Raw genomic sequence first — 144,179 nt, 5'->3', positions numbered from 1 at the left:
ATGACGCCTTGTTCAGATGTTGCTATATATATGCATAATGAAGACTAGGTAGTTCCTATATTTTCCTCTTCCCTCATACTTTGTTTTAATCTAAATGATCCAATGTCTTCTTTTCTTATCCTTTATTTCTATGTCTGTGCTTCAGTGAAAGAGCCACACCCACATTTTTTCATCAATTTATTTCTGTGGCTATATCCGAGAATTATTGCAAATTCAACTTTAATTTGAAATAGACTAAAAATTTGAACCTAGATTGCAAACTCTTTACTGAAATTTTTTTTTCCAAGTATACTTCTGAAGTCCCGAGTTTAGAGAGATCAGAGAATTAAACTTGTGACATGATTCTTTCTCATTTGGAAGTTTCCGAGTTTTTCGGAAATTGCTTATATTTGCTTTCAGAAACAGATTTTATTTCCCAAAAAATTAATGAAATAATTAAAAAAATATATTTCAGTACACGTTAGTGGATCATACTTTTCCAGGAGACTGATAAAAAAGTGGACTCCAGTGTGAGTGCAGGAATTTGTCTTTATGTAATATGTCTATCCATGACTTGGAGGACCTGATGGAGTGCTTGCTCCTCCAGTTTAGAGATGGCATTAAATAGCAGGGGGACAGCTGATGTATTGAAGACTGCCTACCTTGCAGAGAGTGGTGGAGAGGCTGGAGGAACGGGCTGACAGGGACCCCACACAATTCAATATGGACAAAAGCCGAGCTGTGCATGCTGGAAGGAAGACCCCCTGACAATGATTCAGATGGGAGCCTATCTGTGCAGGGTGCAGCTCTGTTGAAGAAGCTCTGGGGGTCCTGGTGGGCTGTGAACTGAGCCTGTGACAGAAGTAAAACCTGGCAACAGGGAAGTCAAAATTGTCCTGGATTCTGTTAGCAGAAGCATGGCCAGGAGATCAGGACCAAGTGATTAGCTCCCTCTGGTCAGCACTTGTTAAACCATTTCTAGGAAGCTACATGCAATGTTGGACTCCCACTTCAATAAACTCCTTGATAAACTGCAGTGAGTTCAGCAAAGGGCCACCAAGATGGTCAAGGGGAATTGGAGCACTTGCCCTCTGAGAAGAGACTGATGGAGCTGGGCTCACACAGCTGGAAGCAGAGAGGGCTTTGGGGAAGACCAGCAGCAGCCTCAGCGCCTGTGGGGGCTCAGCGACTGAACAGATGGAGGCTGTTCACACAGCAGTATGTGTCAGTGTACAAAAGGCATCAGGCCCAAGATGAAACAAGAGAGGTTCAGTCTGAAGATAAGGAGAAACTCTTTCACCATGACAGCCAAACAGTGGGCAGGTTGTCCAAAGAGGTTGTGCAGTTTCCATCCTTGGAGATTTTCCAAGACATACTTGGATAAAGCTCTGAGCAACCAAGTCTGATTGCAAAGGTGACTTTGCTTTCAGCATGAGGCTGGGCTAGAGACATTCTTAGATCCCTTCCAAAGAGAATTATTCTGCAGTTCAATGATGTGTATAATTTCAACCCACTGTCACAGATTCACTTTCTGGTACTGTGGCAGAGTAGGAAAAGGAAACAACTGAAAAGACTTACTAAAAGCTATGTGAGCAGAGCCTGATGCACCCACGAGCTGTCTGGCAATGTTAACCCTGTGCATCAGCACATCCAGCTGCAATCTGTAGATCACTCCTTCAGGTACGTAAGGTATTGCTTGTTGTGATCTTCCTCTCTCTCTTAATTTTTGGCATCTGTCCCCTAAGAGATCCTGTACCTCTGGGACTGCTTTTTGTATTAACAGACACTTTTGATAACCCCTTTCTTTATCTGAAGTGAAAGTTTTAAAGACCAAAATCACACATCCATAGAACACAATTTTTAATTATTTGAAAAGAATCAGCTTGGAGGTTTTTTGGACTGTTTTTGTGCTTTCTAAGGAATATTTGCAGATCTTTATTAATTACTGGTCAAATTTATTTATTAATTATTATGTAAATATATTTTATATAATAATTTTTTCTAGTGCTTGTATAAGCTTGCACTCCTTATCCTTGAAGCTTACTGTCTCGTGCAATATTCTCTTCCACTCTTTTCCTGTGTCTGCATTGCACATCCTGACTGCTTGAAGAAGATTGTCACAGCCACTTTATCTGCGCAGGCTCAAGAAGCCAAGCTCTTTTAGTCCATCTTGTACGACAGACATTATATTCTGTGTTTATCTCAGCAGTCCTTTTTTTATTAATTTTATTTGTACAAAGGGTTCTTCAATATTTGTGATCAAATATGTACAACACTAGAGTACTTTTTATCCATTCATTGTAGAATAACACCATTGCTTTCTTGGTATGACAAGAAATAAATCACTTGATGCAACATAGCAATAAGTATCTTTTTTCATTAGTGCTTTCAGTGAGTAATTCATGCACTCATGTCTGCTATTCCTTCTGCCTTTGCACCTGATTGAATTCCCTACTTTACACAGTTTTATCTCTGTTCCCTAATGCACAACAGTGCATTTCTCACGTTTTTATTATATTAGTTCTCAACACCAGATTTGTCTCTGGATGATACTTAACTGTCGTCTCTAATTACATTGTAGCTTATCAATGCATTTCTTAAGTACATTTTCCTTTTTCTGCAAAGGTAAATAATGATAAAATTAAGTATGCTAAGTCCTAAAAATAGTTCTTTAGTACTTTAACTGAAAACTGTTTCATTTCAGTTTTATAAATAGTTTTCCTGTATCCTACTCTTCACTCACTTTACATTTCTTTTGCAGAAGTTCCTTTATCTTCATTAAATTTCTGTTTCTTACACTTTTATATTTAACTGATGTTTTTTGGGTCCCACATGACATTTTATAAAAATCCAAATATGTGAGAGCTACCTTTTTGAAATCTAAATTTGTACAATGATCAATTATATTCTCAGAGAAAGATATACACCTGCTCAAAGGCAATTTATTACTTTGCTGCTTTTTTGCAAGTTCGCTCTTTTAGAATTGTTACTGTTAATGAAACACTTGTATGAACTGTGGAATATCTGGCTTTGGTAACTGAACTAGGTGGTGTTTAAATCTGCAAGGGCATATGCAGTTACAATGGATAATAATGTAAAGTTTTCAAAGGACTCTATAGATTTTTTGTTTGACCAGGTTAACATCTGTTTTACCTTGACTGTAGTACACTCTTAAGAAATGTGAGTTAAAGAGTACTACCTCCAGTTTTATTGCTTAATTTTCTGATGTAAAAAAGTCAGAAGAGCTAGACTGCTCTTTGCCCTTCAATGCTGAAAATGTTGGAATACAGTAAAAAAGCAATGCAATATCTGGAACAATTGTAATACCTGTACTATTTGGACAAACTGTTCTCTTCCATATTTCACCTAGTCATGAAGGTTGTAGGTAAAAAGGTGGTGCAGGTGGAAATTGTGAGGTATTCCTTTTTGCCAAGACCTGAATGTGGGAAGAGATAAATTTCTCAAGTGTTCCTGGAGGCATAAATCTTGTTGGCCCCATGCTAGCCTGCAAACAAGATTCAGAGCTTAGACTGGTTTTGGTCAAAGCAACATTATCTTCTGGCAATGTACATAACCTCACATGCAAAAAATACACCCTGGTTAAGATGGGTTTTAATGTGGGAAAGCTTTTTCCAGACATCAGAAGCTATATTAATTTATTAAAACATTTTACAAATTCTCCTTAAAATGAGTAATTAAGGACCTGCAGGATAAAAAAGATCTGCAGAAAACCAGATCTATCACAGTGGAAATTAAGGAGTTAAGAGATGCCACATTCCTTCTGAGAGCAACTGTGTAATATTTACTGTTTGCACTCAGTGTCTGCTTAACACTTAACTCATCATTCATCTGCCTGACTCTTTTTTTCAGTTATTTACTTTGATATGGCGATAATGGAGCTCTTTGTGGTACTGATGTGTGCACTCACCCATACATAGCAAATTAACAGAAAATCTTTCTTCTTGCCAGTTAAGTTCAAGTACCGCACTTAGAGACTTGGAATGAGTGACCTTCAGGCCAGGTTGTTTCTAGAAAATTATTTAACTAGACTGGACACTAGACTAAGATGGCAGAGTCTTGTTTACTGTACAGCTGATAGACTAAGCCTATGATAATTAAAAAAAAAAAAAAGAAGTACTAATTGGTGACTCAAAGCCCATTGGACCAGTAATAATATACTACATGTTGAAGCCTTTTCTTTACTTAAAGGTCAATTTAGCCCACATTTTCTCTAATACTATCGAAACAAAGTGCTTTAAGCAACATAAATAAACTTAGGAACAGAATGCTTTACTACAAAAAATCAGCTGTTTCTGTATGCTTTATTTCTTCATTCATTTTGAGGACAAAGAAAGAAAATAAACAGAAAGGAAAATTTTAATAAGGTATTCTGACTGTTCAAATTGAGTCTACAAACCAAATAAACCTTAATGTTTTAAACTCCAAATCCTTTTTCTCAAGCATGTGTTTTGACAACTGTTTAAAATACTATTTATGAAACCTAACAATATTTAACATGTTATTTTAACCCACTTACCTACATTTTTTTCAAAAGCAGCTTAGAAGTAAAACCAACAGGATATACTTTGCTGAACTGCAGATATTCTACACAGAATCAATTAATGAACTCGGATCTAATGTGTGTTTCCATTTGTAACTGATAGTATATTTTGAAAGTTAACCAAGGAAATCATATTCCCTTCACCCCAAGTATTTTTAGAAAGATTAATTAAAACCCATTCAGTCAGTTGAAAAGGAAGTTTGCATAGTCTAAGTTGTGTGGTACTGTATAACACTACAGAACAGATGACAGCATTGATGTCATTGTTTGTACATTGTACTTTTCTGAATCAAGACCAGCTCATATTGGGAACTGTGTTTGTCTTGCAGTCTGTGATATGATAATTATATGAAAGACTGAATTAACAAACATAAACAAGACAAGAGATAACACAGATCTGTGTGTCTATAATTCCATCCACAGTCAGCAATGATTATACCACAGGCTGACATTCATTATCAAAGAAAAACTATCTGAAGTTTTCTGTTCAGCAGTCCATAGTGAATCAAAGAGCACATTTTCACCAAACTCATTGTCAATTTTTTAATCTGTGATTGTACATTTGAAGTATGCACTTAAACAATGTCAGTGAAAAATTATCTCCCAATATCTACTGAGTTTCCTACTCCATTTGCAGAAAGCAGTGGTGGTAATCATATTAATGTCTTAGACATTCCATATGGATGCCTATCCATATGGAACCTGTCTCTCTTAACTGATGACAGATGAAGCCAAATGGATTTCTTAGTCTAATATTCTCAAGTTAGATGAGGTGAAATTCACATTTCAGGCTGAGTCTGCCATTTCACTATTCTCTGGGAATTGAACTATGGTCCTCCAAGGTGATATAAATGATTTTAGATTTAACAAAATGAAAATGAGTTTGTAGTTTGAACATGGAAGTGGATGTGTAACACTCTATAGACATCGGGTTGCATAAGGAAAACTTAATAATATGAATATGTGTGAAATTGAAAAACCTTCATAAATATAGTGGATGAATCAATTAAAGAATAAACCTAACTGTATTGAGTAATTTGCTAATAATCATGTACCTAAACCCTACCAAGATCCACAGCCTTGTCTTTCTATTACCTATATCTACAAGAGGTTAATTTAAGGATTACCTGAGCTGGGAACTGGACTCTGCTCAAACAAAATTGCACATAAAGCTGTTGCTGCCCTTCAGAGACAAGTGTAGGAAGGAACCTGATTTAATACTTTCTTTTGCCCACAGAGTTTCTGCCTAGTTAATAGAATCAGTCCCAGGAACAGGCAATGTAGTGTCATCTGTGTTTATCCCTGCTTGGACACGCACAGGGGAAAAAACTCTGATTTCTGCCACATGCTCTGTGGCTCCCCAGAGAAGAAGCAGTGAACAGAGCTTGCTGTAGGCACTGTTTAACAGTAGTACAGAAGTTATAATTTCAAGTATTATTGAGCTAGGCTACTCTGCTTACAGAATAGCTTTGCCTTTCCCCCAAGGAAAGGTCAACTCTGCATAAACCACACTCTGCTGTTACTGGTTGAGAAAATCTGCACAGACAATCTATTCCAGAACTTCGTCCTCACCTGCAGAGTTTTTCTTACACCATGGTCCATCTTGCAATTCAGATGGTTATTTAAGTACACACAAAGGAGACATCTGCATGTGAGCAGCTGTTATACTCAGTGAAAATCTAGTCAATAGAGTCTGTGGAGTCCAGGTGTTGGGGTCCCTTTTCCCCTGCCATGTGGTCCTGGGAGAGGGGCCCTGGGGGACAGACATGAGGTTTCCCTGCCCCTGCTCAGCCTCGTTCCCCATTGGTTGTTTTGTGTTCCCCTGCACAGGCAAGGACCCTCGGGTCCTGGGATTGCCTCAGTTCCTCGGCAGAGCCCCGGCCATGCAGCTGGAGAAATAAACATCTCTCTGAAACATCTATCAAGAATCAGTCCATATATATTTCTTTTCCACCGGCCTCCTTGTTTGATACGTGTGTTACAGTATCCGCACTGTAACAAATGGTAGAGAATTGTGAGCAGAATGATTCCTGATCCCTAAGGACAGAAAATTCGTGAGTAAAAACCACTCTAGATCTCTCTCTTCTCGCCTTGATTTGGATATTCTCTCTGGACTGTGGAAGAATCGTGGGAAATGTGGCTCTCTGCATCACAGAAAGAAATGTATCTAGAAGTTAAAGGAATCCTTGAACAACAAAACAAGAAAGTATTTGTTCTGGGAGATCTAGAACATTTTTTTAACTGGCTTTTCAAAAATTTCTTTTATATTTCTCGAGACTTACTTTTTGATATTAATCCTCTGGAATTACTGGAATTAATCACGAGTGTTTTTGGCACGACATCTGGAATGAGATAAGGGATCAAACAAAACATACACTGGTGATAGAACCTCTCCGTGCATCCCTTGTAATCAGCGAAGCTCTTGAGGAGCATTTGTATGGTCTCATTACCCCTAGAGCAGAGGATGGCCATAATCCCGTGGCCAAGACCATGCAGCAGCCATCCCAGGAGTGCGTGACTGCAGCCGTGCCGGCGGAGGTGCCTGCGCTGGATGTGCCTGACCCCCTCGGGAGCGCACGCCTCATCGCAAACCCCATCTCTGTCCTGGGGTCCCCAGCCGCTCAACCGCGAGTGAGGGAGCGACGCCACAGGCATGGAACGAGCAGCCGCACGAGCAGCCAGGAACTGGGGGTCGGTGTGGAAGCCTGCTCTGAGCACACGGCTCGGAGAGCCCTGTGGAGGGAGAAGCGGCAGTTTCCACAGCGACACGAGAAGCCGCGCAGCGCAGCACTGAGCTGTAACGGGGCCGCTCTCAAAGCAGCGTGGAGTTGGCGGAGCGGAACCGCTCACAGGGCGTGGAGACGGCGGTGATGGCAACACAGGGCCATGTGGAGCCCAGACACGCACCCGGAGCAGCACCGCTCGGAGGGCACGGAGCAGCCGCAATGCGGGGGCCTGGCCAAGACATTGGAGTCGGCGAGGCAGCGGCCACGCGGGACCGGCAGCCACGACAAACATGCAAGCATGTGATAGGAGGAGTTGTAGCAACAAAAATCACAGGAACTGTGCAATGGTACAATGTCAAAAACAACTATGGATTTATAGCACGAGATGATACAGGGGAAGATTTATTCATCCATGGAACTGCCATTAAAAGGAATAACCCTAAAAATTACCTGCAAAGTGTAGGAGATGGGGAAGTTGTACAATTTGATATAGTGCAAGGAAAGAAGGGTTTACAAGCAGCAAATGTTACTGGGCCTGGAGGTATTCCAGTCAAAGGCAGCCGTTATGCACAAAATTATAAACAGTATCCATCCCAGCAGCTTCCCTACCCACAATCTACTTCCCCCTTTTACCCTACACCCAATATGAACCCTTTCCTAAATTTACCCCATCCCCAGTTTATTCCTAATCCGTTTTTCACCCCATGGCTTCCCTATACAATTCCCTTTCCCTACAACTCCTCTCCGATGCCGAGGGGGGGATGAAAAGGGGGAGGGAAGAAATTAAACCCTCTTCTGCTTCAGTTTCCCCACAAAGCATGCTCAGAGAGTCCTGTCTCCCTTCTGCCAGCCTTAAGATGTTCCAGAAAATCTGTTTGGACATTTAAAGACTCAGGAGGGTGGCTTGTTTTGTTTTGAAACTGTCCTTGTTGTTTTCAATGTTAAGTTTTTTTTGTTAAAAATAAACGGGTGAAATGTCGGGGTCCCTTTTCCCCTGCCATGTGGTCCTGGGAGAAGGGCCCTAGGGGGGAGGCACGGGGTTTCCCTGCCCCTGCTCAGCCTCGTTTCCCATTGGTTGTTTTATGTTCCCCTGCGCGGGCAAGGACCCTCGGGTCCTGTGATTGCCTCAGTTCCTTGGCAGATCCTGGCCATGCGGCTGGAGAAATAAACATCTCTCTGAAACATCTATCAAGAATCGGTCCTTATATATTTCTTTTCCACCGGCCTCCTTGTTTGATACGCGTGTTACAGTATCCGCACTGTAACATCTGGGGACTTAGTCAGCTGAGCACATGTTAGTGTCAAGTTTTGGCTAAGATGAGCAGCTCTCTAAGTTCCACTGAATGTGATGGTAGTCTAGCTACCCAGGTGAGGTGTGGATGCCTGTTTTTCATCACTAAAATGTAAGAATGTGAAGCAGAAGCTGATTCTTATGCCTTCATATCTTACGTAAGTCCACATTTCTGAAAATTTCTGAACCATGTGTTCTATCCAAAGTAACCACAAGGAATAATTTCTTTCCAATATTTCTCACATTATTTTTGGACAATTGCAATTTTTGTTTACTTTTTTTTTCCCTAACATAAAGAACCTCAGATGGCTTAGCATATCCACGCATTTTCTAGAGTTCTGATTGTTCCCATTGCTCTCTTCTGGTGTGTATCCAACATCTTTCTTGAAGTGCATTGACTAAACCAAAGAAAGTACTTCATCTGAGGCTTGACTGTGGAAAGAGTTTTAAGTGGATGTCAGTCCCCTTTATTCAACCTAGTATGACAAATGAAATGCTTTGAAATTACTTCCATGAATACTTTATTTCCCGTGAAGTAAAATTACTTCAATCAAGGTATTTTACTTGCTGACATGCATTTCAATATATTGCATAATCTTATTTAATTACTTTCCTTTGAGAGTGGTGATTCAAGTTACAAGTCCTTGAGTGTGGCCAAAAATTTGAGCTAGATCTCCAAAGGTATTGAACAATTGGACAGGAGAAGAGCAAGCTTATTTTCTGGCCATGTTGGAATAGGAAGGATAGGCTCTTCCTCCTACAATTTGAGCTGAATACCTTGACCAGAAGGAGAACTTTCCATTCACCTAAATAAACCACTTAATCTGAAGAGACATGTGAAAGTGAACTCATGCTCCCAACACTTCCTATCATCTGTCATTTCCTATCAGGCACCTCCCTGTACAGTCTGGGTGATGTGAACTTCACTGTTATTTAAAAAATAAGAACTAAAGTGAGAAATATCAGTATACCTGCATCTAAATTGTGTGTCTGGGCCTTGTATCTCTTACTGAATCAAATATTTTCCTTTAGTATTATACACTTTTTAGGTATTTTAGTAGTGAAGGGAAAATTCAATTAAGAAAGGGTTGGCCTGCAATCATGCTGGCAGTCTTCTGTCTGAGAATTAAGACTGCTACCAAATCTGTTTTCAGCAGCTGACATGCCATGTCTAGGATGTGATGACCATGCTCTTGTCAGGGTATCTCTCGTCAAATTCTTCAGGCTGTAGCACTGACTTCTATCTAAACAGAAATATCCATTTGGTGTTCCGTTTTGGTTCTGTTTTGTGCCCCATTATGCATTTGCAGATATAGAAATATGAAAGGAACAGAGAAGCAAAACCAGGGGCTATATGGAAAGTTAACATCAGAATGAGAGATACACAGTAAACAAAATTCAGGCTGAATGCATTGCTCTGTCATATACATCAGCTTTCTTATGTCAGATATAGTCAGTGGTTTTCTCTTGTATGACATTGTATCTCCTGTGAAATATACAGACATAATACTTACTTTGAAAAGTGAATACCTTTATCATAGAGGAAGTTCCATAAAACCTTTGAAAGTCTTTCATGGTTATAATGGAATTGAGAATATATTTAGTGTAACCAATGACAAGTAATTTAGCAATTAAAATACTGCTTCAACAAATGGAATGATACAATGCTAACAAGTTTAAAAAGCCTGAGCCATTTTTCATATGCAGAAACGTGAAAAATAATTCCTAATCAAAAAAATGCTTGAAGGCTGTATTTATAGAAAAATGAGGAATGATGGGTGTGTATTTGCAAATATATATCTAATCTCTTACAGCCCAGACTCTGCAGTCTTGCTGTAAAAAAAGTCATTCTTTTGATCCTGAATATGAAGAACTTTTCTTCACATTCATTATTGGAAGAATATGTGCATACATATAATTGTCCACATATACATAATGGATATAAAGAAAGTTATCTACACCCATTTTCAATCCTGTGGTCAACATGCATTTGATGTCTATATTTTGGCGTTTCACTCTTTGTGGTTTGAATACCATATTCATTAGCATGGAAATAATCATCACAAAACTTCTGTTTTTCTTGAGACTTGCCTGAGGGGGGCAGAAATTTTATGTGTTAAAGGGGTTTTACTGAATTCTTTTTAAAAAATGATAGCAGAAGAGGTGGATCATGAAAGTGGATAGTGCTGACCATGGTACAAATGTCAAAAGAGCTCACAATTCCATCCATGTTGTTTCTGTGGGAATCGCAGCTGTAAAGAATAAAGCAAGTGGCAACTAAAAGGAAGAAAATAAGGAAGGTGGGTGAAATTTCTAAAGGTCCATCTGGTACTATTGTTTGCAATATTTAAGCTACTGAACAACCACTGTGTTATTGTTTTCTCCATCCCATTAGGGGCTCAGAGTAACCTGGTCTAGTAGAAGGTTCTCTGCCCATGGCAGGTGGCTTGGAGCTACATGACCTTTAAGGCCTCTTCCAACCCTAACCATTCCATGATTCTATGATTCTACTGTTTTAGCACTGTGCCTAGAGACCTTCCCCACTGTGGAAAATGTAGTAAGAAAAATTAATAACGTGTTGGAGATAGCTTGTCAACATAAAAACTAGATTACTCTTGAATATTTCTGCTGCATGTACATTAGCATTAAGTGCTGCTTAAATAGAAAATGAAAAACATTCCCTTCTGTTTCAGTTGGTTAGAGTATTGAAGTTAGCTTGTTCTTAGGATATATTTCTTGTATGAGAACTTTGGTGAATAGTCCTTTCCTGTGGTCTGCTATAATTATTTTAAACCATTAAGAGCTGTGATTGCTCATTTCAAATTTCTCAAGGGGAAAAAAAATCAATGGCTGCCTTGAAATGCATTTAAATTTAGTATTTTTGCTGAAATTCATAAATCAGATATGAGTCAGTGTAAAGGTCGTTAATTACAAAGATTGATAGTTGATCTTAGTTGATGGTATCTCTGTGTTCATATAGTCATATGCCACTTCTAGGAAAGGGAAAGTGTCTGAAAACAGAGCTGAGTGCTAAAGGACTCGAGATGTTGTATAAATAAGGACAAGTAATTTACAAATGATTTATTTCTGACCTTCTTGATTCTAGGAAGCAGTACCAGAGCTCTCAATTTACTATCATGGGTTTATAAAAAGCAAATAGGTGCTTCTGTTTGCAGGTGTCTCTGGATACAACTAGACTTCATAGCATGTCAGATTCTCAGTTGGATCCTGATTCCTGGTTCTCCAGATGTGAGACTGGGCTTCACCATGGTTTCTTTCCAATATTAAATTTCTATGGAAATCAGTACACAGAGAAACGAAGGGTGTGTTGTTGGGGTCCCTTCCCCTGCCATGTGGTCCTGGGAGAGGGGCCCCAGGGTAGAGGCAGGGCCTATGGGGTTTCCCTGGTCCCTGGTCAACCTCGTTCCCCATTGGTTGTTTTGTGTTCTGCCCAGGAAGGACCCTCTGGTCCCGTGATTGTTCAGTTCTTGGCCAAGTCGCCGACCAGGCGGCTGGAAAAATAAACATCTCGGAAAATATCTACCAAGAATCGGTCCATATATTCTTTTCCACGGGCCTCGCTGTGTGATACACATGCTGCAAGAATCCTCACTGCAACAGTGTGTGCCTGTGGCTGTGTATTTTAGATTTTGTCCTGTTACAGTTTGGGATGAAGCCAACAGGCACACTGGGATTCAGAAACAGTCTCAGCATTTTAGTAGTTTAGATGCAACTCTTTCCACATGTGCAGGACCCGTGACTATTTTTGTTTTATTAAAACCCACCCTCATCAGTATTAGATTAGTTTTTCAACTCTCCCACCCTCACCTGGAGATGCTTTATTTTTTTTACAAGGCAAAAGTTTTTCAGCCCTTATGATTGAACCCCTTTCCTTAGTTATTAAGCCGCATCTGTTTTAGCAGCATTACTTTAGTTCCAGCATAAATTTATTTTCTTCACTATCACTGGGCAACATTTTGCATATTTATTGAATCATGGGCAAAAAGAAACTAAACACACTTAAAAAAAGATCATAAAACCAACCAGGAACAAAGATTTCTAATAATGAAATGGAGTGCATTCAATGAATTAGAAAATTAAAAGGATCTTATGCTCCAAACAGGCTACCAGAAGCATATTATGGCTCTAATCCAACAAATATTTGTGCACATATCTAACTTTTCTCATGTGAATAAGATTAATAACATATCTAATTAGGATTTGTAATTCAGGAATCTCTGGGAAAGAACTCTTAAGAGACAAGGCAGACAAAGATGACAGTAATGTTTTCTGGGACATCACAATCTTTTTCTCCTTTATACTTATACTCACCTAACCAGATACACTGTGAAAATTATGGTTTGCTTAAACTCTCCTGGAAGATTTTCTTGGCTCAATAACACAATTTCTTTCTTATAATTTCCATTTTTAGATCTCAGTTTTCTGTTTTTGTCATAGAGAGCACTTATTCTAAGATCTGTGCAAAATATTTGCATAATTTAATTATATGGACATTTTTCACTACTTTTGATAAATTCCACAAAATGAAATTTTGTGTTCTTATTTAAAGTATTGCAGAGGAAAAAATACTAGAAATTATGGTATTATAGTTCAAAGATTATAATTCATAATTCAAACTAAAGCCAAATACCCTCTTGGAATATATACTTCTACAAACAGAAAGTGTTATGCAGGAATTACTGGATAAAATTCAATCTTTATGTGATATAAAAAAGTCAGACTAGATGACTGAATGGTCCATTAGGTTTTAAGAATTTACATTTATTTATTTATTTATTTATTCACCAAGTATCTGTATTTTTGTTCTAGTTGGTCAAGGCTGATAAGCAACTCGTGTTCCTATCTTGAGAAGGCATCTCAGTACAACCTCAAAGGAAGATTTTTGACTGTTTCTGTGAAGAGTACCATAGACTGAACAGAATGGTGTATTTTCAGTTATCTTTATATCATTCAAATAGCTGAAAATTATGATTTGTTTCCAAGGTCTCTCAGCTAATGCTGTTTCAAAGGCATTTCAGCTCAGAGATCACAGATGAAATTTTCCCTTACAGGATTCTGGTAATGAAGTTTATCCAAATGAATAATTGCAGAAATGGAGTTATGCAAATCAGTAACAAATTGTACACATGACCTCTAAGAATATGTAGGGATTTCTTCTCATCAAAGATATAGATGTTTTTCATGTACACATGAAGACTCCTTTCTAGGAAAATTTAGCATGCTTTGCATGAAATATAGGAACATGAGTAATCAGAACACAATCTCAAAAAAAAAACCCCAATGTCAAAAAACCAAACAAAGTAATGTTTCGAAAACCATCCCCTTAAGATGGCAATTTGACATGCCAGCCAGCTAACAGAATCCAGGGACTGTGCCAGCTGCACGTTTGACTGCCGCTATGTACGTGCAATTTTTGCTTGCTTTGTGTGAATAGCTTCATCATCTTTAGACTTTTCCTAACACATCATCTGGTGAAAAGCTAACCAAAGAGGACTTTCTTCAAGGTATAGTTTAACTGGGTAGTTCTAGGGATCAATTGCTGACAAAGCATCATGGAACACAAATGGCTGATGCTGAAGTCTTCACTATTGCAGTTGAGAGATTGTTTGAGAATATGACCTGATCTGATTTTGGGGTAATTCTGCCTATCAAGCATTTTTATGATTGTGAAAACTTGTATTTGTGTGGAGGAAACTGTCTGCATTCAGAAAAGATAATGGGTATGCACTGAAATGAGGGATGGGATGACATAAGAATGGAAAAGGTGCATCAGTTCTGGAAGCTGATCTTCATCGCAGATAAGAAAGGGAATGATTACATTATTTTTTGCTTAATAATTCCCTATATTCTGCATTTGATCCTTAGCTTGTGTGAAACTATTCATTCCTGTTGAATAAAGTGGAGCTATGTCAAACTAATCCATCTGAGAATCTGGCTGCCCTGTGCTCGTCTGTGTAAGAAAGGTGGTGTGACATGGGTTTCACCCGTAGGGTTTAAATGTCTGGCTGCATTTGTTGGGTTCCTGTAACATACATATGCTTTAAAATAACCTCTCTCTCTTAATGAATTATGTTGCACTCTTGTTTAGAGTCTTTTGCAGTTCAGTTTTGAGTAAAAAATATCATACTCAAAAATAATTTTGAAATATAATTTGAAAATCTTGATTCAGGTTTTTGATATTTATTATAGCAGTCTGTGTCCATATAAGTTCAACCACCTATGAAGACAAAAATAAAAGGAAAATAATTTTGTGTAATAATCTTGTGTTTATGTACTATTAGTGATACATCATATTTATTGTCAGGTCAGCTAACAGAAGACTGAAGATGCAATATATCTAATTTAAAGGAATGTCTAGAATGAAATACCATGCTGTGTTAGTGAGTATTATGTTCAACTGGCTGCTTAAGGTGCAGCTTGATAATTGGCCAGTGACACTTTAATTTCTGTGTCAGTGTAGTTTTGAATAATTTTTGGCCAGTATAATGCATTTATTCTGTGTTTAATAGGATCATTACTATTTTTCAGCAGATATAATTTTAAATTACGTACAGTCACAGGAGGACCAAATCACAACACATCCTCTGTCTTTCTTCATATGTGAGAATTTCAGTAGAAATATTCACTGTAATGGTCAGATATATTATATATTTATAATAACAAATGGTAGCATTGGTTAAGAGAAATTTGACATCAATAAAAAATATTTTAAAATTCCTATAGTTTGCATTATGATCTTGTTTTGTAATGTAAATAATTTGATTTTTACTTGCATTAAGATGTGAGATGATTTAGAGAAGCATACAGAAATGTCCTAGTATCAGGCTTTATCCATTTATCACCTAAAGAACAGCACCTTTTCTATTTTTTTTAGTAATGACATGTCAGCACTTAATTCAAATATGTGGTGGCTTATGAAATCCTAGATAATTTATGTAAATCTGATGTGTACCAATAGGCATTTAAATTATTTTGGGGAGGATGCTAAAAGAAACAAAAGAAAGCATCAAATCAGGAAATGCTATAATATAAGTTTTATGAAAGAGGTTCATTGTTCTTGTATGCTTGCTATAAGATAAAAATTTAAATTATGCAATAGTTAGGAATTCATAGAAATTCTGCATTATACTCAATTCTCATGAGAAAAAAAACAAGGAATTTATGCTGTGAATATGTTAGGAGTTTGTACCCTATTATCTGATGGAATATAAAATAATTTTTTCCTTGAAATGTACATGCACACACATGCACGCACACATATATATAATTTGTACATACATGCAGAACTGTGCAATATAAAGTTCACATGACAGGAGTCTGTTAGAAAATAGTTGGAATTACAAAATCAAGAAAGAGATATAAGATTCCTTTATTTGATATGCTGTGGAGAAAGAAAATGAATCATAAATTTTAAGCAACTGCAATCAAAGTTTTCTAATTAGATAGAAAATCTTAAGTTGAGCAACTTTAGATTGTAACTCTGGTTACCTCACCAGTGATTTGCAAAACCATCTTCCAATAAGGAGTATGACATACTCAAAATTGTAACATTTCACTATTTTGAATTGTTTCAAAATAACTGAGAAGAAAAGTCAAGAAAATGCCTCCTGGTAATAAAAAGTTATCTTGGTGTCACTTTTTTTTGAACAAAATGCTAATACTTTCTTTGCAGCATGGCTTTCTCATTCTATTTCCTAAATGTTGTGTCACATATGTGCTTAAAATACCAAATTGCATTTTTTTTCCATTTCATCATGTGTCTTTTTTGCCATCACTTCATAAAAGGAATTAATTTCCAAGCAGAACTGTGAAACTGTGGAATCAAACAAAAAAAATTGTCTCATTTGCTATGAAACAATGGGTTTGTGCAAATTTAAATAGTGATAATAATGACTTGGTAATATACATTGCTTGATAGGAAAGACCAAATTGTGGCGCCCCAACACGAGAATGATGTGTATTTGTTGGAGTGAGTCCAGAAGTGGCCACAGAGATTCTCAGAGGGCTGGAGCATGTCTCCTCCTATGAAGACAGGCTGAGTCAGGATTGCTCATCCTGGAGAAGAGAAGGCTCAAGGGAGACCTTTTAGTACCTAAAGGGGGTACAGGAGAGTTGGAGAGGGACTATTTACAGGGGCATGTAGAGTTAAGACAAGGCAGAATGTCTTAATACTGGAAGTGGGTGGGTTTAGATTAGAGGTTAGGAAGGAATTCTTCACTGTGTGGTTGGTGGGACAGTGGAACAGGTTGTCCAGAGAAGCTGTGGATGCCCCATCCCTAGAAGGGTTTGAGACGGGCTGGACAGGGCCTTGGTCAGCCTGGTCTAGTGAAGCAGGGGGTTTGGAACTAGATGACCTTTCAGGTGCTTTGCAACCTAAACCATTCTATGATTCTATGTGATTCACTGTGTATTGTGAAACCAGAGTAGATATATAGATTTCAGAAAAGTTCATTCATATTTATGAAAGTATAAATGAAAGTATTTTTCCCAGACTGCTGAAAGCCTTGGGAGGCTGACTAGAAACTTAATGATGGTAGGATTTGGTGAATTCCGTGAAAAAAACCCAATTTGCTATTCAGACACTTGTAATGGAACAGGAAAGAGGTATAATAGATGAAAATAAACTTGATGGTTTCTGTGGCAGGAGGAGGTACCAAATAGGATAGCTAGTGCATTCTGCTGATAAAAAAAGAACAATTCTGCAGAAATGTCATATTGAGATCAATGTGACCATTTTAATATCAGCATTTCTGTGTACTTAGCACATTATAAATAATTGCATATGGTAATCTTTGCTTCTATGTGTACCTCAGTGTTGTAGTAGTGCCATCTAATGTTCTAATTAATCTGCGATATCTCCCAAGTCAGACTTTCAACAGCAACAAAAAAATGCTTCCAGGAATGATGAAGTTGGCCTTACTCCAGCTGATACTGTGGCTGCTGCTCAAATAATCTCTTGTCTTTTATGGCACCATAATCAAGTTAAGAAAATCTGGACAAGATATTTGGAGTCAATCAAGTGCTTTATTTTACTTTAAAATGCTGAACAGGTGCAAGTGGTATACATTCAAAATGGTCATTAGGCAAAACTTGCTTTGAGGGAGGTGGAGCCAACATCTGTGCTTATTTTCACAGATACAAAAGAGCAGGCCTCCCAAGGAAATGTGAGCAGGATCCAAATGGATGAAGCAGCAGGACTGAATAAAGCATTCTGATTTAAGACTTTCTCTGCTTATACTAATTAGCATTTGAAAAAAAGTGTGATCAATCTTTTTCTTCTCTTGGGGTAGAGAAGGAGGAGTCTGATTTAATTAAGAAGGACATTAACTCCAAGCACCTACCTAATCAAATATTAACTATCTTCAGACCAAGCAAATTATAATACTTTTATAGTGATTTAAATGTTTCCCTCTATAGCTGCATGGATCTTTTTCACAGTGTTTTTTGTTTTTACTAAAAACCCTGGTCTTAGTTTACCATTCAGATGTTCTGTGTTTTAATGACTGGCTGATAGGATCCTCCTGCAATAGTTATCTTTATTACCTCATTTTATATATATACTAGACAATGAAAAAGGATTTTGTGTAACTGAAGTAGAAACAGGATCTTAAATCATAATATGACGGTTTATACCACCAGTCAAATATCTAGAAGAAAACTGGTTTGTATTTTCGACTCTCTTGTTCACTCTAAGAATGAAATTTCACTTCACGTATTGCAATTGTGTTTTCTTATGACCTTCATCATTTTGCAGTTTGAATGGTACCCTGTACAGAGTTTATCTGTCATTATTTAAAAAATTATTTATTTATTATGGTGTTGCTTTTGGTGTATTGGTAACATCTGCCCTTATGCCCCTGTCCTGGCATTGCTGTGAATGCTGTAGTGATGTATGGTTAGATGAGAACACAGAGGAGAGCCAAGCATAGATGGAACTACATTAACACTGGAAAATCTGGTAAGGACTATGTCTGGGCCTGCTTCTGTTAGTGTGTTGTGTGCAATATAAAAGCACTGGCAATTGTTTCTAGGTGATATGGTAGTGTTGCATATTGTATTGTCATCTCACAGAAATAGTAATCAAAAATCCTTTTTGCTGTCGTTGGTAGGCCAGCACAGAACAGTGGTTTATTTTGAACTTCCCAATCATAAAATCCATCCTTTTAGCATTCAGGAGACGATGTGCAATACAGTCCAAGACTGTCAGCACTTGAAGTCACTCTGAAATTTGATCATAGTCTTGAAAAGGTGGCTCCCTTGTCAAATTGTTCCTTCATGCTGCCAAGATTTTACTTGAACTCTACTTGCTGTCAGTAAGTTTTGTTCTAGGTTTAACATAGTATTTTAGTTTTGAGTGCATTTTTTGGCTTTGTTCTTTAACACTGACGTAGATAAAAATTCAATTTCCAAGTGTCTTCATCTTAGTAACTGAGGACAATCTTAGTATTATTAAATTTTTGTTTTGTTCATCTTTTACACCTTAGACACCCACATAAACTTTTATGCCACTTCCTTTTCAGATTAGATATACCCTCATTCTTCTTTATAGTTTTGGTGAAAGAGATAGGATATACATTTAACACTTGTCTCTGAGAAAGATGCATATTGTCACTGTTATAAATATGAGAGGAATTCCAGCAGAATTTTTGCTATTAGAATTCTTCAGTCCAGACAGGTATTTTCACATGTAGCCAAAACAGCCCAGATATGACATTTGGGATGGGATATGAAGTTAATCTACTTGTATTTTGATAAGAAAAAATATGCTGATGACTGTCATTTCAGAACTACAATTCATTATTTTTGTTTTTTAAACTCTAGAGATACCAAATAAGACACTTTCTAGTGTGGTAGGCAAATTAATTAAAGGATCTTAACATTCAAATAGGCAAAGGATATAAAGTAAGAAAATTAAATTTAGAGAGGAACTGAGAGGAGAAACTTTCAGGGTGATCTTTGTGTCACATTGTATCTCCTCATGCTTTAGAAGTTATATTGACTGCTATGTCAAGAGCAATCATTTCCTGTTCAAAGATATATATGACCTTTTGTGCATCTTTGCAGGCAGAATGCAATGAAGACAAAAATAAAACGTATGGTCCATTTTTGGTGGTTTTTTTTTTTTTTCCATTTTAACCATAATCACAAGTTTTCTGATGAATGGTACAGCTTGGTAATCACTTCTGAAGTTAAAGCATCATCTTCTCTGTGATTTATTTCTTTATTTTTACAGGGGTTCCAGACTTGCAATGGAACAAAATGGTGGCAACCCCAGCTATGGAGAATGGAGTTGTATCTGGATGCTCCAGATTTTTAGTGGGAGCTACAGATGTTTAAAAACAGTGAAAATCATACATAATGACAACCTGGAAGAATTTTCTTTTCTTCCTTCTCAGTACTTTGGGCACAGAATTGACTCCTGGTTTTGGAAGGATGAAAGGAGATTTTTGTTTTTACTGATTGAAAACCAGCGCCGAGGTCTTTATGCACATATAAATTTACGTTCTTCATTCTGTGACTTCTTCCCAAATCAACTCTTTCTAAATCCTTTCCTTGTGGAGGATCATCTTTTCCTCAGCTTTTGTGAGGTGGAAGGATTGGTTAATCCCAGATTTCTTTAGAGGGATGAGTCCTCACACTCATCTACATTGTTGGAGAAATGGGCTGACAAGACCCTCATGCACTTCAAAGGGAAGTGCAAAGTCCTGTAACAGAGGTGAAACAATCCTGGGCACAATTACACATGCTGGGAACCACCCATCCAGAAAGCAGCTTTGTGAAACAATGACCTGGGGAGCCAGGATCTTTCCAGAGCTGCCCAGCGACAGAACCAGTGGCAATGGGCACAGACCTAAACACAGAAGCTGCTGTCTGAACATCAGGAAGACCTTTGTTACTGTGAGGGTGATGCAGCACTGGCACAGGTTGCCCAGGCAGATTGAGGAGTCTCCATCCTTAGAGATAAAAATCATGTCTTGACATGGTCCTAGACAAACAGTTCTGTGTGGTCCTACTTGAGCAGGGAGGCTTGGGCCAGATGACCTCCAGAGATCCCTGCCAGCTTCATCTATGCTGTGATTATGCAATAGATGTCTCCGACTCCAATCTTGCAGAAAATAAAGGGGCTTGCTTGTTCACGCATGTGTCAGGACATCAGTACAAGGTCTATCTTTGAATAATCAAATTTCAAAATTTTAGTACTAGAAGTAGTTTTTTGAAATCTGTTTCAATGCTGCACTTTTATGAAGAATGCACAAGCCCCAGGAAAAACCTGGCTATTAGCTAGTCAATTTATTTTGTATTTTTTTCACCCAACCCTATATTATTTGCAAATAGAACAATGTATTTTCTGTTTCATTTAGTGCCTTTAAATCCATTAATTTTGTCTTATGAGAATACAATTGCTTTTTCCTGAATAATAATTACTTATAAATAGGATTTTTCACTGAAAGTGGAAAAGCACCAGTCTAAATGGTCCTTTGAGTGTGTATTTATGTGCTGTAGACTAAAGAGGATGTTTAAGAAGCCAGTGTGCCACTACTCAGTCAAATGTAGCTATCTCTCTTCAAAGCTAGTTTCACCCTCTCAGTCATATATATATTTGTTTTCTCTGCTCATGTGATTGATTGCCCAGAAGAATGAACCTCTTTATCCACAGGCCACCTATGCTGCTTGTCTCTTTTTGACTTTCGTGCCTCCCTATCTAAACCCTGACCCAGCTAGACAACAACCAGCTGAAATCCTCTCTTTAGACTTGCATACATTCATCACTAAAACATACCAGTTTGTGTTCAGCATAAGAGGACATTGCATATCTTTTGTGTGATAGTGAGAATGCAACTTGATATGAAGGAATGCAAACATGCTCTTACAGTTAATTTTTTTCTGTATTTTGGCAACAGCAGAAGGACCATCATTGACAGTCTGGTCTTTTGAAACCTTAATTTAGTAACTTGTTAATAAGAGTGTGCAGGATCTAACTGTTGATATTTCACTTTGTTTCCTCATGAGCTTCCAAATTATATGTATCAGCATTAAAAAACATTGAAAATTTATTTTCTAGGAAGAGTGAGTTAAGTGTGTGAAGTTATATTTGTGTGTACTGGGAAATGTTTGTACAGTTGTATATGTGTGTGTATGTATAAAGATACACATGCATCTGTGGATTTTCAGAAATGAGAGTGATCTTGATATTTCTGAATTTGTCACCAAATAACTCAAATTGTCCTCTTGAAGCCAGTTTTTACAAAGTGTTTATACAGATTCTGAAAAACCAGAGAGACTTCAGAGCTACTTAATTCTGCAAAAGGTAGTCTGTTTGGGGGGGTTGAAGCACAGCTACAAAAGGATATACAGTCAGTTAAACAAAGGAACTTGGGAATGTTGACATTTAGTATCATCACACATAACACTGAAACATCTAGACAGCCCCTCATCTAGGTTGTTCTTAGCCTAAAATGCAAATTATTTCTCTAAATTCTTTACATATCTAGATAATTCAGCCAGTACTTGAAAAAGGTGGCAGTGGCAAAGATATGCTTAAACTGCCCACAGGAGGTGCCAGTAAGTGACTGGAACCCTTCTCTTTTGAGGCTTGTGCTAGGATTTACAGCCTGGAAAACCCTCTTGTAATTATATGCCTATAACATCCTGACAAATGAAGTAGTCATTTGCATCTTGAATGCAAAACTCCAGGCTCTAGTCCTCCTTCCAGATCTCTAATTTGTACTCTTGGGCAATGGATCTGCAGCTTTAACTTTTCCTAAGATTCTGTGTATGCACAGAAACCAAGTCAAGAAACAGGAGTCAGAATAAGAAAAAGCAAGAGCAGCAGCAATTCTACAATTTTCCACTGTCAAACTCAGAAACAATCAACCCAGAGTTCACACTATGGACCTGAGTTACTACTGCTGGACTCTGTTGTTGCACCAATATGATCCCACCCTCCTACATGAATTTTGAAAAACTTTTCTATTCTGCAATGGATAAGGCTGCAATTTAAAATTAATTTAGCCTTAGTGGAACAAGAATTATGACACCCATTTCCATCTTTTTAATATGAGGACTATGAATGATGACCTAACCTAAAAAACTACTTTTTAAATTTCTGCTAAATACAGTCTGATGGACATCAGCTGGATGAGAACTGAATGAAATACATCATAAAGGAACTCTTCTGTTGCTTTTTTCACTCAACTTCACAACTGTAAAAACAAAAGGCAAAATTAATGAAGCTGTGCAGAGTGGAAAATGAACACATCACTGATTAGATGCTTGGTTTTGTAGTTAATAGCATTTAAATAATATAATGCATAGGTGTTCCTCATGAACCAATTAGGACATAGTGGTATTTCTGAGGCTCAGTAGGCATGGATGTTATTATTAAAGTATTTTCATATGATTTTACAAAACAGTTTCTCTCTTAATTTTGTTTTTACAATGGTCATGCAATACCTGTACTTTTTCATAACAAGTGTGAATTTTATGTCATTAAAGCCAGGCCAATTACTCAGTCAGTGAACACTAGCTTGCACATATCAATTATAGGAACAAAAAGCCACAACTAATGTACCCACAAATGTAAAGTCACTTTCATGAAACTAAGTGGGTGCAAACCATGTAAGACTTGAGTGAACATCAGCCTCGAGTAAGGAACTGGGGGTGGTTTGACATTCATTTACAGTGTATTTGTATACAATTTATCTCAACAAATAAGATTTATGGACCCAGCCTTCAGTATAGTGCCTGAGAATACTTATAAGAAGGATATTTTAAAGTATTGTTCCACACACTAAATACATATTTAAACGCTAGGAACATAGTTGAAATATTTGTACAAGGCAAAGTAATTTTATTTATTTATTTAGACCTCTTAGATCTACAGTTTAGATGGCTTTTCATTTAGACTGGGTGTAATAAGTTTATTTCCTTATACTACAGGTGGATAAAGGAATTCTAACAGTATAATTAAAGTATGGCAACAGCTATGCTGCTATCAGATTCTGATGGCTATCAAGAGAGAGAGGAAAATACAAAGAGTGGAAATTAATTCGCACACTAATGAATTTTTTAATTAGTATTTAAAAACCCAAACTTCAGCAGTATATTTCCCTGTAGGGAACAGTATAGAATCATCCAGGTAATTAGACCAAGTGAAGATAATAAAACAAACTTATGGATATAATGTGATAAAAGATGTTTGAAGGTCAACAGCAGCAATCAAAGCAAGGACAGAAATTCACTAGATGGAGATAAGGTCTCAGTAGCACTACGCCCTTTCCCATCCATTTCCCAAAAATTCTGCAAATGTTCTGAATTCAAGTTAAATAATTGAAAATCTAAGTGTATGGTGGTTGGCATTTCAAATCAGTGTTCCAACTCATCTGGGCATTTAAAATTATTTATAATTTTCTTATTATTATCATTGGTCAACAAAGAAAATTCTTAGAATACTTTGAACCACACATTCCTTTGTTTCCCAGTCATGATGTTTGTGTTGGGTTGTTGCCACCTGAGCGTACGCTGCCCACCCAGTATATGCCAGCATATGCTGGCATACTATGGCTTTGCTGGAGGTGAGGAAAGTCAGAAACAGTGAAATAGCCAGGATGTCTTTACCTCTGTATCCCACTGATGACAGTTTGGGTAGTACTTTTTCTTGTACCTTGATGCTCTAAATGCGTTTCTTACTACAGTCAAGTTGAATGGGAAGAGGCAGAGGAAAAAAGGGATAATCCTTGTTTCTATCCATAGACCTCCTGTTTCCTGGCCAAAGGAGTAGGTTGACTTTCTGCCTTTGAAGTGCAAATAGTAATTTATTGCCTCCCCGGAGCGAGACAAAAGCAAAGAAGGAGTGAGCCTCAGATTTTGTACCACCCTTAGCTCACGGCTTAGCCTCCAGGCATGCATAAACTAAAATAAATAAGTCGGAATTAAGTTTTTCTGTCACTACATTAACCTTTATTTTAAGAACTTAAATTTTTTAGGCCTAAGGCTCATCTCCCTGGTTGCTTCAAATTTGGCCATGTTAGATTTCACCCTGGTTTACAGCAATGATAGTGAGTTTATATAAAGGAGTTTTAGGGAAACTCCAGGGGGCTACAGTGGTAAAGTACAACGTGTTTACAGCACTGAAGCGACTCCTCAGTACATATATAGACTATGAAAGGGTGAGACAGAAAAAAAGCTAACCACTAAATGTTTATGGCTATGTAAAGCAAAGCCATTCTGTTGAATTGCAGCCCTCAAATTCACCCATTCCCAACCCCTGGCCCCAGACTGAGAGCTCAGTTCACTGAAGCAACCCCTAAAGACAGTTATAGGATGAAAGGCCTTTGTCTTCAAACAGAAATATGTTATTTTACTGTGATCTCATCTGTGATATCCACAGCTTGTCCTGGTTTCAGAAGCAGACTGAGCAGAAAACTCCCCCACAAGCTAAAATGAAACGCACGTTATTTTGGCTACCCCATCTGGGATTTTGACAAGATTTAAGGCAAGTCCTCCTCTCAAACTACTTGGACAATTTCTTTTCCCTAGAGAAGCAGTTCTAGAACTGTCTTGTGAATTGTCTTGGCACCTGCTATTATTCTTGTCACATATTCATTATGCCTTACATCAGTGCATTGTTTCACCCCAAAAATATCTGTAGTTGCCATCTGTCTAGAAAACATGGGTTGATGGTAGGATAGCGACCTCAGCTCCCAAGTCAATCACCAACAATTTAAGAAGAAAGCAATGACACCCTTGATTTCCAAATACTGGAACTGCTTGTTTGTAGTAATATACTTTGTTCTAATGAATCTATCCAGAAGTATGTTTAGAGTACTTGGAATGTTATTAGAAATAGGAGAATTTATTTTTCACATTTTATGAATTAATATGTTTGGACAAATGACTTCCAGTTTTATTTCTTTCACTAAAATTTATGTGCACATTGCAAGTAGCTGTTACTTATTTATCTGAATACATAGTCCATTCCTAAATATGTCCAGTCTTAACTACCAATTATAACCTCTTTTTATAAGGAAAAAAACCCCTCTGTCCTTCAATATTTCAGGAAAGTAAGCTTAAATAGAGAACTGTAAACACTTTCTTACTAAAAACTTTTTTTCTAGTTTGACAACCGTGAAAATTAAAAGTTAATTTAGATGGAAGGGAATTCTGGTGCACTCAGTGTCACTTTTTACTTGATTGTAATTTTGTCCAGGCTTTAAAAGTTACATCTAATTCTCACAATGAAAGGAAAATGATCAATGCTTTCAATTTTTTTGTGATTAGGACTGTTCTCTATCAGCTCATTATGAGCTATTCTTGATGTACTTATCTGCAGCCAGATCACATACAAAGAAAGCAAGCAAACAAGTATATATTAATATGAAAATATTATTTATTTGCTCCACTGTGTCAATCTCCACTGTTTCTTCTAGGCAGTGTTGCAGTTCTCACGCAGATTATTCTGTATTAATGTGAAATACATCGTGCTAAGGAAGAGTGGGAAGGTTGCTTCTGAGGTGCTACTGTGATTTGGCACAAGCTGCTATAAAACTCAGGAATTCTCAGCACATGCCTCTCAGCCTGGAATAGACTTTTTAAAGCTGTCTGCAAGAAACAAAAAGCTTGGTTCTATTTTTATTCTGGATTTAGAAGAGTGTCAAATTGCCTTATAGCAAATTTGAAAGGACAACTTAGCTCAAACACTTAATTTGTGTTTGAAGCAAGTTATATCTGGAAAGAGAAAACAGCGAAATGCTTAAATCCTGTAATGCATCAGTAATGAATATTGACTTCATGACATGAAAAGAACAAACAAAAAGAGAAAGCAAAATGAGTTGTAAAGACCACTATTTGACAAGCTGGTTTCTAAAAGCTGATGCATAGTGGTGCCTTGAAACTCCCTGTGAAATACCAGCCTATGGTTTAGTTTTTGAGGCCAAGACATATCTCTGGCTACCTGTCTAAGGGAAATAAATAGCAGTTCTGCACCTTGTCCTCTGTGATCACTGTGTGTCATCAAAATATACAGATGTGGAATGTACGATGCATAACAAAATCTGCAAACCCATTGATACCTCCAACTCCACTGTGGTTTTTGTGGGACTCTAAGATAGCAGCTTCTCAGTGGCTGAGGCTGACCCAACAGAGCACAGCCACAGGACGGGAGCGACTTCCACCCTCTGTGATCCATGGTCTAGCTGTGCTGTGGAGAATCGTGTGGTTGCTGGGAGGCAGAACAGCCTGACTGTCTTTTTTCCCCTCTCTGACTTTTTGTACTAGATGTCACCAGCTGGGGAGTGAGCAGTCAGTTGCCTCTGTCACAAGGGATAATGGGGGAGGAGAGAAGCAGGGTGCCATCCAACCATGGCAGGAGAAATATATTTGGAATGGTAAAAGAGTTGGCTGACAGAAAAAGCATCTTCCTGCTTATGTGCCACTTAGCAGATCTCTGTAGAGAGCAAAAGTAGCAGTTTTTTCAATGCACCTTGTATAGGAATAAACGCAAAAAGGCAGTGGCTGAAGCCTAAGATGGATGTCTGTTCATAATTATAAACCGTAAGAAATCATACTGCATATCTATTATAATTCTCCTCCACTGATATTAAATAAAGGCATTAAGAAGGTGAAGTTAATCCTGTAATTACACCATATCTTTCTATACTTGCAGTGCATATTTCCTGCTAGAAAGTTCCAAGTACATTTTATTGACCAAGGCCTCATTGCTTTAAAATAGACTTTACGGATAAACATTCCTATTTTTTGAAGACAGATGCTATCTTCACCCCTGTGGAAGATGTTTGTTATGGCCTTGAAATCACCCACTGGTGGAAAGTAGCTTAAAGTATAGTATCATTAATCTACTACAGGCTGGGAAATTACAGGCAAAATTTAGGCATATAAAATTAAATTACTCATATGACACTGGTCCAGGGTTAACTGTATGCTTAATTACATAAGTGTTGCATAATCACCACAAGATTCTGTATTTCAAAAGATTTCTTTACGTAGTCACAAAATATTTTATGTGTTTTGATACTGTTTAAAAGGTGTTTTGATGTCAGGTATCAATATGTCTACCTTACAGATTGGCTTAAACTGTACAACTATTAAAGCACTCCTTTACCAACTCACTTTAGCACTTCACTTAACAGAACTGCATTGGCTAAGTATTATTTAAGACTTTAATAGTAATAGTGGTTCTTTTAGGAAATGCTATTAAGAATGGAAGTTATCTTAAATCATGTTAACTGTCACTGAATAATAGTAACCCATCAGTGAGTAATAGCAGCAATAAATACAGTAAAATTATTTTAAAGGCATAAGGTAAGGTCTTCATTTTATCTTTTGCAATAGTCCCAATATTCATGAATTAAATAAGATATGTGGTCCTACTGTTTGCAGGATTTTTCATTAGATGATGGCTCAATGTATTTTGTGAATGGGTTGTCGGTGAGCCATTGGCAAAAAAAACCAAAGTCAAAGCACTATTAGAGCAACTAATCTATTGAAAGTATTATAATAAAATAGTCCTATTCCATAATGTTTTGATGGGTTTAATCAGTTATGTAATGTACTGTGCATTCTTATCACAGGAACTTAGATAATGTTGAACTATTTGGGCATAATAATAAATCAATTAAAAGAAAGCAGACTGAAAAAATCCTCTCTCTTAAAAAATCTATTTGCTTCTCTTCAGGTATGACTCTTTCATTTTCCCCATACTTTTTACATTTCTGTGTAGAACACTTTTTTTATTATTGGGCATAACATGGTTTTATTGGATAGTTTATTGCCAATTAATCAGTTCAAGTGCTAGAGAAGTTGCATATTTCTGCCAAGAAACCTATTTCTATATCCAGTCTGTACTTTATAGTTCCCTTAAATTGTTAGTGTCTTTTAAAAAACACTAGTTACTGGATAATGAGAAAATATAAAGCCAATTATATGTTTCGATGAAGGTAGAATTAGTTTGGGAAGGATTTTAAATTAATTAAAAACACTTGTTTAGAAAAATAATAGCATTTTACCTTTCCCCGAAGGGCTCTGTACTTCATATTATTGTCTTATAGATAAATATAAATATTCCATGAAAGCCCACTGTATGTCCTCTGTCACATGACAGAATTAGTGGTGGGATACACAGTTGCAGCCAGCAGATGTCAGCCAATTATGTCTTTCTCCTAATCGTTTTTTTTTTTTTTTTGCCTAGAATGCTGGAATCCATCTGGCTGCAGTAGTCACCTAAAAGACACTGCAGTCCTAGTCTATCGTTCAGTTAATGAAAACCTGCCAAAATTTTAGTGAAGTATAACCCTTGTTTCCAACAGACAGTTATTTCTTACCATCCTCTATGTACAAAATCCTTTGAGGGGAAACTGTACTAGACAAATGCTGTGTGTTCTCTACTTTTTATTACTTTCTGCAAAATCTGTAGAAAGACCCATTCAGATTTAGAGGAAATATCAGCCAAGGGGGATGCCCTTTGCCAAAATACAAGATAACATTGGAAGAGGGATGGAATCTTTATCACTTGAATATAATCCTTTGGGCACCCATCACCACAGCTAAACTCAAGTAACCAGAGCTGCCTGATGCCTTTGAAGTTTGGCCTTGACTTTAGCTTTGCTGCTTTACTTACCAGCCTCCCCTCTCATGCTGCTATTGAGTTAAAACATATGTAGCAAACCAACTAACTGAACCAACAAAATAGTAATACCTTGGGCAACCTAATTTGTTGCCCACTACCAGGTTTAGCAGCAGTTCCTTTGGGAGGAGCTAGTAAAGCCCCCTCCTTTGGTGGCTCCTTTTGGGAGGCAAGGCCACTTGAAGAGCTGCAAATGTTCCAGAGGATTCTGCAGCTGTAAGCAGAACAGATTTGGAACACCCTGAACACACCCTGACTTCCCCCATTCCTGGCTGACAAAAACCTGATTGGTATTTAGGACTGCAGCACTAGAAGGACTAGCAGGTGCCTTTAAGAAACATTTAGCTTAGACAAAGCCACAGAGTCCCCATTTCATGTACCATTACAACAGAGTAGCAGTCACAAAAGTCATCCCAACACCTGCATTGAATCAGCAATTGAAAACCCAAAAAGCCATAATTATAATCTGTCAGAGGAAGTGAACAGAGATCAGTGATCTTGCTGATGTTAAGGTGCCTGCATTAATATAATTACATCAAGTGTGGGAAGGGTTTTGAAGAAAATTATCCAACTTGTTCTTCACTCTGGAATGAGATTGACAACTGGACTTCACGGACAATTGCAAGGCAAGGTACTTGAATGTAAACTTAAATGAAAATCCTTTGAAATTTTCATAGTCTTAGTTCTGGAAAAAGTGTATTGGGTGACTTATTCATGAAGCTGTACCAGTGTAATACATTTTGAAAGAAGTCCTTTCCAATCTTTGACAACAACTGTGTGCCTTTCGAAGAAATAGCTCCTACCCAAATCTATTGTCAGCCAGCAGATATGCTAGGAGGAGTTTGGGAAGCCGTATTTTGTTCTCTGCAATTGCCATTTTGTATATGTTGGCCAGGATTTTCCAGCTCTGGGAAATGTTTTAGGTTGTGTAGAGAGATAGAGATGGTCCTAGGTCATTTGTCAAACTGTGCTGTGCAACCAGTTGAATTTGGGTGACATGGCTTCCAGAAATGCAAACCTCATCTGCTGGTAGTAGAGGCAGCAATGACAGCTCTAGAGAAAGATACTGTAAAAAGGAGCTCACCACGATCTGCCAGCCCTTCTTCAAGTAGTGGGAAAGCTCTCTGGATTTCCCAACCTCGAGAAAGAGGCATGTATTTTAATTAATATTTGCAGTCTTCTTTAAGCATTTCCTCTGAGTCTGTGGCAAGAACTGCAGAGAAAAATGAGTGAGAAAGGATACATATTTAACTTCTTATGAGGAGCTCTTCTCAAAGCCTTGGTCCACTGAGCTCAGGAAGGTGATTTCAGCATACTGGGGCAGGTTCAGTTGCCTGAAGTTCACAATGGTGCCCATCTCAGTAAGGCCCAAGAAGCAGCATGATATTCTAAAGTAAGCTCCACTAATTTTTCACTATGTGAAGTTAGTTTATTGGGACAGAGATTAAGAGGCAAGCACTTTCATAAGGTGTACTCTTTGTATCTTCACAACAATTTTCACTGCTTTCTTCTTAATTCAGTATTTTGTTCACTGTACAGGGGAAAATGGCAGTAGTATTATGTATGGAAGTGTTCATGTAGGTAGACAGCTGAAATGAATGGATTCTACTAAGTTTAATAATCTTTTAAAAAAGTTTTCAGATGTAGAGAAAATGCTTCATTATAGAATAGAAACAAAAAAGGACAACAGGACAGAAAGATTTACTCCAACCCTGACCATATCTTGCATGTAATTTACTAGCTTCTCATTTAAATCTGTTCCCTGAAGTATAACTATTTGTTGTATTCCTAAGAGTAGATTAACCACCGAGTGTTGTCCACTATTTTAACATGGATTTTTTTTGTTTTTCCAAGTATAGCTGCTGCTGATCAGTATTTTTATCTGCTGTAGTGGCCCCATGAGATCAGGGCAGTGTGAAACAGTGAGTCCCTATCAGGCACATTGGTTTGACACACCTCAGCTGGTACACTCAGTTTGCTGTGACACTGGAGGGGGCCAACACTCTGTTTTCTGGCAGGCGCCTTCCTGCTCTCTGGAGCTGGCAGACAGCTCAGTGTCCATGAGTTACCCCAGTTTTCACATGCAGGCTACTCATTGCACATTAATACCAGGCCACTATCGTGTTAGCAAATAACCCAGATATTCAGTGTTTGATAAGCCAAATATTTGAACCAGGTGACATTTGAGCATTTTTACACAGTAACACTTTGAATAAGGCAGCTCTCACCGTTGCTGGGTTGCTAGCAATTGATTTCTTGTCATGCAAATGGAATGTTATCTTCAGCTGTGAAAAATCAGATTTTGGGGTTGTCCTGAAAATTATTTTAGACTTATATAGATTTTGCACATATATTGGAAGATACATACAATTTTTCTTTATAAATAGGTGAAAATACTTAGACCTGGCTGTAGAAAATATATATGCTTTAAGTGTGTTGTTTTACGGTTTGTACTTTGAAAAGCTGGAAGTATAATATACATTTCCTTGGTTTTAATTTCATTTTACTAGTGTACTCTGAGATTATGCCTTCAGCTTGACTCAGTAGATTGAGACCTAATTTCTTAATCTGCAGCCTTTTCTATTTCTGCTCATCTCTGCCTTTTTTTCAGTTCCAACTGTTCTTCTCTTTGCTCTGCTTTTAATGGAGCTTTGTCTGTCCACTACCAGTGTCTAGTTATTTAGCTTTTTTGGATCATCTTTTATAATTCTAAAACTCTAAGTACTGACACTTTTTCACACAGCTGCCAACCATTTGTTCTCATCTGTGGTTTCTTGCACAGCGTTACTTATGGATATTTATAAAGAGTGTTGTAAGTACCTATATATATATCAGAAGTGAGCAATCTCATTATACAGCTATGTCACTTCAAAGATATGGTGATGTGTGTGAAACTGGTCAGATTTACTGCCACTTCATGAATTATCATATATAGGATGACTTACTGTGCCCTTTGACCTACATGGCTGTGGAGTAGTGTTATGCTAAATTTATTCAGCTCTAAGAGTTGGATCATTTTGAAATGCAAGGACTCAAACCTGTTTTAGTTAAACAGATATAACAATGTTATTGTTGATATATTAGAGAGAAACTGATATAATTATTCCCAGGTGGGAACCAAGACAAACTATGCTCATATAACCTTATAAAATTCCTCTTTCTATTGTCTGTACCAATTTAACTGTTTTAATTCAAGTGTTCAAATTGATGATTAAAATAGATAGAAGTCCTGAAATAAAACCCCCTCTGCCTGTCCCTTGGCAGGGATGGGGACTTCATGATTGTGTTTCTGTAACATCTAGTCCATCTCCTCTTTCAGGCATCTATCCCCTGCAGACTTCACTCCCTTTGCCCACTGCACTTTAATTACTGTGAGCGAAGTGCTTATATCACATCAACCTGTAATCCTAGAAGTACTCCCTCTGTTGCTCTCTGTTTTCTTTGCTTTCAGTTAACACGAACAAACTAAACCATCTAATTAAAAACTCCCATTCTCCTAAAAATTCAGTATGTCCTTTCACAAAAGAAAGGACAGCAAAAAGATACTGGTCACATCTCTCTTCCCCAGTCTAGCACAGAGATTCAGTCCTCCATGGTACAGAATCACTTAATTCCAAAGCTTTAAAACATGTTTAACCTATTGCATGTGAATACATTAAAGAAAAGAGAAATTTCAATTCTCTAGGCACTCTGCAACATTGAACTTCAAGGTGGTCCCTAATACCATTGATAGTCATTTTATAGGAGGGGACAGCTGGTGCTACAGATTAAGACAGACAAGAAGTCTGAAATGTCATGAGTAGGTGAAACAAAATAGTTCTGCAACTGACCTGACTGATGGGGTCATGACAAAGCATGGTATTTGGGAGTCAGTAACTTCAGTGCTCAGCACTATTATGTCTATGTTCTCTGAGACAATATTTCAAGAGTACACTTTTTTAGTACAAGAAGGTGTTTTGGAAAGACCATTTCACAAGACTGTTACAAATTACGGAAGGATAAAAAGAAATATCAGGTTTTTTTCTGTTTTCATCTGAAACGAAATTATAATAGAATAGACTAGAATAGACTAGAATAGACTAGAATAGAATAGAATAGAATAGAATATAGAGGCAGATAGAATATACAGAAAGCACCAATTCAGGTTTCTTTAAGTACAGAGATTATTTAGCTTCTAGATAAGGCAAGAGCATTTTTTATCTGCTGAGGTGGTACTGTTGGGGCATTCCAGGCAGGTTGTGTATATGCTTTTCCCCCTAACACAAAACTTCTAGAAACATCACTATGGCAGAACTTGCTTACTTCTGGGTCTGGTGTTTCTATGTTGGACTGAGAAGCTGTTCAAGCAGCAGTGCACAAGCAAGAAACAACTCTACAGTGAAAAATCTTATATAAAAATGAAGCAATTATTCTGAAATATAATAAAATCAGATGTGAACCGCTGTTCTTCACTACTATAATATTTTTGGTCAGACTACATTTGCTCCTCACAGATAATTCTACTTGCATTTGATGATTCAGAAGAGGGTATTGTGATGATAACACTAGATTTAATGAAGCTCCCTTCTTAGGAGTATCCACATAAGATTTGACAAATGCTCTTCCTAGTACTTTTGGTGCTACTCTCTGTTTGATGAAAATTAGAAGTATGTTCAAGTGCATCATCCTATTTGTATCGTGAGAACTGACATTTAATTCATGTTTATGTAAGGCAAATAAGACATGTCAGTCAGTGTCCTTATGTTCTGTGCTGTAATAACTGAATTCAACAAAACAAATTAGTGTACTGATTAGAAACATTTTCTTTGCAAGTTGTTATGAGGGTAGACAATGTCTCGTCTTAAAAACAGACCTTCATCTTAATGAAAACTTTCAGAGTCAAAATGTCAAGGTGGTCTTAGGGAACACCATGAGTTAAATCTTTCAGTTGACACTGCAGTCTGAATATACTGATTTTTTTTTTTTTCTGAGAAAACTGTAATAGAAGAGTGATCCACTCATACTAGTTTTCATTTGGTTCGGGGTATTAAAGTCATATTCCATTGGTACCGTATTTTTCCTAGATACCATTTATATTCGTTAGGACAGTTTGAGAAATCCCACCATTTTCCCTTTCTCTCAGAAAAAAAGTCCTATTTATCTGCCAGGCTGAGTGTGAATATTTAATAGATAATATGGACCTGTCTCACTTTTATTAGTAAAAAGTCCCAATTTTATTGCCATAGTTGTTGCAATTTTATTGCCATAATTGTCACTATTTCACATTTAAATAAATAGCATTTTTTACCAATAAATATGGAACATCTCAGAAAATATGGACAAGCAGAATAATGACAGAAATATGTCCACTTTGCACATATATGCATTTTTTCTGGAGACACAAGCAAGCTTAATTTATCTCCTGTAGATTGCCTTTAAGAATAAATTATAGTTAAACTGTATAGCAAACAAAATCTTGTTTATTTACATAAATATAATATCCTGTCACGCTGAATAGGATCAAACTGGAAATGTTTTCCATTCTCAGTGCCCTGATGCCCTTTTGATCTTGAGCTCTCTGCTGAATGTTCTCTCCAGGATACATGCCATTGTAGCTTAGGAAAAGCTGAGCTTTCCCAAAGTTTCTCGTGACTTGTCACACAGAAACTTTCCCTGGTGCAATTTAACTTAGCATACTTTACTTTCTAAAATTTTGATGTTGTTTTAACTTCAGCACAAAAATAGTACAAAGAAAAATCAACATTTTAATTTTAGGGACTATTGCTTTAGATTGAGAATAGCAGAACAAGAAGAAAAAAACCCAATATGCAATATTTGTGTTTTCTCTGCTTGCATTGACATGGCTGCCTTTACTTGCAGAGTATTTAGTGATCTAATTAGCAATGATCAAGAAAATGCTCAATGTTTGTGTAATGGAATTAAACAGAGTTAAGCACTTGGAAATCCATCATGCAATTCAGATCCTCCTATTCCTTTAAAGTGACCTTCATTTTTTGCAGTTCTTTTTAACACATGTACACCAAGTGAAACAAAAAATATTCATTAAAAATTTTCCCTTAACTTCAGTAAATATGGGCTATTGGAGGATTAGAGTGTAAAGAAATCCACTGTATAGAAGAAGGCAAGAATGCTGCCAATGGCTCATTGTCCTTTCCCACAGACATAACTATGAGAGGAAAAAGGAATTTTTAACATCTTTTGTAAGAGTAGGAGGTATGAAGCAATTTGGTACCACAGTTCCTTGGCAAAACAGCACCCAATTTCAGACAAGAGGGTCAATTGTTCATCTGTGGGTGAGGGAAGAACATTGAACGGTGACAGGTTCAGTGGATGGTGTCAGAGCTGAATGTCTGTACCTCAAGTATGCAGCCAACTGTGAGAAAATAAACAGGTTATTTATCTTCTTCTTCAGTGAAGCACCACAAAAATTGTTGTGCTTGTCTGCTTTTTCTTATAATCTCTTCTATCTATTGTCATGGATCCAAATTATTTTGTGGCTTACAATAGACCCCAATGATCTCCTTTACCTAGAGTTGTACAACTTCACACTTCTCATGCTAGCATCTGAAAGCACTGGATGTTTCAATTTAAGACCATACTTGTCAAAAATTGATAGAACAGGTGATATTCGTCTGAATGAAACCCAACATCCCCCCTCCTTACACAGAAGATTCTAGTTTAACCAAGAGAACTAGACTGAATTAGACCAAACATATGAAAGATAAAGATGGTAAACATGGTTTTGATGGTCATATAGGAAAAAATCACTAATAAAGTCAATGATAATTTACCGAGAAAATCAGAAATACAGCTAAATCTGTGTGTGTTTATAAGAGAGCCATGTATTTCAGTAACTGTGTTTTTTTCAGGTATCCCTTTGTCATTACAGGGACCCCGGTAATTTAAATTCATGACAGGAAACCACACATGGGAAAAGAGTACACAGCTACTTAAAAAAGGTTGTATAAAGAAGTGAAATGATATCAGTGACCCTTCACCTACATCTCTTACATTGCATCTTCTCCTCTCTTTGCTTCATGATTACTGGCTTAGTGCTGTTTTAAAGAAAAACAACACAGAAAATTAATTATGTTTGAATGTTATCAGACTTGCCTAAAGATACTGAAAGTTAACCTTAGCTTCATAATAATTTTCAAAGCTCATGTAGTAGCCTTGTACAAAACAGGCCATACTTTTATATGCATGTTCTGTAACCCATTAAATTAAATATACCACTTAAGCTGCCTAGCATACCCAGATATTTTTGCAGGATTAAGAAATATCATTATAATTACCTGCAATTAGTTGAATTTTTTATGTTTGATCCTGATTTTAAATTCTTTAGCTCCATTCTCCTTTGTGTGATCTCATTTAATACATGTAAGACCTTTGAATAAAACATGTCTGTTCAGGAAATATGTCACTCATTTCTTTTCCTGATGTCTTTAATAGTTGGGTCCCTGATTCCATCTTACTCTTAAACAAATGCTTTATGCTTTACACAAATGTTCCTTCTGAACCAAGGGGTCTATGCAATACAACTGAACAGTTCAATGTACTGTGTTATGTTCTGAACTAGATACTAGATTAATTAACCTTTAGTTTTGTACTGTTTCCTCTTCCCAATAAGACCAATATATTACCAAACCCACTCTCACAGAGAACTTTGAAATTTTAGAGGCCAAAGGTATATTTACTCATGCTTGCTGCACAAGACATTTTTAATTTGTCAAAAGGCCTAGATAGAGACAAAATTAAGCATTAGGCTATTATTAGGCATTATGTTTACATGTATCCATATAATATTACATTCAACTTTAATGTGTGATAATGCATTCCCTACTAATAACCTTTCTGGTCAGTTTTATGACCCTTGTCAGAGTTTTATCTGGGCATCTTGTAATCATTAATGAGCTTTTTCTTTACTAAGCACCTAAAAGGTAGGGACATAATGGGCTCTAAAACAATAAGAATGGAGATAGAGAAGACCATTACTTAAAAAGTTAAATAACTAGTGTCACACAGAAGTGATCTGCAATTTGAAAGTATATACATCCACAGTACAATCCTCTATTCTAGTCACTAATTTACACTTTGCTTATTGATTATTTAATTTTGATCAAAGAAGTTATTGAATGGCAAGATTTATTCTTTTGTTTAGTGATTAGTTTCATTACTGGTTTTGGTGCCACTGCATTTTTCTCTCTTAAAGGCAGATGATTTATTTTACTAGGATTTTCAGTTGAAACATTAAGATAATAATTACCAGTATCTGGTTTGTATTGTTCAAATGTCATCATTGCAATTTTCCCTATCATCTCCTTAGCCCTTCCTGAATTTTCCAAAATAATTTCTAATAGTTTAATAAATGTATTTTTAGTAATTCCCTTAAAAGTATGGGATGATAAGTGGGCAGGTCTTCTTATGTGTATATGTTACATTTCCCAAAATACATTCTTTTTTTATTAAAAACTTTATTGAAATTATTTCCTACTTATTTATAGCACTTTACTCATGCTAGAAGATTTGTTGTATGTGAAGAAATATTAAATATTCATATTTTTCAACACCTTTCAGGAAAACAATGTCACTGAAGAGCAGATCTCAACAACTCTACCCAGTTTCGTCTTTCATAAAACTTTAATACAATTAACTAAGGAAGTGATTTACATCTAAACACTCTCATTGGCTGCAAAAGACTTCTGAATATCATAGTGAAAATGAATCAAAATAATAACACGTTCTCCCTGAAGGTGTGGTTATTCTTCTCTTTCAGGAGACCAGCCTAGCAAGCAATCACTGTTTCAGGGCTAAATTCTGAAGGAAACAAGTTTTAAATAAACGAATATGGGAGAGAATGTGAAAAAAAAGGTATAGGTTTTCAGACATATATTTTGGACAATGTGGGAAATTCACATCTCTACTCACTTTCTGGAAGATCCAACTGTGTCCTCCAAGCCTGATGAAGATTCTCTGTGTTTTCTTTCCTTTTCAATTAGAAGCCCTCGTGAAGTTTCCCACTCATGCTTTACCCAGGACTTTGGAAACACTGGACATCCAGGAAAGTAATCTAAGAAACTGGTAACTTCATTTATGATGTGTCAAGAATCTCTATCAACCACTGGCATTAGGGAGGATATATGTATTTCTATATTCTAAAGTGGTCAAAATTCTTCAGACTCTATTTCGGTATTTTGAGCATGATATTCATCTGTGATGGAATGATAAGTGCATCTTTCACTCATTTGGCAAAGATTCATGACTGCCGGTTGAACTCATCACTTAAATTATATTTTTTTTGGAGCTGTGCTCTTTCACATAATGGCTCCTTTCACTTTATGTGCAGCAAGATCAATTTGAGGTCAAGTTTTTTCTTGCAGAGTTAAGCTGAAAGCAAGTTGTTTTGAACCACGCATTACTCTTTGTCTCCTGTTTTACATTTTATATATATATATATATCGATCTCTTTTCAAATTCTAACCTATCAGGTTGCATAAAATCCAATAGATGAATCATAGAATTTTAGTTTTTGATGTGTTTCTTTCAAACTGCAAGCAACATCATGTTAAAACTTTAGACACAGTTTAAATGAAGGGGTTACTGATGAAAACAAGACAAGTACCATAGAGGTGGTAGCTTTTGCAGGCTATACTGTCCATGCAAATCTATAACTGAAAATCAGATAATATCTTTAATTTTGTATTTTTATGTAAAAATTGATTTGTAAGGTGCACAAACTACTTGCACGACTGCTATGTTACATTGGGTGTCTTCTCACCTCACCTATACTATACTTGTGTCATGTAGCTCACCCAAATTTAATAGCATTATTGGGTAAAAAATAAATAAGATAACAGTCAAATGAAAGAACCTCCATGCAACAAAACTGTGATTTTAATCTTCCAGCAAAGAAGCTGTTTAATTTTTCTGGAACTCCATTGCACTGTAGCTCATCTTGAGTAGCTTGTCTTTGTAAATCTAGAAGCCTTCCCTATTCAATTAATTCAAACTCAGTTAATAAAAGAAAAATTAATTGAAAAAAATTTAGTAAATTGGGTCTCTAAGAGTAATATGTTATGTTTACATAACAATATCTACTGAGAGTTATTTTGTCTCTAAAGCTGAGAAGATGTTTCTCTGACAGGAGAATTCTGACAGAAGAAACAGATTCACCCCAGGAGTTTAAAACAGGCTTTTAATTTCATAGAAATATAAGGGGAAAAAAGAGAAGAGGAAGAAACATACTACAAAAATAGATTGTATAAGCCTGGTATGGCTGGTGAGGATAAAATCAAGTTCACTGACGTGTTCTATTTGCTACTGTAAGATTATCAGACCTTGTGTAGGTCTGTACTAATATTCAGGTAAAGAAGTGTGAATTTTTATGTGTTTTTTTTTTCTTTTTTCCCTTCCAAATAAAATAGACTCATAGAATATGCTGAGTTGGAAGGCTCTCACAAGAATCATCAAAGTCCAACTCCTGGCCCTGCACAGCGCAGCCCCAAAATCACATGTGCCTGAGAGCATTGTCCAAACACTTACTGAGCTCTGTCAGGCTTGGTGCTGTGACCACTTCCCTGGGGAGCCTGTTCCAGTGCTCTGGGTGAAGAACCTTCCCTGATATCCAACCTAAACCTCCCCTGACACAACTTCAGGCCTCCAGTTCTGCGTAGGTCACTTCTCAGTAGTATAAACATTGGGAATAAATCAAACAATATCCCACTATGGGAAATTCTTTCAGGCAAACAGATTAGAGCAATCCAAGGTATGTTATACAAACAGTGGTGACACTAGAGAGCTCAAAGGTCATGAGATAAAATTAGGATAATATAGTACAGGAAAATCTCACTGTCCTCAGCTCTTCCCCAGCTTAATCTTCACAACAGCTTCAGAAGGAAGGCAGGAATAAAAATTTCAGTTACTGTAGTTTGAGAGATGTTCTGCAAGTCAGCGTTTCTGATCACATGAATATCGCTACGAGTGCTATTTTTATTTACGGTAGTTGTGTTGGACACTTCCTTGCCTATGTGGCATATAGAGGTTCAATTCTTCAAGCAGAAAAAGGTGTTCAGTCTCCTGTTCAGTCTTCATAGCCAGGCATACAATTGCTTTATCAACAGTTGTTGTTATGAAGCTTTTGAGAATATGCAGAGTAGAGTGCTGCAATGTGCAGTCATCGTTATTCCATCCTTTTCTCTGTTTTAGTTCATTTAGAAAGATATTTCAAATACAGTTCTGGGAGGAAGATTGTGACATTTTCTTTATGACCAAAAATTTATCTTCAATGTTTTCCTTGTTGGAGGTTTTCCAGTTTACATACAGTTATTGACTTGCATCCAAATTGCACACAGTTCACAGAAAATATTCAATATTATTAGTTAAATATAATGCATTTTATTAACATTTTATTAGCATTTTATTAGCAAAATTTGAAGCAGGAAAAAAATAAAATAAATAAGGTTCTTTCCAAGAGGAAACATCAAAAATCTCTTGATATTTCACTATCACAAACAAAATATTCTGTATGGAATCCATAGGCAAACAGTGTTGTTCTGTATAATAATAACCTTCCTTTTGGTTAAGGTGATCATTATGATGAAACCATAATTAAATTATTCTACTTTAGACAAAACTTTTACAATGAAAATATTCTTTATTCTTAAAACACTAAATTATTATGGGACAGGGTGTCAGATATTTTCAGAAGAGATAGAAACAATATATTTTTAAAAATAGGAAGGTTTAAAGAAGATAATTTCAAAATATTTCATGACAGAAAAATACAGCATTTTATTCTCCTTTCATCTTTTGTGGATTGTTAATCTTTATTATTCTTAGGCAACTGCAAAATGTTAATATCTGGATTTTAGTCAATGGGTTCAAAGAGATACTATGTACTGTTTTGCCTAAAATCAAGTGAGAAGGGCTTAAGAATATTTTAAACATAACACATAAAACAAAAAAATGCATATAAACATACAAGTCATTAGATTAAATTAGAGCATTACAAAGGCTACTCCAAATCAGGCTGATTAGTGAAGGATCAAAAGAACTCTTGTGCAAGCCCTGAGACTATAGAAGGTTTCCTAACCTGACAGTATCTTTTTAAGGTCAGTTAAACAAATCAGGGCCCAGAGTATTTTAGGAGCATGGAGCAAAGCAACCTCTAAGTAGCCAAAAATCTGCCCTGGAGACTTAACAATAAAGAAACATATGCATTCTCTTCTGTTTGTCAGCATTTAGTTACAAAACAGATGGATTGCTTTTACTTTTATCCAGTTTTATTGAAAATATTCTTGACTTTTCTTAGCAGATTTGTTTAGGGAGCTAAATAGGAGCTATATGGGGAAACAAAATACATTTGTAACTTTCTTATTTAATGCCCATATAATGCAGGTTTCTTGCTTCCTTGCTTACTCTTTTTCTCTCCACATCTCCAGCATCTCTCTGTGCCTTTAGTGGAAAATTGTGTTAACTAAATTCTATTAATCTGATACTGGAATAAAAGTACAGTCAAAACTCAAGAGACTAATTCTGAACTATTGAATTTGATAGGAGTCTTGTAAGGAGTTTTGAGAAGTTAATAAATATTTTCATCAATATTGTCAAATTTATTAGACTGAATACTTACAAGACTGCCTTATTTAACTTATTTCTTTGTTTATGTATTTATTTATTTATTCTTCTAGTTAGGGATATAAAAAAAGAGAAATCGGCAGATGTTTTGCATGAAGAAAACTAAATTTTCTTGGGCTATATATGTTCCAGTTTTTTATACAGTTTTTTTTACTTTTTTGCTTTCTCTAATGCTAAGTAAAAAAAACCCAAACCCTTAAAGATCATTCTGTGCCGTTTTTCTACATTATTGCTTCATACATCAGTAAATTATTCAAAACCAAGTTTATTTACCTTTCCCATCACTGGTTAGAGAGCTCAAGGTTTTAGTAAATCTCTGACTGTACAGTAAAGCATAACTGAATGATAACTCTGAATTCACTTTCCCTACTCACCAGTTAAAAATTAGAGACTTAGAAAACACATTTGAAGTGAAGATAGGAGCTAGGGAAAGGTAACTGCACAATAGCTCCTTCAGAGTCACAGTATTGGTTAGTTAACATAGGGTGATCCTGCTGCTACCTCTTGTACAGAAATTCTGAAATTTCAGAAATTGAAGTCCATGACTTAGGACATTGTTCCTTCTTTTAAGTATTTACTTCCAAAACCCTAGTGGAACATCAGATCAGTGCAACCCAAATATTTTACTGAGGTTGTTTTCTAAAAAAATTAGTTATTCTTTTTCACCTTTAATTTTCAGACCTTTACTGGGGGAAAAGGTTTTGAACAGATTAGGCACTGAAGTTCCTTGAGATCTTGTTACATGTTGTTGGACTGTGAAAAAAATGTGAAGGACTGGTTAATGCAGTGACATGAGAATAGAAATTCAGATTTTATTCTCTTCTCTGATTTCAAGTCCTTCTGCAAGCTTTCCTCTCAAAATATGGGTGAGAGCTAAAAGTTCCTGAGATAACAAATACAATGTGGCTGTCACTGGTGAGTCACTATTACACAGTTCTCCTTCTGCCAAGGTAATTAATTCCTCTGCACACAAAATGGGGGTGGGATGAAAACCCAAATGACATGATATTTTTTAATTTGGTAAGCATTTATGTAATTTATGGGCAGACAAATGGATTACAAAGTTATTGGGACAGACAAGGTATCAAACATTATTACTTTGATTCTGCTTCCAAGTCCTTGAAAAAATACTATGTTATCCTTTCTTCTTACAGATGGCCAGTTTTGCAAGGTGTCTTTCAGAATATTTTCTTTTTTCCTGAAATGTAGCTTCAATTAGTTCCTTGAGTTAACTTCTCAATAAAACAGACTGTTTTAAATGGTGGAAAACAAATTTTAAAATTTTTATTAATCACATTCAAAAAAGCTAATTTGCTCTCAGGTAGGAAGTAATAACAAGACAACCATCACAGTTACTTGCTCATTTAGCTATAGGGAAATTAAATAATTTCTAGATACCAAAGAAACTGTTTTTCCCATTGGAACATACACATCCATGCATGTTCATATCTACCAAAAATAATGTTAATCTTATTATACCTGATTTGGATATGCATTTTGGAGTTTTATTGATTTCCTCTATCAGACCCTCAAAGAGAGGTGAGGAAATTTATAACCATGGTAAGATTGATTCAAAAGAAACTACTGCAAGCAGTCAGCTTTGTTTGTGTACACCAAATTAGAATATGTCTTTAATATTCTGGGTACAAGTTTCGACTTGAATAAAACAAAACCTTGAGAAACAGCATGTAAATCATTCATGAACAGAGCTTCTATTTTCTTTTGACTTGTATCTATTTACTGTCAATAGGGAAGGATAATCTCTCATTTAGAATGTGATCATTGCCTAATTGTAATACAAAATGGGTATCTTTCAGCATATTGGAGATAATATTGTTGAAATTCTGTAAAGAAAAACTGAGCTCAACTAAAATATCCCTCAGAGCAAATTTCTTGAAATCAAACATGGTTTAAGGGGGTATTTAGTTCTAAACAATACAAATGATATGGAAGAAAAAAATATTACTGAATTTTTTTTCTTGGTGTTGAAAAATTCACAAGTTAATGATAAGTAATAATGACAGGCAAATTACACAATTTTAATTAATAAATCAGATCAGCATTTATCTTTTTAGTAAGAAATACTTGATACAATGCTTCTCACAAAGCTAATTTGATTTAGACTTGGTTTGGGAAAAGTTCTTTAGTGTGCAATGGCACTGAATGTCCAAGTATGAGTAGTGTTGACATTGCTTCACATAAGCCGTGTGATGCAGCCTAAAAGACTGTCTTGAAATCAGTTCTTTGGAATGTCTTGGGAGATAGAAAAGGATATCAGGTAGGATTTAAGAGAGATATCACACAACATAATGTTGAAAAAATGGAGGTGGGTCCTAAAGGAGCCATAAGAAAAATTCAGAGTCTAATAAATTAACTCAGGTCTTAAGGTCATAGACATCCTATTTGGCAAAACAAACATAAAAGCTAATATGAAATCCTTAGGTGAAATGTGAGCACAGCCCATCAGGCTTTTGTGGAGAAATATAATTACCAACTGGAACAGTTTCCCAAGAGATGAGTTCAATTCACAACTTTAAAAAGTCATCCTAACTGAATATATCAATGGAAGATGTAGTATAGTTCAAATAGAAATGACAGGTCTAATGTAGAGATTTCCAGGGATTGCTCATAGGCCTGTTTGTACAGGAAGTCAAGCCAGCCAATCATATGAGTCCCTTGGATTTTAAAGATGTATAAGTGCCAAAAATACCATTTAACTTCAGCAAGTGAGCCTTAGAACAATATTGTAGCTAACAATTATTCTAAGGGATATGTAGTTTCTTGCTTCCAAGTCAAAAAGAACAAATACTCAGTACATGCCCATATGGCACAGGCAGCTACTACTTGGGGTTTGCTTCCAAGGGATTTTGGAAGCATTATTATGAAAGATGTTAGAGCTCTGACTATCTGGAAGAAATCATGTAACTCTTGCCCACTGAGGATCAGCAAAGAATTGAGAAGCTTCCTTTTATTTTGTAGAAATTTCATTTATAAATGCACAGTCAACTTTGAAATTCTCAGCGTGAGATTGCATGTACTCCTTTTATTATATTGTAAATTAAAGAAGAGAATATTCTAAAAATAGTCTTGGGTTCATCCCAACAGGTAAATCTGTTTGATGTTCCAGTTCAGTATCTGCATCTGGTTTTAGAATAGGAAAGTAGAACTGAGTTGATAGGAAAAACTGTGCAGAATTTATACAATTATGCAGAGATATGAAATGGTAGAGGGTGGAAGTTACAAAGCAGAATTCTTGTGGGTACCCAAGCTGCAGCTGCAGTTCCATACTAAGGTGTTGAGTTCTATTTGCTTTTGCTCTGAAGGGGTTCCTTACTGCTCCAAAACCTTGAACAACTTTTTTGGTGTTAACCACATGATAGGAATATGAGATACAAGATGCCCTCTTCATGACAAATTAATCGAGGCTCACTGTCTCATCCTCACGATAGGTGTCACAGCATGGCTCATACCCAGAGAATTAAATTCTTTTTGCTCAAAGGAAGAAAACATAGAGATCTTAGTCATAATGCTTGCTGGGAACAGTTACCGAGTTGTGTGTGTTGTCTTGCCAGACCCCTTCCAGGAAGAAAGGCTAAAGAATGAGTCAGGCAGTGTGCTAACATTAGACAGTATGGATGACTGTGACAGTGACTAAACCTGTGTCCTGTTTCTATCTCATATACAAACAGCCTGACTGTAGAGACCTGCTCCCAGCCTTCTCACAGACTGTGCTTGAAAAATATGTCTGTGACATATCTGCATGGCCTTTTAGTGACTGTTCTGTGACTTCCCAACAAGAGTTCTTTGCACAGATATTTCTGTTCCCACTTCAGACACTCTGGTCCAGGCATGTTTGTAATATCTGTAGTGAAGAGAGTCTGTGGACCACAACTGTGAGGAACACAATGTGACTTTCAGCCTTGGTGGCTCCTGATATCTGTCTCTTGATCAGGGTCTAGTTTTGCCTTGCTGTTGTCAGGGAACAAGCTGATGTTACAGAAGGTAGTGAATATGTGAACAAATCCACAGCTTTTTGAGTATTAGGAAATACATAGCAGGGCATTGTCCTACAAGGCTGTACTGAGAAGGAAGAAAATGGGACTGCAAATTGAAGACCAACTAATTGAAACAGATTAGAGGCAAGATTAACCACCTGGCAAAACTAAGTGAACTTTAGGTTCACCTAAACTTAAATGAACCCCTTGATTGTTTTTTTTAGTAACCATGAATATGCCAGACTGATACTCTTCCTACTCAGCCCTCTATGTCATGTGGCTAAGAGGCTTTTTATGCCCTGAAACCATTATTCAGGAACTGCAACCCAAGTAATCACAGTGCATGAGTGTCATAAGAAAATTAGCACATACCGATCATATCATCACTCTTCAATTCAACTCTCAGTGGTTAGAAGCTCGTTTACCATGTCATGTACTTGATAAGGTTTTTAAAATCTGCAATAGTTTTTGTATTCACTACGTGAAGTTATCTGGAATTTGCTTTCATTTCTCTGTAAAATCCATCAGAAATATTTTTGTTTGGTCAATCATTTTTGTCTATAATAGGGTGAGCTGCATTTATACAGAAGATTAGCTTGGTAACTTCTTGGAATGTTGCTTTATGGTCTGTTGTGACTATTCGGACAGTTTCTTTATATTAACAACTTGCTAATATATTAATACAAAACCTTTGGAGGATGCTTCAGGGTTTTAAAATTATTTTTCTTGTTAAGAATAATGAAATTTGATACTTATATTGTAGTAAATGTTTCCAACTTTTTTTCCCCCCTATATTTCTTATATATGTGTAATGTAATCTATAAGAATACAGGTTATGGCTTGTTGGAATCTTAAAGTTATGGGCATATTTTAAGCCCAACTTTAAAGCACCAGGCTTGCAGATAGGGAGGACTATGCATCCACTCTTGAAAGAGTGAAGCCAAAATTTTCAGGTTAGCCTTTTTTTTCTGAACATTCTGCCTGATTGCTCACAGCCACACCATAGGTACAAAACCTGAGTGTATGGACACAGGTTATTAGGAATGTGTAAGAGAGAGGCTTTGATATGGAGGAGAGACTCAGAATATTAGTCTGATAAATGTAATAGGTAGAAGCAGATGCACAACGTTTCACTTATCCCCATGGTACAGCCTACCTAAAACTGGCAAAGAAAATGTAGGCAAATGTCAATTTTTTCACTCCAAGGCTGAGAGTTAGGCCAGGATTTAACTGTTACTGTCATGGAAAGAGAAAAGACCAAAGAGAGGAGAACCAGAAGCACCACTTCTGTTTGCTGTTCCTGCTGTCAGAGGAAAGGACAAAGGAGACCCATACTGCTGCCTTGGTTCAGTGCAGCACTTTCCATTCTTGGCATTCCCTGCAGCTACAACACCCTCGTAGTGTTTGCAGCTCCCTGGGCTTCCCAGGCTATGCCAAAGGGAAAGGAGGCAGTAAAACCTCATGCATTTTGCTACCCTTACAACTCTTATAACAAGGATAATTGTCTCTTTTGTCTAGGGAGCCAGGCAATATCAAATCTCTTCCTTTCTTGCAGTAGCAATAACCTAATCACATGATGATTTCTCAGATACTGGGGAATCATGTAATCAAGCTGTTACAAACAAGAAACATTGGAAGGCCTTGGTTTCTGTTTGGAGCTTCACGTTCTTCCATTTTTATTGTCTGCAGAACCACTAAAGCACAAGGTGCAGATTCTATACTTAACAAGCTATAACACAAGTGTTTTGTTGAAACACCTCTTGGACTGTTAGAGAAAACCAGTGACAATAGCTCTGCCTTTCCCCCCACCTTGCTTAGCAGCCTATTTAGTGGCTGACAGTTTGTAGAAGTCACTTCCTTTTCTTTTGACTCTCTTACCAAAGGGAAAACAGGAGGAAGAAAGAGTGAAGAAAGTATTAACACAAAAAAAAAAAAAAATTTTTCTCTGGGCTCAGTATGGAAAACAATATATTTACAATCTGTTGTTTCTGTTCATAAGAATTCTGCTAATATTTCTTGTCTTAAGTGAGTCATTCTTGAAAATACAGCAGATCATGGAGCTGGAGATTGCAGAATATGCAGCAATCAGCAACCATGCAGTGGTTCCAGTCAGTGCTGCACATCTTCTGTTAGGACATAAAAGTCAGGACGTTTGCTTATCAGCAGTGACATCACTACTTACTGCATCTTTTGTTGCCCCAGCTCCATCAGCAGAAGCCAAGATTTTGCCTTTGTTAACAAAATATTCAGTATTTTATGTTTGATAAATTTTAAGTTTGCTGAATGTCTCTTTGAAGTGCAATGATTTTCATAAATGCAATTATTTTCTTTCAAGACAGAAATAACTAATACATAGTAATTAGGTAATTTTTTTTTAAAGAGTATAGGAAAATAAGGCTTATTAATGATTAACATTTTCTAATAGACAAACTAATTTTATTGGGGAAAACTCGTTTTTGGACTCAGAAATCTTGCTGATATTCTAGTGTTACCAAAAGCCTATCTATATTTGTACATGCTTGTTCATTTTTATAGGTGTATTGGTTTGTTTAACAAAATATATTGTATCTCCTTACTGACCTTACCTCTACATAAATGTATGTCAACATTCTTGGCCTAGAAATGTGAAAAGGATATTGAATTTATCAAAAAATTAACATGAGAAAATATAGTACATTCATATAAAAACCAAAAGCATTTGTATATAGAGATATCTACACAATCTTTTCCTTGCAGGTATACCATGAGGAAACAATGTAACCCACCGATTCTTAGATATTGTTTTAGATTTTTACCTTCCGTTGTTTTTTTTTTATGTTGAACTTCTTGTCCCACAAGGCAGTGTTAAGGCTACTAGAACACTTTAAGTCTGGGCTTCTTGCTGATACATTTGGATGTCTTTTATGTGCACATAAGCTGAATTTCCTGGTTTTAAAAAGCTTCTCATAACAATTGCAACACTATTGGGATTTTACTCTTAAAGCTTGGAATATAGAATCATCATTTTAATTCCAATTGTTTAATTAGGTCCTTATATGTAAAAAACCACCATAAAATTACTGGACAAGAGCCCCAGAAACAAATTCATCATGCAATATTTCTAATAACCTTAAAGTAATGACTTTAGAAAAGTTAAATTCCTAGTTCTCAGGAAACTTATTCCATATGAGAAGAGTACGTGCCACAAGTTTAATATGAGAATAAAAGACAAGATTATATTTTTCATATAAAACAAAAAGACTGAATTCCCAATTGAATGCAAAAGAAATTCAATCTTACCTAAGGAAACATGAACAGACACCAAACAGCCATATAATGAGCTTTAAATTTTTTGCCCATTCTCTTTAACTCTCTGCCTAGTGTTCTGCTTTAATTGATCTACAGTTCCACTGCTTTTGTCAGAGGACCAGTAAACTGCACCTTCAGCAATCAGCAATCTATTCAGGCTAAGAAAGTTTGTGATTGTTTTAAAATACTGCATAGACTAAGTATTTCCCATTAAGTGAAAGGCTATTTTCCCTTTCTGTATAAATCTATGACTATTGACCGTCTCATAAAGGCTTCTACCATATTAAATACAACCATGACAGTGCACCAACTGAGTAATCCATTATTTTTTAACACCAATATAGGCTCTGGGGATGAATTTATTGAACTTTAAAACAGAATGTAATCAACAATCCATTTCATCTGGCTGTGTAACACCCTTCTACCAGTCACGCAGTGAAGCTGTCCTATTTCACTTATCCTGTCCCATTCAATGAACTGTAAGTACATCTTTGCCTAATGATAAGGGCACTGGGGGCCATATATAATTCAGAGGCTGCTTGAAATGGATCAGCCAACTGTCCTGATATGTTAATCCACTCACTGGAGGCTTTCATTTGATGTCTAATGTAAATCCATGTTTGTAAGCTTCAGCATCATTATCATTATTGTAAAAGAAGATAAAAATGAAGCAACAGCTCTGGTACTAATGACACCTGAGAACTGGTGTTGCATACAATGAAAGTTAGTTTGTATAGCTCCCAAGTGCAAAAGAAATGAATGAACTTTTGCATAGCATTTCAAAACAAAGGAATACTCTGCTAAGCTTTTCTTTAACCTAGCTATCTGCCTTTAAAAAATATCTGTCTAGTTACTAGAAATTCAGGCTATCCTGAGAAAAAACTCTCTCACAGTAGGTGATATTCAGTCATTTCACATAGTAGAGCAACAGAAAGCAGAATATATTTGCGGAAAATTTAGTTTAATTATAAGCTACTATCCAGTCTTCCAAATGAAAAATTCTCCAATGCCTTTTGCACATACAAATAGGAAAGAATGAAAAATGTATCTTGCAAGAAATTTAGGTCAATCAATTTTTTACAGTCTTTTCTTAAGCTAGCCAAGAGCTTAGTCACTAATGAAACCAGTAAACAGACTATCATGTTTCTAAAATAAATTGAAAATCTCACATGCTGGTTAAATTAAATCTATCTGTTCATATTCAGTGATCAGTAGAAAATTTTACAAAGTGCTGTATGAGGTAAAATGCTAAATTAATTAAAAGCACAGCCAAAAATAGCTAGAAATACAGCTCTGTCTCACCCCAGACTCAAAATTGGTGATTTATTCAGTCCAGCTGGTGTCACCAATCTATCAGAGCTTTCTTTGGCCTCCTGGTAGATGCAGGAGTTTACTGACCAGAGGAGTTGCAAACTTGAGAGCTCAGATGTATTATCCTTGTAAAAGGAGGAATAGGCATAAAGGTCCTTTAAACTCTGTGCCAGTTCAGTCAAGTTTTAATTGTGAGGGTATTGCTTTTCTTACGATCCTCACAAAGGCAGTCCTCTCAAAGGAGCTTTAAATTGTATAGGTTGGCAGTGGAACCCCTTCCCAAGTCATACGCTACCATGGATAAGGTGCATTACTACTCCTTGGCATTCTCCATGCCCTATGCAATGCAATGGGACAGCTGGTGCAAGCCTCCAAAAAAACTCAGGCTAATTCTGTCGGCGTTTTTGGCAACAAATGGGACAGGGAGCCTGGACAGGCTCTCCAGGAGCCTTTTATCATTTTATTCCATTATCAGTCTCACATACCGAGTTGAGACAGAGATGGTACAGCGCTCACGCCATCAAGGGCATCCAAAACCTTCCTGGTTACAGAGCATTCTTAAAAGCTTTTTGGCCAATCAGCATGCTTCCAAAAGTTACAGACAACTGTCTTAACCAATCCACAGCAGCACACGTACAACTGTTAAACACAATGCTGGCTTGTTATGCCTTAACAATACACAATATTCCATTATACGGCTTAAACTTATCTATCTTGCTAAGCATATTTTTTGCAACTCCAAAATCTATCTAGACCAAGCCTAGAAACTCTAACCATTGTTTTTAATATCCTTGCTGCTGTATAACTGTATCTTCTATCTTTTCACAGCCAGAGCTAAATCCTAACTTCTTTTCTGCCTTATTTTCTGAAACCTGCTTTTATTTCTCACGCCTGAAATCCTTTCCACCTTATCTGTTTTCCTACAAATTCAGCTGAAGATTTTAGGGATGGTGATATTATTGGTTCAGGGCAAAGAAAACACCATTTAAAAAAATTGTTATTTCTTTTGCTGATGGGTAATTTTTTAAAATATCCATAAAAAATAGAAAACCTTGATTGCAACCAGGGCTAAATTTGTGCTTGCAGAATATTTTGGGGATATATGTAACACAATGGGAAAGTTGTTCTGCCTTGAAAAATTCTGTTCATATGTAATTGCTTTTCAGAACCTACTTCAGTGCAGGACTCATTAAAATTATGTTATAACTTAAAATAAGCAGGTGGAATGACTTATGATCATAAGTCTATAAGATATAAATTTAAATTAGGATTTAAATGATTGATTATTCAATGACCAACTGAAAACTGCCTTCAAAGAAAACTTAAAGCTTTACATCAAATTCTATCTTTAAAGTCTTCACCACACACTGGAGCAAAATGTTCAGCAAGATTCTCCCACTGGCCGCAGTGAAGCACAATCTCTTCTCCAGTTGCTAGCAGAGGATGAAAGTTAGAGAAATTAGAGGTCTGGGAGTGTGAGGAGGGAGGAAAGGAAAGAAGGGCAAAGAGACACTCATGATGAAACCAGGCCAAGACTTCATCTGCTCTTTCCTGGGAAGTAGTTTTCCTCTCTGAGCTGGCCCTGAGGGACTACTCTAATATAAATAAAACATAAATACTGAGTCTGAGGTTTTGTGCAGACCCTGAGGGACGCCAAAAAGACAGATTAACGAAGGAAGAGATAGCATGATAGCAGAGTGTTTGAGGCTTCTGGCTAAGATCCATGGATGGGAATGCGGACTTTGCAGTGAGCTAGTGCTGTAAATCCCACTACCTTAGCTGATCCAGCTGTAAATGAACAACTGCCTGGGTTGAGGACTTAAAGAGAGATGGATGTGATGCTAACTTTACTGCTTCTTTACTGACCTGGTGTGCTGCTGGCTACTGAATCTTATATGCCTTAAATCATGCATGGTAAGCCAGGAGCAGCCAGTGGAATTTTGGTCACACCATTCCCAATCCCCTTCACATTTAGCTTGTTGATCAAGAGGTGTGTTGAAAAGACATTTCCTAACAATGCCAAAGAATCAGAACATCCTTTCTTGTCTATGTACAGAAAAAAAAAAGATGTAAGTTCTTTCATGAACAGAAAGCCCCAGTTCTATGGCCAGTTATTCAATTCTATGAGCAAAAATCATTCATGATAAACATACATTCAAACTCCTTATTGATCCAGTTCTACATCAATGTGATAAGTATCTCTTTCTTCTGAATTTAATGGAAGTTGGATTAAACTGGGAATAGCTACTCATCTGATCAGGCAGCATAAAAAAAGAGTCTGGTCTCTGGTCATAACTACCAAACAACTTAATTTTAAGACATTGAAGATCACATAAAAAATATTCCTGTATGTCCCAGGTACTTTTGAGTTAGAAGCACATTTGAAGAGAAAATTGCAATCTGCTAGCAGTCATTCCACTGCAGCAAAAAGTAGGCTAACTTCATCAAGTATGTTATTTGCTGTGAATTATTCACTCTGCAATGTTACCATGGTTACAGCTGTGTTACTTATCCTCATATAGTTTTTTTTTTCTTGTACTCATTATGCTTACACTGCAAATAGTATTTTACTTTTTTCTGATCATGCCATTTGCAATATGAAAAAGAAACAAGGTTCACAGGAACATCAATATTGATACTATATGCAGTATGGCTTTGGCATTGACATTAATGTTCCTCTGCATAAGGGCAGCATGACTCTCATATAAAGTATCTGATCAACATTATTTCGCTGTTTTGATTTCCATACTGATGTCAATGCATAAGGTAACTAATGAAAGCATCATAAAAATAATATCAACTCTTGTATTACCATATTTGCTGTGTATATTATCATTAATGTAAAATATTGTTTTGAGGTATAATCAGAGCCAACTGTATTAGGATAGATGTATCTCATGAGAACATTAATGAGTTAAAAAAACAAAACAAAAAATGTTTATACTAAAAACTGTGGGCCTTTTTAGCTAATTCTACTTTCCTATTATTCTTTTTCTGATTGTTTGCTAGTATAATGACCTCTCACAGGTTGATAAATTAGCTTATTATTCAATAACAAATAACTAGTCATCCAGAGGTTTTGCAGTTCTTTGGAAGACAATGAAAACAAATTTTGAATATGCATCTTGTCAACTGAAAAATTTTCTTTCCCTGGGAAAAAGAAAGGAAGTCAGGATTCACCTCATTATACAGATGTCTGATCTGAGACAATAAAAGTCCTAATGCAAAATGCAGTAAGATGCTGAAATCACTCCTGAAATTGCTAGAAATGTTTTAAGTGTCACATGTTTTGTAATCTCATTGAATAGTTTTTAGCCACAGATATGTAAGTTAGGATCTTCCTTAATTCTTTTAACTGCCTACATTTAATCAGTTGAAGTCAATGTTAAATATCTAGATAGCTTAGACTGTCTTTATTGGCAGTGGAGGAGACAGATCATATTTGGGTATGTATTTATATGTCCTAAAGTAGATGTTTGAAATGTGTCAGCTTAACTGCATGCCAGAAGTATCTATTGCCATCAAATACAAAGATAAGATATAAATGCCTGAAGTAGAAGGAGACTAATTCTGCCTACAAGATCCTGTTCATAATGAAGCTGTTATTCTGTCTCTTTTTTGTCAAGTTTGCCTTAGATCAAACAAAGCTTTAAAATCAGTATTTCATTGTTAATCTCATATGCTTATGTTTTATTGATAGAATATCAACACTTTTCTTAAAGTTCCTGTCTGTCTTTTTTATTTAATCGATTTGCCAAGTCTGCAAAGATATTAATCCATTTGATGATTACAATTAACCAAGAGCAAATTTGGTATTTGTGTAGCAGGTCCATGCTACTTCTTACTTCTAAAGTTTTGATTTACTAAAAAATTTCAGATGAAGTGTTATATATAGCATTTCATAACACAGTCACACAAATATAGAATAGATAAGTCTTATAGATAAGACTCTAAAACACTTATTGCAGCAAACAGCAAAAGTCCCATTTGACAAAATTTACATTGACCTTTCTTTCCTGGAAGTAGGTCCAGGAGCACAGAATGAGGGAATTGGGAAAAAAACTACGATGGCTGTAATGTGCCTCAAACTTCTTCACATTAATACCTTAACCTTTGGGTGGACACAGTTTGCTCTTTGTGTTTTCAAACAGGGTACAGGAGTAAAAGAAGGATCTAAGGAGATAGGTGAGTTTTGCTGAACATAATGCTTCACTGTTAGCTCAGAAAAACACCACACACGGCTGAAGATGACTCAAGAAAACTATAGATTTAAGCCTTCATTTTAAAGGTTGCAGAAGAAAATGCTTTTTTTCCAAATATTATTCCTATCCCACACTAGAAGAGCCTTAATTCTATCTACAACTCTGAGTTTCAAACAAGTGCTTTACTTTGAGGAATCAGGAGTAGAAACCAGATACAGCTCAGAAGACAAAAACGAATAAAACATTCAGGTTCATCCTTCCTGCCATTTCTTCCTCTGTAGAAAAAATAAGGTAGTCTGGTAAGAAGAAATCTGTAATGTATTGGTATTCTTGTCAAGAATTTCTTCTGCATGCATGCACCAGACCTTTAGTTCCTTGTAGGCCACTAGAAACAGACTGATATAGTTTGATTTCTGAGAGTCTGTACAGCCAACTTAGTTATTAGTCACAGCATTTCATGGGCTGCTTGTTTTCCTTTCCTCAGGAGTACTCACACATGTATTTTAGTCATTATTAAGGGACGTGTATGTGTGCTGTAGTCATGAGCAGTTGTCCTCTGAAATGTTCAGAAACACAGGTGGTGCCAAGGATTTACCTTTAACATGTGTACAGCTCAGTGGAATATAAATAATTAGGTCAAGGTACCAGGCTACTGGATGAGGTGACCAGCCTCAATCACCAGCAGTCCCTCGTGTGGGATCTTCAGTGCATACACATGCCTATTTCTCTTGCTGTAGACACTGTCATTGTTCTTGATATATCCATATAGATGCAAAACTTACCCTTTAATTTTCATACTTTTCTCATGCTAGAATGAAATGCAGTTGTGGTAACTTCTGTTCTGGAAATTAAAACAATCTGGTCTCTCTGTGTTTGCATTCAAGAGCAGAGGATGGGAGAGACTGATAGAGGTGGGACAAAGCCAAGAATATTTTCTCTCTCGTTTCCTTGTTTTCTAGTTTAATTTAAGGAGCAACAGTCTAAAATCAGATTCTAAAGGCATGGTAACTTCTAGGTCTCCAAAATAAAGCAGTGTTTAGATTGTCTATAATTGTGATACTTGTCTATATAATTGATATAATTGTCTATAAATGTGATATCTTAGGAGATCACCCTCCCATGTGTAGAGTGGCCAGTATGATTCTGCGTGTGAATATTTAATGGGGGTTCTCCTGTATCGTCCTTTCTATACTTTTTTTTTTAGCTTTCAAGTGCTAACATATTAATTCTACATTTTTTTTTAGCTTTCAAGTGCTAACATATTAATTCTACATTTCTATCTACTTTAAAATGCATTTGACACTTGCAAAGTAGGTGATGGTAACACACAGTAGTGGTCTTTGGTCATCATCTGTGAAAACAGGTTTGTAAACTTAAAGTCTCTGTCTGTTCTGGAAAATTAAACACCATCAGGGCATGCCTCCAGCTACTGGAACTTTCTCATTTAAATTGTTAAATTATTCAAGTGGTTCAACCATTAAATGGTTAAATTATTTAAAAGGTTTTGGCATGAGTCAGTTAGCACTCTCCAAATACATATCAAGCACTGTTTTGGCATTATCTCAGTGTGGAGACTCTTTTCAAAAGTAGTTCACCTGGTCATTCTGTGTTGGAGGCTAACAGAAAGTTTAGTGGTAGAGGTTAAGCTTGTGTGTTTCTTGTAAACCCATAAAACCGCCTCATTTTCAAAATTATCTCCTCTGTTGTAGCAACTAGACTGTAAATTTTATTTTTTAATATTTTGAAAAACTGTATTTATATATATTTATTATTTTTCTCAGAATTCAACAATTAAAGCCACTTATAGAACACGTACCTGTTACTACAATGCAAGAAGCTGTGGCAACAGCTAGTAATTAAAGTTCTATTTGTATTAATGTTCTTACTTAGTAAGATATATATGTAAGATACAACACAGAAAGGGACATAGATGTGGTAGAACATATTTCAATAAATTGTGAAGTAATATTCCTGGGAATTTTCTTCCAACAGCTGCTCAGTTGTGGTGACAACATGAATATATATTGCAAGTTTAAGGACAACGCAATCAGTATTATGAAAGTACTGGATATATTCTTGATGACTTCTTGCTTTTTAAAAAGGGTTTTATGGTGGGATCTGAAACAGCAAGTGAAACTATTTTTGGAGATACTTTGCGTAATTATAAAATCATTTACAGGAACATGGAATTACTCTGAAGTACATAGTTTTTAATAGGTAGTGTCTTTTTCTTTCATTTGCCACAGGTCTGACTCTGTATCCCTGAACTGAAAGGATGATTTGCCAGTGTCCTTAGTGCCATTGGATCAGACCATAATACATCCATTCTTTTTCTAAAAATGTCTTCTGGATAAATTTATTTCTGATAAATTTATTTCATAATTGATGTTAACCAGGTAAAATTAAATGTAAAATGAAATTTAAAATTAAAATTAAATGTAAAATCAAAAATAAAAATAAAATCCGATGTTCAGCAAAACTTTTAAACTTACTGATTTTTGCCTTGGTAGGTTCTAATATATTTTTTTTCCTGTGTCATTACTGTTGCATACACTACATTATTTAGACAGTACTCATGTTTTCTGTGCAGGAGAATAGGAAAAGGAACATTGTCATTTATTGAAATCAGATAACTCTGGCTCAGGACAACAGTTTTATTATTATTTTGCTGTTGGATGTCCTAGAGAAGTAGGTCATTCATGTCAAGTTTCCTTTTAACCATGTGCAGAGCTGGTTTTGTGCAGTCACAAAGTCTTATTTGTAATGAAGGGATGTTCTTCTGGGACCTTTCAGTTAGTGATCATGCCACAGGACTATTCAGACACTTATCAAAGTCCACAGCTCGTGTTTGAGGCCCTACCTCTTCACCTTTAGTGCCATTTTATAAATCCATGCTGCTTTGTGCTTTCGTATTTATCTTAAATTCTTTGTATTTGACTATCTATCAAATATGTGCACCTCATTACTTCTAAAATCTCAGAGATTTTGTCTTGAGAGACAGCACAGCACCCTTAAACCTTGGAATTAAAACCTTCTTGAGTAAATATTGACAGGTATTTTCACAGTCAGTCTTCAAAATCTGTAAAACACAGTTGCCTGCAGAGCATCTATAATACAGCTATGCAAAATTTTGGGGGGGGGCTGGAAGCAAGACCTCTGGGTTTACCATGAAAAATAGCCATCAAGAGTAAAACTTGTAAAATAAGTAAAAAAATCCTGTTCCATATCTGGTCCCATAATTCAATAGAAGTGGATAACTTCTGCTATTTATTTGCATGGTGCATGAACATTATGTGTTTATCTCAGCAGTTAGCTGTGTTATTTATGTCAGGTAGACAAGAGATATGGCCCGAGGCAAAAGTCTGGTTGTGCACATCGTTGTGACAGGTGGCCCACCCTTTTTCATCATAGAGTCATAGAACAGTTTGGGTTGAGAGTGACTTTAAAGATCATCAGATTCCAACCCCTGTTATTGAATTCTCTGTTTCGTTTCTTTTCTTCTTTGCCTCTGTTTCACAAGTTCTTTTACTCAGAGTTCAGATTAAAACGCAAGAGACGCAGGGTTCTTCTTCTAATTGATGTTTATTATTTCTTATCTAAAGCACAGCTTCACGGAATGTGCCTCTAAGTTGACAAGGTGGAAAATGGCCCCCAAGTGCTACCTTCCAAGGTTTTTTAAAATCCAATCTATCCAATTATGGAATGCCAACTAATTTATTTTTACTTATAATCCAATAACTAATTATTCATGTTCCGCACTGTGGGTTTTTTGAACCAATACCAGAACACCCAGATTTGTGAAGAAGAAGGAGGAAAGAAGAAGGACTAATCCACACCCCAAATCCTCCATATTGTTACTATAGCCCATAAACCTAATTTTTCTACATCTCTGCATATTCCACACAGTGACATAACAAATTTCTTTTTAATTACACAGCAACAATCTCAGTGCCATCACCAAAAAAGGGAAGCCTTTCCCAAGGCCGCGGGCCAAGTGCGGTGTGCTTTTGAGGATCATTACCTGTCAGCACTGAAAGACTGAAATTCTCTGAACTCAGGGTTCCAACACCCTCTGACATGGGCAGGGACACTTTCCACAAGATCAGGTAGCTCAGAGCCCCATCCAGTCTGGCCTTGAACACTTTCAAGGATGCAGCATCCACAGCTTGTATTTTTCTTGCATTTTGTTTTTGAGACAATATCATTGCTCTCAGATGAGCAGAATCATTATTGTTCTTTGGTTTTGGTGCTTCCTTACTCATTTGTGTCATAGGTTAGCAAGCATAGTCCCAGAAGGGATGTCCTTGCTAAGGGGTGCTTACAGCTTCCTCTGGGAACTGATAGAACCTATCAGCTGGCCAGTTTGAATACGGACAATTCTCTAAGCCACTTAAAGTTGTGACCACCTCTGTGATCCACATTTAAGAATAGGCAAACTCCCCCTCCAAGCTCTCTCTCGTTTCCGGCGCTGGCACAGGTGGCTGCGGGCCCCGTGTGGGGGCCAGCGGGCCTGGCCAGGCCCTGCTCGGGCCAGGCCGGGCCAGGCCACGGCCATCCTGGAGCCGATGGACCTGTTCCAGCCGTGGAACCCCCCCCACTGCCTTGCCGTGGGCAGCCGGAGCGGCTCGGCTCTCCCCCCTCTCCACTGCGACAAGAAAAATTCAACATTCCAGCTGCAAAGCTGCAAGGCCGAGGTGAGATTAACCCTTTTTATTGCTGTGAAGAGCTGAAAACCTGAGGGAAGAGAGAGAGGAGATGCTTAAAGCTGAAATTCTGTTGTGAAGCTATGATATATCAGAGTACCCTGTTGTAATTTCATGAAGATATGGGGGGTGGAGTGTTCAACTCGTAAGCAAAAGCACCTGCGCTGAGATAGGCAGATGCTGACGCAGCTGTAATTTCATGAGAAGTTGGAACAGGGAGAGATGGAAGCAATGAGGACTTTTGCTCCAAACGGGAAAGAAGAAAACCTCAGTCCCTAGAGATGCTCCCAGAGATAGTCCTAAAGATGAAGATGATGAAGACCCTTTGCTCCCAGGGAAGGAGAAGGGCCTCTGTTTTTGTTTCTGAACGGCTCAACCTTAAAATTGTACCCCAAAAACCTTCAAGAGTGGGCCCTCGAAAGCAGTTGCGGGAAAAGCTGCAAGTTGAGGGAAGGGACTCATATGCGAGCAAGAAGAGACTTCTCTTTCTAAATGGACTGAACAAGGTTATTATGGAAGTGGTAAACAGACTGAACATCTTAAGGGTTGTCTTTTTACATTGTCAGTGGGAGAAGGGAGGAAGGTGGGGGGAGGAGGAGAGTTCTGAAGGTGGTATAATTTTTTTTTTTCCTCTTTTAGGTCAGTTAATAAACTTCTTTATATTCTTCCAAGTTTGGTGCCTGCTTTGCATTTCTCCTATCTCACAGCAGATAAACAGTAATGAGTATTTTAGACCAAACCACTACAATTTGTAACATGTATGCCCCCAAATTAGAACAGCTAGAAGTACTTTCCCCTTCCTTCTGTCTTTGTGGAAGACACTAGTACAGAGAAAAGCAGAAACATCTGCTCACAAACTCAACCTCCCGGGGAATTCCCTGAATTCCACTCAACATATGGCAACTGTTGAAGTCACATAATTTGTTTGGGATAGATATTTTGAGGTCCAGGTAGACCATTGCACTGTTTCAGGGAATGAGAACCGTGTTTAATGGTATAACTTTCACTTTTCAGTGTAACTGCAAAATTCTGTTGGCATCAGGAGTTTCAGGATACAGGCCTTTCTGGAAAATCTGCAGGATGGCATTAAGCAGTGCTGAAATATTAATATGCAGATTTTATAGATTGCCCAGACACAGCTCTAAGTCCCTTCTTTACTTATAGTACAAACACTGAAGCTGCAAAAGCTAGGACCCACAACCATTACCCACAGTCACCTTCTCAATGAAATGTGGAGGGGTGAAGTGGAAAGGGATTCATATTTTTTTATGAACAAATTTATATTGTGTGTCAGGAAGGTATTATAAGAAAGTGATGAATAATTGGCATAATTTGTATCTTCTATAGCAAGGGAACTTCTGGACACTGCTGTAAATGAGATAATTTGTCATTGCTGTAAGTCTGTCCCATATAAACACTACTGTTAATACAGCTGACACTGCCTGGCTGAAGGGAATAAGCTTTTCAATGAGATCAAACATAAATTTTATTGATGGAAATTTCAATGCAAATATAATGATTTTGTTCTTTTAGTGATGGATTTCTTTTAATGAAGTTTCTAGATCTTTAAAACTTGCTAGGCCTAACCTTATATATACTTAATCATGCAAAAAATCTACCGTGCTGTCCAGAAGGCTGCAGAACTCCGGTGAGTGTTAGCATGATTTTCATATTTGCACCAAGTGAGAATACACCTCAAAATTACAAGGTGAATTCAATATTCATTTTTGAAAGGTGTAACATGTACTTTCTTTCACTATGATTAACAAAAAAAGGTTGTCAGAAAAAAGGAACAAAGACTGACAAAAAATCTTCCATCTCTACAGGGCCACCTGTAGGTGATTTAATTGTCAGTTCTTTAATTGTTAATTACATCTTCCACCTCAGGAAACCAATACTATCACAATAAATTGAGAAAGAAAAGCTGTATATGAATGGATTTAAAAGTTTCAAATGTACCTTTCAGTGGTCCTGTCCATATAAAATTCTTTTAACCATGTTTTTCACTACTACAAATAAATTAAAACATAAGCAGAACAAAACTCTCTTTTGAGAGGCAACAGAGCAAAATGCATTGGTAATGGCATTGCTGCGGATTTATTTCTACTCACTGCAAGTGGAATATAGCTATCTATTATGGTCAGATCCTGTTTTAGTTTTGATAGTGGGAAAGCTCCTTTGACATCAACTGAAATAGGTAGTGCTTTTAAATGCATGGATAGTTCTACAGAGCTGCTTCTGTTTAGTCCCCTGTGCTAATACAGCATCAGAGCCATTTATATGGTGAAAAGACAAGCTTACTCGAGAATTGGTGCCAAACAAAGACAAATGACACCATGGCATAATCTGAAAATGCATGAACTTCTCAATAGCTTTTAAATTGGTACAGAGAGCATGAAGCTTCTGATATCTCACTTCCATTTACTTTTTTTCCTGGACTTTTTGAGTTACTGAGTGAAGGGCATGGATAAGAGGCATTATATTGTTCTGCGTAGGACTTCTAAAGCCAGTTATTTTTTAAGGTAACATAAAATTAGACTTATTAGTAACAGTGTAGTCTGTAACTCTTGTGAAGGTTCTTATACCAAAGTCTTAGTGTATCTGTGAACAGACTTAAACAAAAGGAGTAACATCTGTTTTGTGTTTGCTGTTTTGTCTTGTTTAAAAATTAGCAGCCTTGTTGGTTTGAGTTTGAAAGATATCCAGAGAAACAATAGGTTGGCCAGTACAATTGAGAAAGCAGAGCACAGAGTGCATCAGGAGGGGAAGGTCACAAGGTGGTCCTTAATTTCCCTTGGAGACAATTCTGCAACGTTAGACCAAGGTCACATAAGTCGGCACTAATAACCTTTTTAATAAAGAAAATTTTTTAATGTCAAATGAACAAAGTGGTTTTGTTTTGTCTTTTTTTACTGCTCTTAAATCAGTGTTTTGGTCTCCTACATATGGGGACCAACTGAGATCTTGATGATAAGGCTATGCCACTTCTGAAACTTTTTCTACATGTCTACTGCCTCAAAAGCTGAGATTTGTTCACGGAACCGTGGTCAGTGGACACTTGCTGCCAGTTCAGCACTGGCTGGAGTTTGGTATCTGCCAAAGACCACAAGACCAGGTGGACAGTTTTATTTCAGCTGAAAAGTGACAGAAGTGAGTGATGAACAATAGATCATGGCTTCCTGGTAGAAACAACAGCACTTGGGAGGGTTGAAAAATTGCTCAGGGGCTGTCCCTCGGACTTTAACATTAGTTAAAACTGAGGAACAATCATGGACTGTAAACTAAACCGATAGTTTGGGGACATATTCTCTCTGCAAATGATGATAAGCATGGCTTCTGACTTTCAAACTATTTTCTCTGTCACCAACATAGTTCAAGCCTTTTTTTAAATTCTTAGTCAAATAATCCTTTCCAAGTGATTTGCTGATAGCATCAGTCTTCTGTGGCGAAAAATAAGTTATGATAATAAACAGATGTAAATATAAGCAGCTACATGACTTAAGTTGTGAATAGTGAAAAATTAACTGATATTCACTGTTTTATGGCAGAATGACAGGTATGACAACAATAGGACTCTGTGGTGATGTTCTTCTGTTACTTAGAGAATAAAAAATTCTTTCTGCTGTCTTCAACTGCATTAGTTATATTGATTTCATTCTTTCATTTCAGTTTATTTTTATCAAAATTTCCTCAAACTACTTGGCTAGCTAAAGAGTCAGATGTAAAGAGTCATCTAATTCTGTAAAATGAATTTAAACACGTGGAAATTTCTATCTAAATTTACCTACCTGAAGATATATACCTTCTAAACACCTTGCTGAGGCACATGGCTTGCAAGTACCAACTATTGATATGGAATATCAAATACTTGTGGAGAACATAGGGACTGCTCTACAGAATTAAGGTATTCCCCAAAATAATTATAAAAAATTATATATTTTCTGTAATCATGATTGCTTTCTTATTCCCTGAGCATGAAAGCCTTAATCTGTCAGATTTCATAATTAGTTGTGAATATATTAATATTTTTTTTCTGCCATGAAAATCAAACCTTGTTAGTTTGTACTAATACCAAGCCACAAGAGTCATATGTGTTAGACAGCACAGGGACTAGAGGGTGCTTCTTGCTCTACAAATAACACCTGGAAAAGTGTGTCAGGAATGAGATAAGATGGTCTTCAGGTGAGACTGGTGCTTTGGGGTGCAGCTTACCCTATGGATAGTAGACTTACATATAAGAAACAAAGAGTGTGTTTTGTAAGGGCAGATGAAGGCCAGAAGAGAACACATCCTGAGCTGCAGTGACTAGAGAGCAGACAAAAAAATACCTGCTGAGCAAGCTAAAGTAGTCTAGTTCTTGGCAGTGACTGCTCCCACAGCTTTGATTTGCAGTGGACATTTCTTAGATTTCCCTTTTGTTCAGATAAACCCAACTATTTTAAACTTTTTCCCTAACATCACAACAGAAAGCATGGACTAGGTGGATGTTTAACTCCTTGGCGCATATGGACACACAAGTGTGTGTGTGTTGGTTGAGCCAAGAGTGGTATGAAAACTTGCAGAGCATTTCAGGTCTTAAAGGTCACACCTATAATATCTTTTAGATACCTCAAGGCATCCAATTCAAATTGGTCTCTTGGGGCCAAACTTACAATTTTCTATTTGATAGTGTCCTGTGACTATATCTGAGAGATGGAATAAAATAATAGAAATATTAATCCAGATGTAGTCACTCTTTTTTAATGTATAGGAAAAGTGGAAAGTAATATTCAGTGGATTTACATGTACTAAATCAACTTTTCTGATAAGACTTAGTTGATAAAGCACTGAGAGCACATTGAAGAATTTTTGCTTCTTAGCATTCAACACAGTTCCATTTTATTTTATACTTGCCAGAGAGGGCAAGACAAGTTGTAAATAACATCTACTTTGCAATGAAAGTTATCTCTTTAAAATATTAAAGTAGCCTCTCCCATTTAATGAAGCATATTCCTGTAAATAAAGTAGAACTTGAATTGTTTCTTTAAATAAAAGATAAATAAAACTAGTTTAAATAATTTTCCTTATTCTTTAAAAAAATGTAAAGGAGCATAGTTTTTCCACTTATATAAATGCTATATAAAGGGTAGAGTCAGCTGCTTAGCTGGCAAGTGAAGGTAGAAGAAATGTATATAATTCAAACTACCTTATCTGTGATTAATAACTAGATACTGACTTCTTAGGAGACCAACACAGAGATTTATTGCTGATAGTAAAGAGATTATTATTGAAGAAGGGAAAGCCTTTGTAAATGTTAGACTGCTACAGTCAATATATCTCAGTAAGACTGGCCAATACTTGATATAATATATTAATTCAACAAATTACTTTTGGGATAAAATTAATATTAAAACTTTAACCCAAACTATTTGAGAGACTTATTCACACTTCTAGTAATGTTCTATGAAACTTGTGTGAAGACATCTAAGCATATTCCTTTTCTGTTCATGAATATAGTTCTTCTTGTGTCATAGCTATTCACAGTAATTTCAGGGAAAGCAGAATCTTGCACTTGAGCAAGAGCGTAAGTGAACTTACAGAAGCACAAACAAGTCAAGTATCAGTTAGACAGAAGTATGAGGTTTTTTGCTCAGAAAGTTTCACCAAACCATTTCTCTTCTCAACCTATACTGGCATGAATGCAGTGGGTGAATGACAATATTTACATCCCACCTGAGAACGCACTTGATTTTCTTTACCATTTTTCATCAATTCCATGGTAATTTCAAGATATTTCATCCAGAGATGTTTTAGCATTTTCCTTAGACTGTCTTAGATAGAATTTCTACACTTACCTACAATTTTTGAATCACAATTTCTGTTGGTGGCATAAGTAGAATTCTCAAATATTTCTCCTGGGGATGTTGTTCATAGTGGCTTGTCTTCTAAAACTTTGAAGTTTTGATGTTTTGTTTTCAACTGTTCTGTATATCCAAGGCAAATTGAAAATGCTCACCCTTTTTCAGCAACAATTTTTCTGTTTTATTCTTCCTCCATCTCACCACACCTGCCCCTGCCATGAGGACAAAGCTTCTATATTTTTATTATAGATCTTAGTGGCTTAATTGCCCTTGTTAGAAAGAAATATAATCTAGCCACATGCCTGCACCCACAGTAGCATAAGAAAATGGAAATGCATCTAACTACCATACTTTCAGAAATTAAAGTGTCAGAAATTGAAGTGTTTCATTTCAGGGCCACAATATAAAAACGAGTCTTCTTGTTTTAGGGGTATTACATATTGCATGTTTGAATTTTCAAAATAATACTCTTTTGTTTGTTTGCTTAAAACTTTTATTTTCTCACTTTTTTTTTTTACTGCAAAATGAAAAGAAAATTTGGCAAATGAAGGAAGAAAATAAAAGATCAAGAACTATTGGCCATTTTTTTAATGTGTTATGCATATTTGAAATATTATTTGCTTTCTATGACTATGTTTATACCCCTCTACTTAACTATTGTAATCTCAGACAATTTGCAACAAAATCAGTTTATGTTAGATTTTCCATTCACAGATTGAAATAGTAAACTTTCAGGGCATATTTGGAACATAAGATGTTAAAACCCTGGCTTTTCTTCAACTAGAAAATTCAATAATTGATAACAGCTGAAGGGTAGATAATCTTGCATACATTACATATTATTTTCCAACTCTTTAATAATCACATTAAAGGAATTATTTTTTTAGTTAAATTTTTTTCTGGTTTCAGTGATATTTTGTTTGAACTGTTTGTTCTCATTTGAACCTCACTGGTTTGAAATGGGAAAGCATTTTGAACCTTGCTGTGAGCTACATAAATTTTAATAAGCTTCAACTTTTTTCCTTTCTTCTGCAAGGTTGCTGCAGACATTGAGAACACTGATTTTTTAAATGTTGAAAAGTTGAACTGACAAAATTCTTTAATACTTCATATAAGTGAATAAACTTTGTTTAAAAAGTAACTGCAGACTATTTATACATATCTTACACAGTGTCATGGTATTTATGAGGCAATCATCGTATCATTATAGAGGGAACACTGGAAGTTATTGGTTTGGCCTTCTAACCCAGAGTTCAAGCTAAAAAATATTTTATTTTCTTCCTTGCAGTTTATATTTTTTTTTGAAAGAAAACCTCATTTAAGGTACAGAATATGGTTTTCAGCGATGTGATATTTTCACACAATTTTTTAGCTGGCTTGACTGATTCAGACGAAGGTCAAGTGATTAGCCCAAGGTCACAGAGTGAGTCATTGACTCAGTCAGATTAGAATTGAGGATTCTGCCTACTGGAGAACTTTATTCGGGGAGATAAAGATTGTAATAAGACAGAGACATACTTCAGCACAGAATAATTTATTTTTTTCCTCCTGGTTAATATAAGTTTCACTATCTACTGCAAAACATTTTTATTTATCCAGGCTCTACAAGATTCTGGGTATCCTACTTTGGCTACTGACACCTTCCAGAAGTTCTTCTGGCTTCTTCTGAGAGATAATCAAATATGTTTTGACTGCAGTGGGCTCAGATTCAGATTAAAATTGGTTTAATTTCCTGTGTCCCTGTTTGCTTCAGAAGAATAATTTTAGATGCCTTATCTTCATTAGGGCCAGTTGCAGAGGAGATTAATTATGCTATTTGATGAGAGCAGACAGTCAGGTGAATTATCTGCGTCTTTTACTCCACTGTATCCTATCTCCCTCCTGTGTGGAGGCCTTTGTAACAGCAGAAGGCTCAGCACAGTAACTTGGATTCAGGTGAGGAAATGTGCAAAAATGCATCTCATTTCACCCTGCCTTTGTTTGGAGTATTTTCTTTAGTCTTCTGGTTTGTTATTTCTATTTAAATGCAGCCATGTCTTATGTCTTCAAGTGTGTGATATAACTGGACTGACTCCTCAGCTTGTAAACTGTAATGTAAGAGTGACACTGAACTGTGAACAAGAGTCCTTTGATTTGCTCTGTCTGTCTTGGTCTCTTATCCTGAGATGCAGGGACCGCTCGCTGGAGAAGGTGCCCTTGCCCAAGAGCAGGGGATGATGTCCAGCAAGAACCCTGCAGCTGCAAAGTTTATGCCTTTTAAATTTCTGTCAGGTGTTTTTTTTCCTGTTAAAAAGGAATAGAAATATCCCACCAGGTAATACTGAACTAAAATAAGTCATAAAAGGACTGATGTGTCTTTAGGTTTTAACTGGCAAGAGCAGAGCACAGCTTGTTTCTGATAAAAAATGTCAGCTGCAGTCTTCTGGTGTAAGAGCTTCTGGAAAACAAGAAACATATCATTTTCACAAGCCCTTTTGCAATGCAGCATAGTACAGTCTAACATTTTTTTAAATTTGCAAATATATATTTAAACACCATATTGCATTCTTCCGAGAGAGGATTTTTTATTTCACTCATCCAAGAAGAAATTCCCTGGTGTGTGTGTATATTGTTATAAATATATACTTGGTCATTTGATTTCAGCATACTGATGAAGTATGTGTATGCATAATACAATATAAAATCCTGTGCTGTTTGTGCATGTGTTCAGCTGATAAGAAATGTGTTTCTGAACAGTTGAGATACAAGATGAAAAAAACCTGTTTGTGATATAGGAGATTCAGCTTTTAAGATCCAAAGAGCCTCATTCTCATGTGACAGCTGAAAGATTAGAAACAGGGAACAAATATTCCTTTCAGAATATCATTTTTTCTGTAACTTCATGTAAGTAGTATCTATAAAGTTGTGCTGTTATTTAAATAATATTGAATATGCATGTTTTGTATACAAAATGCAGATGAGCCGAATATTTTCCATTGTTATATGTGTTAAAGTACAGATTCAGGAGTAATATGTATCATGATTTTGATACACCCAGTATCAAACAGAGGTTTTTGCAAGGGCAGTTAAAAGGCCTGAAAATACCTAAAAAATTTTGCCCGGATTGTTTCTGAAACAATAATGAACTGAGATATAGGTTAATGTATTATCTTGGTATCAAAGATGAAATTCACTTTTTTGTGATCATGTTTTTTCTTTTGGGCCTTAAGAGCTATTTGTATTATTTTTCACAGAGAGTACTGCTTGCTGTATGAAAAAGAGATTTAATGTTCAGCTTTTGAACTCTGTTTGGATTTTCAAATATTGAAAAAATTGTAGGATTGCTATCTTGAATTAATTTGCCCTTTTTACAAGAGAACTAATAATGCTTTGTGTCTTTGATAATTTTTCCTAATTTTTGTGTGATCAAGGTCTACTTCACCAAATTTTCTGGTATTGCACAGCATTATCTGCATGTTATGTTTATTTTGAGGTACTTAGGCATAAAAATGATCTGATTATTTGAGTGGACTAGGGAATATTATGTAGATTCATTACCACAGACTCCCTTTTTAAAGATAGGGGGACAATTTAACTTCTGTGCTTTAGTTGCTCTTCTCTCTAAATTGAGGACCGTCCTCTTTACCTACCTTCATGATGTTTTCTCTGCTTAGACTGTAGATTCTTTGCACAATGACAGCAACTCTATCATTTACCATGTTGCATTTGTTTGGGGGTTTTTACACCCTAAGAAGAATATATTCAAATATATGCTAAAATATATTTGTTTTGCTGCCATTTAGAGTGACTTCAACAGGCAGAAGAAATGGGCTAAAAACAAAACAGAACAAAAAGAAATGCACCTGGATAGGAGTAACTCCATGTACTGATAAGAACACGGGGTGCAAAATGATGCAGAACAACTTAGCAGGAAGAGTCTTTGATGTCTTGGTGAACATCAAGTTGTCCATAAAGTAGCAAAGTGTGCTGGCAGCAAAGACATTAAGAAACAAGCTGTCCAGGCAGTTAGCCTGTGGTACAAGGCACAAAGACAATCCACTGGTAAGACAGTCCCTAGCACCAGAGATTCCTCCCAAGGTTAGGGTGAGAAAAGAAGCTTCCCCCACGATGCTTTGTGTTGCTATGTTAATGTACCCCAGTTCTGCTTCCCCAGTTGGCCTGCGGCCTCTCCACCCCTTTGTTACCTTATATGTCGCGTGCCCTAGAAGGTTCTCCACTCCAGGTTCCCCCCCATTGGCCTTTGCCCCTCGCCACTCCCCCAGAGCTTCCCTATTGGCTCCCTTTCCCTAGTCCTGCCATTTTACTGCCCTCATGCCCTAAGATCATTGGTCTCTGTTGCTCGATCCACTCCCATACTTAAACGTGGACCCCCTATTGTCTTTTGTCTTCATCCCTGGATCCCTTTACAGTGCAGCTGCAATAAACCTTTGTCCGTGGAACTCTGCACGGAGACCCTTCCCAGCTCTTTGCCATTGACTCATATTCCTGGAGCTATCCGTGTGTGTGTGTGTGTACGCGTGTGAGTGTGTGGTGGTCCTGGCGAGTGGCTTTGCTAACAAGACGCTTTTGGGAAGATCGCGGTTCCTCACTATGCAGCACCCGCAGCAACCCAGAGTGCGCTAGGAAGCCTAGTAGCATGGGAGGGAGGTGATCATTCCCCTCTACTCAGCACTTCTGAGACACACCTGGAGTACTGTATCTGGTTCTGTGCTCCTTAGTGCAAAAGAGACATGGAGATACTGGAGTGAGACCAACAAATAGCCACAAAGATGATTAATGGGCCAGAGAATCTGGGGAACAAAGTGGTGCTGAGGGAGCTTGAACTCTTCAGTCTGGAGAAAAGATGACTATGGGGAATAAATATGTAATGAATCATAGATATAATAAGGATCCAGGCTCATCTTAGTGATGGTCAATGAAAGAATAAGATGCAACAAGCACAAACCAATATGGGAAATTCCATTTAAATACAAGAAAATATTTTTTTACCCAGAAGGTATTCAAATGCTGTCACAGGTTGCCCAAAGAGGCCATGAAGTCTCCATCCTTGGAGATGTTTGATGTCTGACTGGACATGATCCTGACTTGTGTGCTGCAAATGATGGTGCCTGATCAAGGCTATTTGGCCTAGACCTCCTCCACAGATACCTTCCAACCTCTCCCCTACTGTGATTCTGTGATATATTTCCTGTCAATAGTAAAGTTGTTGTGCAAAACAACAATACCTGGAGAAGAATCAGTATGAAGAGTGCTTAAGTGCTGCGATAAAATGTAATACTAAATTGTACTATTCATTATAATCGTATCATTAAATTTTAAAAACTACGGATATGCAATTCTTTTTTGTATTTTTTTTCCCTTTTTTACACTTTAGGTTTGATAGCTCTAATGGGATCAGATAAAGCTGGTCACATGGATTTGTAGTGTTGTGACTTTTGGTGGAAGTTTCCTTCTTCTTCATATTCTTGCTTACTGTTTCACTTGAAATATTTCAGTGCGTTTCAACCTTCAAACAGAAATCTCAGCACAAAATATAATGTCAGCAAAGCTAGGTAGCTTTGCACTGCATTTTTAGTACCATATATAGCTGTTTTCATGTCTTAAGACAGTTGTAATGAATATAGACTTCAAAGAATAAGCATTTCCATTTATTTTTTTGAAAAGAAAAAAAAAAGACTGCACACTTGGGATCAAACTATATGTGCTGACTTCAGTGGAAGTACCATTTCATCCACTCTTTTAATTATTTCCTGCATGAGGTCAGGATTTCAATTCACTGTATTCCTTCCAAATGCCAACACAAAATCATGCAACAATGGTTACAGTTAGTATTTCAGCAGATTCCGTGGTCCCAACTTGCTTATTTTGGTTATTTATCAGACTAAACTCCATCTAATCTGCTTTTACTTCAGCCAAGTTAGTAACTCTGTTGATTTTGAGGGCTGAAGTGGTTTCCTAGTGCAGAAAAGCAAAGTCACAGGTAAGATCATTAGGCACCAATTCACGCAGAGACTTTATATTTTCACTCACTGTGCAATTGCTGCGTTTAAGTATTTCATCACCCTGCAAGCCCCCAAAAGGCCACCCCTTTGCAGGTAGCATGTAGTGGTATTTGGTGCTGTTTGACTGCTACTCAGTCCAGTGGTTATAAAGCACCTTACCCGAGTTGCCTCCTTTATTAAGGACTAGAAATTCCCATCACAAGGAAGAGTTCCCTACCCATTGATAGGTGTGGGGACAGAAGATTTTACCTTCTTGCTGCAACCTTTTATTATAATCAAAATGAAAATGAGAAAAAAAAAAAGAAAAAGTAAAAATTGAGTCCTGGTCCCTGATCACTGCTTAAAAGAATGAGGATCAGTGCAGCAGATCAGCTTTGTGCACTGGGCTTGCCTAGACGAGAGAAAGGCTACACAAAGCTTTGCCTTTCACTTTGGTACACACACACACACACACACACGCAAAATTAACTTATGCTTGCACTGTGCTGAGCTTGCTATGGTGGAAAGGCCTAAAGTGTGGAAACACATTCACTGACAGATGTGAACATCCGTCAATTTAGATAATACCATTCAGATTTGTGACGGCAACAGGAGAAACTCATTTTGTGGACATTTGAATTGCTGCATAATCCTTATTCTGATATTCTACACATTGAGCAAAATGAAAGCAGAAGTGGTAAAATAAAACCAAACTCATTACTTACAGTTTTCAAAATATATAAGCTTACAAAAAGTCCAAAATATTGAACAAAACTTTTGACCAGCTTGATGTCTCTCATTACAATGTTGTACTTCTTAAGTTCATGTACAAAAAGCAATAGTTTTACTTTTCCATCTCCTCAAAAAAACACCTGTGGTCTTTTTCTGAGTGACAATGCTTAGAAAAAAATGCAACAAACATTTTGATTTAATACAGAAGCCAACAAACCAACATAATGAGTCATTTTTCTTTTTCCACAGCTGAACACCATGGACGACCATACCATAACTATTTCTGAACTGTAACTCCAGATAATGTGGAAAACCAGTCATATTTTAGAGTAATCAGGTTGTTGCTCTTTGTAATAAATGGCTCTTCAGCTTCCACATAAGTGTTGCCATCACTAACAAAACCATAGCTGCACACAGGGTGTGACAAAGTGCAGTTTTGGTTTCTATTCCATTCTTGTATCAGTCACTCTTGCGTGTTGGCTGTTCAATTTTGAATGAGATCCATCTTTGTAAACACAGGAACTTACAAAACTGCACCTTCTTACATATGTAGCATCCTACAGTAGTACATTAATTAAAAATTATTCAGCCGAATTTAGGTTTGCTATGGCTTATCTGGGAGCCACTAAACGATTTCAAAACTTGCAATTTTTTTAACCATAGTTGATAATTTTCCATTCTGATTCTTATTTTTTCCAGTTGTCATCAAAATTTCATCCTTCATCTACCACTGTTTCAGTTAGCTTTACTTTTAATAGAGTTCTTAAATGTTAAAAAAGATGGGACAATCTTGATAGTTTGGAAAATTTTTTAAGCAGCGTGAAACTTTTCGTATATGTACCCATTGCTTTACTAAAATTGTTTGTCAGGTCATAACTAAAAGATTTTGCTTTTCCTGAAACTCATATTTACTGAAAACTAAAATGCAAAATATAAATGTGATAGTAGTTTTGATCATCATTCAAATAACATTAAATTGCAGGTTACACAGGAAGAATATATTTATCTAATGTTGTCTGTCTTTTGAAACAGGAATTTGCACTTCATGAAGAAAAACCCTCTATATTAGGGAAAATATTCTTTTCCAGCTTTTTCAATTCTGTAGAAGGTAGGTCCCACAGCAGAGTGGGGCATCATGATGGGCAGGGCAAGGGGGTTCCTGAGGTGGACAAATTGCAAGGGAGTGCCAAGATGTGCCCAGAGCCAGGATCTGGCCCAAGAGGAGATGAGGAGGCATGTGTCTGGTGGGCAGGGGTAAGAGCAGCCACCACCTCCCCACACAAACATCAGGAATCCCTAAGGATTGCAAGCGACCTGGAGCACAAATACAGGCTGGGCAAAGAATGGACATAGAGCAGCCCTGCTGAGAAGCCCTTTGGGGTGTTGGTGGATGAAAAGGTGGACACGACTTGGCAATGTCTGCTTGCAGTACAGTGAGGCAAACGTACCGTGGGCTGCATTCACAGCAGTGTGGGCAGCATGTGGGGGAAGGATATTTTACCCCTTTATCAGCCCTAAAGAGAGCCCACCTGGAGGGCTGCATCCAGCTCTGGGATCCCAAGCACAAGAAGGACATGGACCTCTTAGAGGAAGTCCAAAGGAGGGCCAAGATGATTGTAGGGCTGGAGCACCAATCCTGTGAAGACAGGCTGAGAGAGTTGGGATTGTTCAGCCTGGAGTAGACAAGACTCATTGTGTTCTTTCAATATATAAAGGGGGCTTCTAAGAAGAAGAGATACTTTTTACTAAACTGGAAGAGAATGGATGTAGTTTGGATGTAAGAATGAAATTTTTAATGAGGAGAGTGGTGAGACACTGGAACAGGTTGCCCAGGGAAGTCATGGATGCCTCATCACTGCAAGTGGTCAAAAACAGATGGGATGGGTCTTTCAGCAATCTGATGTAGTAGAACATGTCTCTGCCCATGACAGGAGGGTTGGACTAGTCGTGGGTTAGCATAGCTGTGGAAGTGATTCTCTTGCAAAGAGGTGCTTACAGCTTCCTCTGTGACCTTACAGAACCTATCAACTGGCTAGTTTGAATATCGGCAACTTTTTAAGCCACTTAAGAAGCTTGACACACCTCTGTGATTCACATTTAAGAATGAACAGAGCCTGGGAAAGCTCTCTTGCCTTCTGGCTTTTGGACAGGTAGTGGGGGGGGACCTGCAGGCAGCCCAGCGGGGCCGGGATGGGCCTTGCTCAGCCCAGCTGGGTCGGCCGTGGTGCAGCCCTGTTCCATCTGCGGCCCCCCCGCAGCCCTGCTCTGTGCAGGCAGCCCCCCCCTCCAGTGTGGCCGAAGATTCAGCTGAAGCTGCCCGCGGCCTGGCAAAGATCATGTGACCAACAGCGATAAGCGAATTCCAGCTGTGGGGCTCGGGTGAGATTAACCCTTTTAGCGCTGTAAGTTTCCTCCAGAACAGATGAAGCCTGCAGACATCAATCCTCTTCCGAGTCTGAGGAAGAGGGAGGGTGAAGAAAACACCATAGAGACACCAAAGTCAGTGAAGAAGGAAGAGCTGAAACCCCCAGGGAGGAGAAAGAGGAGATGCTTAGAAGCTGAAATTCTGTTGTAAAGCTGCGGTGGTGATGGACTATGATACATCAGAGTACCCGTTGTAATTTCATGAAAACATGGGGGGGGTGGAGCATTCAAACTGTACTTGAGAGCAAAAGTACCTGTGCTGAAACAAGCAAATGCTGAAGCAGCTGTAATTTGATGAGAAGTTTGAACAGGGAGAGATGGAAGTGATGAGGACTCTTGCTCCAAATCGGAAGGAGAAGACCTCTGTTCCTAGAGATGAAGATGCTCCCAGAGACAGTTCTAAAGATGAAGATGCTCCCAGAGATAGGTGAAGAGAACCTTTGCTTCTGAACAGCTCATCCTTAAAATGGTACCCCAGTAGCTCAAGATTGGACCCTCGAAAGCTGTTGTGGGAAAAGCTGTAAGTCAGGGGAAGGGACTCACATGTGAGCAGAGAACCAACCCAGGCAGCTGTCTTGTGACATTGAAGCCATGAGAGAACTTCTTGTGGAGATGTCTCCATAGCATGAGCAAGAGACTCCTCTCCCTAAGTGAACTGAACAAGGTTATTATGGAAGTGCTAAACTGAATGAAAATATCAAGGGTTGTCTTTTTACATTGTCAGTGGGAGAAGGGAGAAAGGTGGGAGGAGGAGAAGTGTTCTGAAGGTTTTGGTCTGAATTTTTTTTTCCTTTCTTTTAGGTCTGTTAATAAACTTCTTTATATTCTTTTAAGTTTTGTGCCTGCTTTGCTTTCTCCTAATTCTTATCTCACAGAAGAAAAATAAGTAAGTAATGAGTATTTATTTTGGACCAATCCACTACACACTAATTGGTGTTTCTGCCCGGTTCAAACTGAACCTGCTACAAGGATGTTTCAGGTGTCTTCCAACCCAAACATTCTATAATTCTATGAAATGCAGGAATATGAATCAAAAGTGTTCATGAAAAGAGAAGAAAAAAGAGAACTCCTTAATTTTAGAAGAAAGAATGCAAAGGAAGATAAGGTAATATCACATTCCGTCTGGAGGAAAGTGGGACCATTACCACAGGTAATAATGTAGGGTCAAGGATATGAAGCCTGGCTAACTGTCAGTAGTATAAATGCACTAATGAATACAAGACCAACTTGACAGGACAGTGTTACTCACGGCATCACAGAATATTCTGAGTTGGAAGGGACCCACAATGATCACTGAGTCCAACCCTTAAGTAAATGGCCCATATGGGGATTGAACCCACAAGCTTGGTGTTATTAGCACCAGGCTCTAACAACTGAGCTGATCTCAGTGGCAAGATTGAAAACTCTATGTTTGACCATCTAAGATAGAAATATAACTAAGATTGATGAATTTGAAGGAAAGAACACTGGATTATCACTGAAGTTTTCTGAATGTATTTTCCCAGTACCTGTGGTTTCCTGGGACGTGCTAGGAAGGCTTCAAAGTTACTGTGTCTCAGTTTTCTAATTTGTTATCCCTTTTCTGCATAGCAGAAGGTGTGAGATGGATGTAAAACCTTTAGTAAGCTAAAGGTGTGCTTTAGCCACTGTGTCCGGAGTAGGACTGTAGGAATTTTTCACCACAGTATATCGCCATATGGGATATTGTCAGGGCTGGAAAATTTTCAGAGAGCCACAACTATTATTGAACAGTATCCTCATGCTTTAGGAAGAAATGACAACATTCTCAGCACAAGCAGAATTTATACTCAATATCTGTCAACATTAAGGAACGTAGTTCAAAAAATGGGAGCTAAATAGCCTCGGGTATAATTTTTGGTTTTTTTTAATGAGATAAGGAATTATGTAGTTGGACTGCAGAAAAAGTAAGGAGGATATTCACCCTATGCCAAAACTTGACAGTTCTTTGGGTTGAAGACTCCAAGTTATATAGTTCTCTCTGTGCCAAATTATAACACATTCCTCCCAAATTTGTTGATCTCTTCAATGCTTTAACATTATCAACAGAGGACCTGGAGTCTTTGTAATACTAAAAACGTGAGAAAGAGATTTCTAGATGTCTGAAGAGCTACATAAGGCCTTTGAATTTTTGTTTTGACTTGACAATTTTATTTATCGTGGTACTTCATTTAGTATAAAGAAACCTTTGTCTGATAATATTCTTCCTAAGGCATACTAAACATGTTTTGTTCTCAAGTAACAGTAGAATCATTTGATTAAAATATTCTTTTCAAATGTTCCCCTGGACTGAAGATATTACTCCCCTGGATTGTTTAGTCCTTCAGGGACTGAAATCTTGCCTGCTTCCATAGTCAAAGAGAGTGACCAAGAATAATATAAAGGGAAACTCAGCAAGACAAAAATATACCTTTCAGAAAACCCATAGGCGGAACACCTTTGCAGGGCCTAAAGCACATGCCTGTGAAGTACATTTGGTTGACCAGATGAAATGTGCTATGCAAGTTCAGGATACCATTATTTTTCCTTAACTCTCCATGATGTACCTGATGGTAACTGTGTCTTATGTATTGTTCTTGAACAGGATGTTGGGTTTTTCTTGTGACTTTCATTGCCCAGAGAAGTTGTGGATGCCCCATCGCTGGAAGTGTTCAAGGCCAGGTTGGAACTCTAAGCAACCTGGTCCACTGGAAAGTGTCCCTGCACACAACAGTGGAGTTGGAATTAGATGATCCTTAAGGTCCCTTCCAATCCAAACCACTCTATGGTTCTATGACTCATCCCCTCTGAAAGCCTTAGCCTAAATTGTGCATGATTAGCTGTGTTACAGGGAGGTTGAAAAAATACTGTCATATTTCTCCATTTCAAATAATCCCAGCTGCTGTATCTGTCTTGAATTTCTACATGCTGTAGAATGGATTTCTTGCTTTCAAAAGTCTGGCTGAATGATAATAAGGTACTGTCTAGATAAGAAAACAACTTACATGTCCTTTTCTTTCTCATTTGATTTCAGATTTTTAAGTATTTACCTACATTTTTGTAATGGAGAATGAGTTTATTATTTGATTTTGGTAGATCATTGAAGTCTTTGGCAGGGGAAGAGTTCTGAGGTATAAATGAAAAGTTTATTCGCCAACAGGCTGTTACAGATGCTGTGGCAGCTATCCTTCAAAACCAAAATTCAGGTGCTCTGCACAGGTTGACTTACCTTGTAAGATGGTAAAGTATTCTGAGTTTATTTTTTGTCCCAGAAATTGCATGCCTCCTTTGTGGATGGTTATTTTTCACTGAACAAATGAAAAGAACTTAATGAGGTGCCATATGTCAGGTTTGGAGTCAGATTAAAAACAAATAATTAAAATATATCCCTTCTCTATCCAAAGCACATTGTGATATATTTGTGAAAGGAAGCTGAATCTGACATACTGTGTTTTGACAGACTTTGAGACAATGTTGTGATTTAACCCCAGCCAGCAACTAAGCCCTACACAGCCTCTAGATCACTTTCCCCAGTGGGATGGGGGAGACAATGGAAGAAAATTTGTGAGTTGAAATAGAGACAGTTTAATAGGTAAAGAAAAACTACATGGGCAAGCAAAGCAAACTGAGAAATTAATTCACCACTTCCTGTTGGCAGGCAGGATTTCAGGCATCCCCAGGAAAGCAGAGTCCCATCACATGTAATTGTGACTTGAGAAGACAAACATCATCATTCCAGATGTTCCACTTCCTTCTTCTTGTCCCAGCTTTATATGCTGAGTATGACCCCATGTGGTGTGGGATATCTATTGGGTCAGTTGGGATCAGCTGTCCCGGCTGTATCTCCTCCCAGCATCTTGTGCACCCCCAGCCTCCTCACTGGTGGGGTGGGATAAGGAGCAGAAAAGGCCTTGGCTCTGTGAGAGCGCTCATCAGCAATTACAAAAACATTCCTGAATTATCAAGAGTATTTTCCCAAAGCACAGCCCCATACTAGCTACTATAAGGAAAATTAAATTTCACCTAGCCAAACCCAGCACAATCAGTCTTGCTGCAGCAGTATCGCATTTAAAAGTTGCAGTTGGGTCACAAAAACCCCATGCAGGGCCACGGGCTGGGGGAAGAGCAGCTGGAAGGCTGTCCAGTGTGTTTCTTGACAGCAGCTGAACATGAGCCAGTGTGTTCCCAGGTGGTCAAGAAGGCCAATGGCACCTGGCCTGTATTAACAATAGTGTGGCCAGCACTAGGGAAGTGATTGTCCCTCTGTACTCGACACTGGTGAGGTCACACCTAGAGTCCTGTATCCAGCTTTTTGGTCTCTCACTACAAGAAAGACATTAAGGGGCTGGAGCAAGGCCAGAGAAGGGCAAAAGAGCTGGTGAAGGGTCTGGAGAGTTAAGTCTTATGAGGATCAGCTGAGGGAGCTGGGATTGTTTAGCCTGGAGAAAAGGAGGCTCAGAGGAGACCTTATTGCTCTCTACAACTCCCTGAAAAGGTGTAGCCAGGTGGGGGTCAGTCTCTTCTTCCAGTTAACATGCAACAGGACAAAAGGAAATGGCCTCAAGCTGCACTAGGGTAGGTTCACGTTGGATATCAGAAAGAATTTTTTCACTGAAAGGGTGGCTGAGCATTGTAATGGGCTGCCCAGGGAGGTGATGGAGTCACCATCCCTGGAAGTGTTTAAGAAACAACTGGACAGTGCTATGGTTTATTTGGCATGGTGGCTCAGTCAAAGGTTGGACTTGATGATCGTAGAGGTCTTTTCCAACTTAATGATTCTATGATTCTCATACAAAACACAAGATTCAAGCTATAATGAATTCATTTTTTACACTGGGAATAAAATCAGAGTGACACATTTCTGAATGCCTGAAAGGGTTTGAAATCCTTTTGGTTTTATATTGGTTTCAGGTATGTAATAGGCTAACTCTGCTTTTGCAGATAATTTGCAATCCACTGACTCCAAGTGAGAGTGTTCTACAACATATTTCTTGCAATAAATTCACTGTGTCATATGTCAGAGAATGACATGCAAAACCCTTGGAAAATCACATTTTCATAACAAAATTTTTGACAATGTACCATATGTGGGTGACTTGCAGCTATGCTTCTAACACAAAATACCAGGGTGTACATGCTCAACTGGCAAATGGTGAGATTCTGCCTATTCCAAATTGTCTTGAAAATTTACCTTTGGGTATCATCTTTGTTTACCATTCCTGATACTGAAATACTTGTCACTTGCGGGCAGGATCCTATTAGTTTATCACAATAGGATACACACACATTTGCTTCTACAGATAGTTTGGTAAGCATAGATATTCAGAAAAACAGGGAAGACTTTAACTAATAGACTCTGTAAGCCCAACTCTTCCAAAAAAGTCTCAAAAATCTCAACAAACAGCAATAAAGGCAACAGAACTAGCACAGCCTTGTTCCTGCAATTAAATATGCTCTATATCTACATGCATGTGAGGTTGGATAGCAAACTTTTATATTTATTATTTCACCAAGGACACCACCATATTCAGAAGGTCTCCTGTTTTTCTGAAATGCTGCCAATTTTTTGAATGGTTTTTATTCATTGGTTTGAATGTGTGCACAATTAGATTTGAATCATCTGAGGGGTTTTCCAAGGTAAACTGGACATTTCATCTAAAGAGATTTTCAACACAAGATGTCCAACTGCACCTATCACACATTTTTCTCCATCCAGTAGATTTCTAACATTTAAAAGAAATGACTGGTTCATCTAGCCTTCATAATCTTAGGCAGCTTGTTTTTTTTGTTTTTAATAAATTATTCTTGCTTGTTTATTATAAATTATTCTTGGTGGTTTTATTTTTTTTGTGTTTTTCTTCCAATTACTTGCTCTCTTACTCTATGAGGAACTGAGGTTAGGTTGTTTCCTGTATTGTGTCCAATCAGGAGTTCAAATATGATCCTAGATTCTAGATAAATGAGTCTATAGCACCCAATAAAAGATTTTTTTTAACACAGCATATGAAAAATCTATGCCACCGGTACCATAAGTGCCCAAATGATTGTGGCAGATGCCTGATCCAGTCTTGGGTTAAAGAATCTTTTCATTCAACAGATGCAAATACAGTTTCTGACACTGTAGTTCTTACATCCTCTGTGAAGTAATAATTACATGGTGTGTGTGTTGGTCTCCATTATCTACTTAATGGTTTACCTATTGTTAAGGTACATAACTAATCATAAGTTTTAACAGCCTACATAATCCAAACAATACCAAGAAATATTTGCTTTCAATACCCCATTTTATACTGTAAAAAACTGCATATACATGTTTAATTTTTTTTTTTTACATTAGTATTGTACACCAATAGTATTATTGTTAAGGTCTAAACTGCAGTGTTATTTATTTCTCTGAAACAATTGTCTATAAAGAAATGAAGTTGATAAGTAACTCAGGAGTAAAGACAGAGTTTCACAAGCAGAGCTATCTTGATGGAATCAGTCACAGTCTGGGGTTCAAATATGAGTAGACAGAGAAAAATGAAATAGCACAGGTGCAATATGGAGTGTCTGCACACAGGCACAGAAGTCTAATTCTTCAGCAATGCTACATATACTCAGAACAGTTGCACTGTGTTCAGTTAATCCAGCATATTTGATACTGGACTTTCACAGCTCCCTACATACTGAAGGTCCACTTTTAATTCCCATTTCCTCTTAGAAAATATACTTTCCTCTAGAAGTATGTGATAGATCAAGTTTTTATCACTTGTTAATTGTGTAGACTTCAGGCATGATACTGCAGCCATACACAGGTATTCTACTTCTGCAGAATTTCATGGAAATTAAAGGAGTGTTGTACCTAAGTCAGTAGTCTAAAGACATCATTTCTTTATCTTCTGATTCCTGCTATATATAAATGCTTCTCTTGTCATTTTTTTATTTCATTGTTGTAAGCTTAATAGCTTAACACATTTGAGCCATTTTTCACAGGTACAGGTATACATGTGCTTAGGTATTTTCAAGAGTAAGGTCTAGACAAGATTTGCATAGATGCCTTTCTAAACATTTTGCTGTAGAGCATGTAATTTTAAACACTATCTGTCAATTACTTACTGCATGTTATATTTATCATGCATACATTTGTAATAATGAGGTGTCTAGGAGTAGATTTTTTTGTTTTGTTTTACTTTAAAATTTGTAGTTTCAATAGCATTGAAATATTTACAGTGTTGAACATGGAATAGACATTAATTTTTTCATTCTATACTTTTAATTCCTGTACTGTTTTGTTCTTCTGTAATTTTTGCTACAAACAATAGACTTATATGAAAAAAACCTCTTTTATTTTTTTTTTTTATTTTCTTTCCCCCATGATGAAAATCTCTGCTTCCAGGCTAACAAAAAACCTATTCCAGGCTCTGGCTTGTGATTTTCTAAGTGCCATTAAATTCCTTTTTATACATCCCGAGTCATTAGTAGCTAAAACGGCTGACACAGTAACTTACACGTTATGAGCAGAGTAGGTAAAGGAATGTATATTTTTATTTATTAATGGTATCATGATGTTAACAAGACCTTCACATTCCACAAAGCCTGCATATATGATAATATTTTTCTGATTAAAACCAGAATATTTTCCCTTACAATATGACAGCTGAAATAGCACAGGTACCTCAGCCTCTCCTCACAGCGCAAGTGCCCTCCTCCCTGACCATCTTGGTTAGTCCTTCGCTGAACTCCCTACTGTTTACTGATTTCCTTCTCCCACTGGATCCCAAAGCCAGATGTAGTGTGCTGGCTGTGTCTACAGAGTGCTGACTGCAGGGCTGCTGTGGGACAGCGCCAGAGTGGGAAGTAGGTGCAAAGATCGGCTCATACCAAATCCACTTCTCATCACTGCAGCAATTTTGTTATGGATTCTCCTATCCATGTACACATATGTACTGAAACTACTGCATACATATACTCCTAAAGCCATAAGAGAAGCACATAAAGATTTATGTCTCTCCTTTCTGGACAGTCTACATCTTCAGGATGGCTGAAAGGCAGCCTAAGAACAGCTGAATTTGGAGTTGTAAGAACTCAGTAGTGGCCTTGTTCCCATCTTTTTTTTTTTTTTTTGCCACTTTCTCACTATGTTTGTTCCATAAACTGTAAAATAAAACGAATGAAACAGGGTGTCCTGTTTAAAATGCTTGGAGCAGTTTCATTGAAAAGTGACATAAAATTGCTAGCGGTGGTGTTATACACTGAGCAGTCTGAGGATGCTCATTCTGCTTTTACAGATATTGTGATTTACCACCTTAGTCTGAGGATAGAGGCAATCTTGAAACTTCTAACATTCCTAAATTTGCTAGGATTTTTTCAAGCATACGGATAGCATTTTAATCACACTGCTCATTTATTCTCTTATGTTTGTGATTTTCTCCTTACTGATGGACCATCTGATATGTAGAAATTCAATTAATTTGCTTTCATCATCTGTTACAGCTTAACCAACCTTACAGGGAACATTTGAGCACAGAGACGAAGATGGCTGAATTCTATTCTATATTTTGGATAGAGAGTCATAGCCCATTAGAAAGCCCAGGCAGGTCACATAATTTTACCCAGGCAGATCATTCTACTACAGTTTTGTTTATGATTTAAATCCTTTTTTAGTACAATAGATAACCATGGACCATTATTATCATGTCTAGCTTTCTGGTTTCAGTTTTCATTCTCTAAAGGTTTTTTTATCAACTAGCACTCTTCAAGTTGATGTTAAACAGAAAACCAAAAGATTACAGCTTTCTTGTGACAGGGTTAATACATATGGACTTGCTTTTGCAGTATATTCATGTGGTTAAATTATCTAGTACTCACTCTTTCTTCATTATCATCTTCATTTTAAGTCCAGAGACCTTTTCTCTATGAGCAATGTCAGTGAAAAAACATGTATGGATAAAAATTTTCCTGCACAAGAAGTGCATAAATCTCTGTTTACAATTTAAATCCCATTTATTATGTCCCAGGAGAGTATAATTGGGATGTAGCATAGCTTATGTTTAACCTTCCTTCAAATAAGGAAGAGTTATAAGCTTCACTAATTTGGGGATGTATTTTGGAAAAGTGTGTTGTCTAAAAAATTACCACTGAAGTAAGTAGACCAGTGCTAATTAATGAAATTAATTTCAGGGAAGTCAAGCTTTCAATTCTTCTCTGTTAGTTCAAATGATATGTCAAATATGTATACTGACAAGAGCTGTCAAATATATATATATACATTCTCTCATTTAACTGCTAAGATGAACCTGAGAAAGTATGGCGTCAACACTCTGGAAACTGACAAAGGTCATGAGGTTAAACATTCATGAGATAATTCAATATCGAAGGTCTCTAACCTTCTGCTGAAGTCAGAGTGAGCTATGGTATCAGACCAGGTTTATGAGGGCTTTATCCATTTAGGTCTTTGAAAGCTGCTTATTTGAAGGAAAATACTACCCATTACTGAGTGGGTAGTTTTTTAAAAATAGTTCAAAATTCAGTGTTTTCACTAGAAATTAATGGCTGAAGTAGGACACAGTCACACCCAGTAAAGAATTTCAAAGAAAATGACCTCTTTTAATTTATATATTATATATATATTATATATATATTATATATATATTATTATATTTATAATTTATATTAAATAAATATTAAATATTTATATTTATAATAATAATATTATTATATATATAATATTATATATTATATATATATATATATTAAATATATATTAACACCTACTCCTTGGAAGAAGTTAGATAAATTTGCACTAGAAAAGAGTAGTTGTGACTTTCTGATAGTCAGGGAACAATTCCCTATGGAACAATTTACCAGGGCTTCTGCATTTGGATTCTTCATCTTATTCATAATAAATTCTTATGCTATAACTAGGTACTCTTTTAAAAGATAAGCCTTACTTCTAATAGGACTAAATTTTGGAAAATTCTGTAGCTAATTAGATCAGACTATCTCCACAGGGTGATCTTTTATTCTTTATGACACATGAAATATTTTTGATTATTAAAATTATGATTTTAATATGATTACATACTTGTCTTTACATTAATAAGACATCTTTCCCTTTGTAAGAATTCCTACTCCACAGAAAAGACTGGTGATTCTACAAGCAGACTACAACTTAAACATTATTTATATTAAAACTAAATAACTTTTAGAAACCTGTAGCTTGTGCACATTCTAGCTGTACAAATATGTAATTCCTAAGTCCTAGAATGACACCTGTCATTGACATTAGCAATAGATGTGAATGTTGCAGTATAAAAAGCTTGCATTTCAAAACAGGATGCACACAGGCTGCACTTCTAATCAAAATAATCAGAACAACAAGAGGACAGTCTAGTTTAAACATCTTTGTAGTTTCTACTTTTAAGAACTTTCAAAAGGTAACTTCAATTCACAGCAATTGCTACACTTTCAGAAAATATTGTGCTAAAGCATTGACACCTTGATGAAGGAAAGATCAGAGGTTAATCAGTGCACTTTCCTATTAAATATAAGGATATAAATATATAGAATTGGAAGTATAAACCATGAAGGGCTTAATTTAAAGATGGTATCCACTGTAGCGCTAATTATAAGTAAAACTACTGAAATCTTTATTGCACATGAGTGTCTATTTCGTATGTCAGGCATTTTTGTCCTTGTCTCAGGCAGCTTGTCTGCTTTAAGTGCTAGCTAGAATATTTTTTGGGCAACTTAAATAAATAACTAAATGTATTTTCTTTTAATTTTTTTCCCTAATAGGCCTTCTCCCTTGCTTCTATGCCTGTATAATTTCTTTCCTGTATTATCTCTCCTCAGTATGCCACTAGAGCCCTGATATGTATAACTCTGGGCTTCCCAAATTCACTGAGGCTGTTCTCCAGTTCAAAGTAGAACTGTTCATACAAGCAGAATTGTTTGCAGGACTGTGAAGTTGATGTGGGGAACAGGAGCAGCAGGTTTTTGTGGTGGGATGAGCCCAGCTAGGTGACAGCAATGCTCAGGAATGTATGCACACACCACTGGCTGTTAAGTTAGGAGGACTTCTTTAAAAAAAAAAACAGAATATTTTTTTCCTGGACCTCAACTTTAATTGAAAACCAGAATCTCACACCTGACATACTTTTGGAAGAAAAATGCCTTTACAGTGTTATGTTTAACAGCCTCATGATCTATCACAAATGTGGGCAGTAGTAACAGCTGCCAGCAGGTTTCTTGGACAGACAACTGTACAATTTTCTAAATTAGCAGACATTGAGCATTAGCACAACATTTGCACATAGCTTCAGGCACAACTTTAAATAACTTTTTCCAACCATTCAGTGAAGCAGGAGACCTCTGGGACTTCTTTACACTTGCTTCTTCCCTTCTTTCAGCTGTTTCATGTATGGCAACAAGATCATTCAGGTTTTTTTCCATCTTAGGGCACAGAGGTGAACTTACTACCCTCTGGTTTCATGGAGTATGTGCCAGGTCTGGCTGGCATGGAGTTAATTTTCTTCATAGCAGCCCATATGTTTCTCTCCTTTGAACTGGTGTCTAAAACAGTGCTGTTATCTCATCAATGTTTTGGCTGTTACTAAATATTACTTGAACACAGTCAGGGATTGCTCTCCTTCCCTCGCTGCTACCTCCTCCCTTTTATCTCTTAGTGAAGGAGTGGGCAAAAAGTTGGGAGGGGGAAGCTGACCCATACTGACCCAAAGGGATATTCAGTATGATAAGATGTGGGAAAGGAGAAGAAAGGGGGAAAGTCTGTGCCTCTTGCATTTGTGTTCTGAAGCAATTGTTATTGTGTATTGAGGCCCTGCTTTCCAGAAAGGGGCTAACAGGAAGTAGTGAGCAAATTCCTCTTACTGCTTTGCTGTGCACAGTTTCGCTTTCATTATCAAATTGTCATTATCGAGATCCACAAGCCTTTCAACCTTATTCTTGTTTTACCCCATCCTGTGTGAGAAGGGCAAGAGTGAATGGCTGTGCCAGTGTTTGGAAGTTGGCCAGGATCAGTCATCTCCAAGGTACATGCTCAGCTTTGGTAATACAGCTTCAAGATCTCTGTGTGCACATTTGACCCTGCGGAGAGACACTGTTGAGCTTGGATGGGTTACCCTTCCTTCTTGGGCCAGGGTAGAAGAGCAGAGGAGGCTGCTGTTCTGCTAAGTTCTTTATTTCATAGTCCCATAGCTTTCTTAAAGGCAGAGTTCAAAGGGGGTTACATGATAAAGCCAAGCAGCAACAGCAACAGCTGGCAAAACCCAGCTTCTTCTTCTAATTCTATATGCTCTATAATTTTTTCTTACAGAAGTGTGGATTATATTTGTTAATTGACCAATAAGATTAACACATGATTCTAGTTTTCCTTTTCTTAACCTATCTTGGTCTAATTCTAACAGTCGTAAGTCTTACACAAGTGCTACATAGGTATTACACAGATTTGCAAATACAGTTTCTATCAGCTCTTATTGTTCATGTGAACACTCTATCTAAAAAATGTGAACAGTATAGTTCTATCTATATTTTGTCTGAAGTAAAGAATTCTGTGAAAAGGTAACACTGCTGCAGTAAGAACTGTGTTTAAGGTCTCTGCTGCAGCTTTTTAATGTTTAAGGCACTTAGCATATATTTCTACTAAAAGTTCAAAATCTATATTTCTGTTTCACTTTGGTGTGACTTCATGTATCTCAGCTTATCCAAAGGTTTTAATTCAACCCCTGTGCTTTGGCTTTCCTCTGGGCCCGAGTCCAGAGGAGCTTTCACTCCAACAAGACACAAGCTCTCAGATCTGCTCTGCTCTCTCTTTAGTGGCCCTTGACAGATATAGTCCACTGAGCTAGTAGCCTAATGAAGTTATGATCTAGAAGCATGATTTAATTTCCATAAAATTGTAGAACCTTGTAGCCTTTACTGAAAGAGATGGCAAGTACTGGGATTTGGTTTAACCTAAACCTCTCTTGTATGACTAAACATCATGTGCAGGATTGTCACCAAATCCCATTTTGTAATCTGAGGAGGATTCATGGGTGTGGATGGTGCTGATCTTTGATTGTCTTCAGCTGTAAAGTTAAGAGAAGAAAATCACAGTCTAGTTTAATATTTTTTGTGACAATTTTGGTGTTTTTTGTTTTTTCTTATTATTAACTACATATGTAGCCATTATGCGGCTCTTCTATAAAAATGCACTTTGTTTTCTATTGTTTGCGTAAACACAGAAAATTACACAGAAATTAATATTTTCTATCCTACCCATACCAACTCTTGCCATTTTTTTTCACATAAAGAACTACAAAATAAGAACAAAATACAAGTGACAGTGTAAGCTCACAAGCTACACACCAGGCACAAGGCTACTAATGCCAAAATGTTAAAGCAAGCATTTGGATGCAAAATAGACATGTCTGCTCTTTGTTCAGATAGCTTATTACTTCTGAAAAATTGGGGTGCCAATTCATAACTTCCTAAGGCAGGGGATGCATTGCCACTTAATTCTATGAAATGACAAACAGGTCTGTCGACACCTATGAAATGTTATAAGATTGGAATCCTATGCTAACATAATTAGTATTGATACTGCTGTTACTAGTCAGCATTATTCCAGGTAGTCTAAAAGGTAATTCCAAGAAAAAAAACCCCACTATTCCATTTCCACGTTGCAGTGTGGTGATCGATCTGTTTACCCACTGCTTTTCTGGTCCCATATCCCCTCTCCCGCTTTCCTCTGCCCCTAGTCCTGGCCACTCCCTCGGGCCCTCCCTATTGGTTCCTGTACCCCAACTCTGCCCATGTACTGCCCCTGAGCCCCTGAGAAAACCCCCCTGAGCCCGGATCACAAGGTCTCTCTGCCTCTGAGGGTTGCCAGGACAAGATGTGATTAAAGTCTTCTTAAACCCTCATGGGAGACCCTTCTCTGCCTCCTTTGCCACCACTGGTTGTAGCACTGATAGCTGCTGGAGCAAAACTGCGGAGCCGTCCGGAATGGACTACCGGAGGGCGAAATGGTCACACTGCCCTTAGCAGCTCCGCTGAGCTCTCAGGAAAGCTGCAGCCTGCTAAACTAAATCTAGCGATTACAACATTGCAGATATTTTGTATTTGTAAGCCACTCAAATTGATTTTCAAAATTCTGCAGAAACAATAGGAGACCAATATTCACACAGAAGAATCAGAAGGGAAAAAACTGTTTTAATTTTTAAGAAATGTTTGGTCAATTGAACTTCTTGTTTCCCTCAACAGTTTCTGCTTCAGTACAAACAATCCTGCATTTAAAACTAGACCTTAGAGAAATTATTTATGTCTTTTACTGCATTTCTTCCTGGTTTACTCATAAACGATGAAATTCATCTTTGTTTTGACAGCCAGTAAAGGCCTATGCCTCACTTAAGTCTTGCAAACACGATTCAGGTGGTCACTAGAAGTGTTCACAGTTTGGTCTGCCAGTAGTGTGTTTGATCCTGCTCAAGTAAATCGAGCAGAAATACAAATCAGAGACTCTGCTGTCTCCTTCTTCCTCTGTCCCAGGCTCATGTAGAATTTCTTAGAAACTGTTTTGCTGAGAAAGAAGGCTATATTTTTGTTTAGACCAGAGACCTTTGATTTAGTTTCCAGTTACATATATTCCTCTTGAACCCTGAGACTTGAAATTTCTTTTTGCTGGTTTTCTCTGTGTACTCAGGTACCACACAAAATGATAGAACTGCAAAACAAGGATTTGGATGCCGCTGTCCTTAATCAGACAGTGTTTCCAATTTGCTTCAATTTCAATGACAGACTCTTCAGGTCCTTTTCAATAACCTGTACAGATTGCCCGAACATGTGTTTAAATTGTTTGCCATGTTTAAATTTGCTGAATTTCCCTGGTATTGTCCTCACAGAAAAAACTCAACATTTCTTCTTATGTGGGTTTTTTAAAGATGCAAGTGTAAGAATACTCGTGGCATTTTTGTCAGTCATTTTTTCAACAATATTCTTCAGGCAGATTGTTTTTATTTGAAGGTAAACAGCCACACCGGTGTTCAGTTGAAATCCATCCTCCATGCCAATAAATAATGTGTAAAAAGAATCCTTATTTACTATAGAAACTTTGCTAAAGAGATTTTCTAGACTATGGAAGTATTTCTGTTTAACTGGAGGCAAGAAAAAAATTGCACATAATCAAAAGTTCTTTAACTGGGTCATAATGATTGATTATAAATTCTGTAATTTTATTAATAGGAAAACCAATTCTGTGGAATAACTAAGTTTTATTTTGATAATAAATGAAATCAAATTAAGACAACTTTTTATAATGTATGGAAATGTATTCCTTTTTTTTTAAAGGAGCAAGAGAAAAATGTAAATATCTAATAATTTCTTCTGAAGTAAGTAGGAAAAATGTTTGAAATTAAATGGAAGGCAAATACACTTTTCAGCACAATAAGCATATCCTATTCTCTTGATCTAAATATTTCCTTATCTCTTAATCTTTGACTAGTTTCCATTTTTTGAGAAATACAACTCCTGATTTATTTAAAAGTAGAGTTCTTAAGCAAATTCAGAAAGAACTGACCTATACTCTCTCAAATACAAGTACAAATAGAAAAATGCTGTACAATAGTAAGATGTGATATTTTGAAGATGAGATTACAGACCTACTATTCTACTGATATAACCAGAAATTAATTCCTGTATGCATGCTGTTAACATCAGCAACGCCCTTCTTTCCCTCTGAAATGTCAAAACTTGCAAAGTAGAAAAGTTGCAAATTATTAATAATAAAAGCTGAACTATACATAAATATTAGGTAAATGAATCTGTCTCTGAAACAAGCTGCCACTCTACTCAGCCCTGGTGATGCCACATCTGGAATGTTGTGTCCAGTTCTGGGCTCCTCAGGACAAGAGAGATGTGGATCACCTGGAGTGGGTCCGATGAGGGGCTACAAATGAGATTAACAGACTGGAGCATCTCTCTTATGAGTAAAGGCTGAGGGAGCTGGGCCTGTTCAGCCTTGAGGAGAGACAGCTGGAGAGGGAAGATGACAATGTACACAAGTAGATGAAGTGGGGTGTCAGAGGATGGAGGTAGGCTCTGGTTGGCAGTTCCCAGCAATAGGACAAGAGGTCATGGACAGAAACTGATATGCAGGAAGCTCCCCCTGACCATGAGGAACAATTTCTTTACTGTGGCGGTAACCAAGCACTGGAACAGATTGCCCAGAGAGGCTGTGGAGTCTCCCTCACTGGAGATATTCAAGAACCACCTGGACCCAATCCTGTGCCATGTGCTCTGGGATTACCCTCCTTGAGCAGGGAGGTTGGACCAGATGACCCACTGTGGTCCCTTCCAACCTGACCCACTCTGTGATTCTGTAAAAATCTCCATAATCATTTGTGCCGTGAGCAAACATCAATTTTAAAAGGAATAAGACATATGTGTACTATTGTCTAGCAGATGTTTTGCTTTTTAATGCTCATTAAATCATTAGACTGTATCATAAGACTGTATAGTGGAATACCAGAACCATCCTTAAATGATAATTAAAACTTCTGTCCTTACTAGTTAACAATAATTGGTTCACTGTCCTTCATCTTTATACAGCTGTGGGGTTTTTTGTGTCACACTGATTATTCACCTTTTTGCTACATAACCCAGCAAAAAATTACCTTTATTTTGGCCCAGGCCATCATACTGACCTTCTTACTGCTATGTCATGGGCATTTTGTCTAATGAATAATACATAAAAGAAAAATTAAACAGATCTTGCTGAATAACCTAATACATAGTCCCTGAAGAATAACACTGTTCTTCCCCTCCAAGAGATTAGCTTTGGAGAGGCTCTCTGCTTCCTGGCTGGATACCAGTTTAGCTGCTTTCCAGAGCTCTGAGAAGAAAGGCAGTGATGAAAGACTATGAAAGTTGCAGTGGTAGAAGTAGGGCACAGTCTGCTTTATCTCAACAAGTTTTAGCTTTGGAGCTGACTCTTCAAGTTTCAATTTATCCTTACCCCTAGGATTTCAATTTTAGTATCCCAATGAGGACAAAAAGCTCAAGATCTGCCTAGACTCAGATGAATTATTTTTTATTAATGCATAAGGAATCATGTTTAGCTAAGGCAGCTCACCTATAGAGTTCAATGAATCAAAGACATAAAAAGTGAACAATGTTTTGTATTTTTATAAACCATTTTAACTGTACTCATTTCCGACAAACTCTTAGCAGTGCCACAAAATGATCAACACCAAAGGACTTCTAATAATAGGTAACAGCAAGGATAGGCGAAGAATTCTTCAGAATAAAATTATGTGTAAGTATAAATAAATTATTTCTATTCTTTTGATGTGTAAGTGGTCTGCTCTTGTTGGTTTGACTGCTCTAATCTAATTTAATTTTACAATTTTGAGGAGTCAATTTTTTCCTCTTGCAATGTGGAAAGGAAAGATAATTCACTCTTTTTCCAAAAACACAAGTAGTAACAGGTCTTTGGCTTAATGTAAGCAGGTGTGGGCTTTTTTGGGTCTTTTTTACAGTGCACAAATATTATTAGAATTAGAATGATGATGTTTGTATTCAGAAAATCTGCAACTCTGTAGTGATGTATATACTATACTGTCCAAATAAAAATATACCTAAAAAAACATTTCAAATGGTTTTCATTTTCATAAAGTTAACACTAATGAGACAGTATCATATGTTTTGGATTATACTTCTTCATCTGCCATAAAATATATTTAGTAGATTCTACTTAAATACATCATTCTCTATGGTTATATGCATTTATAGGTATTCTGTTAGTTTTATGATACTCTTCTCAAACTAGTGCAAGACTTACATTCAAAGGTAAAAAGGTACTTCTATAAGAATATGACAGATTATATAAGATGTCCCTTCTGTTCTTACTGAAAATCACATCTTCTCTACAAATTTAGCAGTGGAAGAACTAATACAATGGAAAAAGTACACTGTTGCTGTGTAACTCCATTAAAGCTGATGTTGTTACAGTCAATGCAGATCAAACTTATACTTTCTAAATGGTATATTTATAGAGGACATGTTTTCTTGCTTTTTTTTTTTTTTTAAACTATGGTGCTTTGCTTGAATGGCCTTGTTGAAAAAAAGGGTTCTACATGTGTTCTGGTTAAAATGATACAAACATTGTCCTTAAATTCTGCTTTCCCCTTTAAAGTGTACTGGTGGAGTTTGGTCATAAAAACTGGATTGTAAAATGAAAAACAGACTCCCAAGTGATTTTACGAATTATTTTATCCTCAGCAGCATCTTAAACCTGCTCAAATAGTTTCCAATATTGCCTTTAAACTTCAATTTTCTTGTACATCTGAGTACACCTGTGCACACAGAAATAAAATTCTTATATTTTCCTTTTCTGAAAACTTAATCAATATTCAGTCAAAAATGTATTTTTTTCAGTTTTTATTACCTATCGGGAATTACTTAGCAATACCTGGTGTAATGTGGAAGAGCTCGTATTATATAAAATATTGAATTCTGCATGTATTATATTAATGTAGCTGCAGCAAATGACATGGACAGACAAGCAAACCTTCTAACCATGAGTTCCTAACTCATGTTTGTGTGCAGGAGATGTATGTTTTTCTGACCTTTCCATTAAGGATGAAATAAAACTTCTGTTCACACACATGGGTGGATATCATGTACTTCTGGAAAGGAATGTAAGGCAAGGTTTGCAAACTTCTTCTTATTCTTCCCCTACTCTTCCACCAGTAATGAAATGTTTTGAATGGAAGGACTGTGCCAGGGATTAATTTTAGGCCTTTTGTCACTGGCAAGGGTCATGGTTTTGGAGAGTATCTGAACATCATTTCCTTATCTCCTACTCACATGGCCAGGAAAGCGTGTTCTTACCTTGTGGTTCACAATAAAAGTCAAAACTGAAGTGTTGTATCAAGGTGCATTCTATCTCAACAAGTCCTCTGGAGTCTCTCAAAACTTCTCTGCTTGTTCTTCATTTTCTCACTTAAACACCTGTCCATGCTCTTGGGGGAAGGATGGTAGCAGGGAATATAACCTTTTCACTGAACCTCCTCCAGTAATATACTGGCTAGCGTGTTTAAAAATACAAACAGAGGTTGGTTTGAAGTCAGGGACTAGAATTAGAAGTAGCTAAACTAACTCAGTTAGATTCGTACTATGGATGCATCATTACATATTAAGTATGTTGGAACAAGGTTGACAGGTTTTCTCTGTCACTAATATACTGAGGTGAGCAGCCCAGTGCTGGCACAATCAGCAGCAGAGCTCTCCAGCTCCAGTGTGGTGCCCAAGGGGATTTCCTGAACAGGGGAACCTCAAGGGGAGCCAAGACCCCACAGCTTGAGCAACAGTGGCTGATGGGACATGAGTGGGATCAGGAGCAGTGGTGACCAAGTCCCCACACATGTGGAAAGCAGTCCCTGGAGAGCACTGTGACCAGGGCAGGCAAACAGAGTGGGCTCTGCTGGGTTAACCAGAGAGCAGCAGTATCTGCCTGGCAGAAGGCCATGACCTCTCTAAGCTCTGCACCCACCACAACAAACACGGTTTCTCAGACAGTTGTGTTGGGAACACACTGCCGCCCCAGCACTGTGCTACAGGGTGAGCCTGGCTCTTCTGTCAGCTCAGCCAGCAGCAGTGAGCATCCGTGTGTGAGGCACTGCCAGGTAGAGGAACCCTTCTGCTCATTGACAGAGCTGCAGGAGGAGGGGACTTGACTGAGGAGTATCAGAGAGTGCGACAGAGACATACATGAAGACATGAAGAGAAAGCTTCATACCTTGATACAGGACTTGGATGATTTTCCATTATTAATTTCTCAGGTGGGCAGAGATGGTTGCACAAGAACAGCAATTGAGAAATCTCAGGAACTTGGGATGACAGGCCAAGGGATCAGGAGCACAAGTAGTGTTCTCTATCCTTCCAACTGCGGGGAATGATGAGTGAAAAGCCAGGAAGAGACTGCAGATCAATACCTGGCTCTGAGCCTGGTGTCATCAGAAGAATTTGGGGGTTTTTTTGTTCATGGGTCAGTTTAAAAGACATCAGGCCTGCTGACGACACACGGGGTACACCTGACCCAAAAAGGTCAAAAGAATCTTTTCATGGACTTAACAGATCTCACAGAAAGAGCTTTAAACTAGATTGGGAGGGGGAAAGGGAGAAAATCAAGCTCACGAGAGATTAGCCTGGGGTCAGCAGGTGGATGTTTAAGGGACAATGTACTATTAATCATGTAAAGAAATGTCCATTTTTATTTGGGGATTTTATCCTTGATAATTTTTCAGTGATTAGTTTTTTTAGGTGTATGTGTTCTAATTAAAACAAGCCCTTACTGCCCATTCTCTTTCTCCATGTTACTCACAGACCATATTTCATATCCTTTCAAGTTATATTTTTTCCTCTCCTTACTGAGTCTGTACAGTTCTGGGTCTGTGCTATTCTGGATACAAATATCAGGAGAAAATGGAGTTGTGGCAGAAAGACACAGCAGGTAAACTACTTTTGGGAAAAGTGAAGGTGGGGTTATGTTATATTCACCATAAATACTTTTTCGCACTTCAAAGGTTTTGTTGTTTTTTCTGAAACTTACCAGCTCACAGCCCTAAAAACTGTTTCCATCTGAAGCAAGCAAAAGAGCACAGTTCATGTTATGGTAGACAGAATCCATGAAGAAATCTCAGGTTAACTGTCATTTTGAAGAGAGAGAACTCAAATTTATTGTATAATGAACATACATAATAATACACAGACCCTTTTCTATCAAATAATCAAATTATTTTCCTGCCTGAAATATTTCAGTGCAGTGTTTCCCCAATGTGAAGATTCACAATGAAGGAAATTTAAAGTTTTGGTAGTTAATAAAACATCCTCTTCAAAATGCTGGATATCAAAAATAGGGCCCATATTCTTCATCTTTATCATATTTAAGTATGTTTTCCTGTGTAATTTCAGCATTCTTTCTTGTAATTACATTTTTACTAGGGGTTTCCCAAAGCCGTGGTCTATTGTTTTAATTACTATAATTGAATATACATTCATTAATACTTATATTAAATAAACTACACATACCATTTAAAAGATTAGTCAAACAGATGGAAAAATTTCTGATAAATATTGCAGTTTCATGATCAGTGTCAGACCGGTTTATTTTTTGGTTTTTTTGCTTTTTTAAAATTAATTCTTTATTTGCATGGAAGTTTATACTTCCATATATTTATGGTTTCAGGAAAATTTAGTTATTAAAATCTATAGCATGTTGTTTGGTATTTCAATTTTATATCCATTTTCTGTTCATTAAAATCAGTGATATATTTTTATGCATTGATAAACTATTTAGATGCCTCAACTCAAGGTATTTCCTCATTTCAGTTCAGAATAAGGGAGTTCAGGAGCTGTAGCTCCGAAATAGACTGAGGAAAGTGGACTTCAACAAAATGGGCCAGAGGGAAGAAAAAATCAAGAAAGATTCTCAGCTGTTGTTGGCCTTTCTAAGCGGTAAAAGTTGAGTGAAACAAATATCTAAAAGAAACTATTTTGGCTGATGATCAGGGAGGAGGACTGTAAAGGAAAAGAGAAGAAAGAGCATCTAGGAGTTAGAACAAGGAAGGAATTAATATTTTAGGTTAAGACACACATTTTGAAGCTAATGCTGTGTTGAAAAATTGGAAAAGGACAGTCCTGCCTAGAAGTAGGATAAAAGCGGCTGAGGACTCACTCACAAGTTCAAATTCTCAGATACAGTTAGAAGCAACTTATTTGCTCTGCTGTGGAATAAGAATTGGTATGAGGTCTGTGAAACCTCACAAGGCAGCTCATCCATCTTACTTCTCAAACCAACACAGGTCAAAGGCCATCCGCTGTTTACTTCAAAGGGTTTTTTTGATGCTTTGGGAATAATGAGCTTTCTGTACAACCAGAAGTGAAATCCCATCAGTAATGGGAATAAAGGGAAGTTGAGATAATATTGGGTACCAATGCTCCATGAATATGATTTCAGGGGACAGTTTTCGTGTATATTGCTTGCTGGTTATTGAATAACTCAGCTTTGCTGATATGGAATAGGCCAACAAACAGTTAACCCTGCATAAAAATTGTAAACAAGTCTGAAACAGTATTTTAAAAAGGAAACTTTCCCCACTTGTAAAATAAAAAGGGCTTTTTTAAAAAAAAATAGTACTTTCACAAGATTCTGAAATAGGAAAGCTAGAGAGACTTTTAATTGCATCTGTTTTCAGAAATTCTGGTAGAGACAGTTTAGCTTTCTAGACAGAATTGCAAAAATAACGGGTTTAGTGAAATAATCTGAAATTTTAAACATTTATCATGCTACTATAAATTCTTTCAGAAAATTATACTTTTGGTAAAAAGTGGTTGGTGAGGGAAAGAGATGAATTTTTTTATTTAATCTAATAGATATTGGAGCCTATTTTGTAGTATTTGGACATTTTGTTAATCCAAATTTGAAGTATTTGTGTTCTTTTCTGTCATGTTTTATTTGTGGAATCCACTGTGATAGGATGATACAGATACTTTTCATTGACTTTCCTCACAGAACATCTTCTTAACAAAAACTACCCTGAAATCTAAACAGTTCTAGTTACAAAACAGGAACTCATAACTTGGTTGGGACTGCTGCTCAGTTTTTCACTCTACCTTTTGAATGAGATGTATAAATCAGAATCACTAACCTAAAGTACTTTTCGAATTGCAGGATATTCTTCTTCACTGTCCTCAATATAATATATTTCACTGTACTTCCCTCCCTATATGTCTCCTCAGTTTCAGAGTTGATAGGAAAGCTTCCATGAGTTACTGAACATGGTAGGGTCAAAATGGTGTGTGCACTATGAATTTGGTGAGGTATCCTTCTGTGCCATTTGGTCAAATTTAGAAATATATCCTCTGAGAGAAGGCACAACCACCTCTCCCCCACCAGGTTCGGGAAAAAATAAATTTTCCTCGAAGGAAAGTGAAAGAGATAAAAACTATTTATTTAACAAACACACATGAAAAGGATAATAATGCTAAATAATAAAACCCCTCGTCCTGCTGAAAGAAACCTGGGAAAATTTCAGAGTCCTTCCGTAGATCTCTCTCTCTCCCCCTCCTTGGAGCTGGGACTGGGTGGTGGGCCCACCCCCAGGGCCAAAGCCTCGGTGGAAAGTCCTCCCAATGTATTCTGATGTTGAAACAGTCCAGCAGAGAGAAAAGGAAAAAAACCACAAAGTCCCAGGAAAACAAAAGTTCAACTCTCCAAAGGAAAAGGAGCTGAGGAAAAAAAACCTGCCAAAAGCTGGCTGGAAAGAAAAGCGAGCCCGGGTGCTTTCCTTCCCTCCCGCTCTCCTGCCGCAGATGAAAAAAAAATCTCTATCTCTGTGTGACCTTGAACAAGCTGCAAACTGCTTTGAAAAAGTTTTGCTCAGTTTTTCCTTCCCCCTCTCAGGCTCAGTTTAAAGGCATAGAAAGGCACAAAGTTAATTTCTAGGCATGGGGCAGCAATATGGGATGCACATCATAAAGTCACCCCAAGACACCTTCAAATATTGCTTTCAACAAGTTTTTATGTCTCTGAAATTTCACACAGGCAATCCACTAGTTCCTATAAGAGCTGACCAGTTTTTGGAGAAATTTATCTGGTTATACTGATATTGGCACAGATACTATGGAAGTTGCAGGGCTTTTTGATAGAGACTGTGAATTGGAATATGAAGTAAAAGGGCAGCCAAGTTTTCTAAAATGGATGAAGAACTTGGAAATCATACGGAGAGGGATTTCAGGCAATATTTGTCTTTCTATTGAATCTAAGGTGAGCCATGGGAAGGTGGCTTTCTAAGGTTCAAATAATCTTTGTTTATACTGTCCATGGTGCATTACTAAATTGCTATTCTTGCATTAGTTGTAATCTTTTTATGTATGTGGCTTCATTCTTACATAAGAGCTCCTGTAGTTGAATCTTAAGTGATGAATTCATGGGGTCAGAGTGACCAAGGCAAAGGATATTAGAATAAGAAATAGTTTTCTGGCCTGAAGAAACTTCAGAGCTATCTTTTCACTACTTGTTATTGGGCTTGCTTCAGGTAATTTGTGAAGATTTAGAAGATAGTTTATTTAGAAGATAGTTTATTTCTCTGTTTAGTAATAGTCAACCAGTCCTGGCCATTCAGTCTGAGATAAGTGATCAGTCTTTATGGACACTGGCAGGTACCTCTGAAGTTAGAGGACCCAAATCAAATGACAGTTTCCTTAGTGTAATGTGTCTTTTTCATACTTCCTGGGGAGCAGACACCCAACATGCAGCTAGTGAGAACTCTTAGGTGTAGAACTAAGATGTAATAAACATTTATTCTCTTAGTTTTCAGAACACGCATTTATCTTCCCAGAAACAACAAAAGTGGTAGTAAAAATATGAAAAGTTAGAACAATGCTTGAGAAAGAAAAAATTGGGTTGGGTCTTTCCTTGTTACTTCCCCAAAGTGGTTTGAACATGGAATCATAAAATCATTGAGGCTGGAAAAGACCTCCAAGATCATCAATTCCAAACAATAACCTATGACCATTGTGTTTGACACTAAACCATATCCTCAACTGTCACATCCACACACCTTTAGAACACTTTCGGAGATGGTGACTCCACCACTTCCCTGGGCAGCCAGTTCCAATTCTTAACCACTCTTTCAGTGAAGAAATTCTGTTTGCTCTCCAACATGAACCTTCCCTGGTGCAGCTTGAGACTATTTCCTCTTGCTCTATCACTGGTTACCTGGGAGAAGAGACTGATCCCCACCTGGCTACACCATCCTTTCAGATAGTGATAGAGAGCAGTAAGTCCTCCTCTGAACCTCCTCTTCTCCAGGCTAAATAATCCCAACTCCCCTAAGCCACTCATGTGGCTTCCTCTCTAGACTCTTCATCAGCTTCATTGTCCTTCTCTGGACACAATCCAGCAGTGCCCAAGTTCCCACATAATGACGATGTCCAGTCTTCCAAAGCCTTCTCTAAACAAAAGATTAAAGCATGCTCTTTATGTTGCCCTCATTCTTACCGAATCTGTCCTTTATGCAGAAGAGATTATAAAATTGAGGTGACACCCCTCCCACACCCATGTTTAAGGCTCTCTCTGTAATGAAGTGGTGGAGGAATTCTGGCCTCTATCCCAGTTCCTAAAGCTGTTGATGTGTCTTACTGGTGAGTGTTAAACAGAAAACGTACAAGAGATGTCTGAGAGAAGAGATGACAGTCCAGTATCTCTTTTTCTCCATCTTGGAAAAAGAGCAATTTCCTTCAATGACCTTCAAAGTTGCATTCTAGCAGAAGATATCGCCATAGACTGTAGCATCTGGGTAGTGCAGATGCTGTATCGTTTCCATAAGAACATTACAGGAGCTATTAACTTCAAAAAGAATGATATTTTATTCCCTTTCATATTAATAACCATGATGTTAGTTATGGTGTTCAAACTTCTGTTAATTCAGAAATCTGACCTTCCATTCCTTTTTGTGTTTGCTTGAAAGCAGTTTATTGTGCTTTGTTGCATCAGAATTGAAGTACAGAACCTGAATCCTTTTCAGAAACTCAATCTGCATCATGATTGATTCAGGAGAAAATTTGGGCTCTTTAAAGATCCTCATGTAGACATAAACAATTGTTTTTTATGAGTTTTGTGTGAAGTCCCTCATATTTTTGCACAGGTTAGATTTCTAGAGAAGTGTGTTCCCATCTTATGATCCAACTGTTCAGCCTGTCTGTATTTCTTTAGCTGAATAATAAATGAAGATAATATATATATAATCAACTAATAATAAACTATTGTCTAGACTCTATGGCTGAATATAAGCTTACAGTCTTGAATTAAGAGTAGTGGTTACAAGTTTTCTGATTTAAGATACTTTATATGAAGGTGACTTGTATGAAGTTGGTAACAGTAATACGCAAAATACAATAGCAAATAAATTACTATCAAGCATAACTATATTTCTAACATTTCTATCTCTAATAAACACAGTTTCAGAAAAAGTACTGCTAGAAGAAGTTATTGAGCCCGCATTGACAGTATAATATTTTAGGATAGTTAAGAATTCTGTCCTGTCTAATCAGAAGCACAATATCAAATGAACGGGTAGATGTGAAACTAGTTATAAATATTATGAGGTTGGGCAGCTTGAGAAGAAAATAGGGAAATGTCTTGTAAAAGTTTTTGTAAATAACTTCAGTCATACATAAAAGGAAACTATTTCAAAAGTGAAAAATCTCTACTATTCAAAACTGGTCAAATCTGTACTATTCAAATTCCCTGTAGGTTTTCTGGGCTCCAGTAATCCCATAAATATGTTAATTAGAAAAACTATTGACTGTTTTAACACCTTTCTGTTCTTGGTTGATCCAGATCCAGCTTTTAGGACAAACAAATCTTCATTTGTGATGCGTGTGTGTCTTACATAACAAGCAGTTGCCCAGCATGTTTTCTTTCCAAAGAAATGTGCATATTAAAAATGTATGAGGACTCGACACAGATCTTCATTTTGTTCAAGTCAGTGGTCAAGAACGTGGTAAAAGGACTGGAATCCTTCCTTTATTTTCTGACTCCTCCAACTTGAGTTGTGAGATTCAATGCTTTAATTATATTTTCCAAGGAAAAACACCTCAGCACATTTGAAATATCAAAATACCAGATATATCTGTCAGTATACTCTGAGAAGTCCTGTGTTGCCAATGTTCCTGTCCAGTTTTGTTCGGCAAGACACTTGAGATAATCTTTAAATTGTCAGTGTAGCTTGAGAAGACAGCTCAACTTAGTTGATTATACAAATAACAGCGGTCTGTGGTACTCTGCTTATGTTTCCATATATCTCCTCTTTCTTGGACAGATATTAGAGGTCCAGATTCTGATGTTCTGGGGTGGATTGCACTCTGCCTTGGGACTGCCTATACAGACCTAAAAAGATACAGACATGTGCAGACAATATCCCAACATAGATTTAAAGATAAGGCAATGATGCACCACCACCCACAAATGTCCATTCCTGACCAGTGAGTACAGAACATAGAATAACTTATTTAGACTTAAAGTGTTTAATTTAAAAGCTAAGGTAGATGAAATAAATACCATCTGGAAAAATGTAAGGAAATCATGTAAGTTATATCTACAACCAAGATCATAGCATCTTGGAATGAAAGAATAAATGCTGTCTTTGCAGTTTGTATTCTGCTGTGACTACGTGGCTCCCAGCATGGAAGCTTGGACCGTAGAGAATATCTGTTTACATCAAACTCTTTTCTGTATTTCATACACTTAAAATGCATTTCTTTGCTATACATGGCACTCATGCTTTTACATTATAAATCCTTACAAAACTATTTTATTACAGACATCAAAACAAGCTCTCGTCCCACAGAGAGAGTCATGGGAGTATTTCACATTTGTGTTATTGCTTCAAAAAGCCAGACAGAACCTGAAGAAAACTCTGGACAGAAATTACTGGGTGTGAAAGAAGATTCCAGTAACTCCCTCACAGAGATCCTGTGGCCCCCAACAGACTGTGTAGCCTTAACTGGGCAATAAGAAGTAACAAGAGCAAATAAGCTTCCAACAGTGAATAAAATATGGGAACTACCAATTCATGTATGGGACACCCCTGGGAAACAACAAAACCAGCAGAATACATGTATGTGACTGATAGGATGTGGGTCATCTTAGGATGGTCACACAACAATTCTATTCTTATTTGACTCTCCCCATTCTGTCTAGAGGGAAGATGAATAGCAAAGCATTTCAGTAATTACAGCCTGAGACCTAGGAGATTTGACTGTCACTCCTGTTCAGCTGTAGTCTCTCCTATACCTGGTGAAGTCAGGGAAAAATCATTAATGTCTGGATTCCTCCATTAAATTTAGGCACTAATGGAAGATTAGATTGTCAATGGAGAAAAAAACCAAACGCTCCCACAGGGTCAGGGATATTCAGATGGGCTGAACCACTGACTATTTATTGGGTGTGAAGATTCCTGTCTTCTTCACCCCAAACAAATGCCTCAAGGTAGATGCGACATGTTTGGACTTTGGAGACTTCTTTTGGGTTTCTATATCTAATGAGAATGCTGTGAGAATAAATACTTTAAAAAGTTTTTGGCTATGACATTATGTATCTTAACTGTAACAATGATCCAATACATGGTGATAATCTGCCTTACAGTGACCAGTATGAAGAGTCTCTAATTTTACCTGGATCACCAGGATACAAATAGAAGTTTTCTGATTTTGCTTTCCTTCACATTTACTAAACTTTCTCCACCACGCACAGAGACACATTTATTTGACCTTGGACTGGAGACCAACGTGTGTCTGAATATTTTGACTTGTTGAACAGCCAGTATCTGTAGCCAGGGCCTTGCATAACCTCTAAGACCATAGATGTTTTTAGCTGGATAGGACTCAAAATTTTCTTTTGCCAGTTTTTAAGGTTTTCTGCCCAAACACCTACTTTGTTTATGCACCAGTATCATCAAAAAGACAGGCATGGCCCTGGAAACATATTGCCTAACTAATACAGGAGAGTTAATTGAGGAGAGACAAAACATACATAGTATACTTCTGCAAAGCCCAGCTATTAGGAGTCTGATTGTACTTCTGCTTGCACAGTTGAAAGCTGGGAACAATTCCACTAAAGTTAACAGTTACACAGAATACAAGTGGTGTTAATTGAGAGAAGAAACAGGCTCTTTACTTCCTCTGGGCTTTCATAGTCTCATTATAGCTGTAACATACAGATTTGGTGTGAGGGCCACAAGGGTTCTGCTAGACCTAAGCATTTCCTGTCAAAATCACAAGTGGCAGAATGTTTTTCTTGAAATCTGAAGAGGTTTCAAGCACTACCAAAGATGGCTGTTACTTAGAGAAGGCTATTTGAGAGGCTGCGAATACTCTAGATAGGATCAGTATTTAACAGGATAGCCACTGGTCCTCTTGTTATGCTGCACATCTTCAGGTAACTGCAAAAATAAATATCTTTAAAACAGGTCTTACTAGGAAAAAAACTCAAACCAAAAAATCCTAGAAAGTTTATAGGGTACTTGTGTATTGGTCATATCCTTACTATGTTTTTTTTTCTAGTTTTAAACCAGAAACTTCAAATTGTTTGTGCTCTACTGACAATTTTAGATGAGAAAAACAGAGAAAGATGGGATGACACAGTCATCTAGCCCTAGTAGAAAACTATGAAAAGACTGGTGCTAGTTTTGGAGGTAATTTATGAGATCTGCACAATAAATGGTTTCTTTGAGGTCTAGAATTTAACATGGGGCTTTACCACAGAGTTACCTTGCTCATACATGCTGAGAAATCCCTTGGCTCACTGAAGCTGATAGTTCCAAGGAGATACACTCTAGCTATTTCCTATCCCTGAAAACCTCAACGCTGTTTCCCAGGGGGACCACAACACGAGCAGACCAGAGTCCATGTATAAGGCACGTACCCACCTCTGTCAGTGTCAGCACCTTTCAGGGGTCTGTAATTTGTCTGCCAGCTCATGTTATAAAAAGTCAGACTGCATTAGCATTTCTCCAGTATGCCAACCCTTTCTCTCGTAACAATCTTCTATATCTGGCAATAGCTATAACTCTCTGTTTTGTGTTTTGTAGCTTATTTTTCTTCAGTTAGACCTTATTCTGTCAAAGTCCTGAAATTATGTTAGAGCCATTTACAACAGCATAGTCTTGCTCAATGAAGTGCATACACCACTCTTGTGATTTTGGCACGAGTGAATTTTAACACCATCTTGCTTATCTGGAAAGAGAACAGGATACAGCTGCAATGCTGACATCTCAAACAAAAATTACAAGCTGGAAGTTTAGAAAAATCTCCAGGTACTTGGCCTTTCTATACAGAAATAGTATTATTTCTTCAGGTCTTGCACCCATTCCTTTCTCTTTCAGAACAACTGGATAGTAGGAGGCAAACAAAAAGGAAAAATGATGCTTTTCCATCTCTGCCTAGAACCAGTCAGAAAGTGAGAGCTTATCCCATCCTTATACTTGTTTTTCTATCTTTCTCAATGTCCCTGGTTAGCTTTTGGGGAAGATGAAATTGTAGCAAACCCAAAGAAATGAGAAGCTGGAGCTATGTCTAAAGTTGTTTATTTTTAATATTTCAGAAAAGTCACCAAGCAATCTAGGTCAACAAAACACCCAGAAACCTTTGCATATGTTCTAACACAGACTGAGATTTTCAATTAAATGGGTATCTAATGCATATCTAATCCAATAAACCAACCAGCCTTACTCAATAAAATTCATTATATTAACCAGGCTGTAGATATGAACTAGCATTCTTCTTAAATCAGAATTTAAACAAAAAGCTACCATTTTAAAATCTCTATTGGAAATAAATGCAAGGTTTTCAATGGTAGTCTGCCATCCTCAAAACAGCAATTAAAGCACGTAAACCAAAATTTAAAGGGACAGGACTGTAAGCAAATGGGCTGTTCTAATTCTCCAGTCCTGTATTTTCAAATGGTACCTGGGCAAGTCAGATAAGAGCTGGTGAGTGTCTCCAGTCTGTTCCATATGAAAAATAATTCTGTTAAACAACACCCCAGAACAACAAACCAGACTTGATACTCTGTATGACAAAATATTCTATGTCTCACTTGTTATATGGGGATGTATGTGGTTTGGGATCTTCCAAAAATGTAACTGAATTGTCCCTGTCATTCCATGATTACCATACAGTTTATTGAGCTGTGATAGTAAATAACCCACAGGTTCTCCCAAACTCAAACTGTCACCACGTTGATGTTCCTCATTACTGGAAAAAAATGGGACTGCATCTTTTCAAAAGTCAACTGCTCAGTGTCTTGGGTGTTTCTTACAAGCATCCTGTGGTCCAAAAATTCCTCTAAATGAAAGGAATACCACTTGTAACACAGTCCGCATTCATCCACTGGCACCCATCCACATTGCTGAAGGAAGGTCTGTCTGTCCTAAAGCAGACACCACATACCACAGCACCTGTCTGTAAGTTCCTCCTGGGCTCTACTTTTCAGCATTTTGGCCCTCAAAATATGACTTTCTGCAGTATTTTTCAGTTTAGTCCATCTCAAATAACATGGAAATGATGTTGCAGAGCACATGTCTCTATAGCATGAAGCTGAATGGATGAATTACATGCCTGGTTATGAACTGGTGCAAAGCCTGCTGGCACACTCTTGGAGATCTACAGATAGAGAGATACAACCCTGCCTAGGTCTCTGCCATACATTTTATTGGAAAGGAGTTTAACTGTGTTTTACTGTCTTTTACAAAATAGACATCTCATATCTTAATAGACTAATTTGACTTGTATTCTTAGAAGAACACTAGGTTTTTGGAGGAGGATGCCAATCTTATAGCCTTGTATATCTTTAAATACTTTTAGAAATGCCCAAATACATACATGAATGACTTTAAAATCAATTTCAAACATTGGAAAAATTATACTGTACCTTAAATAGAATTGCTTTTTACCACTGTTAGCTGGATCCTCAGCATCCATTATTTATATCCACATCCCTTCAATTTCCTTTAGTGAGAACAAATTAGATAAAAATACTCAGGGCAGCATTCATCTGTAGACTGTCCTCTTTCTAAGCCCTAGGACACATAATAAGTCAACTGATTTAGATTAATTTTTAATATATTTAAAAAGTAATCCAAGATTGAATTTAATTTTTACAAACATGACTGAAATCTTAGCCCTTTCAAAATTTCATTCTGCTTTGATAGAGTTGGAGTTCTGTTTTTGTTTGTTTGTTTTGTTTGTATTTAAATGGTTATATATTATTTAAAATTTAGGAATTTTATGCTGGCTAAACTTTTTCCTAACAGAGAAATATTTTCTTAATGCTACAAAAGCTATTCTGCTCTATATAACTTGCCACACATCACGCTCTTATTTAACTGTGAAAGAAGAAATGATTAAACTTAGGATGCTAGACTGCAAAAGTACCTCTATCACATTTTCTCAACTGTGATAGATGTTTAATTCAACATTTTAGACTGAGAAGAAAATTATTTACCTCTCTAACTAGTTAGACAGTTCAAAAAGTTGGTTAGTTCATGATGTTACAGACCAAGGTCTTTTGAGGTCGGATTAAAAAAAAAGCACTGATGAAATACCATGCAGTACTCTTCCATTCTGAAGCAGATTTTTTTCCCCACGAAATAGAGTATCTATTTATCAGGAGGACAATAACAGCTGTTACATTAAATTTATAGAATTTTTATGAGAAATTGAGAGGAAGACTTTTGAATTTTTATATCAATATTCTCCATATAATGATGGAATATGGGTGATTTCATAGTACTTACTCCAACTGTTAGCTGCATCATCTAAAACCTTGTTTAGCATCTTCCTGAAAGTATGATGACATTGTTTCTGTACCCCACTCTAACAGTGATATCAACACTAGAGAGTAATTCCTGGGAAAATGCTTCATAAAATAAAAAAAGGATTGATACACATTTTGCATGTCCATACTTGATATTGCAGATTTATGGTGGAAGAAAGCAAAACTTGAAAAGTCTTTTTCTGAAATATACTTTGTTTGCCTAACTACTTAGAGGTAGAATTTTCCAAATACGCTTTCTTTCCAAGCACGGAAATTTTTCCCCATCCATCAATAGTAAATTTGATTTTCTGTTATTTTGCTTGGATCTTTCATAAACACTGAACCATGCCTAAGTTCCTGTTACACCGGAGAAGGCAAACACAAACTTCTGAAGGGCCATGTTGCTAGTGGTTTATAGGAATATCTTCTCAATAATATTAGTAGAACTTATTTACTACCTCCCTCAAAGAAAGTAGGATGCCAAAGCAACCTTTCCATGTGAATCAGTAACTGTATTCCTTGATTATGTCCTGCTGCTTTCCCTTCATAAATGCAATTTGCAGTAGCACCCTACCTACATCAAAGACCGTAGCCCATTGATGAGAAATCAGGTTACTGTGACTGGGTGACTTCTGGTAGGACCTGATCAAAGGGCCAAAAGCTATCAGCTCAGACAGGCACCTCTTTTCCTTTTGTTTGAGTCCGGAAATGAGAGAGCTGATAGCTGTCTTTTGGTCCTAATCAGTACCACTCTGCTTGACAGGAGATGAAAGGTGCACCAATTATGGCTGGTAATAGCTGACTACTATTTGCACTCAATGCTGTGGTTAGCATTACAAATTACATGATACTCTTTACCTGAAGTTTAGGGAAATAGTTCACTACAGCAAGATTTTGGCTAATATTACCACTTAGTCATTTTGTACACCAAGAAGACCCTAAAGTAGAAGTTTTTCCAAAAATAAATTCAGCATGATACAATCACATGAGAGAGCCCAAGAACTCACATAATGCTAACAGCTGGAAATTTCTTTTAGTATATAATATGAAGAATATTCAACTCCTCCACCCCGCCTATTAAAGCTGTGAGTATATGCCTCCCAAATACAAATCTGCATGTATGAAGACAACATGAAAAGGCAAAGATATTATATCAGTAGCTATGAATTATAAGCCTATAATTATATCAAGTTGTTCTGGAGGCAAGAAATCGCAAGCTTTTTTATTTCTACCACAATAACATGAGATACCAGCCTTTTAATAGTAACTTGAGTCCAGTAATGTATAATTAGAAATGGGAAGAAAAATGAAAAGAGAGATTGAGAATCATTGTTGAAGGCAGCAACCCAGCAAAGTCTTCCAGTCCACTAAAGCAATCATTACCCTCACAACCAGAATGCACAGCGAGTAAATAAAGGACGTTTAACTCCTAGCATGTCAAGAAAGTGGAGCACTGAGAAGTGTTGGAAGATAAATAGGGAGAAGGAAAAAAGGCCAGTATTTCTGTAAATGTACAAGTAATAGCAAAAGATGCATGAGACAATTTCTAAATGTTTCATCTACCAGTGGCACATGACCTCAGGGCATTCTGACACTGAATTTTACATATTATCAGAGAGGAACTTCTGTGTCATTAATGAATTCAACATCAATTAGCTCTTATTCTTGCAGGAACTCACGGTATTGCCTTCACTAGCAATACTTGTCTTGAGTTCTTTACCCTAAGCAGGTAAAAGGTCTGCAGTAGGTTTTTTCCTAAAGTCACATTATATTTGTTTTCAGAACTAGAATATGCTAACATTTTTGAAAGGTATAAAATAAAATTTGGAATAAATTTATTCCTGTGATGTTTGTTTATGAGGAACAGACACACCACTTTAGTGAGGAACTGACTGTGAAATCAATTTAACCTGGAATAATCCTAGGACTATTACAGGAAATAATATAAATTGATTTGGACCTGTATGATGTGTACACAGATGTCATGAATGAAAGAATGAAAGATGTCCACATAAGCAGCTCCCTTTACTCCTGCACATAGACACACAGAGTTTCATTCATTCAATTAGGGTTTCTGAACAGGGATCCTGAATAGAGAATGACTCCTGAGTTTATTAGGACTGCTGAATTCATTAGGATTCCTGAATACACAGTTCTTGTTTGTGAAGTGTCTGATCCTAGGCTTGGTTCATGAGTTCTCTCCAGCATTCACTGTACACTATTCAACCATAAAAGCACACAATTTTTGTACTGAACTATTAATACCAACGATTACGCATTAAAAAATTCAGCTTGGATGTGTCTTCTTCAACTCAATCATGTTGAAATATATTTAAAAATCAGATGCAGTTGTATTATTTACAAGTATTTTTATACCATATGAAACCTTTAGTACAGAAAATAATCAAGAAAGGCCCTTATGGTAAGACATACTCCCATGAAAATCCTTTCCTTATGTTTAGCAGTTAGAGGTCCATTTAGACCTGGTTTTGACTACTGTGGCGGTACAAGTGGCTCCAACCATTTTGTCTCCTGAGGAGACATCAAACAACCAGCTGTGGTGGTCAGCAACCCAAGTTTAGCACGTAACTTACGGTCATGGTGAGAACCCATGATTCCCTTGTTCTTCCTTTTGCATATTTTCTCCCAATTGGTTAATGTTTTTCCCCTCCCCGTTTTATGTATGAAGTTATGTATATTCATTTCACTTCTTTAATATGTATTAATTCTAGAAAGTTCTTTGTTCCTCTTTGCCCCATTGGATCCTTCCCTAAGTCCCTCCTATGTGTTGTTCCCATTGGTTCCCTTGCTGTCAATCCACCTACTTGCCCTTACCCCATTGGCTGTGATCCCTCTCCCCGCCTATTCTGTACCCAGTATAAGACCCCTGGATCCTCCTACCAATTTGTCTCTTTGCCCCTGTGATTTCACTGGAGTAAGCCTGCATGAACATATACGGAGAGTCCCCTCTCTTTACTTTTTTGTCTCTACTACTGTGCGCTTACTCCACCAGCTTAGAGGGAAGCTCCCTTGGGTGAGGTGCTCAACTCCGTCAGCCTGCTTTACCTGTGGGTGTGTGACTGCTGTGGCATGGACGGGACTGTGGCTAGACCTCTGGGCCCCTTTTTAGCTAGCATGCAGCTCCCTGTCAGACTACCTGAGAGCCTTCATAAGTCTGGTGCTTAGTGTTGGTTTAGTTTCATTATATTTTTTTCTGGTTTAGGCCCAGATGTCAGTAGATCCTTATTTCCATCAACAGCCAGTATGACTTCTTACAGAGGAAAAAGTCTTGAGAACCTGCACTAACTTGAAGATCTCTGTGTGTTTTGTGGGCATTGTAAGACTTAACTAGGGGATAACTGAAGTTCAGAAGCCTTTAATGCACTCCTTTTTTAGTGTTAATATCTCTTTGTTTCTTTACCAGAGTGTTGTATTGCCTTTTTTTTTTAATGTGAATTATACAGGGAGAAAGATATTTTTGGTCCTACTTTTTTTTTTTTTTTCCCTTGAGATTACACCTTTTCTATGTGTGCTTGTCTGTATTTAAAAGAAAAAAAAAAAGCCTGCTTTAGGAGGAAAGGAAAAGGGAGGGAGAAAAGATAATTATTGGGCACTATTAGGTAATTCTTCAACCTCTTTAAATTAATAGTTAATATTTTAGACTGATTTTATAACTCTTTATAGCTGCCATACTGTTTCTATATCAAGAATTTTACTGTATTTTTAGGCATTTCAGAGACCTACTACAACAATAATATGTCTTTTTAATTTACTCATTGAAATCAATAAGAATTATAGTACCTTCCTCGATGGTGTAAAATCAGTATTCTAATTATAGCAGCATCAAGGGTATATACCATATTAAAAAGAAACCTTAACTTCATGGCTGTAGCAATTGCAAAACCAGTTATGAAGCATGTGTGACAGATAAATGACTTTTGACAGGAACCCTATTTAATTTTGCTGTTGTACTCAGAAGTAGCAATTTGTTTAATGGGGCAGTAACAGACACTCTGAAACACAATACACATAATAAAAGCTCACAAATATTTATCCAGGTCCAGGTTAGTAAATAGTGCAGAAGCTGTTCTATTTCGATGAAGAACAAAACTACCAGATTACTGTTTTAAATCAACAGTTGAAAACAAAGACTTATTTTTTCTGGTCTTTTGTTGACACTGTTGGGCTGCCCAAGGCAGCACAGCGTCCAGCTGCAGACATCCTCGGCTTCTGCTGCTGCAGGCAGGGGTTGGCTGCAGCTTGCAGGGAAAGCTGTCAGCTACAGCAAGGAGGGAAAGCTGTCAGCTGCAGCAGGCAGGGGTTGGCTGCAGCTTGCAGGGAAAGCTGTCAGCTGCAGCTTGCAGGGAAAGCTGGCTCCTTCGCAAGGAGTGAGCCCCAAACAGAGGTGGAGTAAAAGCATCGGCAGAGACAAAGGATGAGAGAGGGGTCTCTGTGTAGGCTCCAGCTGGTTTATTGCTGCTGGAGGGTCCAGGGACAAAGACCAGGAAAAAAGGGAAAGCACAGCATTTTATACAGGGGTGGAACAAAGGGAAACAACCAATGGGGATCAACTGAGGAGGAGGAGGAGATAACAGAGGACTATCCAATAGGGATAACTTAAGGGAGGGAATTGCAGGAGTAGGCCAATGGCGCATTGAAGAAGGGAGAACTTTCCAGAACTAATACATAAGCAACTAGGGGAAATACATAAACATGAACTTATACATAAAACTGGGTGGAGAACTCCTGAACCAATAAACTTAAAACATGTAAACTATGAACCGTTAGGCACATGGGAACTCGCTCTAACCCAGGGGTGAGAATGAGACCTCTGTGTTCTGGAGGCCTGTCCACCAATGCTCTGCTGCAGTGTCCACTGCTACATGCACTGCAACATTTCATTACATCAGGTCTTTGAGATACTATGTTTTTAATGAAATGTATCAGTGTTATATATGATACAGTAATTCTAATTTTTGTACCTTTCTTTTTGGTAGAGTAGTCGTGGTTTACATTTCCCATCACACAACCAAATTTAATTTTATATAATATTGCATTAAAAAAAGAAGTTTCTAGCTAGTTCCAAGGAAAGCTATAGCTGAAATGCTGAATTCACTGTAATTAATTCTATTTCTGCCTACAGTGCTCATCATGTGGCTATCACATACAGTAAATGTGTCTGGCACTGTTCTCGTGATTTGTGAAGAAGTTTTCTCTCTAAAACCCTTAGTCTGAGAAAAATAAAAAGTACCATTAAACTCTTCTTTAGGTAGTCACTAAAAATACAGGAAAATTTAAGTGTAGAGAATAGGATTTTCCAGAAGGTAATGTAGAGTGAACAGTGTACAGTCATCTTGATTTTTAAAATTGTTATTGGGCTATCAGCTGATCTTTTCTTATATCAGCATTTCCCTCCATATTACTTTGGCATGGAATTTGTAATTCCCTGTAGTTGCAAAAATCTTAGATAAATGGTTCACTGATATTATCCCTGAAAAGTTTCACTCATCATGAAACATTCTTAATGTCCATTGGGAATATTAATTAATGCATTGTTGTCTGCTACTTAACAGTTTCTGAGAACACTATAAGTTATTATTTTACCAAATTTTTATTATCTTAATTTTTTATACTCATAAGTTATTTACATTTCATATACAGAAATATATTTGTACATACACACACAAAAAAATACGCATTTCTGTATATGCATGTTGAGTATGTATATGTATTTTTATATATATATATATGTATAGATGGATGTATGTACTAAAGTAGTACTTAATAAAACAAAAATCATGACTTCAAGTCAGGTTCATTCAGGTTGAATTGTCCTTAACTTTAGGAATACATGAGGGACTTCCTTGAGGATTTCAACAGCCTCAAAACACAACTCAGTGAAATTCATAGCTCTAAAACAAGTTGGCTTCCTTATCAGTCTTATTGCTCTTATCATTGCAAAATCAGTGAAACTGGGGAAAATATGCTGCTGAGAGATTTGCAGTGGAGAAAAATCATCTGTCAGTAGCTGTTTCAAAACATTACTCTTCCACTCTCTCCATTGTTATTTTTTATTAATGAATTTGGCACTACTTTGCTATAGGAAGGAGCAGAGGTTACTCATCAGTGCCACTATAACTTGCTTTTGTATATTTGATGATGGCACAGATCCATAGAAAATCTCTCTTGAATCTTTTTCTCATTAGAGGGTACAGACACAAAGAACTCTTTTTGATTTATATTAGGATATTTCTCACCGGATCACTGTTGAGATGTATCTTGCAGGAGAACCAGTGTTCACTCAGTATATTTTCAGGATAGGTACAAACATTTTTTGTGAAGTTTTTAACAGAATTGACAGGGTAAAAAATAAATAATAAGAAAGCCACCTCAAAACCTTCCCTGCTGGACAGCTCAGTTGTGTACTTATGCAGATGTCACTGGGACTTGTGAAAAACTATTCTAATAAAGAAACCTGAAATTGAGTAATTCTACCAAAAAAAGTAGATACAGTTTTATTTCTGGTGGCCATGTAGTGATTAATACTGTCATTTGTGCTGGGTGATTGATTTTGACTTATGTAGGCATTTTCAAGCTACTGAAACTTCCAGTCTCAGTGCCCCAAATGCTTTTCTTGCCCTTTTAAAAATGTGGTGTCTGCTCCATCAGGTTTAACTCAGACTACCCAAGTAGTCTTCCCAGACTTCATACAGTCAGTTGGCAGATGCTTCCACAAGGAATCAAAGTGACTTGAAAGGAAAACGTGTCTGAGGAAAAAGCCCCTCTATATAGAGTAAGGAGTTAGATGAAATAATATAAAAAGTGGAAGACATTGGTTCAAAATACTTCATAGGTTCACTTGTAAGGTTTAAGAGCTGCTATTTCAGTGTTAGCTCTTTGTGTCTCTTCTGTTTTTTCATCAGATAACTGCCGAATAACACCAGAAGTAATTGCAGGTATTCTGCTTTTTGAGTCAGTCCTAAAAATATTTCTAAGGCTATTTGTGTCAGTTATCGGGTCTGTTGAGGAAAAGGTGATGCATAAAAATAGCCAGCCTATTTTTTTTTTTTTTAAGTCTATCTGCCATGTCACGCTGTAGTGAGTGGCAGGATTGTGTCATTACTCACATGAGATTTAAACTGGCAACATGCTTATGGTGCACTAAAGTATCTCCTACCCGGGACCTTGCAGTGGGCAACTCTGCTGATGGGTTCTCCTCCACAGTGTGCACTGTGTCACAGCTAGAAGGAGATGCTTTGAAGGTGCCCCTAAAATCTGTTCAAGTGCTTCTGGTCATTCCCAAGCAGAAATTAAAATCAACAGCAGCACTTCACATATGAAGTAGCCACTGGCTTCCTTTCTGTAAAAGTGAAAAAGGGCACCCAGGGTCTGATATCACCTTTTCAGCCGGCAGCAGAATTGACCAGAACCTCCTCCTCCACTTGAGGTGAAGTGTCTACTGTCCCCTGAAGGTGCATTTGTCTCCACTGCCTAGAGAAACCTATCTCACAGAAATAGAAGAGATAAATAAACACAGTTCTGTGGTTTGACTTAACAAGGTGAGGATGCTACTAATTCCAGATAAGATCTAAATTTAGGTGAAGATATGGCAGTAGTGGCTCAGTAGCAGCTACAGAAAAAAGACTAGGGCTAAACTGCAGCATAATGTGCCCTGTAAGGACAACCTTCGGCATTTAGAGTTCAAACTTCTGTGGGCTAATCTGTATCTTCTGTCCGGGCTGCTCTCAGTTAACATTCTCTCTGATATTTTGACCATATAGAGTGACTATTGTTTGAAATACACTGCTGAAAAACAGTGTATTTTCTTCAGTCACTAGTATGGGTCTGTGTTTTGGATTTGTGATGGAAACAGTGTTGGTAATAAAAAGATGTTTTGCCTACTGCTGAGCAGTACTACCACAGAGTCAAGGGCTTTTCTGCTCCTCCCCCCACCCCACCAGTTAGGAGGCTGGGGGTTCACAAAATGTGGGAAGGGGATGAAGTCAGGACAGCTGACCTCAACTGATCCAAGGGATACCCCATAACACACAGAATTATGCTCAGCATATAAAACTGGGGGAACCACTCTTCAGGGACTGACTGGGCATGAGTTGGTTGGTGGTGAGCAGCTGTTTTCATTTGCATGGATTGTCTTTCTTGGGTTTAATTTTTCTGTTATTTTTATTTCACTTTAATTTATTATCATTTCTATTTGTATGATATTTATTATTAATATTACTATTTGTATTTTTATTTCAATTATTAGACTATATCTCAACCCATGAGGTTGTTTTTTTTCTTCACTTTTACTATTCTGATTCTTTTTCCCCATCCAAGCGGGTGGGGTGAGTGAGGGCTGTGTGAAACTTGGCTGCCTGCTGGGGTTAAATCACAACACCAAATATGCTGAAAGATGCAAACATGAATAAATCCTTCCCATCCCAGACATTCCATCCTTGCCTTTTTCTCTGAATTTTGGTCTATTTTCAGTTATTCTAGCTCATGAACACAAAGAGCTTTTCCCTCCTTGGTAAATTGTATTGGGTTTTCATGGGAAGGTTTTAATAGCATGGTGGCTACAGGGGTGGCTTCTGTTAGAAGCTTCCCACCATGTCTGACAGAGCCAACTCTGGCTGGCTTCAAGCCAAGCAAAAACCAAGCCCATCAACAACGGTGGTAGCACCTCTGGGATAATATACTTAAGAATGGGGAAAAAATCCCCTGTGCAGCTGAGAGAGAAGTGAGAATGTGTGAGAGAAGCAGTCCTGCAGACACCAAGGTCAGAGCAGAATGAGGAGATGCTCCAGGCACTGGAGCTGAGATTCCCCTACAGCCTGTGGTGAGGCAGCTGTGCCCCTGCAACCCATGGAGGTCCACAGTGGAGCAGAGATCCTGCAGCCCGTGGAGGACCCCATGTCAGAGCAGGTGGATGCCCAAAGGAGGCTGTAACCCTGTGGGAAGCCTGTGCTGGACCAGGATCCTGGTGGGACCTGTGGCCCCAAGGAGAGAGGAGCCCACGCTGGAGCAGTTTGCTGGCAGGACTTGTGACCCTGTGAGGGACTCATGCTGGACCAGCTGTTCCTGAAGGACTGCACACCATTTGAGGGACCCATGCTGGAGCAGAGGAAGAGTGTGAGGAGTCCTCCTCCTGAGGAGGAAGGAGCAGCAGAGGCATTGTGCGATAAACTGAACATAAGGTTCCTTCCCAGTGGAAGGGTGTGGGGAGGGAGGTAAAGAAAATAAGGGGTGAAGTTTAGTTTGGGAAGAACGGAGGGAAGGGGGAAGTTGTTTTAAGATTTGGTTTTATTTCCCATAAGCCTACTTTGATTTCTTTGGTTATAAATGAAACAAGTTTCCCCAACTTGAGTCTGTTTTACCCATGATGGTCACTGGTGAGTGATCTCCCCCTGCCCTAATCTCAACTTACAAGACTTTTGTTACATTTCCTCTCCTCTGCCCAGCTGAGGAAAGGAGTGACAGAGAGGCTTTGGTGGGCAGCTGGCATCCAGCCAAGGCCCACCCCACCACAGAAGTACACACAGAAAAAGCACTGACTAAATGACCAAAAGATTGTCAGTGGATTCCATGTTCTGTTTGTCATGCCAAAGTCCTCAGACTAAAACCAGACATGTTCCATACATACATCATTTCAAAAGAATTTTTGTGACATTTATCTGTGTCTTTATGCCACCAGCTTTTGTGCTTGGCTGTAGATTGAAGCTAAATTTAGAGATGGAGGTAGAGATCTTAAATGCAGTAAATTCCAGCAGTGTTGGGAAAGGTGGGCTGCTGCATACAGGAAACAGGGCTTGAATTCATCCTTTATTGGTTATCAGAGAATCCACATCTGAGATCACTCTGAAATCCAAGCTGTGCTGAACATCTACTTCATTAATTACACTGGTCACAGAACAACTTATATATAAGCTGCTGCTAAGTAACCTGCAAGGTTTTTAGAGAGAAATAAAATCTCTTATTAGGCTAGCTGATACAGTTGTAAAAAATGGACCTGTCTCAGGCACATAAGCAATCTTTTGTGTAGGCATTCTAATCTTTTGTGTAGACATTCTTAAAGCAGATGGAGAAGGGGTGTATGTTGATTTAACTTTGGCTGTTTTGACTGCTGTGGTTTAAATAAACTGGCCTCAAAATTACTTAATGTGGTATTAGCTTGGATACAGAGAAGGCTTGATTGAGAGAAGGTAACTACAGCTCTGTGTAGCTACAGCCACTTCCATTTAAAATCCCCTAAGACCACCTGCAATCATAGCAGAACTGTTAAAGAACTTTAAGAAATCTTGTAATTCAATCTTGTTCCTGAGAGTCATTCTATTATGAAATCAAATTATGATTTCTACAGGGTCATACCAAACAAATCTGGAGAAGAGCCAGAGAAGACTCTGGGGAGACCTAATTGCAGCCTTTCAGTAGTTAAATGGAGATTATAAAAAAGATGGAGAGTGACTTTTTACATGGGCAGTTAGTGATAGGACAAGGGGGAACAATTTTAGACTTAAAGAGGGGAAATTTTTATTAGATGAAGAAGATTTTTACTCAGAGGGTCGTGAGCCACTGGAAAAGGCTGTCCAGAGTAGTTGTGGATGCCCCATCCCTGTAAGTATTCAAGGACAGGTTGAATAGGTCCTGACCAACCTGGTCTAGTGGAAGCTTTGGAAAGATAGGAAAAAAGGGCCATTATTTGTATTAGCTCTGTCTGTATTACACACCGCAGTGCCATGTAGACAGCTAAGAGCTGGCCAGGAATCAGGAACCAGCAAAAGGCTTCTTCCAGTTCTATAGGCAGCAGACTTACAGCCAGCCCTGACACCTGCACAAAGCTACACTGCAGTACACAAACTCCCTCAGTAAGGGTGCACTTGTCCAGCAAAACCAGCTCAACAACAAATCAGAAATGTAGCAAACGTGAGCTTTGTCTGTTTCCCAAGTTGCATTATTTTTATGGAGATTTACATTCAAGAATGCTAGTAATGCTGAAAAAGGTTTTTGTTGAATCAAATCCACTTGAAAGTCTGCATACTTTATTAACCTTATGTACTTTATTCATCCCAAAAACCCCTCAATCACATTTATCTTGAGAGGGATTTTTATCCTTTAAAGATCATTGTCTATTTAGATATCTCATTGTGCACTGTCTAGAAATGGTTAGGACAAGTCTCTTTTGTGTTCAAAGTTAGCAATTTGTAAAAGAATTTTGTCTTCAGAACACTTTAACACCATTGGGTATCTGTAACATATCTGACCTCAGTGTCTCAAAAGCAGCAGAAATATGGAAGCCACATCTGTAACCAGCAAAGGACATTGAGGGAAAGACAAGTCTCTTGCACATTTTCTTGGAGAGAAATGTGATTCAGAATTTCCAGCATCTCCCACCTATTTGTTCTAGAAACTTTAATCCCATGGATGGCAATAGTTCATATCTTAATTTTATTCTTCTATCAACATTAGAGCACAAATATATTTTCTGTGAAAATAGAGCTATTGCTGATTCACACTGCATTGGACCTCCAAGACTGAAGGAAAGACTGGAAATACAGCTCTTCTGAGAAGTGTGTATGCAGTATAAAGGGGGTTCACAGAAGAAGGAAGAAAATAAAGCAGTTGTAATCATAAACTTTAGAAAGAAAGTCAGTAATTAATAGGATAACAACAAAATATGGCAATTTTTTTCTGAAAACTAACATCAATGGGATGTTTACTAAAACTAAAGAAGTAGAAAATTTAAGGCTGATAAATGGGGTGCTTTTTTTTTGTATAAAACATGTAATTAAGTGGTGAATTCCCTGCCATGGAAAGTTTATTAGCAAGGATTTCAGAACTACCCAAATTGCTCATGAGTCTGATCAATATTTTGTATGATTTATTAAATTTTGGGGTTTCTTTCAGGCTCTGAGTGGATGGCTAAGCTGCAGAGAAATTGGAAATATATAATTTTGGAGCCTGAAAATTTGGAAATATGTGATTTTGGAGCCTCTCCTTTCTGCATCTCCCAAGTAAGACTTCTGTGGAGTATTTGTACTTGATCACTGGAGCTGGGATGCTGCATTATGTGACTATGCTTCATCAGGCCTGTCTATAAATACAATGTAGAAAAAAATCACACAACAGGAGGAGAGATCAGAGTATGGGAGGATTATATATCACACTTATCTACTACAAAGCAAACCCTTGAAGACATAGGAATTCTCCTTTTAGTGCAGAGATTAGGTTTAAGCATTCAGCAAACCTGAAATACTTGACAGCAACCCTGAAAAAGTAATTACCTTGAAGAAAAGACCTATTAAGTTCAACTCAAAAAAACCTGTTTGCAATAGTTCAAACTATTGAACCTATTGAAATAGGTTTCTCTGCCTTCAGTATTTTTGAAGCTACACTTGAGATTTTTATTTTTCTGGTTTTACCAGATTTTTTAACAATCATAACTAGATATCTAAACTCAAATGTAAGACCTCATGATGTCTTCTTATGGTCCAAATATAAAGCTTTAGCAGTCCTGTCTGAAAACTGATATTCCTGCTGACTCAAAATAACACAGACACCACCAGTATTTTTGCACAAAAACTTTGTACAGTTAGGATCTAACTTGCAAAGGTTCAAAGATCCCAGATGCTATGGACTTTATTCTAAATCAGTATGGAATAATACTGATCTCTTTTTGATATTATACACAAGGATACTTCTCACAGTGGGTGAAAATGCAGTCAGTACTGTAACTACAGGCAAGAGGCCTTTTTCAATTAGAGATTGATTTACATTTGGAGACAAAGGCTTCGTGTCCTTTCCTATATTTTTATTTCCTTTAGTCATAGTTGTGCATGGTAATTAAATGTGAAAAATACATTTTCACTTCTGTTGAACTCTTAGAACCAGTGAGTTTCCACAGGCCAATGACACATGGAGAAAACTTACCACTTTGTGTCTCTCCATTCTGTATTTCTTATCATACTCTTAATTTTTCTTCTATCTTGAGAATGGGAGAAATTCTGGACTTACCCTAGCATTTTTAATAAGACAATGCTAGTACATGACTGGACTTTTTGACTTTCTTCTTCTCTATCTATAAAAATTTAGGAGGTTAAATCAATTGGAGAATATGATTTTTATAATCTGCAGATTCAGCAAGGAATAAAAAAAAATACTTTGTGTTTTAGTTTAAATCATTCAATTTAAAGAAGACTACTGTGGCCGGGAATTATATTTTGTGGCCTGGAGCATATTTTGTTTCAATATTGAATATTACCAGGATTATCAATGATTTTATAAATGATTAAACATTTCATGTCACAACACATTTTTTTATGTATTGTTATATATTCAAAGGAGCTTTATAAGTGTCATCTATTTATTTCTGTGGACACTAAAAAAATAATTGATGCATTAAAAATTTTTCTTCATTGTCAACTCCCTTGACATGATTTCAAATTCAGTCAGTATTGATAGAAGGTAGGTGATGATAATAGTGGTATAACTAATTAAGGAATAATATTTTAAACCATTTTTTTCTGTAGCAATTTGCTCTTATGGATGATTATTCTTATATAACTACATTTTACATTACAAGATAGAATTTGAGATTTACTGACAGCAAACATTGCCAGGTTAGAGCTTTTACATATGGTTGACTTAGACTGGAACACCAGCCACAATCACGCATGTTGGCCTTCTTAAGTTTTATCAGTATTATGCAGCTGTTGCTTTTCCTGGAGAAAGTGCCAGCAAAACATAATGAGGTTGCAGTGAACTCCAAAAAGCAAAAACTTTCAAAGCAAAATCACAGAGCACTATTGCTGAAACCTCAGTCAGTCTTATTACTTATTTACATAATATTACCCTAAAAGCTTTGCCTCAGGATTTTACTTTGAAAACTTGTCTTCTTTGGGGAGTCTTCACAACACTGCCTGTTTCTCTCCAGCATTCACACCACAATGATAAGTTTTAAGAAAGCCAAAATATGGGACTGTAGAAGCTTTTTCACCCTAGGCACAGCAATAAAGACAGCCTTGACTGGCCACAGTTATGCCAATGGTGTATTTCCTCCTTAGGAAGTAAGGTGCTTGACTTCTGAGTTACTGCTTCTGCATTGAATGTACTGTTCAGCAGGGCTGCATTTAACAACAACAATAAACCAATTTTACTGAGGTTAGATCCTAATTTCTGAAAGAACTGACTTCTCAACAGCTAGTTTGTATGTTCTTTGAATGAGGAGCACACCAGCTTGTTGAGCTGTGTTTTCACGTTGCTGTAACATTTGCAAATTGCTTGGTTGTACATCTTTCACCTTTCATCTCAGAAACTGTTCTTATGAACATTTAGGCACCTCAATTTTAAGACCTGTGGAAGTCTAAAATCAGCAATAATTCCCATCCAGCAGATTTTATATCTGCATCTTTTCTGAAGCAGCAGCAAATGCAGTGTTCCATTTTGCATAGTCATATCTGATTTGTTTGAGATATAAATAAATTTATTGATTCTAGGAGACTCCAAACTGGAAATTACTCCAGAACAGTGTAGAGGTTTTGGCTGTTTTATTGTTTTTTGACTATTATTTGACTGTTTTATAATTTCAACACTTTTAATTGTGTGTGTATTTCTGTACACACATAGTTTAAATTTGCAAGGTAGATGGCTGGATTGAGGCTGATATGTAGTCCTGGACAGATTTAATCTTATTCCAACTCTAGTGGTAACTTCATTCTGTTTATAGCAATATAAACAGAAATATGTTGTGTTATCTTTCTTATAGTTCACTGTAAGGACTTGAGATATTTAATAAATGAAGACTATGGTAAATACCCCTCCCTCTTCCCAGATGATTTTGAATGTACTTTTTTCTCGGAAAGTATGTCTATTTCACAGCAGGGAGCATTTATCATGTGTGATGCTGTATATCAGTGAATTAACTGTACCTTTCATGCAATTATGTCTCCATCAGGAAACAGTTTTACTTTTCTAGCTGGTCCATCATCATGTGCTTAATTTGACATTCACTATCTTTTAAATACATCACTTTGCACATCAACACAATTCCCTGTAGCTGCAATTTTACAGGTAACTTTAATATTTTTTATGCTTAAACAATAGTATAGTGTTTTCTGGTGCTTTTTTTTTTCCTCTAGAATTTGCTTAATATCTTTTTTGGTAGAGAAGGGTTTGCAGAAAACACATCTGGGAAAAGGGAACAGAGTAAATTTCTCAGACAAATTACTCTTGTAACAGCAGCTAATGTTTACTTGTTTGTATGTCTGTGCAGTAAACACTAGTTTTAGTTTTTATAGTTGGCAATATTAGTTTTCCTCTACTTTTTTATTAAATACAGATCAATCTCTCCCATCTTTATTGGGTTCTAGTAGAAAAATAATTTTGATGGCATTTCATTTCCACCATCAAAATTCATTGTGAATACCAACAGGAATTGAAATATTACAATTCTTCTGTTTACGTCCAAACAAGAAACCCATTACTGATCATTAGCTATCATTTTTTAAAAATTTCTTAGGTTAATTAATATTCCTATGGTGCCAAGGTCACCAGCAAAAAATTATGACTTGGTTTGTTAAATTCATATCTCTTGAAAATTCAACTTGTTTCAAAAAAATCCAAAACATTTCACATTGATATTAGACAGGTAAAATTCCTTATTATAATTCTTTTCACGTACTATTAGTGACACAGGCATTAAAATAGAATTCCCATGAATAAAAGCAAGACAAAATTCTGGTTTTATTTCAATTCAACACAATTTAAAACTGTATTTCAAGAATAATGTAGTGCAGTAATGCACAAAAAGAGAAAGAATTTCTAATCTACATTTGTAATATATCATTCTATTGTACTGACTCTTTTGGCTTTTCAAAGAAGGAAAGGTCTTATGATTTAACAGCTATTTGGAGACCCAAACTAAATAAATTGAAGATTGATGCTGCAATTCAATTCTTACAGAGCAAAGTAAAATCTCTGTTCCCTCTGAAGACATAGTTTTGTTATCATATTTGCATTTTTAGATTTGAGGTTTTTCAGTAATTTATATTCAGTGACAGAAATAATCTGTTGTTATGATTTGATTTTTATTTCCAAGTTCATGGTGTTAATATATTTTTCCAATTCTCCTACTCATTATCCATGTTGATTTTGTCACAGTTACCATCCTGAAGCCTGAAGTCAAATATTCAGTTAGCTTCAGTACCTATAAAGTCTTAATCTCTGATCCACTGGCACTGCTTACTAGCTCAACTTCTCTTGTTTTATTTATGTTGGTAAATAACCTTTTACTGCTTGTTTTCATTTCCTTTGGAAGGTCTAATTCAGCTTGACTGCTGGAAATTCTCACTTTATCCCTTCGCTTTCTGGCCTCCCAAGATGTAGTTTTCTTTGCTGGTTAACTCTTTTTTATAATTTTTCCTATAATTTCTCCCTATATCAAAAATCTGATGGGAATAGAAATTAATCCATGCACACCTGGATTCAGCTAAACTTTAATCATCACATAAACCACGATTTTGAGATCATTTGTGCCCTAGGTTAACAGAGATAACAGTGTCTCCTTCCAATATATTTAGCTGACTTTACCAACAAAGTTCTTACCATCTTAGTGATGTCCTGTTAAGTTTCCCCCTGCACACTGTGAAGCTTCTTATAGAATTAGTTGTATTTATCCTTCAATTGAAACTGAATCAGTTTGTGATTCCATGGGCTAAAGATACTTACCTAATTACTTCTGCCATTCTTATTTAAAATAGAATCCACTCTTCTTTCTTTAAAAACATCTGGTGCAGAAAGACATGAAAACTCAGCTAGGATTTTTTCTAACTGGGCCAAATTTTATCTGCTAATAACTGGAGCCTGAATACCTTATTTTCCATTAGTTGTATTTAAAAGGTAGAAGTATTAAAAGAGTCTGATTGTTCCTACAATAAAATTCTGGTTTTCATAGCTTATAATATTTTTGTTCATACTGGAATGTGGACTTGAATTTTCCACACCAGGTGTCTGCCTTAGGCTAATCTCCCTCTTTATTTTAGCACTAGCAACAAATCCAGATGAAAGATTTGGGCAGATTCCTATGGAGTGAAGTCTGGCCCATTTTGATTACAAAAATTTCCCAAGAGCAAAGGGACTGGATCATTGGTGTTCCTTCATAGAAAACTGAAGGTTAAGAGCTTCAGAAATTCGTAAAAGGACACTAGATTCCCAAGCCCCCTTCTCTGTGGCCACTAAATGCACATTATATCAACAAAAAAGTAAGAGGAACCTTTAATGGTGAATTTCCCAGCATTTTCAAGTCAAGAGTTAAATTAAGGTACAGAAATGTGCTGTTGTAGACTTCAACTTTTCCAACTTCTTGGTGGTCACCTTGAGTGTCAACAAGATGCTGCATGCCAGATTTTGTGATTATGTTGATACCCTACATTGTAACATTACTGTACTTTATGTACATAGTTGTAAAAGCTAATCCGTTTTATTCCTGACTTTTTGGGAAAATTCTGCTTGCTAATACATAGGTAACTGCTTCAATAATTTTATATTTGGAATAGGGCACAGGAAGAAGAGGCCACAAGTCAGCGTTGAAGTAAAACCAAATATTACATGTGTGCTGGTTAAGTGAAAATCTCCAGTCCAGTCTGGTATTTGAGACTGTGATCCTTTGAGTAAAGTAATCTCTTGGTATATAATTAATGATTTGTGTAAAAGGGGGCTGAACTGAATTTGCACCAAATGTTTCTAATTTCCTGGGGTTTTTTTTTATTCTTTCTATTTGATTTGCACCCTGAAGAACAGTATTAACCACAGATTTTATTTTGTGTTTTTACTACTCCTGTTACTCTTAATTTTTTAAATTCAGTTCCGTTTTCTTTAAAAGCTGGAGAAGTAAATCCTTTTAGCTATTACTAATTGGATCCGGGTTTAGACTGCAAGTTTTAGGCATGAATGAACTGTGCTTTACATATGTCTACGACATGCAGGGTTACTGACCTGAAGGCACTCTTAAATTTACACAGGTCACTGAAATCACTAATTTGTAGGGTGTAGTCTTGCCTGTGAAGACTGGTGAAATAAATAGATTCTGCCTGTTACAAAAGTAGGATTTGACTCACTATTCCCTGCAGAATTCCTTGTAATCTGACAGAAATGGTGAAAATGCAAATCTCATATACACTTGCATAAAACGTTCCTTACCAGTCTGAAGTACTCAATTTTTTACAGGAGGCCTGTGTTTGTACTGGGTATGGCATCAGATCAGCATCATTTTGTATGGCATCTCTGCACACCACTCTGAGGATACAGTCTGTATCCTGGTAAAGAGGAGGAAAAGCAGTATTTTTAGACAGGTTGCTCATTTCATAGGGTTTCAGGCGAAATTCATCTGTTCACCCATAATCCAGCCAGGTTAAATTAATCTGGTTTTTTTTTTTCAGAAGTGCATTCCAGGACCTTTAGATCAAAGTCCACAAAATCCTAATTTGGAGGGTTTGTGTCTGACTTAATCTGTGATTGACTTCTGTGTAAAGATGAATTATAGACATGATAGATGTGAGTCATGCAGTTGATATTGATCTAGGATAAAAACATTCTGAAAGGTTACATTTACCTGTTCGAGATGATTTTCCTTTCCCTGCTTAGTGACCAGTGGCATGTAGGGGCAGCAGCAGCTCAATCCACATTTGGAAAATTATAAGGGTAATTAATTGTACACTGATTTTCTACAAATCTATAGACCACCCTGAACTAAAGCATTTTAGATCACATAAATCTGACAAAAAAGGTGAAATATATTAAACCACATACAAATGTTTTAAAAATATGTTTTTAAAATATTATTAGGTGTTACTCCATTGGAAGGTGTTTCAGCATTAACTTTATATAAACTGGCTTTGGCTGATCTTGGTTGTACTTTTTTTATAGGTTTTGATGTTTTAATTTCCTGTTTTATTGTAATTTGTTAAGATTTTTGTTTTATTTTGCTAAATTTAGGTTTTTTACTTTTCCCTAAAAATTTGTGTAGTTATAAGTGAACTACAGCCTGTTCCATGCATATAATGGGAAATTCTTGATGAACTCAGGACAAAGGATACGCTCTAATCAGGCTTCAGAAACTGTTTGCTGTCTGTACAGCGGAGCGGTTAAATTGCAGTCTTGTCAGAAATGCAATCTCACTTCTACATCTATGTCACTTCATAAATTTTAAAACAGAGCATTCCCTAGTGTGTAGGTAAGCAATTTTTATCTATATATATTAACAGACTATTGTCTAAAAAGTAGACAAGGTTTTCTAAATTATTATTAACAACCGCCAGTTGCACAGGTCAGTAGTTGACCCATAGGCTATGTTGTTTGTCTGAAAAATCACAAATAAGTACTGAAAAGTTAGAAACTTAGACTCTAGGCAGCATATGGTATGGTTAAAGAAATCCAGGGAATATGGATGTGAAGTGTCATCTAGCAGTCGTCTGTCTCAGAGCAAGGAAATCAACTTTTTTTTTTTGATTGTTCTTGATATGCATATCTTTTAAATTCCTCCTGTGATGTTGGCTTCAACACCTTCAAATGTAACTTTGCCCATTGCATAACTGATATAATAAAATTTTTTATACTTGAAGTTGGAATGTTCCTTGCTTGGAAGGAAAGCAATTATTTCTTTTCCCAGATTCAGTATATCTTAATAAAACTGATTATTTACCCCTTTAATATTATATTTTGCCCTCCGTTCTCTTTTTTATGGACCTTTTTTTTTTTTATTTCAATCATTATTCATATATCTTAGAATATTTTTTTTCCCTTTTTTTTTGTCTTTGTCTGGAGTTGTCTTCCACATCCCAGTGTGTTGAATCCATCTTATACTGACTTCACCAATACTAGATGTGGACTCCCTTTCAATATACCCTAACAGTGACACTCAAGCCTTGCAGGTCTGCCATATGTATCATTAATGTTCATAGAAGTAAGATTTCCCTCTTTCTGATACAACATCTCATCTTTCTGAATTCTCTCTGCCCAACAAAGTTTTCATTCTTTCCTCATGCATTTGATTTCTCCTTTCCATGTTTAGTACCATGTGTATTTCTACATTCAGATCTTTGTGGCTTCTCCGTTTTTTCCAAGATCAGCTTGAATTCCAGTTCTGCCTTTCGAAATGAAATCCTTCACAAGTTATTGTTATTCATGAACTTTCTACATACACCTACATTATTAGCTAAAATATTGAATAATATCAGGTCAGTCTTGTGAAGGGCATTATGTAATATATTCTATCAATTCTTCAACAAGCTATTATCAAGCTTTCTGGGCAAGATTTTACAGCAGCTTTACTCAAACCATATTTTCCCAGTTGGTTTATGAGTGTCATGTGTATCTGACATCTATTACTTTCTCAGATCTTGTTATCCTGTCAAAGAAATTGAATTACATTGACCTGAGTTATTCTTGCCAAATTCATGTTGGTGCATTTTGTCTTTAGGTGAATACAAATTGATTGTTTAATAATTTGCTTCAGTTGTCTTTCTATCAAAGAAAAGCTGACTCTTCTGTAGTTCCCTGTGTCTCTTTAACCTCCCATGCTTGTTCTCTGACTTTCTAGAACTTGTTCACCTTCCACAGACCTCTCTCATTTCTCCTGCACCTGTAAAGAGAGGCTTTGACTAACTCTATATGTACTTGGAGTGATGCTTGTCAAGTCATAACGACTTGAATATATTCAAATTATTTAATTCATCATTACATTCTCAGGCTGGTGTTCCTATATCCTCATTAATAATAATTAAGTTAAGCATCTGGACACAGTTAGCTTTTTTGTGAAGACTGAACCAGACAAAGCTTTAAACATTTCATGCTTCCTTTAAAAGTCCATTAGTTGCTCAGTTTTCTCATTATATTTGTTTCTATTTTTCAGTTTTATATAATGTTTTATAGAAATTTCTGCCATGTATTTTATAATTGTAATATATATTTCATGTTATATTTTCTTTCTTTCTACCCATATACTTTTGATATTCATTAGTCTTTAGTTTTAGTGAAGTTTTTCAGAATATTCTTTTTAGTAAGATTTTCCTTGGTTTTGATTCGTAGACGATTCATATTTCATTTTCTCATTATTAAAAGCTACTAATGCAAGCATATAAGACATTCCTTATATTTTCTTATGATCTGCAAAAGTTTTTATTGCACTTTTCACATTGTCTTTTTCACAGATACAAATGCCTTATAAAATCAGCATTGAAAGACTCACACAGGATCTATTACTGCAGTGATACAAGGCCAACTCTCCTTTTTGTTACCTGGAGAACAAACAGAAATGCTACTTTTGCTACAGATCAAGCCTATCCTACCACCTGATGAGAACATAGGCTCTTTGGAAGAGGCCAAAGCTCTTAAAGGAATATGGCAGGAGAAGATGCAGAGTTTTTCCTGGTCTTGAAGACATTAGAAAAAAAAAATCTAATTGTACTTGGAAAGGAGAAGAACTGGGCTGTGCGTTTTACAGTAAATTGTTCCTGGAGAAAATAAAAATGTTCTAAAGAAAAATATTGCTAATTATAAATCCTGTTTTCCCTGCTTCAGCTGATGGTCTTAGCATTAAGGTCTTTCCTGCATGCTTTTCATTTGACTCTTTAACTGTTCAGTTCCTAACTAGTAAGTGTACCTGAAATCAACCTTATCTTTTTAGAAAATATTTAAAAGCATAATTTTATCTCCAGTGAGGAAGTTCTAGCACCACCCATCCAGTAAACATTAAAGAGAGAGCAACTTTGGAATTAGATATTTAATTGCCAGTTACCTTTATTGCTTTATATGGCTCAAGCTTTTTGCTACTGTTTGGAAATAGATGCTGGTTATTAGATATAGACTTGTTATTTACTACTAGCAATCGCTAGAATTCCATGGCCTATGTTTCACTTACATGCAACATTCTCCTTCTTACGTTGCCTAGGCATGTTTGGTTTATCCTGACCCTGATGAATTTGGTGTACAAATTGCTTAACTGATTGCGCACTATTCCAGTCATCCCTAGGGAGAAAGTATTACTGAGGCTCTGAAATGTCTGGGAAAACTGTAGATATGTAAAAAAATAATGAGCAACCTATCCATGTGCACCTATGAATGTCTTTTCTGAAGGCTAAGGGCTATTCTTCAAAAGTAATCAGAAAATAAAGGTCTTCTACTTTAAATCTGTCAATGATGATCTATTCTTCCTTGTGTCCTTTACAAGATCATTGGTTAGGCTGGAGGTACACCAGATATAAATTTTTGGAAGTATCAGAATATTTCAGTCTTTTCTCCTACCTTTCTTTGGTATTTTTCGGCATTAAACTGTCAAGTCCATGTGTTACCTGGGGGAGACTAACATGCCAGCACTTCTCCAGACCCTACAGTTTGCTTTTAGCACAAACATTAACACTACCAGATTGTCTCAATTTGTTACCTAATATTTGCATTTCTGTCATCAGACTGACATAAGCAGTAGGACTGTTTTAATTAAAATATTATGTTTTGGTTTTTTCCACAAAGGAGAAGCATTTGTCTTTGTTCAAAGCAGAACTTCAAACAGTTAAAAAATAAAAATAAAAAGCAAACCACTCAAAAGCCTAATATGAGTAGTTTCCTTGGCTCTGAAAGTATCGATCCATTTCCCCTTGCTTGCTTTCACACTGAACAACCCAGCTAAAATCTGAAAAAACACACTTCTACACACTGCCTTACAAATAGCTGCTAGTCCCAATTTTCCTCAGCTGCCCTTCTAATGCTCACTGGGCCATTAGCCCACCTTTCCCCAGGCTCACTGCCAGCACAGCCCACCTGGCTGTTTTGCAGCAGAACCACAAGTATTTGGCTAACTGAAAGAACCCTACTACAAGAGACAGACACAAAAGGAAAAACAGGGAATGGCAGGACACAAAATTTTTTTTTGCTCTTTGAGTAACATTAATTTGACAAATCATCTTGTCCCATTGACAGGATTACTTTTAGAGATTACAAACAAAATATACAATATATATATATGTATGTACTTGACTAAGTACATCAATAAAAAGCCAAATACAGCCTCTGTTTCAAAGTTTGAATTTTTTTTTTTTCCTTTTGGTTAAAAAAGTTTCCATGTCCCTTTCACATAGAACATCCTGCAATACTAACTTCTGGCACTGATGAGGCACTTGGTTGTTCAGTGTTAGAAGAAGAATCTGGCATCAATATCCTGGCTAATATCTCAGCCTGGTAACCTCATGATTCCTGTTCTGAGTGTTCATAACATCATCTTTCTTTGATCAGAGTAATTTTGTCTAGAAGTTGTGTTTATAAGTCATGCCCTGTACTTGCTCAGCAAAGGCATAGCAAATGCAAATGTATTTCTGAATAGCATATTTGGTTCAAGAACCTGAGTGGTAGCACTGTATGGGGTGCCAAGCAGGCAGTGTACTGGGAATCACAGACCACCCAAAGTGCCACTGAAGAGATGCTTTCTTCTTGTAAAGGTAGGAGCTAATTGGTCTGAATCTGTTTTAAAATGGAGAAGGGCTGGTGGAAGGTGTCCTGGTCCGAGGCTGTCTTGGGCATATCTGCCACAAATGAGAGTTTTCAATTCTTCTCGTAGTAAGGAAAAGTCAACAAAACCTCTGCCTAGTCTGGAGGACAGACTTTGACCTATTCAGGACATTGGTTCAGAAAGTTCCCCACAAAACAGTCCTTAATAACAAAGGGGTCCAGGAAGGCTGGACGCAATGAAGAAGGAAGTCTTAAAGGCACAGGAGCAAGACATCCTTATGGACCAAAAGATGAGCTGTTGGGGAAGAAGAGCTTCCTGGCTGAGCAGGGAGCTTTCGCTGGAACTCAGGTGAAAGAAAGAGTTTATGACCTCTGGAAGAAGGAGCAGACAAGAAAACAAGGATGTTGTTAGGTCATGGAGAGAGAAAATTAGAAAAGAAAAAACTCAGCTGGACCTCAACCTGTCCACTGCTGTGAAAGTCAATAAAAAGTGTTTCTATAAAGACATTAACAACAAAAGGATAGTCCAGGAAAATCTCCATCCTTTTTGGATGTGGGAGAGAACACTGTAACCAAGGATGAGGAAAAGGCTGAGGTACTTAATGACATCTTTGCCTCAGCCTTTAACAGAAAGACTGATTATCCTCACGGCAATCAGCCCCCTGAGCTGGTAGACTGGGATGGGGAGCACATGTACCACCTGCCATCCAGGAGGAAGTAGTTAGTGACCTGCTGAGTCACTTAGACACTCATGAGTCTGTTAGGCCAGATGGGATTCCTCCGAGGGTACTGAGGGAGCTGGCAGAGGAGCTTGCCAAGCTACTTTCCACCATTTATCATCAGTTGTGGTTAACTAGGGAGGTTGCAGAGGACTGGATCTAAGCCAATGTGACACCCATCAACAGGAAGGGTCAGAAGAAGGATCCAGGGAACTATTGGCCTCTCAGCCTGACCTTGATGCAGGGGAAGATTGTGGAGCAGATCATCTTGAGTACCATCACACAACATGAACAGGACAACCAGAGGATCAGGCCCAGCCAGGATGGGTTTAGGAAAGGCAGGTCCTGCTTGTCCAGCATGATGTCCTTTCAGTACCAGGTGACCTGCCTAGTGGATAAGGGGAAGACTGGATCTTGTCTATCTGGACTTCAGTAAAGCCTTTGTTACTGTCTCCCAACAACATTCTCCTGGAGAAGCTGGCAGCCCACAGCTTAGGCAGGTGTACCCTTTGCTGGATTAAAACTGGCTGGATGGCCAGGCCCAGAGAGTGCTGGTGAACGGTGCCTCATACCAGTGGCCAGTCGCTAGAGGGCTTCTCCAGGGGTCACTATTGGCCAGTTCTGTTTAATATCTATAGATGATCTGGATGAGGGGGTCAAGGGCACCCTCAGTCAATTTGCTGACAACACCAAGTTGGGTGGGAGTGTTGCTGTGCTGGAGGTCAGGAAGGCTCTGCAGAGGGATCTGAACAGGCTGGATCGACGGGTTGAGGCCGATTGTATGAGGTTCAACAAGGCCAAGTGCTGAGTCCTGCACCTGGGTCTCAACAACTCCAGGCAGTGCTACAGGCTGGGGGCAGAGTGGCTGGAAAGCTGCCTCGTGGAAAAGGACCTGAGGGTGCTGGTTGACAGCAGCTGAACATGAGCCAGCAGTAAGCCCAGGTGGCCAAGAAGGCTGATGGCATCCTGGCCTGTATCAGCAATAGTGTAGCCAGCAGGACCAGGGCAGTGACTGTCCTCCTGTACTTGGTACCAATGAGGCCACCTCAAATCCAGTTCTAGTCCCTCACTACATTGAGGGGCTGGAGAGTGTCCAGAGAAAGCTGGTGAAGGGTCTAAGAGTAAGTCATATGAGGAATGGCTGAGGGAGTGGGAGTTACTTAGTCTGGAGGAAATCAAGCTCAGAAGAGATCTTAATGCTCTCTACAACTGCCTGAAAGGAGATTGCAGACAGGTGGGGTTTGGTCTTTTCTCTCAGGCAATGAGTGACAGGACAAGAGGAATTGGCCTCAAGCTGCACCATGTGAGGTTCAGGTTGGACATCAGGAAGAATTTTTTCACTTACAGGACTGTCAAGTATTGGAATGGGCTGACCAGGGAAGTGATGGAGTCACCATCTCTGGAAGCATTTAAGAAACAACTGGACATGTCACTTACTGCTATGGTTTAGTTGGCATGGTGGTGTTCAGTCAAAGGTTGGACTTGATGATCTTGGAGGTCTTTTCCAAACTTAATTCTATGATTCTATGAAGAAAGCTTTTAAGTAAAAAACACATCTAAATGTGTCACTGTAGATTGAAGACTCAGCCTACAGGTGATTCTGTTCCTGCCCACAAACACGATAGTTTCTGAAAATATTACTGAATAAGTATGATATTTACAGTGGTATAAATAAGAAAAAACATTAAAATATATTATCTTAGTAGTTATTTTATAAGTCATACAATACCAACAGAGGTTCTATGATGCATATTTTTCCAGTTGTGTTAAGGGTACTTTTTTCTTAAAATCCTGATTTAACAGTCCAGTAATTAGAGCTTTTTAGCTCTTACGAAATTTTAGATACTCTTCCATAGGCAACAAATGGGAGCTGATGAATATGGCAAGCCTTTCCAACTTGAACGTACTTCGACATGATCACAGTATTGGGTATTCAGTTTTTCAGCTTTTTGTAAAATAATTGCTTATTTTGAGTGGGAAATATTGCAGATATTTAGCATTTTAAATATTAGAATGCTTTTTTTTTTTCCCTAAACAATGCTGCAACAGATTAACTGCTGTTTTATATTCTGACTGTCCCTCTGCTATTATGCATATTTAATTAAACATACTAATATTATACTTTCAAACTTCAGCAAATAAATATATATGTTTTCCCAGTTTTTGTTAAGGCTAGGTTCCCAGTTTCTGTATCATGGCCATTATACATAGCATGCTACAGCCTGGCCCTCCATCACTGACAAAGAACAGCACTGTTTCCTCAGGAAAGAGTCTGGGGATCACCACAGCCAGTAGTATTCCAGCTCCTCACTCTACTGTTGATTGACCTGCTGTTAAAGCAGAAAAATACATCCCAAATGAGGTAGTGGAATACACAGTTCCTTCTTGCAAGAGTTACCCAGTCATAGGCCACTCCTGAAGACTACTGTTCTTCTGAGTTGATTGTGCAGTGTCAGTAGACAGTAAGTTTTCCATCCAGTAACCATTGTTTCCAGCTTCTGTATGCATCTGGGTTTCCCAGCAGGGTGCCTAAAATCACCATTTCCTTCCCACTGTTCCTCCCCATCTCCTCCCATTCTTTGTCCATAACAAAGCCAAATGTTTCAGTGTGAAGCAGGTGTGTTGCACATGTGCTGTTGAACATCTGGCCAATCCTCTGTGGGGGCCAGAAAAGTGTGCAAATCCTAGAATGGGCAACGCTCCAGGAAAGAATATGAATAGCTAGCTCTGTAAGCAAATTATTTCTGGTCTCAACTGAAATCCAGGCTTACAACACTCTCATTCTGCATTGGCCCACTCACTTGGGGTTTTGATCTGCCTAAGTTTAAAGGCAGAGTATGCATAATATGATTTTTTTATGTACGTTCTAGAAAAATACTAATTTATACATGCTTTCACACCTTGAAACAATTATGATCCCAAGAGTAGTGGGGTTATAAAGAAAATTAGTAAGAGGGAAAATGTCATTTTAGGTCTCAAATACTGCTATGCATTCCTGACTTCCTTTGAAATTGTGGCGTGTGTGCATTTGAATGAGTAGTCTACTCTTTCCTTCTATCTAATGTGTGATTTTAATCACACATTTACAGGAAACACAAGTAGTTGCTGCTTCCCTTCCTCATACTTTGCACTACTTTAATCAAATTGTATTTTTATAGACTTCTATGTGAATCATATCTTTACACTTTCATCCTGCTAGTCCCTTGAGGCTTTATTCCAGATCAGATATAAAACCAGAGGAATGTGTTTTCTGAGTCAAATAATGTTACAGCTCACATAGGGGAAAGGTTCATCTGGAGAACTGATCTCAAATGTCAGGATGATAGAAATCAAATGGAGTAAATGCTATGGCATTATAGTTTTTGCCCAACTCTCATGAGCAAGTGGTGAGATTTTGATATTGTCAAACTGGAACTTTTGCTTTGATTTGATCTTTAGTCAAGAACCTGTAGTAATGTCCATTTAAATTGTATTTTTCTGACATATATGAATTATGTTGAAGATGTGGCCAGAAACTCAAAAAGAAAGTTGTGTTCCAAACAGAACTTTGATTTCACTCCATGCCCTTTTTGAAGTTCTTAATGCATAAAATGCATAAAATGCAATGAACAGCAAAAGTCAACTTCTGTGGTGAAAGTCTTACTGGGTTTCTGCCTCAGAGTTAAGAATCTCTGATTAACATTCTTTTTGCTCAGACACGAGGTAAGACTTAGTAAATTATGTTAAATCCTCAGAGAGAGAGATATGGTAAGCAAATAGTATTTTTTATTTCTGGAAAGTGCAGAGTTCTTGAGGAATCTACTACATTTATAAATCAATACAGATTTCATCAAAATTAATAATGACAGCACTAAAAAATTAATCACATTAAATACGTATAGATATGTTCTTTAATATTTGCTTGATTTTGCTTTACCAGAGGCATAGTAAGAAAAATGTATTTTAAGTAGAATTTTTTTTAATGCAAGTATAATCCTAGAATTCTTAATTTTTAAATAGGGTTTTTAATGGAGTTGCAGAGATGCAAGGCTCTTGCTTTCAGTAAGTTATTAACTTTTCTTTCTTTTTATGAACTTTTGGTAGTTGGAATAAACTGTAGAAAACTTCTTCCAACTTGAGGTAACAAATCCAGTGAGAACTTGCAAATATCAAACCAGGATATATATTCTGGAGTACGTACTGAACACTTCAGTTCAGTTTTGCACCAGATTCTTTTCTCCACTCTTGGAATGGGAACTTTCACTATTGCACTACCCATCTCATTTCTGCTGTCCAGCAGCATCTGGCAGTCCTTTCCTCCCTCCTAGCCACCAGAATTTCACAGAATCTCTGCTTCTGACAGACACACATCTTTTGCTCAACTTTGCTGTCTTCCCTCCTGCTCTAATGGCCCTGCAGACTTCTCTTGGCACCACCACTATTCTTCAGGGTCTTAATTTTTTGGACTGAGTAAGGAACCACCCAGCAGCCTGGTAGCTGTGGTGGCACAAACAGTTGTGGGCTTGCTGTCTAGGGAGATCACTTAGAGATGCATCTCCAACAGTTGAATTCCTTGTAGTTAAAGACAAACCATTTTGTAAAGGTGAAACTGGGGGCAAGTATGGCACAGCTGCAGTACTACAAAACTCTTTTCATGTGGTGTAGTGATATAGTGTCAGAGCAACATCAAAAGCACACTACCTTATTTGTTAACACAATACCCTGCAGTGAGAGAGAGAATGTGAAAGGTTTACTATCGAAAAAATATATAGAGTTTTCAGCAGGAAAAAGTAGGAGAGTGCTCAAGAACGACTGTTTCAATTGCTTGGATTTCTTTTGATTAATTTCCAGGATCTTGGGGACCCCTTAAAGATGTCTTCCATTCCCTTGACAGGAATGTAAAAGCATTGTTACCAGGAACAGTATGTTTTATCAGTTTTAGAGCTGTAAATACAAAAAGAGAAAAAAAGCCCAAGCTACTATTCAGAAATGGAAAACCACAAGTCTGGAGAACTATGCTCTTAAACCTAAAGTGTCTTTAATGGCTTTTAAAGTGAAAAAAATGATACTGTGCAAATCTTAAATCGGGTTTCCTTGTGATGTATTACAGTTTGACTAATTTTTCATTCAGACTCTCTCATTTCTTTCACACTGAAGTTTTATTTTTTTTTATTTATAGCTATGGTTAACAATGCAATGATCAGTTTGTGCTAAGCGAATTATTAGAAGTTGTTACATGAGAAAATCTTCAGTGAAAACCTGTAGAATTTAAATTTATATATAAATATGTACTTATATAATGAAAACAAAGAAAAACTTTGAAGAAAAAAATAAAAATAACCTTTTTAAAAAAATCATTCAAATGGTCCTTTACAGAAAGTTATTTCTGCTGAGCTCAAGTTCTTTTCCTTTATGATAAAATAATGCTTTCTATATGTTGTCATGAGGCAGAACAAGTACAAGGAAAAATAATTCATGTGAAAAAAAATATTTTATTTGTAGAATGATCCTAATTCTAACCTATTTTTAAAAAATTGTACCTTTGTACAAAAACTATTCCATTTTACAATACTATTATCACAATTTTTATATTTCAATGTTCAGGGCAGTTGGTGCACCTTGCAACATTGTGCTCTAAACCAATCAATTGTGCTGTGTATAGGTACTGTTAAAACCAAAGCAAACTAACTTAATTTTACCAGCATGAAAACGGGGTCTCTTATATTGATAAGCTATTATATGCTTTCAAAAAAAGAGAAAATTGCTGCCTGGATAGATTTGTAAACATTCTTTCTACCTTTTTGTTTGAAATCTTGTTCTAAGGCCTGTGGCTTCGGTCATTTTCTCTTTAAAAAAATGGGAAGTAGATTTTGAAAGCAGATATGTACAACTCTGAACTCATTCTATTTCATCTCAAGGCATATATTTGAGTCATAAAAATTAATTTTGCAACATTTACACCTGAGAACATATTGTTTTGCCAATAGAGTGCAAGGAATTGAAGCCTGATAATTGAGTGCAAAAAACCTCATGACAATATTCTTAAAAAAAACCCCCAAGCCCCCAAAAAATTAAAACCAGAGTGCATGAGGTTTTCAACATATTTTTACTATTTCTTCTAGTTCAGTTTTCATACAATCAAAATTTTTTTTTGGCCCCCAGTCTTCCATATCTTTAAATGGCATCTGCTAAGGTCTCACAACATTTGATCTCAGATGAAAGGCAGCATAGGAAAGATAACAGAAGACATTAAGGTATGTTTAGGATATGTGAAATTCGCATTGATTATACAATCAACTAGATTAAAGAATATTACTGGGGTCAGTAACTCAGATGCTTGATATTTAAGAGATGATGGATTCATAGCCACACAAACCATCCAAATTTCTACCCCTTTGGCAATACACTGAGAATAAAGAAAACATTTCTATATTTTATGGGTATTCATCTGAGCTTTGGAAGCTCCGGGATGTCCACAGGATAAAGTCAGAAATGTTGGTGGTATTGCTGCTGCTGTATCAATGTCTTGGCAATACTCTTACCCTTGAATGACTTGCATTGAGATTTTGTGGCAAAATTTTGGTGGCATAGGGGGCAGGGGGCTACAGGGGTGGCTTCTCTGAGAAGCTGCCAGAAGCTTCTCCCATGTTCTACAGAGCCAATGCCAGCCGGGTCCAAGATAGACCTGCTGCTGAGCAAGGCCAAGCCCAACAGAGTGAATTTACATGAGGAAGAAGTTCCAGATATCACACAGAAAAGATAGAATTGAAAAGAAACACCAAAAGACAGTGTGGTCCCTGGACTGGGTGAGGTCAAACAATGACCCATGAGATGGCTCGTGGTGCTCATCTGCTCTCCTGAGCCAAGAATCTGTCTGGCCACACAGTGTTAGCACAAGTAAAGGGAGGGGAAGCAAGGAGGCTCTGGGAGTTTATGCTATGGCTGCTGACTACCCAGTCAATGTAGGTAGAAAGTCTTCTTTGGCAGAAATCATGTATTTAAATTTCCCTCTGCTACAGGGTAAACACAGGATTAATTTGGGCTAGGGCTATAATTTGATTAAAGAAGATAATTCAGAAATTGCTCAGATTGTTTCAAAAAGAAATTAATTACATGTGTTTGATGGAGAGGGTTTAGTTGCCTGGGAATGGGGATGTAGATTAGAAAAACAAGGTGTGTTTTTAACTACATTATGCAGAAAAGACAACATTGAGAAAGCTGATAATGAAGGACAGGCAGAAAAACAAAATCATGGAGAAAGAGTCACAGAGAGAAATGAAGCATGAGAATGGGTTGAATATCTGGATGAGTGGTATAACAGTCAGGGTGCCTGTCCTTATCAGTGTTTTTTTCCTCTTACATCTCTGTCAAAATGCAAGTGAATAAGGTCCTATTTTAGTTGCTCTATTAGATGTTATAGTTGAAATGGCAGAGAGATCTCTGAAGCTGGAACATCAGAGACATTCCTGATTTCACACCAACCTTGACATTTCCTTCTTAGTTCTAACCTGGAAAAACCTACTCTTCTCGGTGAGGATCTGTAAAGAGAAATGAAGAAAACATTCACCAAAAGCTATCCTTGCCAACAGAATTCAGCTGAGTTTTGGCATACCTGCATTGTGGAGTTGAATTCATAACCCCAGCGAGATGTTTGCAGTCCCTGAGCAGTATATAGGATAGTAAGGTGCCAACGAATTGGATTTATAAATGTCAGCATTGAATGGGATTGAACATCTAAACCAGCAAGTGGTGAATACTAAAGTGTTTCTGCAATCCACTTTTCTCCTGAGTTTTATGCTCTTCACTGTGCCTGAGGCTGAAATTCACAGCCTAAAATCTTCACATAATTTAAGATGCTGAGCCATCCAACGAGGTAACTAATATAGTCTAAAATATAACGGTAGTAGTAGTAGTGTCCAATGGTTGTAAACCATTTATAATAGTTTTTTGGTTTGAACACTCAGCTGTGAAATGTATCTTGCAGAGGGAGATCAAACCCTCACTTCCAAGAAAAATGTCTTGGCTATTAAACAGAAGTAAGACTTGTAACAGTCCTTGGGCCTGAGCCCAGAATCTATGACTCTTATGTCCAATGTCTCTTCTGTGGGCTTCTAAGAGAATGATTCCAGTACGAATTGGGAAAAAATCCTAAAATTTTTATGTCCTTTTCGTGCAGAGTCTAGCATGAGTAGGAATGGTAGAGCATGTCCTCACATCTCATCATTTCAAATTTGATCTCTAGGTCAGGTTCCTGGGTACTTGAAAAACAGGTTTAGGACTCCTTCTTCTGTCCCTCACCATTTTCAATTGTCTATGTACCTTTAAGATTTTCTAGACAGTTTGAAGGGAATGTTGTCAAACTGCTTTTGCTTTAAACTTGTATTAATATATTGTTCGAGTGAAGGGCCACGTAAAGATTCAGAGTAATTACTTCCACCCCCTGCAAAAATAAACCCATCTGAGGTGATGTGCTTGAGGTCTTTACTTATCAAGAAGGCATTGCTCTCAAATGTCATAGAGCATCTGAAATCTGGCACTGTTATTACTAAGGAATCATGTATATTTAAACATAGGGGTGCCGTAAAAAGTATGTGTTTGTTGGGGTCTCCTCCCCCCGCCGTGTAGCCCTGGGAGAGGGGCCCTGAGGGCACAGACACGGGGTTTCCCTGCCCCTGCTCAGCCTCGTTCCCATTGGTTGGTTTGTGTTCCCTGCGCAGGCAGAAGGACCCTCGGGTCCCGTGACTGGAACAGTTCCTCGGCAGAGCTCTGGCCATGCGGCTGGAGAAATAAACATCTCTGAAACAGCTAGCAAGAATCTGTCTGTCCATATATATTTCCTTTCCATGGGACTCCTGGTTTGATATATGCATGTTGCAGGATCCCCACTGCAACATAATGGTGGAGAATTGTGAGCAGAACAATCTCCGATCCCTAAGCGACTGATTTGTGTGAGTAAACCCTGGAAACTTTGGATTCCTCTTCTTGGTTTTGCTTTGCTGTTCCATATCTAAACTATGGAGGAACCGTGGGAAGACTCTTGGCTCTCAGAGCCGCATATGGACATTTATCTTAAACTTAAAATGATTCTTGAACAACGATTTGTGAATTTTAGCTTGATTCAAGCTCAAAAAGAACTGAAACACTTCCTGGCATGGTTGTTTAAGAACTTTTTCTATGTTTCTTGGGATTTAATTCTTACCAAGGGCTTTTGGAAAACCGTTTGGACACAGTTAATACTGGAGTCAAAATATATGCCGATGGAAGAATATTTTTGTGAATATTATTTAGTTACCGAGACTGTTGAGCAATGTCAGCTGTGTCCTGGTGAAGGGAAGCCTGGCGCAGGGACCGTGCGGCCCAGGCCACGTGCACCGAGTGCTCTGCGAGCAGCAGCGAGGCAGTTCCCGTGCGCGGGCGGAGCCACGCGAGCCGCAGTGTCGGTGGCGGAGCCAGGCGTGGCGGGACCCGGCGGTGCCCACCCGGCCGCGCGCAGCGCGTGGTGGAGCGAGCCCCGTGAACGCCCGGCCGAGAGGGGCGGCGCGCGAGTGGCGGCTGGCAGCGGTGGTGGTGGAACGGAGCCGCACCGAACCGAAACACGCGCTGGAGCGGAGCGCGGGGGAGTCGTCGCTCGGGGGCCCGGCCAAGACGTGGGTGCAGCACCTGGCAGCGGCAGCAAAGCTGCGACCAGAGGAGGCGACGCACGGAGAACTGAGCAGCGCGGCCCGGCCCAGCCCGCGCAGCCCCGAACGCGACCCCGGGAAGAGCGCGCAGGCACGAGCAGCCCTGACAATTCCAACACGGGAGCGACCGAAAGAGAGAGCAAAGACGCAGTGAGACAGAGAACAGCAGCCACTCGGAAAAAGGAAAAGATCATAGTAACTAAAAACCTTAGGGATAGTAAAATGGTATAATGTTAAGCAAAATTATGGTTTTATAACAAGGTGTGACAACCAGCAAGACATATTCATGCATAGAACTGCTATTAAAAAGAATAACCCTGAAAAATGCATCCCAAGCTTGGGAGATGGAGAGGTAGTGGAATTCAAAATTATACGAGGTAGAAAAGGGTTACAAGCATCGCAGGTCACTGGGCCTGATGGTGTTTCTGTGAAAGGCAGTATATATGCAAAAAATCGTAGTCATGTTAGACAATATCTCCATTGTAAACCCCCCCTACAGTCTCCCTTTCCTAATCCCACCTTTCCCTTTTACCCTATGTCCTATTACCCCCAGTGTATTCCCAATCCGTTTTTTCACCCATGGTTTCCCTCACAAAACCATGCTTTTGCCAATTGTTTCCCCAAAAATCCCTTTCCAATGCCGAGTGGGGGATGAAAAGGGGGAGGGAAGAAGTTAAACCCTCTCCTGCCTCAGTTTCCCCACAAAGCATGCTCAGAGAGTCCTGTCTCCCTTCTGTCAGCCCTAAGATGTTCCACAGAATCTGTTTGGACATTTAAAGACTCAGGAGGGTGGCTTGTTTTGTTTTGAAACTGTTCTTGTTATGTTTATCCAGTTGTTTTCATTCTCCTTTTATTAAAATAAAACGGGTGAGGTGTTGGGGTCTCCTCCCTTGCCATGTAGCCCTGGGAGAGGGGCCCTGAGGGCACAGACACGGGGTTTCCCTGCCCCTGCTCAGCCTCGTTCCCATTGGTTGGTTTGTGTTCCCTGCGCGGGCAGAAGGACCCTTGGTCCGGTGACTGGAACAATTCCTCGGCAGAGCTCTGGCCATGCGGCTGGAGAAATAAACATCTCTGAAACAGCTAGCAAGAATCTGTCTGTCCATATATATTTCCTTTCCATGGGACTCCTGGTTTGGTATATGCATGTTGCAGGATCCCCACTGCAACATGTGTTCACTGAGATTTTCTTAAAATCCTCTGTGCCCTACAGGAACATGATAAGATACATTAAACATGCAATTTTAGGATGAAATGACCAAGGGGGCTCTCATATATAAAACTCCAGATAACCCAGGAACTTATGGAGTTCACACAACTGATCATTTAGAAAAAAACCTAAACCATGGAGTTTTTTAAGGTTTTTATCATAAAATCATATAATGGGTTGTGTTGGAAGGGATCTTCAACATCATCTAGTTCCAACGCTGCTACCATGACCAGGGGCACTTTCCACTAAATCAGGCTGTTCAGGGCCCCATCCAACCTGTCCTTGAACACTTCCAGGGATGGAATATCCCCAGCTTCCCTGGGCAACAGCTCAACACCCTCTGAGTTGCAGAGTTTTTTCTAATCCAAATCTCTCCTCTTTGACTTTAATACTGTTCACCCCTTGCTCTATCACTCACTATCTGCCCATGTAAACAGTCACTCCCCATCTTTCTTCCTTTAATTACTAAAGGACGCAATGGAGTCTCCCTGGAGCCTTCTCTTCTTCAAGCTGAACAATCCCAGATCTCTCAACAGCCTTCACAGGAAAGGCGTTGCAGTCCTCGGACGATCTTTGTGGCCTCCTCTGGATCTGCTTCAACAGGTCCATGTCTTTCCTGTGCTGGGGACTCCAGACTTGAATACAGCACTCCAGGTGGTGTCTCATGAGGGCCGAGTGAAGAAGGAGAACCATCTCCCTCGACCTGCTGGTCACACTTCTTTTGATGTAGCCCAGGATGCTGTTGGGCTTCTGAGCTGTGAACAGACACTGCCTGCTCATCTCAAGTTTTTCGTCCACCAGCATCCCCCAATCTCTGGAAGATTGCTCTCAATGGGTTCTTCTCCCAGTCTGTACTCATGTCTGGGATTGCCCTGACCCGCCTGCATTACCTTGCACTTGAATTTGTTGAACCTCATGTTGCTCTCGTGAACTCACTTCTGAAGTTTCATCCATGTTCCCCTGGATGACATCTCATCCTTCAGGTGTTTGGTTTGCCCTGCTCAGCTTGGTGTCATCTGCACACTTGCTGAGGATGTACTCAATGCCACTGTCCATGTCATTGATGAAGACACTGAAGAGCACTGGTCCCATGAGAGAGCCCTGAGGAACACCACTTGTACCAGTCTCCACCTGGACATAGAGCCGTTGACCACAACTCTCTGGCTGTGTCCATCCAGCCAACTCCTTATCTACTGAACTGTCCACCCTTCAAATATGTAGATATAAAGATAAGGATGTCATGAGGGACCATGTTGAAGGCCTCACAGAAGTCTAGGTAGATGACACCAGTCAGTCATCTCATCAGGTCATGTCTCCACTTATCCCCCTAATATATTGTAGTTGCTTAAAATATAAGATTTAGCTTCCTTTTTCAGCCCTTTTGAAGAGTAAAGAAAGTTAAATATAAAGGCATCTAGCTCTGAGGATCTTAAGATCATCTGGTATCACCTATCTTAGCACTGAAGTATTAAGGAGGCATTCCTGATATATGTGTACCCTGGAAAATTGCATCAACGTATAGCTCAATGATTTGTTTCTCGATTCTCAGATATGCATGTAACTGCTTGACCTTCCAGAAAGCACCTTAACAAAGTAAATTAGGAAAAGCTGTACTGTAACAGTGTATTCTAATATAATGGTTCACCTTGGTGTCTACAGGGTGTCTGTGGCACCAGTTCAACATAACGTTTAAATGTATGCAAATGACAAGCATGATTCACTGCTTGGAGGCATCGCTGGAAGCCTTTCCAAAGGACCTTTAGATCAGGGCAGTCTAAAAGACCCTACTATTTTTCTGATTAAACCTTGAAGATACTGCTTTGAAAATATTCTCCTGAAGGAATTTGAAGTAATCTTCAGTACAATTAGAACTTCTTCTGCATGTATTAAATTCCCCCCCTCCTTTCTGTGAATATTCTTCACTGGTTATTTGTTGTCAGGCTGTTACATATTCACAGCATGCATCAGCCTGACCACAGAAAGGTTCTTTTACCATAAAGGTTGGGCATTCTTCTCCCTAAATATTGTTGAAGCTATATATACTCTTGTTACATATTTATTTGTAGGAGTCCGTTTGTACCTCAGTGGTAGCATCTTCCCACTGCAGAAGACTTAATCCATCTGAATTTACTGTGAAGTTACAGGATTGCCTCAGCTGTTGGGTAATTCCCTGCAGACTGTTTTGATACTTGCATGTTTCTTCTTTTGCTAAGGCAGATAAATCAGAATGAGAATTGCACCCACTGTCCTAGCAAAGCACTGTGAACTTGAGATGTATGTGGAGCAGAAAGGGAATGTGTGTCCAAACTGGTACCACGGCAGAGTTGCTCATCATGCTGCTATGATTAATTTGCTGGGAGAACATGAACTAGACAGTTTTTGCATCATGAAGAGGAAAACAATTAACCATTTTC

The 144,179-nt window shown here is 37.5% G+C and overlaps 1 long non-coding RNA gene across 1 annotated transcript; it reads left to right on the top strand.

The window, feature by feature from the left end:
- The first annotated feature begins 86,246 nt into the window (after positions 1-86,246).
- On the top strand, positions 86,247-121,748 carry LOC121667030. Its single transcript, XR_006016892.1, has 3 exons — positions 86,247-86,363; positions 118,595-118,701; positions 121,641-121,748. It is a non-coding gene; the product is annotated as an uncharacterized LOC121667030 (long non-coding RNA).
- The last annotated feature ends 22,431 nt before the right edge of the window (positions 121,749-144,179 follow it).

This window comes from Corvus kubaryi, unplaced genomic scaffold (genome assembly GCF_017639235.1).
Source record: "Corvus kubaryi isolate FWS band 111438036 unplaced genomic scaffold, C.kubaryi_AGA036_p1.0 37354, whole genome shotgun sequence".
Taxonomy (NCBI): domain Eukaryota; kingdom Metazoa; phylum Chordata; class Aves; order Passeriformes; family Corvidae; genus Corvus; species Corvus kubaryi.
The sequence above is the reverse complement of the archived record's forward strand: the minus strand, read 5'-3'. Positions and strand labels throughout refer to the sequence as shown.